The sequence below is a fragment of the Saimiri boliviensis genome, chromosome 9 (genome assembly GCF_048565385.1).
Source record: "Saimiri boliviensis isolate mSaiBol1 chromosome 9, mSaiBol1.pri, whole genome shotgun sequence".
Lineage (NCBI taxonomy): Eukaryota > Metazoa > Chordata > Mammalia > Primates > Cebidae > Saimiri > Saimiri boliviensis.
This window is the reverse complement of record NC_133457.1, coordinates 109,081,293-109,221,840: the sequence shown is the minus strand read 5'-3', so window position 1 is coordinate 109,221,840 and position 140,548 is coordinate 109,081,293. Positions and strand designations below refer to the sequence as shown.

Below are 140,548 nucleotides of genomic sequence, written 5' to 3'. Positions count from 1 at the left end.
GCTGGGCAGTGCCCACGCAACGACTACGCATCCGAACCCTGCCTCCGGCACCCTTGGCCACACTTGCCACACTTACACGCGCGCACTTCTCCAGAGGACTCACGATGGGAAAGAGTGGGTGGGGATCCGCAGGAGGGGCAGGGCACCCACCCGGCGCCGCCCAGCAGGGCAGGTGCACAGCAGCGGAGGACCCCTGCCCTGGGACTCGCCCGGCTGGCTGCCCCCGATTCCTAACTCTGGGACTAGACAGAGCCGCCGCCCAACCTACCAGCGCACTGGGCGGGGTGGGCGCCGGGCCGGGCGGGTCAAGGCTGGAGGGGTGGGCCGCTGCGCCGCGCCCCTAGACGCCGGCCAGGAGCCAGCACCCCCACGGTGCTACGAGGGGCGCTGCACTACCGGCCTGGCAGGGATGGAGGGGCGAGGCGGCAACTGCGAGAGGAGAAACGTTTGCTCTCTTCGCAGCGCCTCCTGGCTTAAGACTCCTGGCTCAGACCAGTGCTAGAAGTGTCCAGTCTAGCAGCTCCTGAAACAAGACTCCGTGGCCATTCCCTTCCTCCTTCCTTCCAGCCATCCCCTCATAGTCATTGCTCTGAAAGCAGCGTGTGGACGGGTGCGGGGAGGGGAGTTGGGGGATCTCTCTGGGATACTTCTGCCGTAGGGTCACTGGATCATTCATTCGACAAACATCCGCGAGCAAGCCAGGAACTAGGAGTCATCCTTGCCGCCTCCCTCTCCCTCTAAAATACACCTCCATTTCCTGTCGATTCTCCTTACTAAATATCTTTCCAGTCCACCATCTCCTGCCTGGGGTCCTAATGCAGTAGCCTTCTCTCCGGTTTTCTTGTACTCACTCCGGCCCGGCTACACTCCATTCCCTGCATTGCAAGTCGGCTGTTTTTTTCAGAGTCCAAGTCTGATGTGCCCCCCACGCCACCCGGCCTCCCCCCGCACCTCCGCCGTTGCCCAAATCCCTCCATTGTTAGAATAAAATCCGGGCGCTGATATCTGAGCTAAGTCTTGAAGACTTGAGTTCAACAAGCAGAAAAGAGGGGGAAGGGCATGTGCAGAGGGAGGGAAGTGTGAACAAATCATTGACACATTCAGGTTTCCCTGACAGGGGACCAGCATTCTGTACAAATACCTAAAGCACTGCCTCTTATATTCCTGGGCTCTCAAAACAACCCTGTGAGATAAATACAGCATGCAACTTTCCCACTAGTTTACAAGCATGGAAACTAGTTTGCGGGAGGCAACAAATGCAGTGGTTAAGAGCACAGGCATTGCAGTCAGACTCTCTCGGGTTGTAAACCTATTGCTGCCTCTAGCCAGCTGGGTAAACACTTCTCTGATCATTGATCTCTTACCTATTAAATAGGAATAATTAATCCCTCCCTCTTATGAGGTAATTTATATAAAATGCTTAGTTCCAGGACTTGGGCACTTTGGAAATGCTCAGTAATCATTAGCTGTTTTGATTGTAATGGGGTCTGAGAAAGGGACCAGTTTCTGAAACTGTAGGAAGTAAGCCCTAATTGTTAACACTTCCACAGAGCTTATTATGTGCCAGTCACTATTATAAGTACTTTACAAAAATTAACCCTTTTAATCCTCTTGCTGTTTCCACTTTACATATACAGAATTTGAGATACAGAGAGGTGAAGGAACTTGTCCCAAGCTTTACAGCTAGTAGGTGATGGAACTGGAATTTAAGCCCAGGTAGACTGCCTCCAGAAACTGTTTGTAATCACTACTCCCAGCCTGTTCCCCTTTTATCCTGTTATAGTTTTCATCTACTAAGAAATATTTCAGTGGGTTGGTTTGATGCTTATTTCTCATTAATGAATAGATACTTCCTCTAATTTTCTAGCACAGAAAATGAGGCCAAGTCAGGAGTACAGTGGATGAGAACTTAGCTCCCAAAGTCATGTCCCCATTTTTGGAGATGTATATTTTCTTTTCGTTTTTTTTTTTTTTTTTTTTTTTTTTTTTTTTTTTTTAAGATGGAATCTCGCTGTGTCGCCCAGGCCCAGGCTGGAGTACAGCAGCACAATCTCAGCTCACTGCAACCTCCGCCTCATGGGATCAAGCAATTCTGCTACCTCAACCTCCTGAGTAGCTGGAATTACAGGCATGTGCTACTATGCCCCTGCTTATCTTTTTATTTTTAGTAGAGATGGGGTTTCACCATGTTGGCCAGGCTGGTTTTGAACTCCTGGCCTCAAGTGATCTCCCCATCTCAGCCTCCCAAAGTGCTGTGATTACAGGAATGAGCCACCGTGCCAGCCCAGACGTATCCTTGAGAACACGACTCCGTGGATTATTTTGAGCCCAAGATGAAGAAAGATCAGGAACCTCTGTCCCTTCTCTTTGCCAGATATTTGTCATAAAGTAGGAATGGAGAGGGGGAAACATGTAATCTGAAAATATTTCAGGGGGCTAAGCTGGAAGGGTGTCACCTAAGAGAAAGACCAGGCAGCAGGCCAGCAGTGGGTGGCCAAAAGGTTGAAAAGCACTGTGAAAAGGTAGACGGATTTAGACTCTGGCTTCCATCTAGGATGCAGAAAGCTGGGAAGAGTATCATTACCACACTACTAAGTTTTAGAAATTGTTGGGTAATGTACAAAATCACAACTTTTGTCAAACTTATCAGAGACCTAAGGTTGCAGAGCAACCAATTAAACTGCATTCCAAAGAAGGACAGGAGCCTCCAAGAAGAGATGGGATGCAGGCACTCGCTCAGTTGTGTAGCAGGAGAAAGACAAGCTCTCCTTGTAAGTATGTAAGAAAAGTTCAGCTAATGTTTATGTTTTTATTTTTTAGAGACAAGGTCTCACACTGTCCAGAGGCTGAAGTGTAGTGGTGCAATCATGATTCACTGTAACCTTAAACTCCTGAGCTCAAAGTATCCTCCCACTTCAGCCTCCCAGGTATCTAGGACTACAAATGTACATTACCACACATGGTTAATTTTCTGTTTTTGAGGGGGTAGAGATGGGGTCTTGCTATGTTGTCTAGGCTGTTCTCCAACTCCTGGCCGCAAGTGATCCTTCTGCCCCAGCCTCCCAAAGTGCTGGGATTATGGATATAAGCCAATATGCCAGGCCAAAATTTTTATGGAATTACTAAAGACCCAGTGTAGCTAGCATGACTATATAGAATCTGTAGGAGATATAGACACTGAAGTAATCATAGAAACAAGAAAACTCAAACCTAATTCAATTTCTGAAAAAACTGACTGAATCCTTCACACTAATAGCCTAAGAGAAGAGATATGACAATTTCTAGGCATAAATAATAATAAATGCAGTCCTTACTATTCTAAACACTGTGGCCAAAACTCAATAAAAAAATTATAACACAGGCCAGGTGCAGTGGCTCACGCCTGTAATCTCAACACTTTGAAATACCAAGGTAGATGGATCACCTGAGGTCCGGAATTCGAGACCAGCCTGGCCAACATGGTGAAACCCCATCTCTACAAAAAAAACACAAAAATTAGCTGGGTGTGATGGCAGGTGCCTGTAATCCCAGCTATTCAGCAGACTGAGGCTTGAACCTGGGAGGTGGAGGTTGTAGTGAGCTGAGATTATGCCATTGCATTCCAGTCTGGTTGACAAGAGCAGAACTCCATCTCCAAAACAAAACAAAACAAAACAAAACAAAACAAAACAAAACAAAAAACACCCACAAATTTTAAAATACCAAGACAAAACAAAACAAGCAAACAAAAAACCTGTCAAGAGACAAAGCAGGCCAGGTGTAGTGGCTCATACCTCTAATCCAGCATTTTGGGAGGCCAAGGCAGATGGATTACTCAAGGAAAGGAATGTGAAGACCAGCCTGGGCAATATAGTGAGTCCCTGTTTCTATATTCAAGAGAGAAAGAGAGAGAGAAACAGAAAGAGACATAGAGAGAGAGAGAGAGAGAGAGAGAGAGAGAGAGAAAAGAAAAAGACCAGGTACAAGACCCATATGCTGTAGTTATCTGACAGAGAACTTAAGACAACTATAAGTAATATGTGAATATGAAAGGCTCTTGTGGAAAATGTAGACAATATGAAAGAACAGAAAAGAATTTTTTGCAGAAATACGAAGAGTACCAAAAAAAGAGATATAGAGAAACGCTAGCAATGAGAAAAAACACATATACGTAACAGATTTGAAGAATGCTGTTGACAGGCTTATCAGTACACTTGTCCTTTCTTGTGCTACTGTAAGGACATATCTAAGACTGGGTAATTTATAGTGGAGAGAGGTTTAATTGACTTGCAGTTCCACCAGGCTGGGGAGGCCTCAGGAAACTTACAATAATGGCAGAAGGGGAAGCAAACATGTCCTTCTTCACATGGCGGCAGCAAGGAGAAGTGCTCAGCGAAGTTGGAAGCCTTTGATGCCAAGGCTTGGGGGTTGCACCCTCTGAATCAACACTGAGCTGTACCTTGGCCCCTTTTTGCCATGGCTGGAGTGGCTGGGATGCAGGGCACCAAGTCTGGAGGCAGCACACAGCAAGGGGAGCCTTGCCGCTGGCCCAGGAAACCATTTTTCCCTTCTAATCCTCTGGGCCTATGATGGGAGGGACTGCTGTGAAGGTCTCTGACATGTCCTGGAGATATTTTCCCCATTGTCTTAGTGATTAACATTTGGCTCCTTGTTACTTATGCAAATTTCTGTAAGGGGCTTGAATTTCTCCCCAGAAGAACATGAGTTTTTCTTTTCTATCACATCATCAGTCTGCAAATTTTCCAAACATTTATGCTCTGCTTTCTCTTAAATGCTTTGCCACTTAGAAATTTATTCTGCCAGAAACCCTAAATCATCTCTCTCAAGTTCAAAGTTCCACAGATCTCTAGGGTAGGGGCAAAATGCCACCAGTCTCTTTGCATAGCTAGAGTGACCTTTACTTCAGTTCCCAACTAGTTCCTTATTTCCATCCAAGATCGCCTCAGCCTAGACTTCATTATCCATATCACTATCAGCATTTTAGTCAAAGCCATTCGACAGTCTCTAGGAAGTTCTAAACCTTCCCACATCCTCCTGTCTTCTGAGCCCTCCAAGACTTTAGGAAGTTCCAAACTTTCCCACATTTTCCTGTCTTCTTCTGAACCCTCCAAACTGTTCCAACCTCTGTCTGCTACCCAGTTCCAAAGCTGCTTCCACATTTTCAGGTATCTATATAGCAGCACCCCACTCTACCAATACCAATTTACTATATTAGTCTGTTCTCACACTGCTATAAGGACACATCTGAGATTGGGTAGTTTACAAAGGAAAAAGGTTTAGTTGATCTGAGGCCTCAGGAAACTTACAATCATGGTGGAAGGGAAAGCAAACATGTCCTTCTTCACATGGTGGCAGTAAGGAGAAGTGCTCAGTGAAGGGGAAAGCTTCTTATAAAACCATCAGATCTTGCAAGAACTCACTCACTATCATGAGACCAGGATGGGGTAATGACCCTCATGATTCAATTATCCTCACCTGGTCCCTCTCATGACATATAGGGATTATGGGAACTACAATTCAAGATGAGATTTGGGTGAGAACACAACCAAACCATATCAGTCAGTAAACTCAATGTAGCTGAGGAAAGAACCAGTGAATTTGAAGACAGGTAAACAGAAACTACTCAAACTGAAACAGAAAGAGAAAAGAGTAAAACAAACAAAAACCAGAACAAATATCCAACAGCTAACATATAGTAATTTACCTCCCAGAAGGAGAAGAAACAGAGAAAAAAAAATACATATATAGATATAATATTTATTTGTAGATATAATAGCCAATAATTTTCCAAAAATAATGAAAGATATCTAACCACAGAGCCAAGAAACTCACAGAATCCAGAAAATATTTTTTTCTCTCTTGTTTTTTTTTTTTTTTTTTTTTTTTTTTTTTTTTTAAGATGGGGTTTCACCATGATGGCCAGGCTGGTCTTGAACTCCTGACCTCAGGTGATCCACCCACCTTGGCCTCCCAAAGCGCTGGGATTATAGGTGTGAGCCGCTGCGCCCAGCCTCCAGAAAAGATTTAATACCAATAGACAAACACAACAAATAAGCACATGCAAACACAACCTAATATATCATATTCAACCTGTTGAAAACCAAAGATAGAAAATATTGGAAGTATCTAGAGGAAAAAGACATATTTCCTACAGAGGAACAAAGATAAGAATTACAGAGGACTTCTCATTAGAAAATGTATGACCAGAAGACAATAGAGTCGTATCTTTAAAATGCTGAAAGACAAAAAACTGCCAATCAAGAATTCTCTACCTAGCAAAAATATCTTTCAAACATGAAGAAAATACAAACACTTTTTCAGATTAAAAAAAAACAGGGCCAGGTGCGGTGGCTCACACCTGTAATCCCAGCACTTTGGGAGGCTGAGGCAGGTGGATCACGAGGTCAAGAGATCGAGACCATCCTGGTCAACATGGTGAAACCCCGTCTCTACTAAAAATACAAAAAAAAAAAAATTAGCTGGGCATGGTGGCACGTGCCTGTAATCCCAGCTACTCAGGAGGCTGAGGCAGGAGAATTGCCTGAACCCAGGAGGCAGAGGTTGCGGTGAGCCGAGATCGCGCCATTGCACTCCAGTCTGGGTAACAAGAGCGAAACTCCATCTCAAAAAAAAAAAAAAAAAAAAAAAAAAACATAAAATTCATTATCAGTGGACCAGCACTATAAGAAATGGTAATAGAAGTTTTGTAAGCAGAAGAAATATAATACCTAAGAGAAACCTGGATCTACATAAAGAAATGATGATCTCTGGAAATGGATAGAATAAAGGCAAATATGAGAGACACTGTTTCTCATTTTTACACATCTTAAAAGGTAATTGCTTTACTAAAGCAACGCATTGTGGCCTTATAGCATATATAAAAGTGAAATAGATGACAATAACAACAGTAAAAATGAGGAGATGGATGAATTGGAAATATGCTGTTAAAGGATTCTTATGATATATAAGAAGTGGTATAACATTATTTTAAGATAGACTGATTAATTAAAGATACAGTAAATTAAATAACAACCACGAAAAATTTTTTTCTTAGAGAGGTATAAGTAACAAACCAATAATAGACAGAGAATGGAATCATAAAAATGCTGGAATAGGTAACTATGTAAGATGATGGATATGTTAATTTGCTTCACTATAGTAACCACTTTATCTCTGTGTATCCCATATCATCATATTATTTAATCTTAAATATATACAATAAAATGTTTTCAAATGACTGTTGAACATGAAAACAAGTATATGTAATAATTTTTTCTAATGTTGAGAGGCTTCCTCCTTGGGCCACTTGTGTTCAACATGTCTTGCTGAGTATGTCAAGATCACAATGCCCTGACATCTCTTTCACTTGGGTCTTTGTTCAGGATTGTTAGTACAGCTAGAATTTTGAGAGACGATATCATTTCTTAGACCAAGGCAGCCTTGCTTACTGCTTGCTATAAAATGTCCTGGGGCTGGGCGCAGTGGCTCACGCTTGTAATCTCAGCACTTTGGGAGGCTGAGGCAGGAGAATCACTTGAGCCCAGGAATTCAAGACCAGCCTGAGGAGCACATGAGACCCTGCCTCAAATAAATAAATAAAATAAAATAAACAGTGCTGGGCATAGGTCCCTCAGCTACAATGGAAACCCATTCTGTGAATACCATGAATCTTGGCTCACTGCATCACTTGTTGAATGTAGGCCTAGAGAACCATCACACCTATCCTGATGTTCACATTGTTTGTTATGCTATGAATAATAGACTATTTCAAACAGATGCAATAAATCTTGTCTACTTGCAGTGCCCATCAGATTGGGAGTTTCTCTTTTCAAAACATAATCCAAATCGAGGAAGAAAAAAGAAAAAAACACAGATACAACAATAGAAAACAAATAACAAGATGATAGAGTTTAATCCAGTGTATCAGTAAAAAGACAACAAATTAAAAGACAAATTAGCAGATTGGGAACAAAGTAAGAGGCAATAATATGTTGTCTACAAGGCCCACTTAAATATAAAGAAATATATGGGTTAAAAGTAAAAAGATGTAGAGGAATTGGAACCCTAAAAAAAATGAATGAAATAAGATACACCACACAAACATGAATCAAAGCAAGTTGGAGTGACAATATCAGACAAAGTAGATTTCAGAAGGACTATTACCAGAGATGAAAAGGGGTATGAATTATAAAAGGTTCAATTCACCAAGAAGACTTAACAATCATAAGTGTGTATATACTAACAGTGCTTCAAAAATATATGAAGTAAAAACCAGTGGACCTGAAATAAGAAACAGAAAAATCTATATTGCACTTACAGAATTCAACTCTTCTCTCTCAATAATCAATAAAATAAATAGACCAAGAAAGTAAGAATACAGAAAACCTTAGCACTATCATTAATTTCTCCTAATTATACTTTCATGACACTTTACCCAACAACAGCAGAATAAACATCCTTTTCAACAGCACATACAACATTCAATGAGAGAGTCATCATATTCTGGGCCATAAAAACAACCCTCAACAAATTTAGAAGAATTTAAATCATTTAAATTATGTTATATGACCATAACAGAATTCAACAGAAATAATAACAGAATGATAACTGAAAGACAATCCCAGTACTTCAAAATAAAACATGAGTCAAAGATGAAGTCCAAAGGAAATTAGAAAATACATGGCTTGGTACAATGGCTCAGGCCTGTAATCCTACCACTTTGGGAGGCTGAGGTGGGCGAGTCGCTCGAGTTTGAGGCCAGCCTGGGCAACATGGCAAAACTCTGTCTCTACAGAAATTAGCCGGGCATGGTTGCTCATGCCTGTAATCCCAGCTACTTGGAGGCCTGAGGCAGGAGGATAACTTGATGCCCAGGAAGTGGAGGTTGCAGTGAACTGAGATCCCACCACCACACTCCAGCCTGGGTGGCCAAGCGAGATCCTGTCTCAGAAAAAAAAAAAAAAAAAAGAAAACATGTTGAACCAGGCACAGTAGCTCATGCCTATAGTCTCAGCATTTTGGGAGACCTAGCCAGGAGGATCACTTGAGCCCAGGAATTTGAGACCAGCCTGGGCCACATTGACAGAAACCTCATCTCTACAAAAAATACAAAAATTAGCCAGGCATGGTGCTCCATGCCTGTAGTCCCAGCTACTCGTGAGGCTGAGGCAAGAGATTTGCTTGAGCCTGGGATGTTGAGGCTGCAGTGAACTGAGATCACACCACTGCACTGCAGCCCAGGCAACAGACTGAGACCCCATCTTAAGGCCAGAAGCAGTGGCTCACGCCTGTAATCCCAGCACTTTGGGAGGCCAAGGTGGGCGGATCACTTGAGGTCAAGAGTTCAAGACTAGCCTGGCCAACATGGTGAAACTCTTTTTCTACTAAAAATACAAAAATTAACTGGACGTAGTGGTGATGCCTGCAAACCCAGCTACTCAGGAGGTGGAGGTGGCAGTGAGCCAAGATTGCACTATTGTACTGTAGCCTGGGTGACAGAGTGAGACTCAGTCTCAAAATAATAACAAGAAGAAAAAGAACGAGGAGGAGGAGGAGGAGGAGGAGGAGGAGGAGGAGGAGGAGGAGGAGGAAGAGGAGGAGGATAAGAAGAAGAAGAAAATTAGCTAGATGTGGTGGTTCAGGCCTGTAATCTTAGTACTTGAGGAAGTCAAGGCGGGTGGATCACTTGAGGTCAGGAGTTTGAGACCAGCCTGGCCAACATGGTAAAACCCAGTCTCTACTGAAAATACTAAAATTAGCCGGGCATGGTGGCATGCATCTGTAATCCCAGCTACTTGGGAGGCTGAGGCAGGAGAATCACTTGAACTCGGGAGGCAGAGTTTGCAGTGAGCTGAGTTCACGCCATTGCACTCCAGCCTGGGAGACAGAGTGAGACTCTGTCTGGAAAAAAACAAAACAAAACAAAACAAAACAAAACAAAACAAAACAAAACAAAACAAAACAAAACAAAACAAAACAAAACATATTGGATGGAATAAAATTGAAATGCCACAGTCAGCCACCAAAACAGCTCCCAATGTTCCTTACTGTCTGTTATTTATACCCTGGGCAGTCCTCTCCTACACTGTACCAAGGTTATGTCACAGGAACCTTTGGGTGTCGCTTCACCAGCGTGAATGCCTCCGTTGCTGGTGGCGCCTCTGCTTGAGTTTTGCTTGCGCCTGCTGGGCTCACTCCGCCAACTTGCCTAGCAGGTTCAGCTTGGCTAGTGCTACCATCCCAGATCCCATGCCTGCCAAGGGAGAGCCACGCATGGAGTGGCGGGTGGGGGTGGTTGTGAGCAAGCGAATGTGGGGTCCGGTCACTGCACACAGCCAGGCACTCAGGCTGCTGTGGCCGGGTGGGCAGCTGCAGGCACTGGCACAGGTACCAGCTCCATGCAAGGCTGTGGCTGGACCAGACATACTGCAAGCAACTTCCGCCATGGGCACTAGCATCTGGACCAGGGGAACGGTGGTACCCAAAAGTTCAGAGACACCAGGAACTGCAGAGCCCCAAAGACGGTGTTACAGCATGTCATAGCCCTGCCTTGGGGAGCCCCGAGATCTGGGCTCCCAGAAGGGCCGCAGCTCTTTTCTCTTTCTCATCACCTGCAGCAGTGAGTTGGGGGGTGGGGGGCCTGTATTTCAGGGGGTGGTGTTTCAGCCCATTTGTGTTACTGCTCTTTCAGTCCTACCACCCTGCTCTGGCCTGCGGCTCCTGGGCTGGCCTGGACTAGCCACTGCTCTCTGTTGCGTAGGGTGGCAGCCGGTTGCTGGCAGAGGGCAGGAGAACTATAGTGTTACCCCTCTGGCTCGGAGAATCCCAAGGTCTGGACCCCCAGGAGGGTCTCCACTCTTCACTCCCGCAGTTCAGAAGCAAGACATGCCTGCACCTCAGTGAGGTAGCCAGGAACGTATTACAGTCCCTTTAGTTCCCGCTGGCTAGGAAAGTGTTACAGTTTCTTTCACGTCCGCATTTAGTGGGTTCTGAGTTCTTGTCCAGCATCTAGGAAGAATGGGGTTACACAGACAACTGGAGGGTGAGCAAGGCAGAGAACAGCTTTACTGGGCGACCAAAGAACTCTCACAGGAGAGAGGACCTGAAGTGGGTAGCTCCTATCTGCAGGCAGGTAGTCCCAACCAGTCTGTGAGTCTGGCTGGGTAGGGAAAAAGCACCACCTGATTGGTGGAAAGGCATCAAGGAAGTTCTCACTCCAGGTACTGAACTCCACCCAGAACTGGCAGCCTGGCAGTCAGGCTTCAGGCCATCCCTGGCTTGAGGCTGGGGTTTCACCAGGAACCTGTCCCTTCCCACCTAGGAACCTGTCCCTTCCCATCTAGGAACCTGTCTGCCTCCCGCCACCATTGGTTCCTTTATGTGACCCATAGGGTATGTCAGAAATGATAGTATGTCACTTCTAAATTTAAATTAAAAAAAAAAAAAAGACTGCAGCTTCTGTCTTGAGTATGTACTCTATTTTTTGGATCACTCGGTCTGGGAGAAGCAAGCTGCCATGCTGTCAACAGCCGTATAGAAAGGCCCACATGGCAAGGAATGGAAGCTTCTGGCCAAGAGCCCGTGAAGGCTGAGGCCTGCCAGCAATCACGTGATTGCGTATGGAAACTGATAAACTGGCCCTAGTAAAATCTTGAGATAACTGCAGCCCTGGCCAGCAGTTTGACTGAAACCTCATGGGAAACTTAGGCAGAACCACTCAGTTAAACCACTCCTGGATTCCTGATGCTCAAGCACTTTGAGATAGTAAATACTTCTTGTCTTAAGCTGCTAAGCCCTGGGATCATTTATTATGCAACAATAGGTAACATATGAAGATTCTGTTCATGGGAACATACAAAGAAAAAAAAGATTTTGGTACTGGGTAAAGTACTGCTGTGCCAGCACTCTAAAATGCAGGAGTGGCATTAGAATTGGACTTTGAGAAGAGTGTAGTAAAAACCTAAAGTGCCTTGAAGGAGCCGTTAAAGGAGTGTCAGCCCTTAGATAAGGTGCAGTGAGGGTACGCAGGAAAATGAAGTGAATACTGTTTTCTGGTTGTTGTTGTTGTTGTTTTCTGAGATTGAGTTTTGCTCTTGTTGATCTCGGATCACTGTAACCTCTACCTCCTGGGTTCAAGTGATTTTCCTGCCTCAGCCTCCCAAGTAGCTGGGATTACAGGTGCGTGCCACCATGCCTGGCTAATTTTTTGTATTTTTTTTTAGTAGAGATGGGATTTCATCATGTTGGTTAAGCTGGTCTTGAACTCCTGATCTCAGGTGATCCACCAGCCTCAGCCTCCCAAAATGCTGGGATTGCAGGCATGAGCCATCATGCCCAGCCAAGTGAAGTAAATACTATTGGAAACTATATTTGACACAAAACTTAGCAACCCTATTGTCTGCAATGAAGTAGAAAACAGAATATGTGCCTAATGAATTGGGTGATCTAAGTAAAACAGTTTCCAAGCGAAATGTTAAAGGTGCCACCTGCTTTCTTCTTGCTGCCTATAGCGAAAGGCAGGAGGAAAGGGGTAAACTAAAGCAAGAGCTTTCTAGTGAGAGTGATACTGCCTCCCAGCAGGGGACATTTGGCAACGTCTGGAGACATTTTTAGATGTCAAAGCTGGGGAGGCTGCTACTGCCATCTAGTCAGCAGAGGCCAAGGATGCTGTTAAACATCCTACGATGTATAGGGCAGGCCCCTTCAAAACACCCCAGTCCCCCCACCAAACACACACATCAAATAACTATCCTGGCTGAAATATCAATAGGGCTCAAGTTGAAAAACTCTAAACTTTTTTTAAAGGAAAGAATGTTAAACATGAAAGAGCTAGGACTTCATGATTTAGAAAATGCTCATCCTCTCCAAATAGCAGATGATAGTAATCCCAGCTACTTGGGAGTCTGAGGCATGAGAATCCTTGAACATGAGAGCTGGAGGGTGCAGTGAGCAGAGATCGCACCACTGCACTCCAGCCTGAGTGACAGAGTGAGACTCTGACTCAAAATAATAATAATAATAATAATAATAATAATAATAATAATAATAATAATTTTTAAAAAAGGATTTCTGGCTTTGGACAAGATAGAGTAGATGTATTCCTTTCTATCCCTGCCACAGTGTACACTTAAATGCTGGGAATTATATAAAAAGCAAGCATAAGAAGGCAGAACAGCCTGAAATCTCAGTACTGGAGGAATAACACAGCAATGAATCTCGGGTTTTTTCTTTTTGACAGAGTACTGGAAAAGCCTACAACCTGGAAATGCCACAGGCAGACAAAACTGTCCCCATGAAAAGACTGCTCTCTCTTGTCAAAGGACTAGGGAAGGGGCACCCCAGCAAGACAAAAACTTTTTTTTTTTTTTTTGAGATGGAGTCTTACTCTGTCACACAGGCTGGAGTGCAGTGGCATAATCTCAGCTTACTGTAATGTCTGCCTCCCAGGCTCAAGTAATCCTTCTGCCTCAGCCTCTCAAGTAGCTGGGACTACAGGCATGTGTCACCATGTCTGGTTAATTTTTTGTAGTTTTAGTAGAGATGGGGTTTCGCTGTTTTGGCCAGGCTGGTCTCGAACTCCTGACCTCAAGTGATCTACTTGCCTCCACCTCCCAAAGTATTGGGATTACAGGCTTGAGCCACCTTGCTCAGCCTGCAAAAGCCTTTTGATATGAAATGCCTCCAGCAAAATCCCACAGTGGGGGTGGGGAGAAACTCCCTCTCACACTCCATTAGCACAGGTAGAGAAGAAAGCTAGACTTGAATCTTTGGTGATAAAACATTTCTCCCACACTCACCTCTGGGTGGTGTCAGAAAAGGCTGAGTGGGAAGCCTGGGTTTCCATCACTGCCCAGCAGAAACTAAGTGCCTCTCCCCATCACCTCCATGATATTCGTGGACGCCATGTAGAGAACCTGACCTGCCATCGCCATTCAGTAGTAACAAGGCACCATTCCTCTCCCCACATGTAAAGGAGGACAACTGTGGAACCTAAATTTCCACTTATTCCCAGCAATAATAGAGCAGCCCTCCCTTTTCCCTACCGGGTGGTGTCAGTGCAGGCCATGTAACAAGGCTGGACTTTCACCCACAGCTAAAGAGTTGGTGTCCCCTTACTTCACTAGCCCATTTTCAGCAGAGGCCTGTTAAACAGAAGATGTAAATAAGATCCAGAGTCTCGTAACATAATATTAAAAATGCTCAGGTTATAAGTGAAAATAATTCACCAAACCAAGAACCAGGAAAATCTCAACTTGAACAAGAAAACACAATCAACAGATCCTCACACAGGTTGTTGGAACTACTTGACAAGGATTTAAAAGAGGGACTACAGGGCCGGGCGTGGTGGCTCATGCCTGTAATCCCAGCACTTTGGGAGGCCGAGGTGGGTGGATCACGAGGTCAAGAGATTGACACCTTCCTGGCCAACATGGTGAAACCCCGTCTCTACTAAAAATACAAAAATTAGCTGGGCATGGTGGTGTCTGCCTGTAATCCCAGCTACTCAGGAGGCTGAGGCAGGAGAATTGCCTGAACCCAGGAGGCGGAGGTTGTGGTGAGCCGAGATCACGCCGTTGCACTCCAACCTGGGTAACAAGAGTGAAAACTCCATCTCAAAAAAAAAAAAAAAAAAAGAAAAGAGGGACTACAAAAATGCTTCAACAAGCAAGCACTTACATTCTTAAATAATTGGAAAAAGAAAAAAAAAAAAGACAGAAAATCTAAGAAAAAAAGATACACAGAAATAACCTCCAAATGTGACTTTATTTGGAAATAGGGTCTTTCCAGATGTAACTAAAATGAGGTCATACTGGATTAGTATAATAACTAAATCCAGTGACTGGTGTCCTTATAAAAACGCTATATGAAGACACAGGGAGCCACAGAGAAGAGAACACCATGTGGAGATGGGGCAGACATAAGGATGATGTGTCTACAAGCCAAGTAACAACAAAGATTGCTGGCAACCATCAGAAGCAAGGAGAGGAGCACGGAACAGGTTCTCCCTCTGAGCTTCCAGAAGGAACCAAACCTGCTGACATCTTCATTTTGGACTTTTGGCCCTCCACATTGTTAGAGAATAAATTTCTGTTGTTTTAAGGCACAAAGTTTGTCACCCTTTAATACAGAAGCCCTAGGAAACTAATACAGTAACCAAAAATTGTTTAAGACTCACCGGGTGGGTTCAACAGAAGAACAGAAATATGTAATGGACAGAATGTTGGTGTCCTCCCTCACCTCATTCATATGTTGAAGCCTTAACCTCCAGTGTGGCTGTATTTGGAGATGGGGACTCTATAGAAGCAGTAAGGTTAAGTGAGGTCATAAGGGTAGGGCTCTGATCTGATAGGATTAGTATCTTCAAATGAGAGACACCAGTGAACTGTGTGTGTATGCACACAAAGATGTCATTTGAACACACAACAAGATGGTACCTGCTTACAAGCCAAGAGAAGAGGACTCAGAATAAATCTATCTTGCTGGCACCTTCATCTTGGACTTCCAGCCTTCAGAACTAGGATAAATAAATGTCTATTATTTAAGATATCCAGTCTGTGGTTTTGTTATGTGCAGCCTGAGAAAACTAATGCAAGATAACCCAGGAAAGAATCAGTGAATTTGAAGATAAAACAGTAGACATTACCCAATCTGAAAAAGAGAGAAATTAGATTAAAAAGAAAGGAAGGAAGAAAGGAAGCGAGGGAGGGAAGGAAGAAGGGAGAGACAGAGAGAGAGAGAATGAGAGAGGAAGGGAAGGAGGGAGAGAGAACAAAGCTTCAGGAACCTGGATGATTATCACAAAAGATTTAACATTTGTGTCATGGGAGTCCTAGGTGAAGAGAAAAAAAGAAGGTAGAGCTAAAAAAAGTGTTCAAAGAAATAAGGCTGAAATTTTCCCAAATTTGATGAAAGACATACACACACAGATTCAAGAAGCTAAGCCCTAAACATGATAAACCAAAGAAATCCATTACAATATACACCCTAAACAAATTTTTTGAAAACTAAAGCCTTGAAAGCAGTTGCAGAGGAATGAACCTTACCAATAAAAGAGCAACAATTTAAACTGCACCAGATTTCTCATTAGAAACTACGGAAGCCAGAAAGAAGTAGCACAACATGTTTAAATACTGAGAGAAAAGACTGTCAAACCAGAATGCTAAGCCAAGTGAAAAAATCCTTCAGGAATGAAAATCAAGACATTCTCAAATGAAGGAAAAACTAAGATAATTTGTTATCTGAAGAACTATAGTAAAGCCTTAATGTCGTCAGTAGTTTCTTAGAAACTGCAAGTTTAAGCAAAATGATGTATACTGAAACCAATTTTATCATAGACTAATTGATATTAACAAGGTTAAGTTCATACAGCATATTTCTGGACACAAAAACAATACCACACTTCTAAACAAATGCCCAGATATATCTAGTATTAAACATTAAAATAAATATACTTAAGAAAGATTAATAAAAACAAGGAAGGTAATTATTTACTCAACTGTTGGTGAATCAGTGAGGGACAGCAGTCACCATGGTGGTAGGTTAAACCAAGGAATAAATCTTTGCAAAGCAAAAACTGTAAGGAGTATCTCCTACAACCATGCAGTTTAAAAACAAACAATAATAAATATGGCAGGTTGGCTGAGTGGTTTTATACTAAATTATCTACTGTTATACATTTGTATCAGTATTGTATGCTTTACAAATTTTTATTTTACATTAATTTATATTCATTTATTCTTCATTTCCAACCTGCTTATTCCATTTCAGAGTCCTGGGTGGCTGAAGCTTATCCTGGCAGCTCAGGGTGCAAGGCACTCGGACAGGATACCACTTCATCACAGAGCATGCATGCACATGCACACACCCAACATTCATACCAGGACAATTTAGATAATTTAGATACGCCAATTAAGCTAATGTGCACATCTCTGGGATGTGAGAGGAAACTGGAGTACCCAGAGAAAACCCACACAGACATTGGGAGAATGTGCAAACTCTGCATGGTGGCCATGGCTGGGAATAAGTTTTTTTTTTTTTTTTCAACATTATAAAGAAATGACATTAAACAAAACAACATTACTTAAGGACCTGCTGTACTATAAAAGAATGGCTAGCCAGGCCTGGTGGCTCACGCCTGTAATCCCAGCACTTTGGGAGGCTGAGGTGGGTGGATCACCTGAGGTTGGGAGTTCAAGACCAGCCTGACCACTGTGGAGAAGCCCCATATCTACTAAAAATACAGAATCAGCCGGACATAGTGGTGCATGCCTGTAATCCCAGCTATTCGGGAGGCTGAGGCAGAAGAATTGCTTGAACCCGGGAGGTGGAGGTTGCAGTGAGCCGAGATCACACCATTGCATTCCAGCCTGGGCAACAAGAACAAGACTCCATCTTAAAAAAAAAAAAAGAATGGCTAAAGGAAGTTCTCCAAACAAAAGAAATGATGAAAGAAGAAACCCTAAAACATCAGGAATGAAGAAAGAACAATGGAAAGTATAAAAATAAGGGTAAATATAATGGGCTATCCTTCTTCACTTGCATTTTCTTTCTTTCTTTCTTTTTTGAGACGGAGTTTCGCTCTTGTTACGCAGGCTGGAGTGCAATGGCACGATCTCGGCTCAGCGCAACCTCCGCCTCCTGGGTTCAGGCAATTCTCCTGCCTCAGCCTCCGGAGTAGCTGGGATTACAGGCACGCGCCACCATGCCCAGCTAATTTTTTGTATTTTTAGTAGAGACGGGGTTTCACCATGTTGACCAGGATGGTCTCGATCTCTTGACTTCGTGATCCACCCGCCTCAGCCTCCCAAAGTGCTGGGATTACAGGCGTGAGCCACCGCGCCCTAGGGTAGCTAAGAACAAAACAAACAAACAAAAATCTAATAATTCCAAATACTGCCAAGAATGTGAGTCAACTAAACCTTCAATATATTGTAGGTGGGAATATGAAATAGTACAGCCACTTTGGATACCTCTGGCAGTATCTTCTAAAGTTAAACACATAATTACCATAAGATCCAGTAATTCACTCTTAAGTATGTATCCAAGTGAAATAAAAACTTGTATTTCCACAAAAACCTGTATACACATGTATTTAGTAACTTTATTCATAATCACTGAAAACCCAGAACTAGTCCCAATGTCCTTTATTGATTACATATACAAGCTGTGGCACATTTATAGAATGAAATACTACTTAACAATGGAAAAAAAAAACCAAATTATTGACACGCCCAAAATGTGCAAATCTCAAGTGAAAGAAATCCAGATTCAAAGGGCTGCATACTATATGATTCCACCTATATGGCGTTTTGGAAAAGGCAAAGCTGTAGAGACTGAAAACACACCTCAGTTTGATGCCAGGGCTGGGAGTGGGAAGAGTTAACTACAAAGAAGGGGCTTGAGGGAACTTGCGTGGGTTATAAAGCCGTTCCATATATTGATTGTGGTGTTCTACACTAGTACGCATTTGTCAAAACTTAAAGAACTGTATACTAAAAAAGGTAAATTTTACTATATGTAAAATATACCCCAGTAAACCTGACTAAAGAAGCTAAAGCACTGTGAGAGTAAACAAAACAAAAAAGTGGAATCTCCCACTCATTAAGATGGCAACTATCAAAGAAACAGAAAATACCAAGTGTTGACAGGGATATAGAGAAACTGGAATCCTTGTACATGGTTGGTGGGGATATGAAATGATATAGCCACTTCGAAAAACAATATGGTGGTTTCGAAGAATATTAAAAAGAGAATTGCCGTATGATTCAGCAGTTCCACAGTTCCACTTCCAGGTATATACCCAAAAGTTGAAAACAGGGCCTTGAAGAGATACTTGTATATCCTTATTCACACAGCATTATTCACAATAGCTAACAGGTGGAAAGAACTCAAATGTCCATTGATAAATGAACAGAGAAAGAAAATGCCTATACATACAATGGAATCAATGGAATATCATTCAGCCTTAAAAGAGAAGGAATTTTTTTTTTTTTTTTTTTGGAGACAGTTTTGATCTTTCACCCAGGCTGGAATGAAGTGTGTAATATTGGCTCACTGGAACCCCGACCCTCTGAATTCAAGTGATTCTCCTGCCTCAGCCTCCCAAGTAGCTGGGATTTTAGGCACCTGCCACCATGCCTGGCCAATTTTGGTACTTTTAGTAGAGACAGGGTTTCACCATGTTGGCCAGGCTGGTCTCAAACTCCTGACCTCAGGTAATTCATCTGCCTTGGCCTCCCAAAGTGCTAGGATTACAGGCGTGAACCACCACGCCCAGCCAAGAGAAGGAAATTCTGACACATGCAACAACATGGATGAACCGTGATGACATGAAATAAGGCAGTCACAAAAAAGACAAACATTGTACTAGTCCACTTATATGAGGTTCCTAGAGTAGTCAAATTTATGGGGACAGAAAGTAGAACGGTGGCTGCCATGGGCTGGGGAGGTAAAATGGGCAGTTATTTAACGGGCACAGAGATTCAATTTTACAGGATAAAAAAAGTTTAAAGATGGATATCCATGATGGTTGTACAAAGAGAAGGTACTTAATGTCACTCAACTACTTTTTAAAAATGGTTAGGACCAGGTGTGGTGGCACACACCTGTAATCCCAGAACTTTCTGAGGCCGAAGTAGGCAGATCACTTGAGGTCAGGAGTTTGAAACCAGCCTGGCCAACACGGTGAAACCCTGTCTCTACTAATAACACAAAAATAAGCCAGGTGTGGTGCTGCACACTTGCCGTCACAGCTACTGGGGAGGTTGAGCCATGAGAATCACTTGAACCCAGGAGGTGGAGGTTGCAGTGAGCCAAGATTGTGCCACTGCACTCCAGCCTGGGTGACAGAGTGAAACTATCTCAAAAACAAAAACAAAAATGGTTAGAAGGTAAATTTTATATTATCTGTATCTTATTATACCATATTAAAAAAAAAAAAAAAAACACTGGAGGTTTTCACGAAAGAGCCTTGGATTTAGTACACATGGCTTACCGGCTATGTATCAATAGGTAGGTCCCTTGACGAAATCTTCTGGTTTTAGCCCCTGCCACTATTGGACCCTACTTTCTATTCCAGCAACATACAACTGTTCATAATTCCATTCCACACTCATATTTTTTAAATTCCCTCTTTTGAGGATGCTCTGCCCACCTCCCCACTCCCCATACCCCTTTGCCTGGCCAACGTTTACTCATCCTTCATTCCTCATCACCATCTCTAGAAAGAGTCCCTGACATCCTCACACTGGGTTGGGGGGCTCCTCTTCTGTGCCTCCACAACCCTCAGTATTACCCATATCATAGATAACACTATTTATTTCATTTTTTTAAAAAAATACTTTTTGGAGCCAGGCACAGTGGCTCACGCCTGTAATCTCAGCACTTTGGGAGGCCAAGGCAGGCGGATCACCTGAGGTCGGGAGTTCAAGACCAGCCTAACCAACATGGAGAAACCCTGTCTCTACTAAAAATACAAAATTAGCTGGGCAGCTACTCGGGAGGCTGGGGCAGGAGAATCGCTTGAACCCAGGAGGCGGAGGTTGTGGTGAGCCGAGATTGCGTCATTGCACTCCAGTCAGAGCAACAAGAGTGAAATTCCCTCTCAAAAAACAAACAAATAAAAAAACCCAAAAATCCTTTCTGGGCACCCAGGCAATGTTCCAGGATATGGAGGCTTATTAATGAATAAAACAGATACATATCCCTGGCCTTGAGGAGTCTACATTCTAGAAGTACCTCTCCCCTTGGCCTGTAAACCTAGAGGCATGCTCTGTCTATAATGTTGCTGTCCCTCAGTGCCTAGCACACAGTGATTCCCCAGCCCTCGGAGCTTGGGGGCTGAGTGGCAGGTATAGGTGATTCTGATGCAGGGTGCCAGGGTCTCAGAGCAGCCATTGTTCAGTGAAGTCTAGTTGATCAGAGCTGAAAGTATGTGCAAGGAGAGGGATGTCTGAGCAGGAAAAGCAGCCAAGGAGTATCGGGGTAGACAGGAGGGAGAGAGGGAGTACCCTCTGTGTCTTCCTTGCCAAATCACCACATTGCTTTCTTCTAGGCCACAGCAGCAGTTTAACCCCCTACCTAACCTTCACCCTAATAAGAATGGATCCGACAGGAAAGGATATTTATATGTGAGAAGCTGTCCCACAGCCTAGGGTTGGCCCCTCACCCCTCTATTCAGAGCTAAGCACACTCTGTGAATGCACATCTCTCACTGCTGGAAGTGGAATGGTGTGGAGTGGGTCCCACACTTGATTGGGTATCTGACTGGCCTGCTGAATGGGGTGGTGCCCACAAAGATGTTTTTCACAAGCTCTTCATACCATTCTGATGCAGCCCGCTGGGCACCAGAGATTCAGGGCAGCCAGCGCCCTTCAAAGCCTGCTGTGATCTGCCTAACCCACCACAACTCCCTCTCTGCCTCATCTTCTCCCACCACCATTCATTCTCCTCTCTCCCTTCTCTCTCATGTGTCTGCTCAAATCTCATCCTGTTCATGAATCTTTCCTAAACCACCTTTTTAATATACCAAACTCTCTACCCCTGCCCTCCCTATCGCCTTGACCCTGTTTACTGTTCTCCAGGCACTTATTTCCATCTGACGTAGCACTGGCATACTGGAGCTGACTCATAAGGGCTCACAAAAGTCTACTGTTACACTTCTAGGAATTCTGCAGTCTGCTTGTTAAGCATGACTATCATTAAAATTTAATTTATATAAACTTCAAATTAAATACATGATATTAAAAACAAAGGTGAAAAATGTTTAAACTTGGCATTTTCTATTTTTTTACTACCTTTTACTATTAACTGTGTTCTTAGGATTCTTTCTATCTGCCTGTCTGTACAGTAGAAATATATCATATATAAATCATATATAGATCTGAAAAAAGACCCTCCAAAAACAACATAAAAGAGAAAACATAAGCAACTATCCTGTCCGTCGCTGTTTGATTGTAAATAACAGAAAGAATCTGAGAAATATACTTCCAGTATTCAAAAACTATGGTCCAATTCAGCAAATAGGTCAATCAAGTCATTGATAAATGAGTTAGATTTCAGTATCTCTGTTGTTTCACTTTTTCACCTTCTTACTGTTTAGTGTAAATGAAAATACCAGCATTAATGTTGGTATTATACTTCTTTATCCATCACAACCATAGGTTGGCTATAAATAGAAGGGTTAGTCAAAATCCAAGAAAAGCATACTGGAAGAAGCAACTCACTAATGGAAGTTACAAAAAAAAAAAAAAAAAAAAAGAGTATCATAGAATTTTATTATTTATTTCTATCAGTAAAATTTATAATACACACACATACATTTTGCTTTAGAAAATCCATTATCAAACATTTACAAGCACACACAGTTTCCCCTCCAGTAGAATGTAAGCTTGAGGGCAAGAATTTCATGTTATTCTAGCACTTAGAAAAAGCACCTGGCATATAGCAGGCAGCCAGTCAAAACAGGCAACATGATTGAATGGATGAGCATGGTTTGGGAATCACTGGTTTCACAGGTTGACTATTGGACCTTGGTTAGGTTTCCAGCCCACTATGATCTGGCTGGGCTAGATCTAGTGGGGCCTTGAGTAAATTATTCAACCTCTTTGAACCTTGGCTTCCTTATTTAAAAAGAGGAGATAATCCTCTTACCTCACAGGGAAGTTGTGACAATGTACACAGCTGTCTGTCACCTACTGTCTGTATTTCTTTCTCACCCTTTATCCCTCACCTCTGCCATGTACACTCCTTGGAGACCCAGCCCTGCTGCTGTCACATTTCAGTGATGTCACAGCTACAGGTGGTACAGAGACAGCACCACCATCTGATGCCCAGCCTGAGTGCTGGCTGAACTGAGAGGAGCAGGGTGGGTGCCTGGCAGTGGTCTTGCTCCATTCACCTCTGAGGTCTCAGAGCCCCAGGATGAGTCCATCCGCAAAGAAGAGGCCCAAGAATAGCAGGATTTCCAAGGTCAGACTTGGGACTAGAGCCTGGGGGGGGTGAGTCCCTAGAGGGGACCTTCACAAAGAGTCCACCATGCCAAGGACAGGGGTTTTCCAGCATGGGAGAAAAGGGAAAGGTGAATGGTGAAGGGTGAAGAGAGGTCAGGAGAGTTAAAATGGTCTCCCAGTTCTGTCCCCAGACCAAGATGACAAAAATCCCAGCCTAGGATTGGTCGAACCACGCTCAGTCAAATGGAGAGACACATGGAGGGGTTCAGGAGGATTCCTCTAGTGTCTCACTCTGACACCCAGGCTGGAGTGCAGTGGCAAGATCTCAGCTGACTATAGCCTTCATCTCCTGGGTTCAAACGATTCTCCTGCCTTACCCTCCTGAGTAGCTGGGACTACAGGCATATGCCACCACACCTAGCTAATTTTTGTATTTTTTTTAATAGCGCTGAGGTTTCAACCATGTTGGCCAGGCTGGTCTCGAACTCCTGACCTCAAACAATCCACCCACCTCAGCCTCCCAAAGTGCTCAGATTACAGGCATGAGACACCATGCCTTTGCTGATTCTTCTGGGTTTATGTCTCTCTCTTACCTTCTGTCCCTCAGATGCAAGATGAGAAACCACAGGACAAGACAGAGCAGCCTGTGAGCAAAGTAATTGAGAGGAACCGTCTGAGAATGGTGAGACGCCCCATTTTGGCCAGCTTGGGGGAGCTCATATACTCATGCAGCGCTGCCCTGGTTGCCAGGCTGAGTGGCCACTCAGCCCACAGGAGCCAGCAGGCCAGACCTCGGCTGAGCGGAGCCAGAGGCAGGTAGGGGAGAGGGAGGCTGTCCAGGAGAGCTGAAGCTTCTATTTATCTGGTTTCTTGACCCTGACAGGTGTTAAAAAACTTGTCACTCTTGAAGCTACTCAAAAGCTCGAACCGCCGGATCCAAGAACTGCATAACCTGGCCAAAAGGTGTTGGAATTCACTGCTCAGTGTTCCAAAGATCCTCCGCATTTCCTCTGGGTAAGCGTGGGCCACCCATGGCCCCCACAATGGACCCAAATGCCGTCTTACTGGGAATAGGCACTGTGCTAAGGAATTTAGTCTCATTTTCACAACGGCTCTGTGAGAGAGGTATTTATTAACTCTATTCTACTGCTGGAGAGCTGAGGTTCAAGAGATGAAATGATTTGTCTCACTCAGTTAACTCAACTAACAAGCAGCAGAGCTAGGATTTGAAGCTATTCCTGTCTGATGTCAGGGCTGTGGCAGTAATAATGGCTGTAATCATCCAATTGTAGCCCTCACTTCACCCTGGAGCACTGAGACAGGTCACTCCTTCTCCTCCTCTTGCAGGTCAATATAACCCAGAAAGTCACCTGCAGACTGCCCCCTGAAATCTGAGGATTAATTAGTCTTGGTGAGGCTCAGTTTCTTTATGGATTTCTTTTTATTTTTTTACTATGCCTCCGAGACAAGTTCAAACTATTTCCTCATAAGTCACATGAGGATATTAAGAAAGCTAACATTGATTAGTGCCTGTTAAATGCCATCTACCGTGCTAAGCACTTAAGAAGTTTCCCATTTAGTTTATTCTTCACAGCAATCCTGTTAGGTAGACAGAATTATCCTAGTTTTTACAGATGAGGAAGCAAAGGCTCTGAGAGGGTAAACATCTTGCCCAAATCACATAGGCAGTAAGAGGCAGAATCAGAATCTGTGCTCTGTAAGCCACTCTGCTGCACTGCCTCCTACTTCACAGAACTGTTGTAAGGATCCCGAGTCTGGCATAGAGCAGGCTCTCAATCAGCAGGTGCCATTATTGTCATCACAGTATTGCCATTATCTGCAGCCCAAGGCCTCGTATCTCTCCACACCCTTGGCTAGGACGGTGTTGCCACTGGAGGGTTTGCAGGGGGCCCAGTCTGTTACAGACACTCTTTGGGAAAGACTCAGCATTTAATATTTCTGTCAAGGCCACCTCTCTGCTCTCCTCTTTCTGATTTGGCTTCTAGCTGCGGACAATCAGGAAACACAGAGCTAGAAGGATCAGCCCCACATTTTCCAACTTAAAATTTTTTTTTTTGTATGGAGACAGGGTCTCACCATGTCACCCAGGCTTGTCTTGAACAGTTTTCCAACTTTATTAAAACAGTAAAACCTCTGTCCAAATATCTGTCCCCAAGCCGCAATTGTGTTGCTCTGGGCAGGGGGAAGGTATCCTGCCCTCATCTTGCCCCCAGTGGGTCTCGGGTTGACACTGAGACACCTCCTCAGAACGCTAAGGTTTCTTGGAGCACAATTTAGGAAAACTACTGGACTTTTCACCCTCCCAGCTGAAGCCCAGAGAGACAGAACCCTGATCTAGTGGCAGATGATGTAGACAATATCCATTCCTAGGGGCCTTAACTACCAGTCATGGCTTCACCTTCCCAGACTCTCACATCCCTTCTGCCAATGCTTATCACATCCCCTCACACCAGCACAAGGCCTCTGGGCAGTAGGGAAGTTTCTTGGCAGGCCCCTCTAGCTTTTTTAACAGGCTCCCCTGAGCTGGCTACATAGCAACTGTCTCAGTGCAAGGCTAGGGGGTCAGGACCAGGGCCTCAGTCCTGCTCTGCTGACCACCTTTCTTCTCCCTGCCAGGGAAAACAGTGCCTGCAATAAAGTGCAACAAAATAATGAAGAGTTCCAGGAGATCGCGTGCTCCAAGAAGGAGCTCAGGTCCAAGAGATTAGAGTCCACAGGGGACTCTAAGAAAAAAGAGGACAAGGAGTGGAAGCCCCAGGTGCAGTCAGGGATGAGGAACAAGGCAAAAACGTCATTGGCAGCAATGCCATTGAAAGAAAAGCAGGTAGAGCCTGAGGTTCCAGGGACACCGAGGGGTCAAGGCTTGAACCCTGGAGCCCAGGGGAGGCAACCACTTACTGAGGGCCTCCGAGTCATCGTCATTAAGCCCCAGCACCACAGAACTCCCATGGGGGATAGGAAGCAGCTGGATGTGGCCGACCAGTGGATCTGGTTTGAGGGGCTGCCCACACGAATCCACCTCCCAGCGCCCCGGGTGATGTGCAGACCCTCCACCCTGCGTTGGGTCAAGCGTCGCTGCACCCGCTTCTGCTCCGCATCACTTGAAATGCCTATGTGGCGTCCATACAAGGTGGGTGTCACAACACCACTGCCAGGCCAGGTGAGATGCAAGCCCCAAGCCAGGCCCAGAGCTGGGCCCCAGAGGGGGAAGCCTTAGACCAACCTTGTCCAGAGGGGGCAGCCTTAGACCAACATCATATAGCAGGCTAGTGGCTAGGCTGAGGCCTCCCAGGATACAGCTAGGGGATCTGGGGAAGGAGTGGCACTGGATGCGTGGGTACTAAAGTTAGCCATCTCATTGCCTGAAGGCCCTAGCAGGGGTGGAAATGGCTGTGGCTCTGAATCTCACAGTCAGAGGCCTAAGTAAGCTGGTTTAAGGATTTCCAAATGTGGGAGGAGGGAGGTGGGCAAATAGGGCTTTGCTGCATCCCATTCTCTCTTAGACCAATTCAACTCTCCATATATGTTTGATGTATTCATGCCTCAAATAAGATTTACTGTGAACATGCTAGGCATGGTGGCTCACGCCTGTAATCCCAGCACTTTGGGAGGTCAAGGCAGGAAGACTGCTTGAGGCCAGCAGTTCAAGACCAGCCTGGGCAACATACTGAGACACTGTCTCTATAAAAAAAATCTAAAAATTAGCCCAATGTGGTTGGTGGCTTGCACTTGTAGTGTCAGCTACTTGGGAGGCTGAGTTCAGAGGATGGCTTGAGCCCAGGAGGTCAAGGCTGCAGTGAGCTGTGACTTTGCCACTGCACTCTACCCTGGGCAACAAAGCGAGACCCTGTCTAAAAAAAAGAGACTTACTTTGACCGGAAAGTTCCTTAGCAAAACAAGAAGAAAATACTCCAGCCCTTTCATGGGAGAATTAAAATCCCATGAAAGGAAAGGGGTGAGTGCCCACCGCATCTAGCTTAAAGGGAGGCTTTCCTTTTTTAGCAAAGCCATTTCCAACCCATTTCCACAGCACCCTTGTCCCTGCGGCCGCTCCCCAAACGACCAGCGCCCCCTGGGGACAGCCTTAGCGCCTAACACCGAGGTCTCTGCTGGCAGGTGATGTGACCTGGATGGGAGCCAGAGGTGCGAATAGAGGGTGGAGATCGCACAATCAGCTGAAGGGGAAGGATGAGTGGGGAAATTCACGAGTCTACAAATAAAATCTTCCATATGGCACCTAAGACTAATACTGCTTACTCTGCCTGCTTGTTTGGGGCTGGGAACGATGAAGGAAACAGGCCTTCGGTAGAGGTGGAAGAGAGCCTGTGTCACGGCTTCGGGCTTTCCCCACCCCCACCCCCACCCCCACCGCCACCCCCACCCCGAGGCATCTAAACTCAGTCTAGACCCAAAGAATCCAAGGAGCTGCACCCCTCCCCCAACTCCGCGAGCTGGTCTCCTGAGTGGCGCGCTCTATGAAGTCAGCTCCTGTGCTTCCTGGGTACGAGGTGCCTCACAATCGCCACGTGAGCCCGCAAGAGGAAACCGCGGTGGTGGGGCAGAAAGTAACTTCAGGCGCATTCAGCTAGAAAGCGGCAGAAGCAAGGGCTCTAAACTAGGTCTCCTGGTTGCTCCCCATTCCATTTTCCCAAGAAAGGGAGAAGGCGAAATGAGAGCCTGCTCAGAAGTCGCGAAGCAGGTGGAGTAGCCCCAGCATCCTGTGGGTCATGCGCATGCACTGCGACCTGACTGTCCAAAATTGATGGTCAAAAACTGATTGCATTGCAGCTAGTGTCAAAAAGTGGAGGTCAAAGTGGACATCAGCTGCACCTCCAAATGTGTCCTGCCTTGGTCACAGATCACAGAAGGCACCGGGTCAGGCGGGGGTGCTGGTACTGCATCCCTGCTGCTCCAGTGTGACATGGCAGGTCCACCCTCAATCCGAAGCTTCAACCTCAAGCCCTGGTCGACCGCATCTGGCCGGGGTCATCCTCTGTCAGTAGGAGTCACAGGACCCTAACCACGTCGTGGGGAGAGAAAGCCCGAGGGAACCGAGTTTTCTTGGGACCAAGACCTCCATATTCCCCGGAAGCAGGCTGAGTGGTGTGGGCGCCCTCGGGAGAGCAGTGGAGCCACTGAGGGGAGCAGAGCTCTCCAGGGTTGGGGGTCAGAGCAGCGATGAAGACAGAGCTTCAGTTTGGGAGAGAGGGAGAACGATTGGATGGACTCCCCCCTAACCCGCTCACTCGCACGCTCCTCCCAACCACTCCACTGGGCACCAAGACTGGGCATCAGAAGCCGCTGGGTGGAGCCACGGTGTGGGGACTGCTTAGCACCGCATAGTGGCTGCTCTCAAGGAGGCTGGATACCCCTGCAGCCCGCTCCCGAGGTCCCCTTTCCAGCACAATCTGCCTGGAGCTCACCTAGGGTGCCTCACCTCCACCACCCCGCCACTTCCCATGCAGCACCCACCCCAATAACCTCCACTTCCAGCGGTCTTCCCACCCAGCTTGCACTCCAGCCCATTTCCTGAGCAGTATCCATTGCAGTTCCCTTGCTGGGTTTCTTCAATTCCATCAAGTTTTGAAAATAATTTCCACGGCCAGGCCTGGTGGATCACACCTGTAATCCCAGCACTTTAGGTGGATCATGAGGTCAGGAGATTGAGACCATCCTGGTCAACATGATGAAACCCCATCCCTACCAAAAATACAAAAATTAGCCTGGTGGGCATAGTGGTTTAGGCCTGTAGTCCCAGCTACTCAGGAGGCTGAGGCAGCAGAATCCCTTGAACTCAGGAGGCGGAGGTTGCAGTGAGCCAAGATTGTGGCACTGCACTCCAGCCTGGGCTACAGAGCAAGACTCCATCTCAAAAAAAAAGAAAAAAAAAGGAAAATAATCTACTCAGTCTTCCATTCCATCAACCTTTGCCTGAACTTCTGTCCTAAGCGCACTATCAGCAGGCGGTCAAGACAGTGCCCTCCCAACTAGAGAATCTGACTTTCTGGGGAGACCCCTTGCACTAGCCTTCATGGGAGTCCGCCCAGGGAGCCCCAAGTGGAGGCTGGATTGAGGTGGGCCTGGGTAAGACTGGCAACTTCCACTTTGCTCCAGAGAGCTGGAGTTGGGCTCCAGTTGCCCACTGGGAATGCCACCAAGTAGAGGGGAGGGCTGTGTGTGAAGGTAGAGACCCGGCATGGCCACGGCAGCAAGGGGCAGGCCCGGGAGTGAGTGAGTCCCAGCAGTACACTCCTTCCACCTCATAGCACCTGCCTGAGCACTCAGGCCTTTGGCCACTCACCTCCCGCAATTTCACAACTGGGGTATCCTCACTACCACTGTCCTTTTGTTTAATGACTTCAATCCAAGGCTCCTCTTCTGGGCCCGGTAACACCGATCTGGGGACGATGCCACCCCAGATATGGCTGCCTAACAGTTAACTGGGAAAAAATTAGTGTTTGAATCTGATTTTATATTGAGTGACTTTTCAGAAGTCACATGACCTCTCCGAGCCTATTTCATGTTTATCAAATAGTGATAGTGATGTGTTTCAGGGGGTTTTAAGCAAATCAAGCTTGATGTAGGAGAAGTCAGTTTGTGCAGCACTGAACAGATGTTTGGCCTTTTCCCACGCCACCCACCTGGCCCTTTGCCATTATAATAAAACACTGTGGCTAGTCCTGGCTCCATTTCTCACTTATCAGCAGCTACCTCACTACCCACCTTGAAGGAACTAGCTGCTTGTTAACAAGCCAAACGTATGTTTATATTCACAACCTTCTGCTAACACGGCATGTAGATCCCCAAGAGTGTCCCTCTCACAATTGTCTGGATCACACATAAACATAACTGGACGGTGGAAAGAGGATGAGGCTTTTGAGGCAGACAGGCCTAGCTTCTTGTCAACTCGGTAGTGGGGAAACATTTTACCCCCAATCTCTTTTTCTGCAAAATGGGGGAAATAGTGGTGCTTACCTTATTGGACTTAGAAGACACCTAAATCACTTTGCAGTATCTAGCAGACATGAACTCAATACTTGGTCGTGGTACCTAGAGGACTGGCAAGCCTATCCCCCAATTAACATTTGAAAACACAAGGCTCAGAAGAAAGGTGCCTCTTCCTCTGTAAAATGGATAGGGGGGCGGTAGCTTAATAATTGCTTAGAATTATGGATCATTTCCTACGTGCCAGGTGCTATGCTAGTGCTTTACACATGACATCTCATTGCATCTTCACAATAAAACCAAGGAAGGAACACTTTTCCATTTTATGGAATTAAGTGTTGCCCCACCAGAAAAAAACAAAACAAAACAAAACCCAGGGAAGTATGTACATTATGACCATCACTTTACATATGAGGAAACCTAGGTAGGGGAGATAACAGAGCTTACCCAAGATCTTACAGCTAGTAATGCGACTCCAGGAACTTTCCACTCCCTGCAACTCTCTAAAGACTTCCAGAATTGGACCTCTATGACTGTGACTTGCCCAGGCAGTGGTAGGGCAGGGATTCAAACCCTCAGCTCCCTCTATTTCTTCCTGCCTCAATGCTGTTTCTATCACCTCTTATTACTTTCCAACAGAAAACCTTAAGACAGGGGGTTTTCATCTCTCCACAGAGGAGTTCTCCTCTACCTCGATTCTATCCCTATTCCTCCTGCCGTAGGTTCCCAGAGGCCCTGCTGCTGAGACTGTCTGGTCCCTGGGCTGCCGGTACAAGGAGGTGTTCTACACCTGTGCACTGCCTGCCTTCTGGGACTGGCAGAAGGAAGCTACTTGGACCTGGGAGTTGCTGAGGAAGGAGTCCAAGAGGATTCCTGTCCAGGGGATCCTGTGTGAGCTGTGTACCCTCCAAGATGTTGAGGGGCCTGGAGCTTCCCATTCTATGCACTGATGTCTGCTGGCTGCCATCTTGGCTCCCATTTGGCACTCCCATAGGTACAGGGTTGCCTCTGCCTAGAGTGAGGGGTTAGAAGTACCCTCTGAGCCAGACATCGCTTTCTCCTTTCCTGTCCTCCTTTCAGAATTATAAACTATTCTGAGCACCAGCTATGCAGGAGTCTCCACTTCTCTCTCTGAATGGTCCGAGTTCAGGTGGTGGGTGGGATAAAGGGAGGTCAACTTCAGACACCTGGATAGTTAAGGGATATGCTAACTCAGCAGAGGGCTAGAAGTAGCTCTCTTCCCTAGGTACCATCCTTTATCCTTTGAAAATAGATTTCCCACATTCCTAGGATCACTTGAAAATCTGTGGCCAACACCAGGCACAGTGGCTCATGTCTATAATCCCAGCACTTTGGGAGGCTGAGGTGGGTGGATCACTTGAGAGGCAAGGACTTTTGAGAGCAGCCTGGCTAACATAATGAAACCCCATCTCTAAGCAAGATACAAAAATTAGCCAAGGATGGTGCTGCGTGCCCGTAATTCCAGCTACTTGGGAGGCTGAAGTATGAGAATTACTTTAATCCAGGAGGCAGAGGTTGCAGTGAGCCGAGATCTAGCCACTGCACTCCAGTCTGGGTGATGAAGTTGGAGAGAAACACAGTCTCAAAAAAAAAGAAAAAAAAGGCCAGTTGGGCTTCGTGGCTCACATGTGTTATCCCAGCACTTCGGGAGACCAAGGCAGGCGGATCGCTTGAGCCCAGGAGTTCAAGACCAGCCCTGGCAAAGTGACAAAGCCTGCCCTGTCTCTAAAAAAAAAAATTAGCCACGCATGGTAACATGTGTGTATAGTCCCAGCTACTGGGGGGTGCTGGGGCAGGAAGATCACTTGAGCCTCGGAGGTTGCGGCTACAGCAAGCCAAGATCACACCACTGCACTCCAGCCTGGGTGACAAAGTGAGACCCTGTCTCAAAAAAAAAGAAAAAGAAATCTCTGGCTATATTTAATGTACTGCATATTGCTTTTCTTAGAAAGCTAGTAATGTTTATAACATACTGTTCATCCTTGGTATTTAAAACAATACGGCAGGACAAGAAGATGTAAGGTGATATTTAACCAGACTGTTTAACCAGTCAGAACTTACACATCCCTAACTCTTGACATCTCCAAAATGAGCTTATTAATATCACTACCTGCCTCTGCCAGCTCCCAAAAAGTCACCTTGGGTAAGTTCCTTACAGTTCCCTTATCTGTAAGATATAGATGATCTTCTTACTTCTTACTTCAGAGGGTTCTTGTGAAGATTGAGAAAAGAGACATAAAGCACTCAGCCCACACTGCTGGTCACCTCCTAAGCACTCAATAGATGTTATATATTATTAAACTGACAAGCATGTCACTGCCATTGCCCTACCCTCTCTGGAGCTCAACTCTAAAAACTGCTCTTACTGTTACTTTAGAAATCATAAGAATCTCATTAAGGTCAAATATTTTGGATCCCCAACTATCATGCAACTCATCTGAATCGTGTGACTTTTGGCCCTTTCTAAAACTCAAGTTAACACTCAGGGGACAGAGATTTGTCATCACAGAAGATATGCAGAAAAATAGGCACAAGACCCTGAAGTGAATCTCAAAGAGGTGCTCCAACCACAGATGGAGTAACCACCACCACAGCTGGTCAAGGGTGACAGCAGCCACATGATGTGTGTTCTTTCAAAGTCAGTCATGTGCCTGTCGAGTTTGTGGTGTCTGGAGGGAAATCGATCGACCCAGGGAAGGTCATCCCAGCTGGTCTTACCTCCTACCTAGACCCTGCAGCCAGGATTACTGTGCTCCATTAACAAGCAGCTTCCTTCCAACAAGGCACCATGAGTTACCGAGGTGCCTCACCCTAAAACATTCCCAGTCTCTTCCCAGGAATGTTTACCCCTAAACCTTCATCCTGTTGGCATCAACTCCCTCCTCTGTAGGGCTGAGAGCCAGGAGGTCAGATGGGCTTCTCAGGGAGACAGCAAAACTCATCTGTGCTACCATAACACTGAGAGCTGAAAACTGACAGCTTTCTTGGGAAGGTTCTGAAGAACCCAAAGAGTATGAATAGTGAAGGTTTCAATGCAGAAGTGGGTCTAGATTGTGCGCTCCATTGAACATGTTCAGAAATCACTAGCAAGTGGGAAAGGGAACCCAAGTAACAGGCGGTTCATTTGAGGCATAATAGGGGAGGCTGCAAGTGGAGAAGACAGGATGCAAGAGTTCCCTGCACTGAGTATTTTAACCGAATGGAGGAATGACTCCGGGGTCCAGGAAAGGGAGAAGGTGCCCTAATCATTCTTTCAAGTTTCCTGGCCTGACTGCACTGATCTCTCTCAATCTCAACTGTGGCATTACAAAGTAAATACAGGCAGAACCGTGGAAAATACTGTATTTAAATACACAGGAACGACAGCTGCAAGCCCCTCACAGAGGAAACTCCACCCCAAAGAAAAATCTTAGCAGCAAATTCCCATCTACCTCAGCACTATCAGCACAGCCCAGGCCAGAAGGTTGGGCTTCTTGTCTCCGGGAACCCATCATACCCTTCCCGCCACAGAATTCTAAATAAGGCAGGGAAAAGAACTGGAGTCCAGTGGGAGCTGGGTGCCTGGTCATTCCTAGAAGACAGGCAGTGTCTTTATGATGAAGGTTAGACTTTGAGCGATGCTGGGATTCTTCTCTGGGTCCTATGGCCTGCTATGTTGAGAGCTGGCAGCAGGATGGGGACCTGGCAGAAGGAATTGGAAGAAAGTCATAGGTTCTTGGGTACACGCACACGTGCGTGTAACAGGGCACAGGTTGTGCATTTTCCTTGTGCTTAATGCCTCCATCTGTCATCCTCTGCCTGACAACAGCCTAATACTTGACACCTACATTTCTTTCTGTGGCTCTGGATCCGGAAACCAAGTGTTTCTCCAAACAGAACTGCTGTGATTCGGCAGCACTGCAAAGGTAACAGCTGTCCCACGGAGATAAGACAGATAACTAAAGAAGTGGTTTGCTCCAATCAGATATCCTTGATTTCTTTTCTCTCTTAAAACAACAGGCTGGTGACAGGTATTGTGGCTCAAGAGTGGCACGGTTCCAATTCTGTTAATACCCTCAAAGAGGTCCCCTTCCTGACCTCTCAGATACCAAGGCTTCAGCAGACAGAGGCCATTCTTGCAGCTGTCAAGCTGACTGCTACCTGCCTTCTTTGACAGGCCCTCTATCTCTCCCACACCAACAGAGACTTCACATTTCCAGGGTTCCTCTCAGATCTGGGCTGGACCTCATCTGGAGGGTCTGAGCAGCCCAAGGTGTTGAGGGGCCCAAGTGCCAGCAGGATGTCCAAAGGGCCCGATTCTAGACATTGGATTTAGGGGCTGAGTTGAGGGGGATCTCCTTGAGCTCCGTCCGCATGCACAGGTACTCCCCGATGACAGCCATGAGTGCAATGCACACGGCTTGGACCAGCCACCAGGTCAGCGCCGAGGGGAAACGGGAGCTGTAGAACCAGCAGCCCAGGAGGTGAAAGAAATGGACAGTGACAGTGAAATCCAGACACTGCTTCCCTCGCCGGATGAAGTACAGCAAGCCCAGGGCACTGTGGGGAGAGGACAGCAGTGAGTTGTCACTGGGTTGTCCTGGCCTTAGGTTATTTGGGAGGGTGGGGACAATTAGGATGGCAGCACAGTGGTCAGAAGTGACAAGATAAGTGTGAAGCAAGGGTTATGGTATCAGATGCCTAGAAGAACCTGGCGGGTAATGTCGAGAGCGAAGCTGACTAGGCATAAGCTTGATGATCGAAGGCAATTGTCACTAGAGGATCCTAGGAACTGGTGGGAATTGTGACACCCTGAAGCGCACATGTCTAGCTAAAGTGGGGGCAGTAGCTACTTGCATCTAGGCAAATCTTGTCATGCTAGAAGGTTGGCCTGGAATCAATCAGTCATTCCATTAGTCAAGAGAAGCCAGAAATCTGGATTTTTATATAAAATAGCCTGATTTTCAACTAAGTGAAAAAAAATGTTTTAAACACCATGTGTGGGCTGACATCTATGTAAGCCAAACAAAACCTATCTGGAAGACAAATTTAGGTCAAAGTCAGCCCATCAGTTTTCAATCTCCAGTAAAAGGACAAGAATCATAATAACGTGCAAGGCATTGTTCTAAGTCCTTCTTGTGAATTAACTTATTTAATCCTTACAACTATGAGGCAGGTAATATTATTAGCCCCATTTTACTGATGAGGAAACTGTGGTAGATTAACTTGCCCAAAGTCACTAGACTAGTGGTAAAGCCGAGGTTCAAAGCCAAATGAGTCTGCCTCCAGAGCCTGAGACCTTGATCACTATGCTAAACTGCCTCTTAAGAGACAGGCAATGGTTACATGCGACCTTAGACATCACCCAGTCCAACCCCTCATGGACAAAAGAGGAGCCTGAAGCCCATGGCAAGGAACTTGGTCAATGGCACGCAAACCAAGAACAGGACCCAGTTCTCCTGCCTCTCAGTGGAATCCTTTCCTCACCTCACTCCACGTCGGGGAAGCGATCTGAGATGGAAGTTGTCTTGCAGGCAGCACAAACATAGTGACAGAAGAGCTTTCCAGATAAGTCAAAATAGCAACGGAAAAAGACCCATGATAAAGCCGGTCCCACCACTGGCCTCTGTCACCCACTTTACTCCACAACTCCCCAGAAACAAGTGCCAGCCTGTCTCATGTCCAGACTTAGGAAGTTAGTCCCAGTGCTAAGAACCCAAAAGCTGGATAGCAAAACTGGTGATACTCACCAGGTGAGGGCGTTGAGGATGAAGGACATCATGGAGAGCCGGCCTGGAGGGGTGGAAAAGCCCAGGATCTGAGGGGGAATCACAAATGGAAACATGCTGGAGAAGGGACTTGGCAGAGCCCAGGCTCCAGGATCGCAGCAAGCCTCCTAAGAAACCAGCATTCTTCCCAGAGCACAGAAGATAATACCTCCCTTCATCTGCACAGCAGCCTATTTCCAACTAGGTGCTTTCATAGACACCCATTATGGAATTTCATTTGTTTCTCACAGCAGGTGGAAGGGGGTTATTATTCTCATTTTACAAAGGAGGACGTAAAAGCTAAGGCAAGTTAAGTTGCCCAAAACACCAAGAGTAAAGTTTAGAAGAGCACTCAGCTGACTATGGCTCCATAGGCCAGGTATCTGCTCCTGTACATAAAGTTTTATTGAAACACAGCCATACCTATTCACTTACATATTTATCTATAGCAGTTTCTGTGCTACCATGGCAGAGCTGAGTAATCCGTGACCTAAAATCCTTACTACTTTACTCTCTAAGGAAAGGTTTGCTGATCCCTAGTCTAGAACTCAGGTTGTGTGCATCAGATGGCTCTTCAATAAAGCTCAGCATTCCCACAGCTCTTCCCAGGAGGATGGAAGCTCCTCAAAGATCATGACTAGGCACACAGTGGGTATGCAACCTCCTCTAACACATTATCAAATGCCAAACATCCGCACCACACTGTCAGCTGGCAAAGAAAGGTCTTTGACGTCCATAATCTCATATTATGCCTACAAAAACCTCACAAAGCTATTCTTCTTTTTATTCTTACCTCTTTTTGGATAATAACTTGCCCAAGGGCTACATAGAGAAAAAGCAGCAGGGGCAAGGACTCCAACCCAGGTCTCCTGGCTCTAAGAACTGTGCTCATCACCACGCACCACAGCTGCATTTTCTTTTTTTTTTTTTTTTCAGATGGAGTTTCACTCTATTGCCCAGGCTGGAGTGCAGTGGTGCGATCTCAGTTCACTGCAACCTCTGCCTCCCAGGTTCAACTAATTCTCCTGCCTCAGCCTCCAAGTAGCTGGGATTGCAGGAACACACAACCATGCCTGGTTAATTTTTGTATTTTTAGTAGAGATGGGGTTTCACCATGTTAGCCAGGATGGTCTCGATCTCCTGACCTCGTGATCCGTCCACCTTGGCCTCCCAAAGTGCTGGGGTTACATGCGTGAGCCACCCAGCCTACAACTGCCTTTTAGATGCAACAACTTACAGGCCTTCTCTACATTTTACAAAGTACTTTCTTAGTCCTAAACCCCTCTGGGCCTTGTAACATTTTGTTGAGGGAGACATGGCAGGAGTACTCTGCCCACTTTTCAGAAAAGACTCAGAAAGGGAAAGCAACTTGTCCAAGGTCCCACAGCTAGTAGTATATGTTTAGCTAGACTGAACCCTTGCTTTTCTGAATCGAAAGCACATGCTCTTTATATCGCAGTCCACCTCTCTGTAACTAGTCTCATGGTTTTGAAGACAGAAAAACAAGCCCACAGAGGTGATATTTGCCCCAGGTCACACAACTAGTAAGTAGAACTTAAAGGAGGCTTGTCTGACCCCAAAGTCCAGGCTGTTTCCACTGTACCCGCATGAATGCTCTTTTATCCGCCCCTCTCCGGTGTGGCACCTGAGCACCTAGCTCAGAGAAGTTAGCTCAGAGAAGTCAAGTCACTTTCCCAGTCTCAGAACGGAAATGTCTCAGAGTTGCCTGGAAGGCATTTGTATTTATTGTGTTAACATCAGGCCCTTTCCTTTGTACCGATCAGCCTCTGTTGTCATTCCAGTCTATAGATGAGGCAGCCGCGACTCAGAAAGGTGAAATCCCTTTTCCAGGGCTATAAAGCAAGAAGGTGGCCTAGCCAGATCCACAGCCCAGTAATGCTGGACCACAAAACCTGTTCGGGGAGGCCGAGACCCCACCCGCGCCAGCCCGGGGACCCTACCTCCGCGTCGAACATCTGGTCCAACGAGGGGGTGCTTCGCACTAGCCCGTCCACCAGCGCCAGCCACAGGCCCAGCGAGCCGTAATACACAGTCTGCATGAGGACGATCTGCGACAGGATCAGCAGCGGGTCCCACACGTAGCTGCGGAACTGGCCCGCCATCCCCTGCAGGGACACGAGCCGGGCCTCAGCCGGCGGCCCGTCGCCATGGCAACGTCGCCCCGCCCGGGAGGAGGGACTGGGACCGAGGGGTGAGCCCATTCCAAGAGGTGGGGGGAAGGCGGGATGGACAGACCCATTCTCAGAGTAAGGGGAAATCCAGCCCATTCCGGCTGCGCGGCCCCCGCCCGTACACGAGCTGCTCTGGGGTCTACTCACCAGTGACAGACGACGATCGAAGTCCCCTAGTATGGCCCGGCCTCACCGGTGGGCTACCAAAACAGCGCTGACAGACAGGACCATGGAGGAGAGGCGCTGCCGGCCTAGAGAGGCAAAACGCCAGCAACCGCAGCGGCGGGAGCGGCTACGTAGGAAAGAAGCGTTTCCGGGGAAAACAGCGGAGGGGGCGGGGCTAAAGTTGCGCAGGCGTAGTGAGTTCAACCTTTGCCTGCACCGCGGGGACTTGGTACCGGCAGCCAGCTAGCGAACGGAGCACATGCGCAGAAAGAAGAGTGAAGACGAACGGAAGTGAGAAAGCAAAGCCGCAGAGCTTGCGCGCCCTCTACAGGGAAATTTCTTTTCAAAGGAGGGCGACTAGGGGCGAGGGAGGTGGGGTTGGGTAGGACACGGTGACGATGTTTGGGAATTAACGAGGTGATAAACGATGTCTCCATTTTCAGCCTAGATTCTCAGTGTTTTCCCCTAGAGTCTGATAACTTGAAATGAACCTGCAAGCTCCTCCACAGAGGAGTTTGCCACTATTTCCACTATACAGAGAGTTAAGCTAAGGGCCAGAGAAGGAAAGCAACATACTGGCTCAAAGACACAGTTAGTGGCAAAGTCAGGATGAAAATTCAGGTGTTTCCCCAACACTCACAACATTGATTTCGTACTAATGGGTGGCAGGAAGGCTAGAACATGCGCATATAAGACAGTCTCTGCGCTGAGACACAGTGGAACTATATTAGAAGGCAGAGTAGTGGGTGTTTTAAAATGTGGGTGTCCAGTGGAAAAAAAGCACAGGTTGTGAAGTCGCACCTGAGGGTAAATCCTGACTCTCTCTGCTGCCATGACTATTTTATTTATTCTCCAAATCCGAAGAGTGGACAGTCAGTAAATATTTGCTGAATGAGTCAAGAACAGAGAAAGCAACAGCAAATCGATGACTCAGTTATTCCTACTCCAGCGGAACAAAAGCCCTAAACTTCCTGGGTTCCCCCTCTCTAGAGTGGAAAGAAGGGAAGTAACTGGTTCTAGGAAAAGAATCTGTGTTTTAGAGCCAGCTATGCCACCCGGTGTGACCAGCAAGCCACTTCCTTCTTTAAACCTCAGCTTCCCTGTTTATGAAATGAGAAGTTGGACATGATTAATGTTTCCATCATTTAATCTACCTTCCAGTAATTTCTCATTAAAATAATTTATCAAAGAGCCATGTAACCACCAATCAGAATTTCTGAAAAGCTTGTGATCGTCAAGTTATCACCTTGAGCTGATACAATTCCAGACAAAAGTAAAGAAACTCGAGACTTTATTGAGAGTGTGCGATTATCCTTATCATTTGGAAATACCCTAAACAATTCTCTTGGACTCCAGTTTGGGAGCTTTTAAGGCCCAAAGATTTCTTAGGTGCTTTCCAGCTCAATCATTCTTTTAGGCACCTCTATTCAGTTCAACAAATATGTATTCAAATTCCTCTAGTTCACCGATTACGCACATGATCGAGTGTTTCTGAGAAAACACGTTTCTTAAGTGTCTACATGATCTCGTTTAATCCTTACAATCTGAAAATATAGCTATTATCCCCTTTTTAAAGGTGAGGAAACTAGGCTGCGGGGGGAGGTGGTGGGACTCTAGGTCAGAGAGCTCACAGGGAGCAGAACTGAGATTCAAACTCAGGATATCTGACTCCAAACATCAAAATGCTTTTTTGTTTTGGTTTGTTTTGGTTTAGTCTGGTTCTTTGAAACAGGGTCTCACTCTGTCACCCATCCTGGTGTGCAGTGGTGCAATCACGGCTCACTGCACTGTCAAACTCCCAGGCTCAAGCCTTGGCCTCCCGAATAGCTCGGACTACAGGCATGTGCCACTACGCCTGACTTTTTTGAAACGGAGTCTTGCTCTGTCGTGATCTTGGCTCACTGTAACCTCCGCCTCCTGGGTTCAAGTGAATCTCATGCCTCAGCCTCCTAAGTAGCTGGGATTACAGGCATGTGCCACCATGCCCAGCTAAGTTTTGTATTTTTAGTAGACACAGGGTTTCACCATGTTTGCCAAGCTGGTCTGAACTCCTGACCTCAAGTGATCCGCCTGCCTCAGCCTCCCAAAGTGCCGGGATTACAGGCATGAGTCACCACACCTAGCCCACACCTGGCTTTTTTGTTTTTCATTTCATTTTATTTTTTTTTTGTAGAGATGGGGTCTCCCTCTGTTTCCCAGGCTGATCTTGAACCCTGGGCTCAAGCAGTCCTCCTACCTTGGCCTCCCAAGGTGTTAAGATTACAGGCATAAGCCACTGTGTCCAGCCGCGATGCCATTTTAGAATAAAAGAAAAGACAAGAAGGGAGGAAGGGAGGGAGGGAGAGGGAAATGAAGGAAGAGAGACAGTAAGTTAGTCAGGTGGTGGAATAGCAGGAAGCGGAAAAGGAGCAGTGAATCTCTCTGCTCAGTTAGCCCTGGGGTGAGGGATTAGGGAAAAGTGGGAGGGAAGGCTTAGGAAAAAGGCTGCAGGAGTTGACAGTATCCAGGGCAGCTGTCTTCCTTACAGGTGCTGGAATGCGTGGCTCTTCCTGGAGTCTGCTTCCTTCATGTCACAGCTGGGCCCGCTCTACCCCATCTCCTCTCAGTAGGGAAGGCCCTCCCTACCCATTCTGCTGAAATGAAAAACACAGGTAGCTTTCAACATTAACGCTGGCTGGAATGTCTGATGTCATCCCTGGAGTCCGGAGCTCACCTCTGGGAAAACCCCACTGGGTGTGTAAGCTAACCTCCTACCCTTTCCTTTTCCTTTTGCGAGTTCAGTTCTTGGATTGCCACCTTGCCAAGCGTTGGGAATGTATCCCATCCTGTGTCTTAATTGGGATCCAAGAAGGAAACCAAGGGCTGGGGAAAATCATGGCAACCCCCTTGTTTAGCTTACTTGGTCCATTTTGAAATGTGACTACAAGCAGTCTACTTCCGACCACAGAGTCTGAACTACAGCCCCACTGGCTTGCTCTGTGACCTTGGGCAAGTCCCCTGGTGGGTCCCAGTATCCCAAACTATCAAATGAAAGAGGGATCTTGGACTCTAACTTGCATATGCTGTCATGGCCCTGTGCCTTCTGAATCACCTGAGGAACATGTTGGATACTCAGATTTCCAGTCCTTGTTTGCAGATCCAAGTCTAAATCTCCTGAAGCAGAGTGTGGAAATCTGTGTATTTAAAGAGCTCCCCCAGTGACTCTGAGGTGCACCCACCTGTGGTAACTACAGCACAAGATGATCTGTAGTTAACCCTAAATCAGCCCCTTCATCTAACAGAAAACTGCTCTGTGACCTTGGCGTGTCACATTCCGGCTTCAGGGTTTTTTTCTGTCTGTAATATGAGGGGGTTAGACTAGAATAGCTGGTCTCTGAGGGTGCTTCCTACGCTGCCAAGTCTGTGGTTCCTTCCAAACTTATGAATGAAATGTTAAACTTCAGGTCAGAGGCAGAGTGACGAACAGTCACAAGCTGGGACAAACTGTCCTCTGGGTGGAGGGAAAGGGATTGCTTCTGGTCACTTGGTCTCTTTCGTCACTCTCACACTGGGGCCCCACTGTGGGCATGTGAGGACAATCACTAAGGTCACTCTCTGGACCCACCCCCATAAATCCCTTGGGAAATGTTCTCCCATAGGCCCATAGGCTTGAGAGCCCTTAGATTCGAATTCTTGCTCTCCTGCTGCCTTGCTGTCCTGCTGGGTGACCTTGGGAAAGTTACTCCATGTCTCTGAGCCTCAGTTGGTTTCCTCTTCTATAAAATGGGGTTCAGAATGGTACCCATGTTATGCGCTGTCCTGAGGGTCCAACGCGTGCTTAGTCTACTGCCTGATACGCAGTAGGCACTATGTCAACATCAGCAATGTTCATATTATTGTTATTATTTCTTCCTTTGGAATGTGGGAACGGAAATGACTGGTCTCAGATTTATGGCAAGGATCTAACAATATATCAGACAGAACAAGCCTGGTGGCTGGCCCATAGTAGGAGCATATTAAATATGCTTCCTTCTCTTCCTCCTCTCACCCCTGCTCTCGTGTTCTCTAGATCCCTCCCACTCTCCCTTCCTCCTCCCCCAGGCTGCCCTACTGCCCTGCTCACATGTTTCCTTTTGGGGAATATTTGATGAAGACACTTCAGTACAGACACGTGTCTCAGGGACAGGTTACGCAACTCTGTGCTCACACTTTTTTTTGAAACTCCATGTGGAAGGCTTGCAGTTGGCTGCCTGTCCTCTGCATCGGTGACCAGCCTGGGCTCTGGCCAGTGAGTTCCTCTCTTAGAAGGGAAACTGGAGAGGGAGCTCATTAGCTGCCTGTTTTCTCCTGCAGACTGAAAACCCCTTTGTCACCCAGGTTGTTTTAAGTGTTGTGTGTGTGTGTGTGTGTGTGTGTGTGTGTGTGTGTGTCTGTGTTTGGGGCGGAACATTTGCTGAGTGTCTACTGTATGACAGGCACTTATATAATTTAATCCTTATTTAATTTCTAAAACAAGCCTGTGAGTTGAGATACTATTAATAGCCGCAATGAACACATGCAGATACTGAGGCTCAGAGAAGGGACATTTACCCAAAGCCACGATGCCAGGGAGTATAGCGCTGAACTCCAACCTAGGTCAGTTTGACTCCATACACTATTCCCTCGCAGAATGCAGTAAAAAGTGCACTGGAGGCCAGGTGAGGTGGCTCATGCTGTAATTCCAGCACTTTGGGAGGCTGAGACAGGTGGATCTACCTGCGATCAGCAGTTTGCGGCCAGCCTGGCCAACGTGGAGAAACACTGTCTCTACTAAAAATACAAAAATTAGCTCGGAGTGGTGAGGCATGACTTCAGTCCCAGCTACTCCTACTGAGGCAGGAGAATTGCTTGAACCTGGGAGGCAGAGATTGTAGTGAGCCAAGATCGCACCACTGTACTCTAGCCTGGGTGACAGAGTGAGACTCTGTCTCATTTAAAAAAAAAAAAAAAAAAAAAAAAAAGGGCACTGGACATTACAGTGACATACAACTTTCATCTACCTGACCTCATCTTCTTGTTGCGACAGCCCCAGGGAGGTAGGTATAAACATTGTCCCCATGTTACAGATAAGGAAACTGAGGCTTGGAGAAGGAAGCAACTCACAATACAGGTTGGGGTGTGGTGTGTCTTGTCAGCTGGAATAATCAAAATTAAAAAATATCTGGGGTGTCTGTCTTTCCACTCCAACCTCCCTGTTCTTTCCTTTACACCAGAGGGAGTCAGGAAACTGGTTTTCTGTTTTCTGTGCTTAATGATCATGTTTTTCTGCAAACCCTCTCTCTATGCAGGGTGGATTATGCCAAGCATGACAGTGGGTGGATGGACCTCTGAAGATAACCATTACTACCCCTCGGTATCCATAGGGGGTTGGTTCCAGGACCCCTGGCAGATATGAAAAGCCAGGGAAGCTCAAATCCCTTATATAAAATGGTATAGTATTTTCATATAATCTATGCAATCCTCCCACATTCTTTAAGTCATCTCTAAATACTTAATACAATGTAAATGTAAATAGTTGTGATACTATATTTTAATTTTTTATTCGTATTATTTTTATTGTTTATTGCTGTTGTATTTATTTTATTTTATTTTATTTTATTTTTATTTATTTATTTTCTGAGACAGAGTCTTGCTCTGTCGCCAGGCTGGAGTGCAGTGGTGCAATCTCAGCTCAATGCAACCTCTGCCTCCCGGGTTCAAGCGAGTCTCCTGTCCCAGCCTCCCGAGTAGCTGGGATTATAGGCGCATACCACCACACCTGGCAAATTTTTTGTGTTTTAGTAGAGACGGGGTTTTACCATGTTGGTCAGGATGGTCTTGATCTCCTGACCTTGTGATCCACCTGTCTTGGCCTCCCAAAGTGCTCGGATTACAGGCATGACCCACCACTCCTGGCCTATTTTATTTTATTTTCAAGATGGAGTTTCACTCTTATTGCTCAGTCTGGAGTACAAATGGCACTATCTGGGCTCACTGCAACCTCCGCCTCCCAGGTTGAAGTGATTCTCCTGCCTCAGCCTCCTGAGTAGCTGGAATTTACAGGCATGCACCGCCACACCCAGCTAATTTTGTATTTTTAGTAGAGACAGGGTTTCACCATGTTGGTCAGGCTGGTCTTGAACTCCCGACCTCAGGTGATCTGCCCACCTCGGCCTCCTAAAGTGTTGGGATTACAGGCGTGAGTCAACGTGCCTGGCCTTTGTTGTTTTAGAGACGGGTCTTTGCTCTGTCACCCAGGCTGGAGTGCAGTGGTGCTATCATAGCTCACTGCAGTCAGTCACTCCTGGGCTGAAGCAATTCTCCCACCTCAACCTCCTGAGTAGCTGAGACTACAAGTGCATGCTATGAGGGCCTGGCTATTTTTATTTTTTGTAGAGAAGGAGTCTCACTATGTTGCCCAGGCTGGTCTCAAACTCCTGGGCTCAAGTGATCCTCCCGCCGTGGCATCCCAGAGGGCTGGGGTTACAGGCATGAGCCACTGTGCCCAGCCTCACACCTTCAAGTTTTCTTACTTTGATTCTTTCTTTTCTTTCTTTCTTTCTTTTTTTTTTTGCTTGTGCATTTAGGTTTATTTGCATTTTTCTTTTTTTTTTCTTTTTAATTTTTTTATTGCATTTTAGGTTTTGGGGTACATGTGAAGAACATGCAAGATTGTTGCATAGGTACACACATGTCAGTGTGATTTGCTGCCTTCCTTCCCCTCACCTATATCTGTCATTTCTCCCCATGCTATCTCTCCCCACCTCCCCACTCCCCCATCCCTCCCCTATGTCTCCCCAACGGACCCCAGTGTGTAGTGTTCCCCTCCCCGTGTCCATGTGTTCTCATTGTTCAACACCCGCATGTACTAAACTTCCTGTCCCTACCTATGAATTCTTTATTCTGACCTTAAAGGACTCAGGACTTTGTTTTAAGATGAAAAGTTTTCTCCACTTTCCTTTTTATCATCGTTGTTTCCTTCAATCAATCATCTATTTGATAAACATTCATTAGGCATTTATTATATGCCAGAAACTGGTCCAGGTGGTATGGGTATAAATGAGTAAAGTGACTAAAGAGAAAATTCTAATCTCACAGAGGAGACAGAAGATAAACAAGTCAATCGACATACAATCTAGCATCAAGTAATGTCAGTATACGTAGAACACCAACAGTGCAGGATTCTGTTATAACAGCAGAAAATAGATGAATACAGTATTTCTCTCTGCTCCTTTTAGGACAGGACACTTGGGAATCGGAAACAGGCATCACGGCTGTAAGCTCAGTTGAGACAGCATGGTGAGGCAGACAGAATCAAAGAAACCTGAGTTTTAATCATGTATCAGTCACCTTTTGCTATATAACAAACAACCCACAAATTTCAGTGGCAAACAGCAGTGGATTTCTCAGTCATCGGTTTGTAGTAGGTTAGGGCAGCTTTGTTACAGTTATAGTTCTGTTGTCATTTCTCCTGTCTCAGCCTGTTTTCTCATCTTTAAAATAGAGATAAAACTACTTACTTCACAGCGTCCAAGTGAAGATGATGCTCAACACTCCATTCTAATTAAACATACCCTCTTCTCAGGGTATGTGTGAAGTCAAATGTTCACCCTCTAGGCCAAACAGTAATCCAAAAAGTGGTCTGGGCTGCAGGTGCTGACTTAAGGAATAAGGAAGGCCATTGGCCAAGCCAATCAATCTTATGGGCCCCTCCCCAAATTTAGACTAGAAGAGAGAACCAATAAGTCAGTAAAAGAGAGAGGTACACGTCTAGGAAAAAGAAGAGACGGTCTTAAAGGAAGACCAATCAGGCTTAAAGAGCAAGAGGTAAGTCTGCTAGCCTGTGACATCATCTCAGTTCTTGATGTTTTCCTTTCAGTTTTGGTTTTTAGCCCTCATGGTCCTCCCAATAACTCCTAAGCTTTTTCCTAAGGAGTCCTGAGTGAGGCATGTTTCCTTGCGATGGCGAGAACTGGGCTAGGACAGAGAAGATGCATGTAAACTGCCAGCCCACAGCTTGGCACATAGTAGATCCTCAGTCTACTGTGTAACTGGCAGCTATTGTCCACTGATCAGGGAGCTGCTTAAGAACATGGATGGGTCTTGCTGGCCAGAATTTATTGAAAAGCTTCTCACATGCAAGATATTCATCAGATGTTTTTTTGATAATTGACCAAGTGAGTGAATTGCTACATCTGAGCCTTTAAGGGAAAACGTCCAAATGGCATTCATCCAATTATCCATATGACACGTATTTACTGAACGTAAACCCGTGCCAGACCCTGGACAAGGTGCAAGGGATGCATTTTTGAACATGACAATGTTCTTGCCCTCGTGAAACTTACATCTGGCAGAGGAAACAGGAAATAAACAAGTAAAAGAGTAAGTGCATGATGGCACGTAAGAAAAATGTTATGACAAAAAATAAAGCAAAGCAAATGGAAAGAGTAATTGGAGGTGTTATTTTTAGAATTCTTCAAAATGCCTGTGGTGGATGCTGACTCACCGTGTGGACCTCGGTTTCCCTATCTTACAATGGGGGTACTGTTGGACTGGATGATTTGAGAGGATCCTTCTGGGTCTAGTATTTCTGTGGTTATGCAAGGCAGTGGCTGGAATTCCATGGCCCCTGGAAACTCCAGGCTGTCATTTTCTGTAACTGGAGAGAGATTTGCATAAAGTGAGGAAGACCAGAAAGGGTTGGCACCATTCTGGGAGACAGCCCTACAGCCCAATCCCTATTCTGTTCTGAAAATAGTAATGTGATTACCTGTTATTTACCATGTGTGAGGAGCTGTTGGGGAGGGAAATAACTCGAGACTCTTATGGGGCGACCACCTTGATTATAAAAATAGATGATACTTCGATGCTCCATATTGCACTGTAGTCTTAACATTCTTGTGGTGTTAAGAACTATAATGATCTTCAAATTACACATGAGAGAACTGAGGCACAGAAAGAAAAAGTGTCTTGCTGCATGCCACACAGTCAAGATTGCAGTCTAGGTCTCTCTAACTTTAAAGACTGTGCTCTTAACCTAAAACTAACATGAATGACAAAGGGATGCCTGCCCAAAGAGTGGGACAGATAGAATCCTAGAAATCTCAAGGCAGGAAGAAATGAAAACTAAAAAAAGAAAATGATGGAGGCTTCCAGAAGAGGGCATTTAAGGTGTCTCTGGATGTACCAGGTGTGGACCCGGCCTTGGTTACCTCTGGCCTAAGAAGTCTGAGAAAAGGGGGAGGGACACCTTCACCTCTGCTGTAGGCTGGGTTTCGGCTCATTTTTTAGCTCCATGGGAGGGGGCTGCCTGATGAGTCCTGAATCTCTTCCTTTTGCTTGAAAGGAAGCTGGGGGAGGATGTGAAGTATTTGACTAATGACAGCTCTCAGACTCACTCAATCTCAGGTTAGAATACACAGAATTGAGTGTGTATTAATGGTGCCCACCGCATTACTATATTTCATTCTCCTATTTACTTCAAGAGGGAATTATCTCCATTTTAAGGCAGAGCAAAGGGACTCACAAACTTTCCTCCAATTGGCAAGTCCTGGAAACAGGATTTTAATGAAGAACTTCTGGCCCTAAACACTGTGGGTTTTGTTTGGTTGGTTGGGTTTTTGTACTTCAGCCCCATGCAGGAAATTAAGAACTCCTATTCAGTATTACAAACCTTTGACTGCTGCATTTTGTTTTTTGGAAGCCAAAGAAGAACCCAGTAAAACTTCTCAAAAATCTCAGGTTTTAGACAAATTATTTTTAACACTTTGGGGGGCAGGATTCCCCCAAAGGAGGATCCCCCAAATATCCTCTTTTTGTGGATATAAAGAATCTTAAGTTTCTTGCCCCAAGACAGTTTATGCAGAGACATAACCTACAGGAGAACTGACCATTCAAATATCCTCTACCCTCAGTCATGGAGCCCAGGTTAAAGACCCAAACATCCAGAAATAATTACACTCAAACATTTGCATCCCTTCAGAGATTCTCAGAACTTGGGAAAGGGGAAATTATTTCCCTAATTTCAGGAGGTTGAGATAGTTTTATAGAAGAACTTCCACTAACTGTCTAAACTAGCTGTTTTCAGTCTTTTTTTTGCTAGTGTACTCTCTAAATAATTATTTTAAAACCATGTACTCCTTGACACAATTTTTTTAGTTGATAGCTGAAAATTTTTCATCAAAAGTTCAAATAGTTGCAAAGGTTGTAATTTCTGGCATATTGTAAATGTATACACTTAAGTAAAACAATTACATCACTCTTTTAAATGTATCCAGTTAAATGAAATGCCCTAGCAATTCGATACCCACAACCATCCATTTAAAAAAGACATGAACAAGCCCTTTTCTAAGTCAGTCATTTTGCATCGTTTCTTTTTCTACTTGAACTCAAATTTCTACTCCATGTTCCGCCACAAAATTTTATCATAATATATATATATATATTTTTATGCTTCAGAGGCTGACTGATGACTCTTTTAAAAAGTCCTACAACAATTTAAACAGCTTTATTAGGGTACACCTGACATAAAATAAGCTATACATATTTAAGATATACAATTTGGCATAAGTATATAGTTACTGTGTCAGGTTGTTTGTGTTGCTGTAAATACACGAGACTGTGTAATTTATAAAGAAAAGAGGTTTCATTGGCTCACAGTACTGCAGGCTATACAAGCATGGCTCCAGCATTTGCTTCTGGCGAGAGGCTCAGGAAGCTTCCAACCATGGCGGAAGGTAAAGCAGGAGTAGGCATCTCACATGGCAAGAGACAGGGAACGTGGAGGTCCCAGTCTCTTAAACAACCAGACCGAATTTGAACTGAGAGTGAGAATTCATTGATCACCAAGTGGGTAATGTTAAACTATTCGGGAGGGATCTGCTCCCAAGATCCAATCACCTCCAGGCCACATCTCCAACACTGTGAATCACAGTTCAACATAAAATTTGGAGGAGACAAACATCCAATCACATAAGCCAGTCCTACAAACTTTGATAAATAATTATTAAACAGAAAAAGTAAAATTGTTTTAGAAACACCTGTCTTAATTAGGTGGCTGGGGCAATTTTTTCTCTCCAATTAGCTCACTTAAACTTCCATGAGGTGGGGCATGGTGGCTCATGGCTGTAATCCCAACACTTTGTTATTTGTTTGTTTGTTTTTGTTTTTGTTTTTTTGAGACCGAGTCTCGCTCCCTCTGTCGCCCAGGTGGGAGTGCAGTGGCACGATCTCAGCTCACTGCAACCTCCACCTCCCGGGTTCAAGCAGTTCTCTGCCTCAGCCTCCCAAGTAGCTGGGATTGTAGGCACCCACCATCATGCCCCACTAATTTTTTGTATTTTTAGTAGAGATGAAATTTCACATCTTGGCCAGGTGGTCTTGAACTCCTGACCTCATGATCCACCCGCCTCAGCCTCCCAAAGTGCTGGGATTACAGGCGTGAGCCACCATGCCTGGTCAATCCCAGCACTTTGGAAGGCCAGTGCGGGTGGGTCACTTGAAGTCAGGATTTGGAGTCCAGCCTGGCCAATATGAAAAAAACCGCATCTCTTCTAAAAATACTAAAATTAGCTGGGCATGGTGGTGCACACCTGTAATTCCAGCTACTCAGGAGGCTGGGGCACAAGAATTGCTTGAACTTGGGAGGCAGAAATTGCAGTGAGCAGAGATTGTACCACTGCACTCCAGCCTGGGTGATGGAGTGAGACTGTCTAAAAAAAAAAAACAAAAAACAAAAAACAAAAAACAAAAACAACAAAAAAAAACTTCAATGAATATTGCTACAACGAAATAGGTTTTAGCAACAATTTTATTTCTGTTTTTTATATTTTATAGCTGTCAAACCGTGGTGTGCTAAAGCCATCTTGTAGTGGTTCATGAAGGTCAATTTTTAGAAATTCTGTGTCTCGGTGCCATGGTTCACACCTATAATCTCAGCACTTTGGGAGGCTAAATTGAGAGGACTGCTTGAGCCCAGGCATTCAAACCCAGCCTGGGCAACATAGTAAGACTCTGTCTCTAATTAAAAAAAAAATTTAATTAGCTGGGATATGTATAGTCTCAACTACTCAGGAGGCTGAGGTGGGAGGATCTCTTGAGCCTAGAAGGTCAAAGCTACAATCAGCAATAATTTTGCCACTGCAATCCAGCCTGGGCTACAGAGAGAAACCCTATTTTTTTTTTTGAGACCGAGTTTCGCTCTTGTTACCCAGGCTGGAGTGCAATGGCGGGATCTCGGCTCACCGCAACCTCCGCCTCCTGGGTTCAGGCAATTCGCCTGCCTCAGCCTCCCGAGTAGCTGGGATTACAGGCACGCGCCACCATGCCCAGCTAATTTTTTGTATTTTTAGTAGAGACGGGGTTTCACCATGTTGACCAGGATGGTCTAGATCTCTTGACCTCGTGATCCACCCACCTCGGCCTCCCAAAGTGCTGGGATTACAGGTGTGAGCCACCGTGCCCGGCCGAGAAACCCTATTTTTAAAAAAGCAAACAAAAATGTTGTTAACCAGTTGTTAAACATAACTATTATTAAAAATTAAATTATATGAGCCGGGCACAGTGCCTCACACCTGTAATCCCAGCACTTTGGGAGGCTAAGGCAGGTGGATCACTTGAGGTCAGGAGTTTCAGACCAGCCTGGACAATATGGTGAAACCCCATCTCTACTGAAAATACAAAAATTCGCTGGGTGTGGTGGTGGATGCCTGTAATCTCAGCTACTTGGGAGACTGAGGCAGAGAATTGCTTGAACCCAGGAGGTGGAGGTGGCAGTGAGGGGAGATTGAGCCACTGCACTCCAGCGTGGGTGAGAGAGCAAGATTCTGTCTCAAATAATAATAATAAAATTATATGAACATACAATTATATTAAAAACAAAGGAAATAAATACTCAAAACTCATCACTCCCTAATTATCTCACTACACTTTACTGTTATCTATGCTTTTGAGATTATTTACACCTATTGTATCTTCATGATAGAAATATTGCTCATCTCTTCCCAGCTCCATGTTCAAGAACATCTCACTGGTAGCTTGAAATCAGCCAAGCTGGGAGTATGTACACTACAGAAATTGGCAAATTAGCACTCACCACTTCCCCTAGTCAATTGTCAGACATTTTACCAGCACACCACTGGCTGTAAGTGCTGAGAAACTTTCTTTACTTAAAGAAGTTGGTAGGAACAGAAGGAGTTTTGTTACAGCAAGGTGACAACAGATAACTAAAATCACATAGTTATTTCTCATCAAAAACTATATTTAATGATCTATCTACTGACAACCAGATTAGGCCCTCCTGCAACTCTGTGGAAAGCAAAGATTTGCAAACCATATAACTTGCAAAAGGATTTCTTATTCTGGCATGAGATTTCTTCATTTTCTCAGTTTCGTTCCAAATCCTAGGGAAGCATGTTAAGAACCACTGAAAGTCATTGCTTACCTTTAAATCTGTGGGAATCCCATGGTCAGCATTTGAAGCTTGCTTTACTGCCAAGATTCTCTGCCACAAGAGACTTTTATTCTTTGATAACAATCAAGGGGTGGGAAAAGGGAAGTCACTACCAATTCTCCACTTCACAAAGTGTATGAATTCATAATATGCCAACAGAGGCCAAAATGCCCTACTTCTAAGGCTATGTTATACCCTTAGAAAGATTTATATATAAGTCAGGGAGAGACAGGGCTAGACTTCTTTTGTACTTTGATCATCATAGGACACCTGCCTTCACAGGCTGCAATAATTCCAACAGTACCTGTGCTTGGGGCTCTGGAGAATTTTACAGTCTCCATATAGCACCCCCCTCCACTTCTTCGCCCCACCTGCTCCCACCAATGCATTGTTAGGAGGATAGGTGGGTAAGGAGGACACAAAACTTTCTCTTGTAAAGGGTGGAAGCTGACCTAAGAAATAAACTTGTAGACCAGTTCTCAGAGAGATCAAACTTTTGAGGAAGTTCAAAATCTGAAACATGAAGCCCTTAGAACAGAGGTCAGCCCCTCTCAGACCAGAGTCAGAGTGATCTCAGAGTGGCCGAGGCCCACCGCCTATTTTTGTTCAGCCCACTGCTAAGAATGGATTTTGCGTTTTTATTTTTTTGAGATGAAGTCATGCTCTGTTGCCCAAGCTGGAGTGCAGTGGCATGATCTCCGCTCACTGCAACCTCTAGCTCCCGGGTTCAAGCAATTCTCCTGTCTCAGCCTCCCGAGTAGCTGGAACTACAGGTGCACGCCACCATGCACAGCTAATTTTTAGATTTTTAGTAGAGATGAGGTTTTGCCATGTTGGCCAAGATGGTTTTGATCTCTTGACCTCGTGATCTGCCCGCCTCAGCTGGGATTACAGGAATGAGCCACCATGCTGGGCCTAGTTTTTGCATTTGTATTTATTTATTTTTTTGAGATGGGGTCTTGCTCCGTTGCCCAAGCTGGAGTACAGTGGGGAGAACTTGGCTCACTGCAATCTCCGCCTCCCGGGTTGAAATGATTCTCCTGCCTCAGCCTCCTGAGCAGCTGGAATTATTTAAAGGCACAGGCCATCACGCTGGGATAATTTTTGTATTTTGTGGAGATGGGTTTTCAGCACATTGGCCAAGCTGGTCTTGAACTCCTTCTCTCAAGTGATCCCCTGCCTTTCCCTCCCACAGTGCTGGGATTGCAGGCGTGAGTCACCGCACCAGGCCTGCATTTTTATTTTAAAATGTTATTTATTTATTTATGCTTTTATTTATTTATGAGACAGGGTCTCAGTCACCCAGGCTGGAGGGCCCTGAGCGATCATGGCTCACTGCAGCCTTCACCTCCCCTGCTCAAGCAGTCCTCCCACCTTAGCCTCCAGAGTCGCTGGGGCCACAGGAGTGCACCACCATGCCTGGTTAATTTCTTCAAAAGCTTTTTGTAGAGACAGAATCTCATTGTGTTGCCCAAGCTGATCTCCAGTTCCTGGGTTCAAGTGATCCTCCCATTCCTCGGCCTCCCAAAGTGCTAGGATTATAGTCGTCAGCCATTGCGCCTAGCCGATTTTTGCATTTTTAAATGGTTGGGGAAAAAGTCAAAAGAATAATAATATTTTCATGCCATATGAAAATTATATGAAATTCAAATGTCGGTGTCCATAAATAACGTTTTATTAGGACCTAGGCACGCTCATTCCATTAGTATTTATGACTGCTTTTGAGCTACGACTTTCGAGTTTGAATAATTGCTACGGGAATGGTAAGGCCCTCAAAACCTAAAATATTTAGCCCTTTACGGAATACTTTCCTGACCCGTCTTAACAGTGCTGACGTCCCATTTGGGAAGTTCTGTACCGTCAGAGGCAGCACCCCCGGTTTGAAGGCTGGTCTACATTTAAGATCTTAGCAAGTCCTTCCCGTCCCCGGGCCTTAGTTTCCCCAACTATAAAATGGGGTTAGACGCAGCGATCTCTGGGTACCTGCCCAGCAGCGGGTCAAATAAATAAAGAGGGGTGGGAGCTCCTGGAGGGTAGGAGTAGGGGTTGACGGGGAGCCAGCGGGCGCGCGCGGGGCAGGTCCCTCGGGGTTTCCAGCTCCGCGGGCGGGCGCAGCGCCTCGCTTCTCCTGGGGAATTCCGGGCGGGGTGCGGGCGGCGGGCCGGGGGCGGGCCGGGCCGGGGCGGGGCCCGGCACCGCTGCCTATAAGATGGGTCGCGCGCCCGCCCGGGGCCACTAGCTGCTGCCTGCGCGTCCTCTCCCGTTCGTGGTGCCATGGCCTCCGCCCGTCTGTTCGCGCTGCTGCTGCTGCTCTTCGTAGGCGCCGCCGCTGCCGAGTCGGTGGGTGCTTGGAGGTCCCCGGGAGGGGGAATAGGGGGCGGGGCAGGCCGGTGTCCCCTTTGTTCCCGGGAGCCTGGGATCCGGCGGGGGCAGATCAGGGGGTACGCCGCCCCTAGCTGAACACTGAGGCCCGGGAAACTTTGTTGGAAACTTTGCTTCGGGGTCACGGGCCAGTTTCTCCACGCGCCGTGCGCCCCTCGCCTGTTGCTCTTGCCGCCTTCCCTGGCTTCAGCCCCAGGCTGCGGGCTCATTAGTGACTAAGCTGGTGTCAACTCTTAACTCCCACACTCTCGTCCCTTCCCTGGTGACCCTGGGGCAGGTTTGGAGCGCTGAATCCCCCTCCTCGCTCTCTGAGCGCCCAGAGCGGAAGGTTTTAGGATCCGAGGTAGCCTGGGGATCAGGGGGCTGCGTGTACTCGGAAGGGGGAGGGGTTTAGGGCTGTGCGAGGCCCTCTTTCACACACCAGGGAGAACAGAGCCCTGACCTCAGTTCTGGCCCCAGCTCTGTCATTGACTTGTGACTTAGGGCAAAGCCCTGTCCTTCTGAATCTCTTCCCAATACTGCACCAAGGGACTGAGGGAAGGGGACAAGAGGGGACTACCACTGCTTTAGGGTTTGTGGAAAGTTGGGGACTCTGCTTTTTCAAGGACAGAGGAGAGGAATGGTTTAGACTCAACACTTAGCCAGGAACTGAGCCTCTGCTTTCTGCAAGAAGTATGTTCATTTTTCCTCAATTGCAGATAAGAAATTGAAGCATCCACCTTGAGTGGGGTGAAGCGGGAAGGGGGAGAGAAGGCCTCAATGAGCCCAGAGAAACCTTTCCTTCTCACTGTCCACTGGTCTCCATCATAGCCGTCCCTGGGCCAGCAGAAGCTCTATCCATCCCCGCAACCAGTTGAGGAGAAGGGAGGCAATCTCATCTGGGAAGTTGGGGGCGTGGGAATTGCTGGTGATGGCAAACTTGCCCCACAGAGCCTGAGCTTTGTGCCCCCTTTGTGCCCTTTAGCCCCAGTTTTCAGAGCAAGCAGATCCTTGGAGTTTAACCATTAATGTTAATTTCTTTGAAAGCCTTGAGGCTCCTATTCTTCTGAGTTTACTTAGGGGGAGGTTGATTCTGCCTGCGGGCTCTTGATGAGGAATGAATGAGACCCCTAGGCAATACTACTGGCGTAATTCCAGACAGGCCATGATGATTGCAAACATTAGCAGACATTGTTCTAGTAACTTTCTAATGGGTATTATCAAGGAGCTTAATTCCAACAACAATCCTACTGTGTACTGTTCTTAAACTGGTCCTGTGGCTAGAGAGGTTAGGTAACTTGCCTAGGGTCACACAGTTAATTAATAAAAGGGTAAGTCTGATTCAAATTCAGGCAGCCAGGCTTCCAAGTTGTGGCTTTATCTTAACTTCTACTCTTTGTGCTATTCCAGTGTCCCATCCTTGGTAACTCAAGACAACTTAGAATCTGTTGAGATTTTAGGCCCGGAAGGCAAAGGAATTCTTAGGTAAAAGAAAACAAGGCCAGAGTGAAGGTGGTGACTTAACCTAATCCGAGGGGAACCGAGCCTAACCAAAGCACAGTGCTCTAAACTAGGCCCTGAAGGATATGCTGGGGTCTAGCAATTGGGGAAGCATCTGAAGGGCAGTACAGGGAAAAAGAGGAAAGGACCCAGGAGTTGCTGAGGTCACCATTTGCCCAGTCACATGCCAGTTTCCTCCCAGGGGCTGCTGAGCCTGCAGGTACTTCAGGGTGAGGAGCAGACAGCTGTGTCCTGGGGGCATTCTGAAGGATGTGTTTTGGGGGAAGCGGACAGTGTCAGTCCCTGCCTGGGTGGCCCATGAGGGAGACGTCAGCCCTGCAGCTGTTTCCTGAGAAAGGTGTCAAGTCTCATCCTGACCTCAGCTCTCCCCTTCCTGGCTAATGTCACAGACCTGGCTGTAGCTGGGGCACAGGGCTTCCCCTTTGGCCTATCCCCTGGCCCTCTTTTCTGGGTTGTGGTTGGAAAAATCAGACCTAGTCACAGTTGGCTTGGACTGACAAGAGAGATGATCCAGCGTGGCCTTTTCTTTTTGCAGGTGGAGAAAAGTGAGGCCCAGGGAGAAGGACTTTGCTAATAGCAGTTAGGATTCATAGAGTACTTTTTGTATGACAGCTATGCTGCATTTTATCCTCACCAAAAACCCATCACATGGGGATTCTATTATGCCTACTTTCCAAATGCGAGAGGTAACATGGTACTACTTTGGGTTAGCAGAGAGCATCCAGGACACCAGGGTCTCTAAGAGTCCTCCCATTGCGGGTGGTGTTCCCCCCACTGTTCCACCGTTCCCCGTACCACCCCCATGCTCTGGAAGGGAACCCAGGCTCAGTACCCAGCTGCCCTCTCCTCTGCTTGGCGGGGCTTGCTATACTAAACCAGTTCTTCCTGTCCAGCTGGGAGCATTCCCTGATCTGCCTTCCTGCCACTCCCTCTCTGACCAATTAAAGGCAGCCTTGTTTTGGGAGCCCCCTCCACCCAAAGGTGTTGCTGCCCAGGGCCACAGCCTACTTACTGACTTGGCCCCAGGCCCAGGTAGTTCTGGGGAAGTGTCTCCCACCCATCAAGTGTACTTCAGTTTAAGGACATTTCTGATCTACTGCGTCCTCTTCTGGATTACATGGGAGTGGGGTTGGCAGCGGAAGCCTAGGGGCTTCTAGGGCTCTTGAGTGAGAAGTGAGAGCTCTTAGGACTTGCTGAGCCCAGGGAGTTAGCAAACACCTAGGAAAATATGTGGGCCATGATTTGGAGGGTTCCGTAAGTTGCAGTGGAGGTCTCTTTCCCCTGGGCTGGCATCCCCCACCTTAAAATGAAAGGTTTGCCTCCAGAGTCCTTTCTAGCTTTGAATTTGATTAATAACTGAAATACCTGCCATTCAAAAGGGGTCTCTCTCTTGAAGGAATTAACTTGAGGGAATTAACATACTCTACCAAATTCTGAATCCCCTCCCCCTCCACCCCCACACACCCAAGGCAGGAACTCTGCTCTATTTGTTTCTGTGAAATACCTGTCCCCCTAGTTAGTTCTCAGGAAATGCTTGCATGAATGAATAAATTCATGTATGTAACTTTATTCCGAAAGGTTCATTAATGTTATTTATTGCTAGTATGCGTATCTCCCAGTACTGTGAGGTACTATTTTCTCTATTTTTACAGGAAATGGATGCTCAGAGGAATGCAGTGACTTGCTAAGGTCAGAACCAGGTCTGACTGATAGGGCAAGGTGGCTCGTTTGAGTGTCCTCAGAATATTTCAGATGAGGAAATTTGCTGGGTTTGAAGGTAGATGCCTTCGGTTCTACTTGGGCATTGCTGGGTGACCTTGAGCAAACATGCCCTGTCTCTGGGTCTCAGTGTCCACAACTGTAAAATAAGGAGGCTGGACCATTGCCTTCTAAGGGTCCTTTCTGCCCTCTAGAGCCCAGTGATGAGGGGAGGGGCCCTTTCCTGGCCTCCTTGATAAAGAGTCTAAACAAATCCCAGTCTCAGAAGAGAAGTGGGGGTCGGGGAACATTCAGCTCCTGCCATCCCCAGCTCCTAGAAACAGAGGGCTTTTCCAAGGACTTGGAGTGCTGAGCCGGCCTGAATGAGAAGCTGGGGAAGCCAGGCTGGGCTCCCAGCCCCAGCTCCCTGTTGGGAGAAGAAGTTGAAGCTGTCCTTCAACCTCCTGGTCTGGGCAGGCAGGTGTGAGTTCCAAATAAACGCTTAACATTGGGATAAGGGGCTGGACCAAGTGCCGTGAGTCACTGCCTGCTAGTGTAGCCTGCCTGAGTCACCCATTTCCTTGCAGCCTCATGGCTAATAGGACAGCTCTGTGGTGGGGGTGTTGGAATGGGCTCAGAGTTTTACTTCGTCCTTTGGGAGTCACTGTTTCAGTGTCCGGGGCCTTGAGGGGACATGCAGGAAGCTGGGTCCTGTACCTTCACAGCCCGTTGCCTGCGTGTGGGCCTTGACCTTGTACAGTGTGCAGCCAGTCCTCAAAATCGGGCTTTAGACCTCTGCAGGGCAGGTAGTACTTTTTTCCCCTTTAAGGCAAAACCGAGGCTGCAACTGGCCTGCGTTATTTCATAGAGCAAAGCTGGTACTGTTCAGGTGTGGTTTGCCCCCAGGATTCTCTGATGTTTGTGATGCCTCTTCTTTGCTTCCTGGGGCTGGCCAGAGGGCATTGAAACATCGCTTTGGTGTTAGGCAGACCTAACTCCAGACGTGTTAAGTCCACGTCTTACTAGCTACATGCATTCGGTCATGCTGCTCAACCTCTGAGCCCAACCCCCTGGTCTGTTAAGAAGATCATGATACCGGGGTGGCGAAGCTTAAAGGAAATGTCAGCCTGTAAGTAAAGGCACCTAGTGCCATGCCTGGTAGGGAGGAGGTGTTACTTAGTGACAGTTGCCTTCCTTGCCCAGGCCACCTTCATGCCAGGGGGTCCTGTGTCTGAAGATTCTGAGCCCAGGTCTCCTGGAAAGCTTTCTCCCATCCTCCTTATTTAACCCCACAGCTGGGAGGTGGGAAGGTAGAAGTCTAGGGTGGGGTTGTTGGAGTCCAAATCTCCTATTTGTTTATTTTAGAAGTGGGCTGTTTGCTAATTATCGAATGAGTTGATGTTTAAACAAGAACCAGCTCTGGGCAGCCCCACCTCTCCTGCTGGGATCTGCTCAGCCCTGTGCGGAGCCATTTGCAGCCTGGAGGGAGAGGGGGCAGGGGGTTTGCCAAGGGTACCAGGCTGCTCTGGATGCTGCCCAGGACTTAGGGTCACTCTCCTGTGCTGAAGGGGCAGTTTCTAGTCCTAAGGAGGCTGGGTGACTTCAAATAGCACTTTGAAGGGTGCGGTGTTTGTTGGTGGACTGAAAGGGTACAGTGTTCTGAAAAGCCAGTTTCTTGTACGTTTTCACTGCATGGTACCCTAGAGAGGGAGGAGAGAGACCACATATGTCAACAGTTAGGGTCTCATTTCACCTTGGAAGAACAAGCCTGACTTCTTGGGCTGGTTTGCCATTAACTAACTCAGGGGTGACCTTTGGGCACATTCTTGCACCTCACTGGGGCCTCTCTGGCCCTGTCTGCTGAAGGCTGGTTGACTGGAAGGAGGGTACATCCTAGCTCTGCTGCTCACCCAGGGACATACAGAGTTAACAAGTCACTTCGTTGATGTGAACCCCAGTGTCCTCTATAAAACACCTGTGACACTCAAGGGTCATAATCGGTGTTTGGCAAACTTGTAAAGGGCTGGCTTTATTAGCACCTAGACAAGGGTTCTTAACCTGGCCAGACTTTGGCTCTGGGGAGGTGGTGTCTGTGCACATGTTGAAAATGTAAACTGACAGTTACAGTTATTGGGTTTAGACCTTTTTATCCTTTCCAGGGGGCTCCAGTACTCCCTAAAAGGTCACTCTGATCTCAGCAGGTCTTTCTGGCTTTGACCTTCTGCAGTCATCCTTCCTCCCTCCCCCACTTCCCAGCCTGGTTCAAGCCTCCTGTTTCCCCCAACCCCCACCCTCAGCCCAGACCTTTCTATTTAGTGGCTGCCACCTCTTCAGGCTGCATCTCGCCCCTCCCCCATCCTCCAGGCCCGGGAGCTCTGCTGCTCCAGTTTTCTCTGGCACAGTAGAAGAGGCTGCTGGTCAGGTGACACCTGGGGTAATGGAAAGGGGAGGCAGGGAGAGGCTGGTATGTGTGGAAACAGTGACTTGGTGAAGCCCAGCAGTCAGCGGCCAGGCCTGCGGGGACTGGCGGTACCACTCCAAACTCTGGGCATGGGGGTAGGTGTGGCACATGGCAGGCCTGGTTACCCAGGGTGGGGATACTCCTTGCTTTGGGGAAGCCCTGCCGGAGCCATCTGTGAGACAGACTGCCCAGGTCTGGAGCATGGCTTCCCCGGGGGGCGGTGGGGGAGGCTGGGAAGGGGCAGGAAGCCAGCACCCAGGGCTGATCTAATCAGCCAAGACAAGGCTTCAGCGTGGGCTCTCTACTCTGCTCTGAGAACACAGAAGGTTTGTTTACATCCCGAGAGCCTCCCTGGCCCTTGGATCCAGCAGGGATTTCGGATCTGCTGCCTAGATTACAAGCTCCAGCTTCAATGCACCTCTGTCTCTGAGGCCCTGAGGGAGGCAGCCCCCTCCTGGCTGTCTCCACCGGTAATCGGAGCAATGCCCAACTTGGTTACTGGGCTGGGACAGAGGGAGGCTTGTCTCTTTGAGACCTGTCTTTTATAGATGGGGAAACTGAGGCTCAGAGAAGAGAATTATCCACGATCATCCAGGGAGTTAGTGAAAAGGGTACTGGATTAGCTCCTGGCAGGGAGACGTCCAGAGGCTCCTGAACCCTTCCCCCATTTCTAGCTGGCACCCTAGGATCCTGCAGTTCTTGCTAGGGAATGGGCTGCCCGGCGGCTTGGTGAAAAGCTGGTTGCTGTCTGTGCCAGGGCTGGCTGTCTCCTGAGTGATTGTGTTCAGAGTAACCCGACCTTGAAGGGGACATTTGAACCCTCACTCCACCCCCACTCCCAGACCTGGTTTAACTATTCAGGTATCAGAGCACCAGAGCATGAATTGGTGTGTAGGGTTTTTTTTAACCTTCTAGATTTTTTTGTTGTTCCTAAGTAGAATTTCAAGTGTTTCTGGTTACTGCCATTTGCTCCTTTGGGGAAGATAAAATATCGTCTTTACCTCTATCTGCTTAGGACAGGTGCTCAAAACTGTGTGACCTCGGGCAGCTCTCTGGCCATCTCTGCGTCTTTTTTTTTTTTTTGTGCACAGTCTGAAGGGACCTAATTGGTTCTCGAAAAGTCTCTGGACTCAGAAGCAAAATGATAACCCACTACAGGTTACATTCCTTTACAGTTTGCAAAGCACCATTTCTCTGTCCACAGACTAGCTTCCTTCCAGCAATGGAACTGCCTCTGCACGTTTTCCCAGGTCTCTGATCCTTTGAGCACTAATATCACTGGCCAGGAGGAAGGCAGGTTGGGGTTAATCACAGCCACTGTTCATTGATCACCTGCTGTGTCCCAGGCCACGTGCTGGTACCATTGCACACACGAATGCATTTCACTTAATCCTCATCACCCTGCAAGGTGCTACCAGCCCTAGTCACAAAAGAAGAAACAGGATTTCAGAGACGAAATAAACTCCCAAGCTCATTTAGTTAGGAAGTGGCAGGACTCACACTTGTGAGTTTGCCTTTATGCACAATCACTCTGGGTGGTAGAGTCACAATGTGGGCCCCAGGTTTTAGCCATTCTGGGGAACGTCTGGCCCTTAAGAAGTGGGTGGGGTAGGGGAGAACAGTGACTATTAGTGCACGCTGCTGGGGGTCTCCTGCTAGAAATCATTCTGGTGGGTCCAGGAGTTGGAGCCCCGGGTACTCACCATCCCCTTTCCCCACTAAATTTGGCTTGCCCAGTTATTACCCTTCTGGTCTTGTCTCCTGAAAGAAGGGTCAAGTGTGTCCCTGCCCCTACCTCCCCGGGGGAGGAGCCAGATGGGGGGAGGCTCTCATTAGTTCACAGTTACCCAAGCCCTGACCCTGAACTCCTCCCTGGTGCCCCAGCCAAGTTTCTGTTCCTTTGTTTAAGCAATATCATTTTCACCTCTGTTTACTCCTGGGCAGGAGCAGGGGTGCCCTGGAGCCCTGGTCCAGGTGGTGTGTTGTGGACTGGAAGGTTAGGCTAGAGAGATGTGAAGAGTGGGTGGCAGTGAGAAGCCTAGCTGTGGTTAGGATGTGGTCTTGAGAGAGAGCTGGATTTGAATCCCAGCTCTACCGCTTTCTAGTTGCATGACATTGGTTAAATGACTCAGCTGAACCTGAATTTTCTCATCTGCAAAATGGGTAGAGCACCTTGCAAGGCTGTTTTGTCAATTAAATGAACTTGTATAAACAAAGTACCCAGCATGGTGCTTGGCATGTAGTGGATACTCCTTTCAGTTGCTCATGCTTTTCCTGGGGTGACAGAAGCCATAGGATTTGGGGATAGGGTTGGGATGGGACCTTTTTGTAGCTTCATGCCTATAGCCAGAGAACTAGATGGGAAGTATAATGTAGTGACAGCTGCTGCCTGTGGATTTGCTGAGACCCTTAGGGGCAGCCAAGACCCTTGAAGGGAAGAGGAGACAATTCCAGTCTGGGAGCCAGGAGACCTAGGTTCTAAGTCCTTCTCTGCTGCCAGCTGAGTGGGTGACCTTGGCAAAGTCCCTTGTCTTCTTATCTGTTTGCTAGGTTGTAAAATCAGATGCGGTCTGTTGGCAGGTGTTAGTTTCTATAGAACAAAAGAGCACTTACCCTCCCTTCTTTCTCCCTAACAGTCTGGGGAAGAATCTAGGATTTCTAAACCCCTAGGCAGCAATCCCAGATCCCCACCAGCCACAGGGCCAGCAGCATCTGTGGGACCCAGGCCCACAGCCCTATTTTTTTGTTTTTTGGAGAGAGGGTCTTTCTCTGTCACTCAGGCTGCAGTGCAGTGGCACGACCATAGCTCACTGCAGCCTTGACCTCTTGACCTCCTAGGTTCAAGTGATCCTCCCACCTCAGCCTCCCAAGTAGCTGGGACCACAGATGTGCACGACCGAATTTGGCCGATTTTTATAGAGATGGGGTTTCACCGTGTTGCCCAGGCTGATCTCGAACTCCTGGGCTCATCCTCCCACCTTGGCCTCTCAAAGTGTTGGGATTAAGCCACTGTGCTCGGCCACCACTGTCTTACTAGTTGGGAATTTCTGTTGTGTGCTCATGAAAAGGACAAAGATACAGGGAGACTTGAGGGCCCAGGGAGGGTGCCTGTGTATGTACACACATGAACACACGTGCCTGGGCAAAGATGGGGTGAGCTGAGCAGAACAGACCACATTCTTAGCCAGGAGCAGGGCGGAGTCCCTTTCTGGTCAGGGCTGGGCCTGGCTGCTGGGTGGCCTGGTTCTTCAAAGCCACCCCAGACTGAATGGGCCTCATCTTAAAAGCGGGCGGAGGAGAGGAGGGCTGTTGGTGCCTTCCCAACCTTTACACAAGAAAAGAGCGATCGCCCACAGTCCCGCGGGGTTTGGTCTGGTCTTGCTAGCTGAGTCCTAAATGGCTCTTGCCCAATGGGGAGTTTCCTTCCCTCTTGTCAGAGGTCATGGGTGGAGAAAGGACCAAAACAGGGCAGAGAGCGGGTTTCCAGAGCTCCAGGAGGGACTTCATTCCCTGTGTCGCCTCATCACTAGTGGGAGCTGGAAGGAGTTTCTTCCCAGCCCCTTGACTGGCTGTAGGAGGGAAATCTTGGGCTCATCTAAATGCAGCCTTTGAAGACTCCATCCTTTCAGAGTTTGGAATAGGATCAAAATCCTTGCCGTGCCACAGAGCCCCGGGGTGACTTTAGACTAGATGCGTTTCTGTTTTGGAAACCCAGTGTAGAAAAGAAGGGTTAAGGATGAACCGGTGCTGGACTGGGGATCTTGGTTTCAGCCTTGGTTTTGCCGCTGACTTGCTGCAAGATCTTCACACCCCACCTGCCCTCACAGCCTTCATTTCTCTAATGCAAAATGGAGGTCATTCCTGACGGTCAATGGGCATGCTAATCCCATGGGTTGTTTTGAAATACTCCTTAGCACTTTGACGTCCTGAAAGGGAGGCTGAGTCATAAACAACATTCCTTGGCTTCTGGGGGCACTGAGGGGTGGAGAAAGGTCTCTCAGCTTGAGACAAGTCTTGTAATGGAACGACAGCCCCAGCCGAGGACTGTGACCCTGTCAACAAGTTGCCAAAGTGTACCTTCTTTCTTTCTCCCGGCTGGATTTGAGCCCCACTTAACGGGGCTTCCTTGGAGCCTGGGGTAGGCTGATGACCCAGTGTACATATGTGTTCACGCATGTGTTTATATGTTTGTGGTTAAAAGCCCAGGTGAATGACGCCTGGGTTCTGGTCTAGTGTGGCTACTTCCTGCTTGTGTGACCTTGGACGAATGACTTGACCTTTCTGAGCCCTGTTGTGAAAAGGACCTAGACAGGCTGTGCGCTTGGTTCGGGCCTGTCACTTGGGCTCCTGGGGGATCTGCAGCAGGAGATGGAGGTAGGAGCACAGGGACCCAGCCCTTAGGTACCGGCACTTGGGTAGCCACAAGGAACTTTCCTCCTGCTCTGCCAAACCAAAGCCACAGGCACGGGCTATGTGCGGGGGCTTAAATTCCAGCACCATTGGCCCAGCAGCTCCTGATTCCTGAGCCATGAAGTCATCTCTGACCAGGCCTTAACCTCTCTGGCTTCCCACTCCCACGGGTGCCAAGCATTCAGCAGAGATTCTCCCCACTCCCTGGGGTGAGAGTGATTCCTGCCCACTGCCTTCCCTGCACCTAGACCCTGCTCCCTTCCAGGAATCCAGCATCCTCCCGCTGTGGGGGTGGAAGAGGGAGCGTAAGGTCAGGTTCCACCTGCCTCTCCCCGGAAGCCCAGTGGCGGGAACACAGGAGTGCCTCCCAAGCAGCTTTCCTGGGCCTCTCCTGCAATGACAATAGCCTTATCTCAGGGACAGGTGTTCCTTCTCAGACACCCTCCTTTGTCAGTGGCAGTCTCAGCTGAGTGAAGGACAGTCTGGGATGTCTAAAACAGAGAGCTGGCCTCTTTCTATCCTGAGTTATGTAGTGAATGCTCTGTATGACCTTGCGCAAGTCCCTGCCCTCTTCCGGGGTCAAATCCAAGTTGTGTGAAACGGGAGGACAGGAGCTTCCTGGGTCCTGGCATTCTGTGGTTCTAGGCAGACATCCGGCTCCTGCAGTTACGGGGTCTGGGGGAGATGGGATGTCTTGCAGCGGGAGGGGCATGGTGTATTGAACTTGATGAAAAACCCCAACTCTCCTGGCAAATACTAGGCACTTTCATGTTTTAATTAGTAGAATAATGAACTTTGCTCAGAGCTGATGTTCTCGGGGCAAACAGAAGCCTGGGCCCAGAAGCTGGAGGAAGGGTGATGAGCATCCACATGTTTTCCATGCTCTTGAGGGATCTTTGTTCCCACTCCATGGAACTACAGGCTGACAGCAGGGTGACTGATGTACTGTAGGGCTGCCCTAGACCTCTGATACTTTCCTTTTGAAAGCTGTTTGGTGGGAGTGGTCCTGAGACTCTGTCGTGATCAGCTGTGTCTCCACGGGGTAGTGGGTGAAGGACACTTAACAGGTACTGGAGTGGATGGTCAGGGAAGGTGGGGATTGCGCCTCTCGGGGTCTGCACTGTGCTGGCAGCAGAGTAGATCTGAGGGAGATGTTTGGAAGGCAAGACTGAATCCAGGAGTGCACTCCTGAGTCATCAGGTCTGGGCAGCACCCTGACCTGAGGCTGTCTTAGGGTGTGTGTGAGCCAGCCCTGTCTGTCCCAGCCCAGACTGACTCAGCTGGGAAAAGTGTCCTGGACTGGGTAAGACCGGAGCCAGCAGCCCACTCTCTGCCTTGTGTGAATCAGCGGCCGCTGCATCACAGAGCCCTGGAGCAGAGCATCCCAGGGCCCTGTGCATGGGACTCCTGGCTCTGAAGTCAGGCAGGCCTGTGTGTACAATCCTCACTCTTCCATCGGCCAGCCGTGTCACCAAAAGAAAATGTCTTCCTGGGCTGTAAAACTAAGTTAATAACATGCCTTCAGAGTTACTAAGAACAGGGCCTGGCACATAGCAAGTGCTTGGTAAATGATACCTAGCCATATTAATAATTTGATTATTACCTCATTTACTATATTTATATTTTTTGAGACCGGGGTCTCACTCTGTAGCTCAGGCTGGAGTGCAGTGGCGTGATCTTGGCTCACTGCAACCTCTGCCTACCAGGTTCAAGCAATTCTCCTGTCTCGGCCTCTTGAGTAGCTGGGATTACGGGGCATACCACCATGCCCGGCTAATTTTCACATTTTTAGTAGAGATGGGGTTTCACCATATTGGCCAGGCTGGTCTTGAACACCTGACCTCAGGTGATCCACCCACCTTGGCCTCCCAAAGTGTTGGAATTACAGGCTTGAGCCACTGTCCCCAGCCTCATTTACTATTTTTATTTGCCCAAAATGGGAAAGAGACTTGCCTAAGGACACACGGCAAGTTAAAAGGGAGAGTGGGATCCAGGACACAGTTCTCAGACGGTGGCCTGGTCTCTTTCTAGTTTCTGAATTCCCACTTCACTAGCTTTCGGGGTTTGACTGTCACGGAGCATGGTGGATGTTGGCTGATGTGTCCCCTTTCTTTATCTTAGATACGAGAGACGGAGGTCATCGACCCCCAGGACCTCCTAGGAGGCCGGTACTTCTCCGGAGCCCTACCAGACGATGAGGATGTCGTGGGGCCCGGGCAGGAACCTGATGACTTTGAGCTGTCTGGCTCTGGAGATCTGGGTACGTAAGGTGTGGTGGGCAGGTGTGGGCACAAACCTGGAGGGAGTGGTGGCCTCACCAACCAGGAGGGTGACCATGCCTTGAGACTTGGATTTTTGTGGGGCTTTTCCTGAAGTGCCTTCCTCCTTCTCAAAAAAAAAAAGAGGGGGAGGTGGTGGGGGGAGATAAAAGTAACTGGATTAACTGTTTCCATCCCTGAGAGCCCCATAGGGCAAGTTGTATGCTGCTTTGAAGTAAGTCACTGGTAGCTCTGGGTTTTCTGAGCTCCAGCCTGAACCTCTCCTCATAGGCTCTTCTCTTTGCTGCAGAGCATGGTGGGGGAGGGGTGAGGGTAGGATGGGTGGCAGGACAGGGTGGGGGTGGGGAAGGAGGACCCAAAGAGTGTTTTCCATTCTTTGAAAGGAAAAGTTCCAGCCTGGGCAACATGGTGGGAGCTTGTCTCTACAAAAACACAAAAATTAGCCAGATATGGTGGCATGGATCTGTAGGAGTCCCAGCTACTTGGGAGGCTGAGGTGGGAGGATCCCTTGAGCCTAGGAGGTTGAGGCTGAAGTGAGTCGAAATCATGCTACTGCAGAGAAAGGAAAAGTAGCAGCTTAGAAGTGGGGATGAGGTGGGAGGGGGCATGAGTGAGCAGAGAAGTGGTTGGGAAACCAAGAACAAGTATCTGCTTCAGAGGAGATTGGGGTGGGTGAAGGGCCCAGACAGCTAATGAGACGTGCCCCCTCCTATGTGCAGAGAGGCGTTAATGATTGCAAGTTATAGCTTTGGAGTCACTCAGATAGTCCTGAGTTCAAGTCTCCATCCTGTGTGAACTGAGCCTCAGTTTTCTAATCTGTATAATGGGAATACATAAGACAGTACATCAGTGTTGTGTGAACTGAAATGATTTAAAGCCTTTGGCACACACCAAGCACTCAGTAAGTGTGTGTTCAGTTTTTGAAAAAAATAAATTTTATGGCTGGGCGTGGTGGCTCATGCCTGTAATCCCAGCACTTTGGGAGGCTGAGGCGGGCATATCATGAAGTCACGAGTTCGAGACCAGCCTAGCCAACACGGTGAAACCCCGTCTCTACTAAAAATACAAAAATTAGCCGGGTGTGGTGGCAGATGCCTGTAATCCCAGCTACTCGGGAGGCTGAGGTGGGAGAATTTCTTGAACCTGGGAGGTGAAGGTTGCAGTGAGCCGAGATCGTGTCACTGCACTCCAGCCTGGGTGACAGAGTAAGACTCTGTCTCAAACAAAATGAATAAATATATAAATAAATTAATTAATTTTATGTGCATTTAAGGCATACAACATGATGTTATGGGATGCGTATAGATAGTAAAAAGGTTACTAAAGCAGACCTAATTAACACATTCATCATCTCACATAGTCACCCAGTAAATGTTTTAATATTGCAGTTGGAGTTTTCCTTTTCAAAAGTTAATTCTCTGAGGATCTTGTTAAAATGTAGATTTTGATTCAGTCAGCCCTGAAATTTTACATTTTTCTTCTCTCTTTTTTTCTTTTTTTTTGAGACGGAGTCTTGTTCTGTTACCCAGGCTGGAGTGCAGTAGCACAGTCTTGGCTCACTGCAACCTCCGCCTCCTAGGTTCAAGCAATTCTCCTGCCTCAGCCTCCTGAGTAGCTAGGATTACAGGCACCTGCCATCATGCCTGGATAATTTCTGTATATTTAGCAAAGACAGCTTTTATTATGTTGGCCAGGCTGGTCTTGGACTCCTGACCTCATGTGATCCACCCACCTTGGCCTCCCAAAGTGCTGGGATTGCAGGCATGAGCCACGATGCCTGGCCTTGAAATTCTACATTTCTAACCAGCTCTCAGGTGTTGCTATTGGTTTTTGGATCCACACTTTGCATAGCAAGGGTTTGGAGCTAATGAAGCTTTTGCCCAGCTGCCAGCTCACACATTCCGGTGAAAGAGCCAGGGGGTGGGTCTTAGGAGCCCCAGATGGATGACTGAGGTGTAGGGTTAGGGAAGCTCCCTTGGTGGACATTAAGTATTTGACAGCTAGTTGTAAGGTGGAACTCCCACCAGCCCTGGCTGAAGGGGTCATTTTCCTGGGGTAATGGACCTCACACTCACACAGCTATTCTGACCTTACAGATGATTTGGAAGACTCCAAGATGGGCCCTACAGTGATCCATCCCTTGGTAAGTAGCTACATGCTTCCACCTCTTCCACTTTGCTTCTGTATAGCAGACCTATTAGAAAAGGCAGAAAATGCAGCCCCCACAGGGAGAATAAGTGACGGATCTTACCCCACTATGCAGGAAGGCTTTTTAAAAATCTGGCCCTGGGCTGGGCATGGTGGCTCAGGCCTATAATCCCAGAACTTTGGGAGGCTTGAGGTCAGGAGTTCAAGATCAACCTGGGCAACGTGACGAAACCTGGTGTCTACAAAAATACAAAAATTAGCCGGGTGGGGTGGCCTGTGCCTGTAGTCCCAGCTATTTGAAAGGCTGAGGTGGGAGAATGGCTTAAGTCCAGGAGGCTGAGGTTGCAGTGAGCCAAGGTCGTGCCAGTGCACTCTAGTCTGGGTGACAGAGCCAGACCCTGTTTAAAATTTTAAAAAAAATCTGGCCCCAATCTCATTTTGTAGGTTGCTGGAAGGCCATCATCCCTGCAGGAATCGTCACTGTCAACACCAACTCCTTTTCTCTACATTTATAGCTATTTCCTAGCATTGATATAAAAATATATATACAGGCCAGGTACAGTGGCTAACACCTGTAATCTCAGTACTTTGGGATACTGAGGTGGGCAGATCACCTGAGATCAGGAGTTCAAGACCAGCCTGACCAACATGGTAAAACCTTGTCTCTACTAAAAATATAAAAAGTTAGCCAGGTGTGGTAGCGTGCACCTGTAGTCCCAGCTACTTGGGAGGCTGAAGCAGAAGAATAGCTTGAACTCAGGAGGCAGAGTTTGCACTCCAGCCTTGGCAACAGAGTGAGACTCCGTCTCAAAAAAAAAAAAAAAAAAAAAAAAAGGTACCCTAACTCTATGAACTGCATTTTTTACTTAGAGTGGTCATGAGTATTTCCCTGCATAATTAAATGTTCTTGTCATTTTTATAGGCTGCATAATAGTTTACCCAATTCCCTTTCTTGATGGAAAAATGGTTTATAATTTCTTAAATTTTAAAATTAAAACACTGCAGCAAGCATCTTTTTTATTTTTGCAGAGCGATAAGTTTTCCAAGGAAGGCAGGGGTGGCCAATTCCCAGAACTGGGGGTCCTCCCCTTTTTAGACCACGTAGAATAACTTCCTGACTTTGCCAGGGGTTTGTAAATTGTCATGGCACTGATTGGGACTGTCTCTTAGCATGCTAATGTATTATAATTAGCATATAATGAACAGCAAGGCCGACTAGAGGTCAGTTTTGTTGCCTTCCTGGTTTTGGTGGGTTTTGGCCAGCTTTTTATTGCAACCTGTTTTATCAGCAAGGTCTTTACGACCTGTACCTTGTACCGACCTCCTATCTCATTCTATGACTTAGAATGCTTAACTTACCGGGAATGCAGCCCAGCAGGTCTCAGTCTTATTTTACCCGGCCCGTATTCAAGAGGTAGGCACTCTGGTTCAAACACCTGACATTTCCCCCGCTCCCTTTTATAAGAGAACCCTTAATCCTAAGGGTGGCAGAGGGACGAAGATCCATCTTCTGTAGCTTCTTCCTGCTGAATAGGGTAATGATATTCCCTCTCGTATCTATGGTAGAGAGGAGCTCAGTCAGAAAGCGCCAGTATGGTGCGGGCCGTTCATAACTCTTAGTTCTGACAAAAGGTGACATCCAAAGTCCTCCAATCATGCTGCAGTCTCTTTCCTTTGGGTCTGGGTCTCCTCTGTCTTGTCTCTTCTGCGGTTCGCCAGAAAGATGTTACCAGAAAGCGGTCTCGATCCAGACCCCAAGGGAGAGGGTTCTTGGATCTTGCACAAGGTAGAGAGTTCAGGGTGAGACCATAAAAAGAAAGCAAGTTTATTAAGAAAGTGAAGGAATAGCCGGGCGCGGTGGCTCAAGCCTGTAATCCCAGCACTTTGGGAGGCCGAGGCGGGTGGATCACGAGGTCGAGAGATCGAGACCATCCTGGTCAACATGGTGAAACCCTGTCTCTACTAAAAGTGCAAAAAATTAGCTGGGCGTGGTGGCACGTGCCTGTAATCCCAGCTACTCAGGAGGCTGAGGCAGGAGAATTGCCTGACCCCAGGAGGCGGAGGTTGCGGTGAGCCGAGATCGCGCCATTGCACTCCAGCCTGGGTAACAAGGGCGAAACTCCGTCTCAAAAAAAAAAAAAAAAAAAAGAAAGTAAAGGAATAAAAGAATGGCTACTTCATAGGCAGAGTAGCTGCAGCAAGCATCTTGTACACACAGTCTCCGAAGAGCTCCTTACAATAGAGTTTCCAGGGTAAAACTGCCACCTTTAAAGGGCAAGCGACGTCTCAGGTTTTGCCAAATTGATTCCAGAGTGGTTGCTCTAGAATAACCATTGGCCAGCAGTGCATGAGAGCACTTGCTTCCCTTTTGCCTTGGTCGCATTCATTTTTCTTTTCTTTTCTTTTCTTTCTTTTTTTTTTTTTTTTTTTTGAGATGGAGCCTTGCTCTGTTGCCCAGGCTGGAGTGCAATGGTGTGATCTTGGCTTACTGCAACCTCTGACTCCTGGGTTCAAGAGATGCTCCTACCTCAGCCTCCCGAGTAGCTGGGATTTATAGGCGCCTGCCACCATGCCCAATTAATGTTTTTATTTTTTAGTAGAGACGGGGTTTCGCCATATTGGTCAGGCTGGTCTCAGACTCCTGACCTCGGGTGATCTGCCTGCCTCAGTTTCTCAAAGTGCTGGGATTACAGGCGTGAGCCAACTGAATGCCCAGCAGATTGCATTCATTTTTTCATTTGGGACAGATATAGAAAAGTTGGGGGATAAGGATTTTGGCAGCATAATTGTGGAGCGGCTCTTGCCGGTTTCTGCTCCAGCACCACATGGTTTAGCTGAATATGGCAGAACCAGATCCTTTGCCTGGCTGAATGTGCCTGTTCCCTGCCCGGAGTTTCTCCTAAAATATGCTGAGTGTCTCTTCCCCTTTCCACCCATCCAGGTGTCTCTAGATAACCACATCCCTGAGAGGGCAGGGCCTGGGAGCCAGATCCCCGCCGAACCCAAGAAACTGGAGGAGAATGAGGTTGTCCCCAAGAGGATGTCACCCTTTGAAGAGGGTGAGGATGTGTCCAACAAGGTGTCCATGTCCAGCACCGTGCAGGGCAGCAGCATCTTTGAGAGAACAGAGGTCCTGGCAGGTAAGGTCCCATGCTGCTGCTAAAATGCCTTGAAGGGGGACAGAGGGCTCCATGGCTGAAAGCCCCTGCAGGCAGGGATGCCTCCAGCCCATAAGACTCCTTGATTCCCCTTCCTTTTGCCCACTTAGGTTGCCCTAGAACATTGAAGGACTACACCTCCCTTATGGGGTGGCTCTGACTGTGCAGCCTGGTGGAGGGAGAGGAAGAAGTGCCTATCAAAGGCTTCTAAAAAATAGGCATTGAGTCATTCCCTTGCCTTAAGTTCTTCTCGTTTATTTTTCAAAGGAGTTTCACTGTATGGGTTTGGCATCAGGGAGTTAATCATCAAAAGTTAATTTCCCTTGAAAGTCTGGAGGCTCCTTCAAATTGGGTTATTTTCCCCTTCCGCTGCTTTATCACTTGGTAGCCTTGTGACCTTGGCGGAGAAGCTTTTGAACTGGATAAGCCTCAGTTTTTTATCTGTAAAATGGGTACAGTGATACCTCCTGGGGTTGATACAATGAGTCTGTGAAAAAGAAATTTTTTTGAAATCACTTTGCACACTGTAAAGAACTGTTCTGATTTGTTAGTGTTGTTTGTCGTTAAATTGTCACTGACCCCTTCAGTAGGTGAGGCACAGGGTGTCTTCATGTGAGAGCCTCGGGAAGCAGAAGTTTGGTCTCAACCGAGAGTTCTTTACTGGAATGTGCATTGTGAGGAAAGATATGTCCCAGGGTGTTGTCAACTGGTTGGAGGGAACTCCCCAAGGTCATGCTGAGGGCCAGTCTGGATGAACCAGCCTGGTGAGTGGGCACCCTGGGCTTAGGCTGGTAACTCCTGTCTCCTGGGAATCAACAGGGCCAGCGGCTCCGAGGAGGCTTGAGCTACAGAGAAAGAGCCCTGTGCCAAACATCAGTGGCCTGGCTTCATCCAGGACAGATGAAAGGTCTCACCTGTCTCTGGTAAAGAGGGTCCTTGGAGGCACAACCCCAGGTTACTGGGCCCGCCTCAGCCCTGACCCTGGCTTCTTGGCATCTCAGCCAAAATTCTTTTTACTTTTCTTTCAAAAGTAAAAAAGATTTGCTTAAGGTTTTGGATTTGCATTAGGATTTGCTTTAATTAACTAAAAGTTCTATGGCTTCTAAAGAAAAATTTGAAAACCACTGATTAATCCAAGCAACTGCTTCGTATACATGGGGAGACTGAGGCCCAGGCTTTGGGCCACATAGTAAGAAAGAACTGAAGCCAGTTCATCTGTTGAATCTTCCATTTGAGAATTATCCAGCATGAGAGCCTTCTGTGAAAAGTTACGTTGTTAGCTGGTGACGTGGAATCCCCCATTCCAGAAGCTTTATTCAGCACCCAGGAGCTTGATTAAATGCTTGCTATATGCTGTATGATTCCTGTGCCCCTCCTTGGGTCCCTACAACACAAAACGGAGTCTAAAGAACTTACATGAAGTCACAAAGCCAGGAAGTGGTCGACCTGGCATTTGGACCTAGGACCACAGTCAGCTTCTGAGCCCGTGCTTGAAACTTGACCCTGTGGGGTGTCCCAGCACAGACCCAGGGCCTCATGGAGGAACCGGGGTCATCAGAGGGAAAGGTGATAGAGACGAGAATAGGGTTGATGCCTCGTATTTCATGTGCTTTCTTTGGCACCTCCTGGGGGTACTTTTTTGCTGTTTTTCATAGGAATTTTCTGCTGCTCGCTCATACCCAAGAAAGCACCTTGCTTGAGTCCTCTGTGCCACTCTGTCCCCATTGTGTACGTAGATTTGTAGTGTGTGCAGGGATGGAAAATTAATCTTCTTAGCCTGAGTAAGACCGAATTAGGGGACTCAATCTGCCACAGAAGGGATTCTGTGAGGCATCCCTGCCCCTAGCAAACAGGAATGAGTCATTCAGGCCACCTGGCAGAGTGGACAGATCAGACCCACCAGACCCACTCACAGCCCATCTTTGCCCGACACTAGCTTGGTTTTCCTCTTGGAGCCCGAATGTGTCATTTACTCAGCACTTCCTGTTGAGCACACCTGATTCAGGGGGCTCCGGACACAGACACAAACCTCAGACCTTTACAGTGAATGAATCTTGAGAATATGCTGTGCACTAGGAGCTGTTCTAAGCACTTTAAGTGGATTAATTTATTTAATCCTTAGGATAAATGTATGAGAAAGGTATGGCTGTTTCCATTTTGCAGTGATGGAGATGAAGGCAACTTGTCCCGAATCACACAGCCAGGAAGTGGGAGAGGCAGGAGTGGAAACCAAGCCTTAGCTACTGAGTTCTGTATGTAATTGTAGCTTAAAATCTTGGAAATTAGTACATTCTGGATGTGTGCACTTTGGATGTACCTACCTGCCTATGAAGTGTAGGCTGTCTAGGTACATACGCACACAGGAATTGCTAGAGAGTGCCCCTGTGCTAAGGACTGCAGGATAAATATGTCTGCAGGGATTTCCATAGCCTGCCGCTTTGCTTTCTCCTCTTAGTGCTAGGCTCTTGCAGGGAAGTCCGCTTGGTGTTTGGAAAGAGCCTGGGCTTTAGACTCAGGCAGATGTGGGTTAAATAGTGGCCTTGTCACTAGCCCTGTGGTCTTCAGTGACTTAAAATGCTAACAACCCCCTTCTTATAACTGGGGCCGTGAGATCAACTTAAATAAGGTATTGGCTGGGCACAGTGGCTCATGCCTGTAATCCCAGCACTTTGGGAGGCTGAGGCAGGCAGATCAGGAAGTCAGGAGATCGAGACCATCCTGGCCAACATGGTGAAACCCTGTCTCTACTAAAAATACAAAAATTAGCTGGGCATGGTGGCATGCACTCGTAGTCTCAGCTACTCGGGAGGCTGAGGCAGTAGAATCGCTTGAACTCAGGACGGGGAGGTTGCAGTGCGCCAAGATCGTGCCACTGCACTCCAGCCTGGGTGACGGAGTGAGACTTCATCTCAAAAAAAAAAAAAAAAAAAAAAGGCCGGGCGCGGTGGCTCAAGCCTGTAATCCCAGCACTTTGGGAAGCCGAGGTGGGTGGATCACGAGGTCGAGAGATCGAGACCATCCTGGTCAACATGGTGAAACCCCATCTCTACTAAAAATACAAAAACTAGCTGGGCGTGGTGGCGCGTGCCTGTAATCCCAGCTACTTAGGAGGCTGAGGCAGGAGAATTGCCTGAGCCCAGGAGGCGGAGGTTGCGGTGAGCCGAGACCGTGCCATTGCACTCCAGCCTGGGTAACAAGAGCGAAACTCCGTCTCAAAAAAAAAAAAAAGGGCATCCACTTGCCTGGCACAGGCAGTGGTGACGGTGAGGATGTCTGATTGTAACAAAACTGACGGGGGAAAGAGAGGTGTTCATCCCTAGGTCCTGATGAGGAGCTCTCACCTCTGCCTCTCCTCTTCCTCCTCTCCAGCTCTGATTGTGGGTGGCATCGTGGGCATCCTCTTTGCCGTCTTCCTCATCCTACTGCTGGTATACCGCATGAAGAAGAAGGATGAAGGCAGCTATGACCTGGGCAAGAAACCCATCTACAAGAAAGCCCCAACCAACGAGTTCTACGCGTGAAGCTTGCTCTTGGGCACTGGCTTGGACTTTGTGGGGAGGGAGGCCAGGGGATTTTGAAGGGTGGACATTAGGGTAGGGGGAGGTCAACCTAATACTGATTTGTCAGTATCTCCAGCTCTGATTACCTTTGAAGTGTTCAGAAGAGACGTCATCTTCTACTGCTCTGCTAGGTTCTTCTTGATCTTTAGGGCTCAGTTGCCCTGGCAGAAAAATAGGTTAAACTTGGCCTTTCTGAAGGCCAGCCTGGGATTGGATCATGTCTTAAACTTCCAGCTGAGAATCTAGGTCTGGCCTCAAGCCCATACCAACCATGCTTCATCCAGAGCTTCTCTGAAGCCAGGGGGCTAATGGGTGTTGTGTGAGTCTCTGCTGGAGGTCTGCCCCCAGTGGCCTTCCTCCCTCCCTGTCACAGCCTGTCTCTTGGCCAGGAACTGGGGGAAGGACCTAGAATCACCTGCACCTTGAGATGTCTCTGCAAATGGGTACTTGTGATCACATTATGGGAGTCTCTGTGGTATATACCTTGGGCCATTCTAGGCTCTTTCAAGTGACTTTGGAAACCTCCCCTTTTTTTATTTTGGGGGGAGGATGGGGAGAAGAGCTGAGAGTTCATGCCGAAATGGATTTATAGAATATTTGTAAATCTATTTTTAGTGTTTGTTTGTTTTTCTAATGGTTCATTCCTTTGTGCGGAGTGTATCTCTGCCTGGGCAAGAGCGTGGAGGTGCTGAGCCGTCTTCACTCTCTCGCACATTTCCACAGCACCTGCTAAATTTGTATTTAGCATTTTGTTTTTGTTTTGTTTTTGTTTGTTTCTTGAAAATGAGAGAAGAGCCGGAGAGATGATTTTTATTAATTTTTTTTTTTTTTTTTACTATTTATAGCTTTAGATAGGGCCTCCGCTTTCCTCTTCTCTCTTTGTTCTCTTTCATTGAACCCCTTCCTCAGTTTTTTAAAAATACTTTAAACCCCCCTCCCGATGACCTTGGCCCTTTCTGAAGCTGCTTCCTCTTATAAAATAGCTTTTGCCGAAGCATAGTTTTTTTTAGCAGATCCCAAAATATAATGAAGGGGTTGTTGGGATATTTGTGTCTGTGTTCTTATAATATATTATTATTCTTCCCTGGTCCTAGAAAAATAGATGAATATATTTTTTCAGGAAATAGTGTGGTCTTTCCAGTTTGATGTTGCTGGGTGGTCGAGTGAGTGAATTTTCACGTGGCTGGGTGGGTTTTTGCCTTTTCCTCTTGCCCTGTTTCTGGTGCCTTCGGATGGGGCTGAATAGCTGAGGTAGATGGTTCTACCCTTTCTGCCTTCTGTTTGGGACCCAGCTGGTTTGCTCTGGTTGGCCTTCTTCAAGCTCTAGCGTGTGCTATTCAATACAGTAACCAACTGCGGCTGTTTAAAGTTAAGCCAATTACAATCACCTAAGATTAAAAATTCCTTCCTCAGTTGCACTAACCACATTTCTAGAGCCGTCACTGTATGTGGCTCGTGGCCACTATATTGACAGCAGAGAGCATGTCCATCTATTGGACAGCACTGTTCTAGAGAACTAAACTGGCTTAACAAGTCACAGCCTAAGCTGCGCTGGGACGACCCTTGTCTCCCTGGGTAGGGAAGGGGGAATGGGGGAGCGTTGATGAGGCCCCAGTTGGGGGTCTGTTGTCTGGGACCCTCCCTCTCCTGAAAGGGGAGGCCTGGTGGCTTGGCCTAGGCAGGCCGTGTCTCTTCCTGACCCCAGTGGCTGCGGTGAGGGGAACCACCCTTCCTTGCTGCACCAGTGGCCATTAGCTCCCGTCACCACCCCAACCGAGGGTCCCAGCCGGCTGGATCCTCTTCTGTCCCCACTGCCCCCCGGGCTGAGTTGGAGCGCGCACCTCCTCTGTAGGCACCTCTCACACTGTTGTCTGTTACTGATATTTTTTTTGATAAAAAGATAATAAAACCTGGTACTTTCTAGACTGCCTGCCTCTCATTTTCGTTCATAACAAGTCGTCCCTTTGGGGCTCTGTACCCCCTTGATCTCAGTGGAGCATGAAGAAACTTCCCAGACCAAATCCCCTACAGGGTGCCAGACATGCTGGGGGTAGGCAGGGGGTGGGGCAGAGTTGTAAGAAGGCAGGAAGGGGTCTAGAGAGCGAGGAAGACGCCAGAACATGCACACTGATGGCTTCCGCAGCGTGTCACCCCCTATGTCAGGGTTTTGTTTAGGTGGCACTGTGTTGAAATAGCAAACACAAAAATCTTTTTTTTTTTTTTTTTTTTTTTTTTTTTTTTTTTTTTTTTCTGAGACGGAGTTTCACTCTTGTTGCCCAGGCTGGAGTGCAGTGGTGCGATCTCAGCTCACTGCAATTTCCCACTCCCAGGTTCAAGAGATTCTCCTGCCTCAGCCTCCTGAGTAGCTGGGATTACAGGCATGCACCACCATGCCCAGCTAATTTTTGTATTTTTAGAAGAGATGGGGTTTCTCCATGTCGGTCAGGCTGGTCTCAAACTCCCGACCTCAGGTAATACACTCACCTGGGCCTCCCAAAGTGCTGGGATTACAGACCTGAGCCACCTCGTCCAGCCCAAAAATATTTGAATTTAGTTGCCAACCAGAGAAATCAGATTTCTCATGAGAATCCAGATTTCTCGCTTTTCTTGGGAAAAAAACCTAAAAACTTGGCCACTGTCAGCCTACCTGGCAACAAGGGAGAGCTGCTGAGCAGCAGGCACCCATCTAGAGGTGGACTCTCTACACCAGTCTCCCGTTTGCTTCACTCAGGGCACTGCTGCAGGCAGGCTGGCTGGCAGGCTCTGGAAATAGCACTGGCCATCTCTCCTGACCATCATAACAACCCTGTGAGGTGGGCAACATCCTTGTTACCAAGTGGCAACCAGCCCCTAGTGTGTCTGCAGAGTCGAACCTTAATTCCAGGTCCTTGGACATTGGCGGTCTTCCTCTGGCACCATGTCGCCCAGCACTTTGCTGGGGTTGGGGAAAGGATGCAAGGAGGAATTGGTAGTGGTCGGAGCAAACCCTCACATTCACACCGTGTGGCCAGGAACCCATTCTTGGGGCTTTATACCTGAGCCCATTTAATTGTCTGAGCTCCACAGTGTAGGTGCTATTAGTAGCTCCATTTGACAGATGGGGAAACTGCATCCAAGAGGTTAAATACCTTGCTCAACCTGGTGCAGTGGCTCATGCTTATAATCCCAGTACTTTGGGAGGCAGATCACTTGAGGTCAGGAGTTTGAGGCCAGCCTGAACAACATGGTGAAACCCCGTCTCTACTAAAAATGTAAACATTAGCTGGGCATGGTGGTGGGTGCTTGTAATCCCAACTACTCAGGAGGCTGAGGCAGGAGAATTGCTTGAACCCAGGAGGTGGAGGTTGCAGTGAGCTGAGATTACACCATTGCACTTCAGCCTCGGTGACAGAGCAAGACTCCATCAAAACAAAACAAAACCTTACTCCAAGCTATAGAGCTTACCAGCTGTAGAGGTGGGATTTGAACCCAGGCAGTCAGGCTCTAGATGACTGCCTTTCAAGGATTTTATATCACCTAAGGCCTCCTTTCTGGGGGTTGTTTCATACCCCACAAACCCCATCTGAAGCAGTCAGTCTGGTCTCAAATCCCGTCAGTTTAAATCTCTCCTGAGACTTTGTTCCACTGTTTCTTTGAGTCCCATGAGGTTGAGAGGTTCTCTGTTCTTGTAACTTCTCTTGTAGAAGGCCCTCACATCTGTTAGATCTGTACTGTAGTAGTCTGCTGATCTATGGTAGTCACTGGGCACTGTGGCTATATTATTATATATTTGAATTAATTACAGTTTTAAACATAAAAGTTCTCTTCTTAGTTCACTAGCCTCGTTTTAAGTGCTCACTGGCCACATGTGAGTAGTGGCTACTGTGTCAGGTGGCGCAGACACAGAACATTTCCAGTTGCAGAAATTCCTGTTAGGGCTGCTTTGGATGGTATGAGGCTGAGTCAGGACCTCTGGGTTTATGGTTCAGCTTTCACCAGCTGTTTATTTATTTATTTATTTTGAGACGGAGTTTCACTCTTGTTGCCTAGGCTGGAGTACAGTGACATAATCTCGGTTCACTGCAACTTCCGCCTCCCGGGTTCAAGTGAATCTCCTGCCTCAGCCTCCTGAGTAGCTGGGATTACAGGTATGCACCACCACACCTGGCTAATTTTGTATTTTTAGTTGAGATAAGGTTTTACCATGTTGGCCAGGCTGGTCTCGAACTTATGACCTCAGGCAATCCGCCTGTCTTGGCCTTACAAAGTGCTGGGATTACAGGCTTTGAGCCACCGCCCCGGGCCTTACCAGCTGTTATCTTGTGCTCCAACAGCCTGCAGGGAGGTAAGTCAGAGCTTAGTATACAGTAAGTACTCAATATATGGTGTTATTATCATCAGTGCCATCTTTTTGAGTGAAGTATTACCTTAAGAAGGCCCCCATATAATCTATTGATATTTAAAATTACCCCCAATCTTAGGGGCTTGTAACAACATAAATATTATCTCACACTGTTTTTGTGAGTCAGAATTCAGGAGTATTAGCTGGATGATTCTGGCTCCATATCGTGAAGTTACAGTCACAGCATTGGCCAGGGCCTGCTGTCGGCTGAAAGCTTGACTGGGCTGGAGGATCCACTTCCAGGATGGCTCAGTTACAGTTCTGACGGCTTGGTGTTGGCTATTGGCAGGAGGCCTCAGTTCCTCATTGCTGATTGACAGGCTTTGTGGTGCGACAGCTGACTTCTCTCAGAGCGAGTGATCCAGGAGACCCAAGTGGAAGCTATAGTGACTTTTATGACTTAGCTTGGAAGTCACCCACTAGCTCTTCCATAATATTGTCTGGGTCACACAGGTCAGCCCTATTCATTGTGAGAGGAGACTACTCAGGGTCAGGAGCACCTGGAGACAAGACTCATTGGAAACCATCTTAAAGGCTGGGTGGCATAGCCCCATGGGGGTCAACCTCTCTGTCTGGAGAGCCAACTCTGGTTGGTATCATATTATTTCTGAGGATTGGGCAGTGGATGCACAATGGATTTTGGATACTATTAGTCCACTTTTTGGCTTTTATTTTTATTTTTTGAGGTGGAGTCTCACTCTTTCGCTCACACTGGAGCACAGTGGCATGATCTCAGCTCACTGCTACCTCTGCCTCCTAGGTTCAAGTGATTCTCCTGCCTCAGCCTCCCAAGTAGCTGAGATTACAGGCACGAGCCTGTAATTAGCGTGTTCCCAGCTAATTTTTATATTTTTAGTAGAGACAGGGTTTTACCACGTTGTCCAGGCTGGTCTTGAACTTCTGACTTCATGCGATCCACCTGCCTCGGCCTCCCAAAGTGTTGGGATTACAGGCAAGAGCCACCAGGCCTGGCCAAAATGTAGTCACAGGTTTAACTAGATTTCAGGGGAAAAAAACCTGATGTTTTGGCCCAGTCTCGAAAGAGGGCCCTTTCGCCGGTGAGGCGAATGTGATAACCACTTAGTACAGAAACCAGGCAGGGGTCCACGTTTTGCTCATAATCTTGCCAATCTTCGGAGGCAGCAAAGCATGGGACAATACCTGCATGGGGTGTGGGAAGGTCTGCAAGGGAAACACAACTCCCCTTCCAGTGCTTTGCTATGTTGTTTTGGGAGAAGACAGAATTCTAAGATGGCCTGCAAGATTTCTGCCCCGTGATATATACGACATGTATAATTCTCTCTCCTTGAGGACCCGTAAATATGACAGGATGCCACAAGGTTTATGATTAGGTTACATTAGATAGCAAAGGTGAAAGTGCCCAACTGGTGGTAAGCAGTCAGCCGTAGTGGGGGTTTATCATTTTGCCCTCTAAATGCATGGTTATGTCACCGCTACCCTGCCTGCCTTTGTCCCTTGGGGTCTGGAACAGAGCCAGGCCTCTCTAGGGGGCCCTTTCGGTGAGTATGCTTAGAGCTGACCTGTGGCAAAACCTTATAGATATTTGTTGTTGTTGTTAGTTTGTGTTTTTTTGAGACAGTCTCGCTCTGTTGCCCAGGCTGGCGTGCAGTGCCACAATCTCGGCTCACTGCAACCTCCGCCTCTTGGGTTTGAGCGATTCTTGTGCCTCAGCCACTGAAGTAGCTGGGATTACAGGCGTACGCTATCATGCCTGGCAAATTTTTGTATTCGTATTTTTATTTTATTTTATTTTATTTTATTTTTTTTCCTTTGGTTTCTAAGCCACAACCCCTTGAGGACCAGTGCTTGGGACACAGGTATGTTCTCATGAGGCAGAGTCAGTTTTTTTTTTTTTTTTAAATAAGAAAAAGAATAAAGAAGAGGAAGAAAGAGAAAGAGGAAGAGGGAGAGAGGATGGGGGTATTGCTTTATTGCCCGGGCTAGAATGCAGTCTAAATATGGGTATGCCTATAATTGTCCTATAATGGAGACATTAAAGAAAATGAGGGAAGAGAATAACAAACAAGGAGCCAACCAACATTTCGTTTAAACTTCTAAGTTGATATGATGTGGTACTGATAAGAGTATATATTTTGTGTAAAGTGGAGAGTTCTATAAATGTTAATTACGTTTACTTGTTCCAGATCTGAGTTCAAGTCCTAGATATCGTTGTTAATTTTCTGTCGCATTGATCTGTCTAATATTTATGTTGAAGTCTCCCACTATTATTGTGTGGGAGTCTAAGTCTCTTTATAAGTCTTGTATGTCTGGGTATTCCTGTATTGGGTGCGTGTATATTTAGGACCTTTAACTCTTGTTGTTGCATTGATTCTTTTATCATTAAATAATGTCCTTCTTTGCTTCTGTTGATCTTTGTTGCTTTAAATACTATTTTATCAGAGGCAAAAATTGTAACTTCTGCTTTTTATTTATTTATTTTTGCTCTCTGGTTGGTTGGTAAGTCTCTCTCCATCCCTTGTTTTGAGTCTTTGTGTATCCTTGAATGTGAGATGGGGCTGGATGCAGCATACAGTTTTAGTTTTTTGTCCAAATTGCCTGTCTTTGAATCGAGGAATTTAGTCAATTTAAATTTAGAATTAATAATGATATATGCGAGTTTAATACTGTCATTTAATATTAGCTGGCTATTTTGCCCATTAGTTGGTGTAAATTCTTCATTATATTGATGCTCTTTTTGGTATTTTTTAGAAAGGCTGATACTGTTTGTTCCTTTCTATGTGTAGTGGTTCTTTCAGAAGCTCTTGTAAAGCAGGCGTGGTGGTGATGAATTCTCTTGCTTGTTCACAAAAAAACTTTATTTTTCCTTCACTTGTGAAGCTTAGTTTGGCTGGATGTGAAATTCTTGGTTGAAAGTTCTTTTCTTTAAGGATGTTGAATATTGGTCCCCACTCTCTTCTGGCTAATAGGGTTTCTGCTGAGAGATCTGCTGTGAGTCTGATAGGCTTCCCTTTGTGGGTAACCTGACCTTTCTCTCTGGCTGCCCTTAGTATTTTCTCCTTCATTTCAACCCTGGTGAATCTGACGATTATGTGCCTTGGAGTTGCTCTTCTTGAGGAATATCTTTGTGGTCTCTGTATTACCTGAAGTTGAATATTATCCTGCCTTACTAAGTTGGGAAAATTTTCCTGAATAATATCCTGAAGCATATTTTCCAGCTTGGATTCATTCTCTTCGTCACATTCAGGTACACCTATCAAGCATAGATTAGGTCTTTTCACATAGTCCCATATTTCTTGGAGACTTTGCTCATTCCTTTTTATCCTTTTTTCTCTAATCTTGTCTTCTTGTTTTATTTCATTGAGTTGGTCTTCGACCTCTGATATCCTTTCTTCTGCTTGATCAATTCGGCTGTTAAAACTTGTGCATACTTCACGTAGTTCTTGTATTGTTTTTCAGTTCCATCAATTCACTTATTTTCCTCTCTAAATTTTGTATTCTTGTTGACATTTCGTCAAACCTTTTTTCAAAGTTCTTAGTTTCTTTGGATTGGGTTAGAACAAGTTCTTTTAATTCACAGAAGTTTCTTATTATCCACGTTTTGAAGCCTGCTTCTGTAATTGGAACACACTCGTTCTCCATCAAGCCTTGTTTCGTTGCTGATGAGGAACTGGGATCCCCTGCTGAGGAAGAGGCGTTCTTATCTTGGGTATTCTCAGCCTTTTCTGACTGTTTTCTTCCCTTCGTTGTAGATTTATCCATCTGTGGTCTTTATAATTACCGTCTTTGTAATTGGGTTTCTGAGTGGACGTCCAACTTATTGATTCTCAGCGCCGAAATCTGAGCAACCCACTGCGCCGACCAAATCAGCGGCGTTAAGATTGATGGTGCTTTTCTGACTCTGCACCGAGAACCGACGCTCTGAGGCGCCGGCAAAACCGCCTCGCTGGTCACAAGAGTCGCGATGGCGACCCGTGGGGCTCCTCCGCTGGGAATCTCCTGGTGCGTGAGCAACAAGAATTCATGTGAAGGTGTGGCGTCCTCTCGTTCTTTGCGTTTTCAGTGGGAGCTACAATCCCGAGCTGCTAGTGATCAGCCATCTTGGATCTCTCTGTTTTCCATATTTTTATTTTTTTTGAGACAGAGTCTTGCTGTGTCACCCAGGCTGGAGTGCAGTGGCATGACCTCAGCTCACTGCAACCTCTGCCTCCTGGGTTGAAGCGATTCTCCTATCTCAGTCTCCGAGTAGCTGGGATTACAGGCACATGTCAGCCACCACGCCCAGCTAATTTTTGTATTTTTAGTAGAGATGGGATTTTACCATGTTGGCAAGGCTCATCTTGAACTCCTGACCTTAGGTGATCCACCTGCCTCAGCCTCCCAAAGTGCTGGGATTACAGGCGTGAGCCACCGGGACCAGCCTATTTTTGTATTTTTACTAGAGACGGGGTTTCACCATGTTGGCCAGGCTGGTCTGGAACTCTTGACCTCAAGTGATCTGCCTGCCTCAGCCTCCCAAAGTGGTTTACAGGCGTGAGCCACCACATCTGACCAAAACTGTATAGATGTATTATGGGTTTCACTTCCCTTAAAACCACTTCCTCTTTCCCTTGCCATCTTCACAGGTCTGTGCCCTCAGCTGTCTGTGTAGTTATAACTTAATAGAAGTTAAGAAGAGAGAGAGAGAGAGAGAGAGAGAGAGAGCGCGCCCAAGGTCAATACTTAAAATGGGCAACTAGCTTGTTAATAACAGTGGAACACCAGGCAGCATGAGAGCTGGTAAACTGGGAGGTCTTGGCCTTGTCCTCACTACATGCCCCATCCTCACCCTCTGTAACACACACGTCACCCACACACAGCAGCGTAGGAGAATGACAATTAAGAGAAACTCAGAGCCCCAGATTTAGTGGTAGGAGTGCAGGATTTGAATTAACTGTAGGCTTTGCCTTCTGCTGTGGCCTTAGCCTCTTGTCTTAGAGCCTCAGTTTCCCCATCTATAAAATTAGGAAGAAATACTGAGTATGGCAATGACTCAATCCTGGCTGCTCACTAGATTCATATGGGAGGGTTTCAAACAATACAGATGTCTGAGCTCCACACCTAGAGATTTTAATAAAATTGTTCTGTGATGTGGCAAGTATATCTAATTTTTATAGCTTGGTAAATGATTCTAATACAAAGAGGACAAAATTAATCCATAAACAGGTTTTAGTGTTTGGAAATTCCCTGGAAGTATGTAGAGTCGTGTGCATAAACCCCCAAAGGGTCTTCCTCTGTCACCCATGCTGGAGTGCAGTGGCACAATCACAGCTCACTGCAGCTTCTACTACCTGGGCTCCAGCGATCCTCCCACCTCAGGATCCCCCTGCCACCACCCCACAGCTGGGACTACAGGCATGCACCACCACACCGGGTAATTTTAAAATTTTTTTGTGGAGACAGGGGACTCTTGTTATGTTGCCCAGGGTGGTCTCGAACTCCTGAGCTTAAGCTATCCTTACACCTTGGCCTGCCAAAGTGCTGGGATTGAGGCCTGGTTTTTAAATATAAATAAAATGAGATTTTAATCCTTGGGTGGAGAACAGTGCCACCTGCTGGTTTCACTTTGCATTAGCAATATCTAAATATCCACCAATGCAATGTAATGCAATTCGCTGTTTATTGAGCACCAGCTCAACATGCAAGGCATCTGGATGCACCCTTTAGGACATGCAGAGATAAGAGCTCCTTTCCCCATGAAGCGGACAGCCTAGAGGGGACAATGGGCATGTCGCAAAACCTTTGAGCCACAGTGGGCAGCCCACATGGTCCCACTGAGGTTCTGTGGGAATATAAGAAAAATGCCTTGGGCCAGGACTGGCTTCATGGGCTTGCAATCTGTGCTGGAAGGGCCCTGCACTTGGTACTTGGTTTCGTCATCTTCTGTGGCTGTCTTGAAATTCTTTTTTTTTTTTTTTTTTTTTTTTGAGACAGAGTCTTGCTCTGTCGCCAGGCTGGAGTGCAATGGCGCCATCTCAGCTCACTGCAACCTTTGCCTCCCAGGTTCAAGTGATTCTGCTGCCTCAGCCTCCTGAGTAGCTGGGATTACAGGTGCACACCACCACGCCCGGCTAATTTTTGTGTTTTAGTAAAGACAGGATTTCACCACGTTGGCCGGGATGGTCTTGAACTCTTGACCTCATTATCCACCCACAGGTATGAGCCACCTCACCCGCGTTTTTTTTTTTTTTTTTAGATCCTGTGTTCAGTCAAATTGAAATTCTTAATAATTTTTGAACAAAGGGCCATTTCACACTGGGCCCCACAAATTATATAGCTGGTTCTACCTGGAGTAGTTTGGGAAATTTTGGAAGAGAAGACGTAGACCTGGCAGGGCAGAACTGGAGGGAGAGGAAAACAGGACGCTTATTGTAATGCGGAAGGGGAGGTGGAGTCCTCAGGCCTGGGTGACCAGGTGGTGCGGGGGAAGGAGCTAGAGCTGGTGCTGCAAGGCAGGTGGAGAGGGAAAGGGGTTTGGTGTTAGATGGCTTCAGGCTCAGTGCAAGGAAGCCTCTAAGGACAGCTTCAGCAGCTGGAACTCAGAAGGTAGGCCAGGGCTGGAGCTTTGGTCACAGACTTCCAGATGCATATCTTGGTGACACTACAGGATTCCCTGGGAGGGGTGAGGACTAAGAGCTCTGTGGCTGGTCCTGGGCTTTTGGTCCAACTTAGATTATTGGCTTCTGAGACTCCTGCTTTGGCGAGTGGTGGAGGAAAGCTTTAGGGGCAGGGCTGGATGATGAGCGCCTAAGCCCCAGTTCCCCACGTGGTGTACTATGACACTCTTCCCAGCCTCCTTCCACGTGGCTGTCTGCTTCAACACTGTCACGTACCGCACTCATTGCAGGGACATTTCCCATTCAACTAATTCCCTGCATTCCTGAGCCAAGATTCATATTCAGGGGTCACAGGCTTCTTCCTCACCCTTCACAGTGGATTGCAGCCTGATGATGATGGCAGATGATGGAACTTAGTCAAGACTTTGGGACGTCTAAAGAGTATATCCCATTTCCTCTCCTTTGGGTATTGTTAGTTTCTTCTTTCTCATGGGACTTTGCATACTCTGGGGGAGGAGGTTACAGGAAACGAGCTCTTCCTTAGGAGGTCAAGCTCTTCTCCAGAGGGTTAGAAACTGGAACCCACTTTTCAGACCAGTTTTCCCATCAGGCACCACCAGAGGCTGGTACAGGTGGCTGGCACCCGTGATACCTATCTGTGTCCTTGATTCCAATAGTCCAAGCCAGTGTTCTGCCTTTTTTTTTTCTTCTTCTTCCCTATAAAGCACAGACTAGGTAGACGGTGGGTAGGCTGATGAGGAATAGATTGTGATTCTGTCCATCAGCCCCATGCTGAGAGGCCCCTCTCTCAGCTACATTAACGCTTAGTCAATCCCAGGAGTTCTGTCCAGGGCTATCCTGGGAAAACTTGGTTTTGAAAGGGTCCTGTGGTCGCCTCTGGGCCTGCGCTGCACCCTTGCTTGGGATGGAGAGATAGTAGGGTAACATCCCCAGGGCAGGGGCAAGAACTCAGGATGCCAGCTGCCTCTGAACCCTGTTCCTCCTCCAGAAAAGGTCAAAAAGGTGACCTTTTTGACCATCAGACCTGTGGTTCTTTGTTTTCTGTGCAGGTCCCCTTTTGGGTGTGTGGGTGTGAGGATGGCGGGAGGTGCACTTGGGGAGATGGCTCATACAGACTGAACTCTGCCTTGGATAGAGGTTGATTTTAACCCCTGATCCTCAGGACTGCCTCTGCTGGGTCTGTGAAAGAAGTGACTCGGGGGACAGTTAAGGCGGCAAAACCTCCTCACTGTCCCAGGCACCTGCCCAGCCACCAAAGCTGCAGGCCAGGGAGCAAACACGAGCAAGAATGCTATTCCTGGCCACAGTCAGAGAGAGTCTAGAGAGTAGCAGGTCTTCGCGCTCCAGGGCAAGGCACAGTGCTCTAGGTGGGAACTGGTGCCCCAGGTGAGACCCAGTGCTCAGAGAGACCCGGTGCTCCAGGGGGATCTAATATCCCAGGCAGAACCTGATGCTCCAGAGTCCTGGCGTCCCAAGAGCTTGCACCCCATGCCTGAGTGTGTGAAGCTGTGTGTTTTCTCTTCAAGAGTGGACACGGATGCCTGGAGGGTAAGTGTTCCAGACTTGGCTTCTCCGGGCATGTGAAATTGTGTGTGAGAGGCAGGCGGAGCTGGAGAGGGAAAAGGACAGAGGGACAGGACCACACAAATAGATCTATAGATGGAAGTTACTGTGGGGCAGGGGAGAGAGGTTTAGAGACAGAGCGAGAAGAGATGAAGACAGGGAGTGCCACATACGATAGACACCAAGACCGCGCCACTCAGGTTGTGTCTTCCTGGATGTGTAAGGACGAGGGAGTGACCCGGGTAAGAGCCACCAGGCCCGGTTTCTAGGGTGAGCCTTCAGCTGCCCGTCTGCAGCAAAGGGGCAAGGAAGCAGGGCCTAGGACCCAGAAGTACGTCCCTGTGCCTGGCGTGGGCGCAGCCCTCCGCGGTGGGCAGCCGGGGCACCCGGGCGCGCGCCTAAGTTTGAATGAAGAGGTGGAAGTTGGTGCGCGTGAACTCCTGATGGATGCTCTCCAGGAGCGCGTCCGCGCCGGTGGCGGGCTCGGGGGTGCCGGGGGGACCCGGCCGCACGCTGTATTCCGGGGTGTAGGTGAAGGAGAAGGCACTACGGTAGAAGATCCCGTCGACGCGCACCAGGCTCACGGGCACTGTGATGGGAGCGCGCAGCCAGCGCCAATCGCTACCGAAGGCCGCCACGTCCGGCACCACGCACACCAGGGACCGCGGGCTCCTAGGGGTGGGGCACCAGGGTGAGGGCTGCGGCGACTCGGCTGATGCGCGCGCCGCCCCTCGCCAGCGCTCCCCGGGGTCCAAGGTTGCCGCCTCCCCACTCCGTACCTGTACATGGTTTCTGCTTCCACGTCCCCAAACCACACCTTGAGCCCCGCGTGGAAGTTCTCTCCGTGGAGCTCCAGCATGGCCACATCGCCTCCGCCGCTCAGCTGGGGGAAGGTGCGACCAGGTGAGGTGAAAGAACCGAGCAGGGCGGGAACCTGCTGCCCTCCTCCCACTGGCACCCCGTGCAGGAAGGTACCCTCCGCCCAACGCCCCTAGCGCAGCTTCACCTCGAGGGTGCTGATGAGGGGCACCGGCGTGACCGGCTCCCGCGTACACGCCAGGCTGGTGCTGAAGGAGAATTCCACCGCCTCGGTGCCGATGATGGTCCAGCAAGAGCTGTCGTTAAGCAGAGCCCTGTTCGCCTCCTTGGGGCAGGGAGAGGCCTGGGAGGAGACCCGAGGGCACTAGGCCGAAGCTTCTCACGATGGCCACTAGCGTGAGGAGCCAGCATGGCGCGTGGGCTTCTGCATTAGACCAACTGGATACCTATCCCAGGCTCTGGCGTTTACCCGTCTCTTCAGCTTGGACAGTGCCCTTAAGTTCTTTCAGAGTTAAGTAAGCTCGTTGGGCTTGCTGATTTCGTTCTCCTTCCTCCCTCCCTCCCTCCTTCCTTCCCTTCCTTCCTTTTTTCCTTTCTTTTTTTCTCTCTCTCTCCCTCAGCCTTCCTCCCTACCTCCCTCCTTTTCTGCCTCTTTCTTCTTTCCTTCCTTCTTTCCTTCTCTCTCTCCCAGCCCTCCTCCCTCCCTCCCTCCCTCCTTCCTTCCTTCCTTTCTTCCTTCTCTCTTTTTTCTCTTTTCCTCCCGTCATTCCTCTCTCCTTCCCTCCCTCCCTTCCCTCTTTCCTTCCTTCCTCCTTTTTCCCCCTCCCTCTCTCCTTCCCTCCTTTCCTCCTTCCTTCCTCTCTCTCTCTCTTTCTTTCTTTCTGTCACCCAGGCTGAAGTACAGTGGCACAATCTCAGCTTGCTGCACTCTCCGCCTTCTGGGTTCAAGTGATTCTCCTGCCTCCGCCTTCTGAGTAGCTGGGATTACAGGTGTGTCCCATGACACCCAGCTAATTTTTGTATTTTTAGTAGAGATGGAGTCTTGTCATGTTGACCAGGTTGGTCTCAAACTGCTGACCTCAAGTGATCCTCCCGCCTCAGCCTCCTAAAGTATTGGGATTACAGGCATGAGCCATTAAGCCCAGCTTGGGCTAGCTGATTTCTAGGGATCTTTTTTTCTTGGGATTCTAGAATTCAGTATGGATTTTTTTTTTTTTTTTTAACATTGTGCATCTACATTTTTTTTTTTTTTTTTTTTTTTTGAGACGTAGTTTCGCTCTTGTTACCCAGGCTGGAGTGCAATGGCGCGATCTCGGCTCACCGCAACCTCCGCCTCCTGGGTTCAGGCAATTCTCCTGCCTCAGCCTCCTGAGTAGCTGGGATTACAGGCATGCGCCACCATGCCCAGCTAATTTTTTGTATTTTTAGTAGAGACGGGGTTTCACCATGTTGACCAGGATAGTTTCGATCTCTTGACCTCATGATCCACCCACCTCGGCCTCCCAAAGTGCTGGGATTACAGGCTTGAGCCACCGCGCCTGGCCGTGCATCTACAATTTTAATATTCTTTGGGAAGGAATATTGTTCCTTTGGGAAGGAATATTCTTTGGGAAGGAGTAATACTAGCTATTTTCCACATATTATTCTATCTCCTAACATTCTATGATAATATTCTTTTGGGAGTAACACTGCTTAATGATAAATATTATTTTCCACATTCTAGAATTTCCTACATTCTGTGTCTTTATGCTTTGAATAGTCTTTGCTCAATAATTCTCTGCTATTACCTATTATGATTTTTATTTACATTCTACAATTTTATATCTCTATCTATCTATCTATCTATCTATCTATCTATCTATCTATCTATATTTTTTGAGATGGAATCTCACTCTTATTGCTGAGCATGTAGTGCAGTGGAGTGATCTTGGCTCACTGCAACCTCCACCTCCCGGGTTCAAGCCATTCTCCTGCCTCAGCCTCCTGAGTAGCTGAGATTACAGGCACCTGCAACCACGCCCAGCTAATTTTGGTATTTTTAGTAGAGACAGTGTTTCACCATGTTGGCCAGTCTAATCTTGAACTCCTGACCTCAGGTGATCCGCCTACCTCAGCCTTCCAAAGTGCTGAGATTACAGGCATGAGCCAACTGTGCCTGGCTAGAGTCCCAATATTATATGACTCTAAAATTCTTTAGGAAGGAATATTGCTTCATACTATGACTTACTACTATTTTTCTACATCCTTTGATTCTGTCCTGGGAGTCTATGATTTCAATGTTCCATGGGAGGCAGTATTGCTCAGGAAGTAGCAATCATGACCATGATGATGACCTTACATTCTGTGGTTCTCTGTATTCTCACTTTCCAGGACACTTGGTGCTGGTATTCTCTGCTTCTTACCTGAAATTGCACCACCTTCTCTGTGGCAAGGCATAAGTAGGTACCTCCCCCTCCTGGGGGACTGCCTGGAAACTGGAATGCACACTTGTGCAGCTGGGAGATGGGCTCATCCACATCTAGGAGTGCACACTGCTTGGCTACTTTACGGATGATCTGCAGTGGAAGGGTGGTAGGAAGAGTGATGGCAAGGTGCCCGGGCGTCCAGAGGCTGCCCTCCCAGCCAGCTCTCTGCTACTCCAATAGCCACACGGGCACTAGTGGATTCTCCCTGCCCTTTGACTTCTGTCCGGTCCCACGAAAGACTGAGTGAGAATAGGTGTCTTCATGCTTTGGGGCCTCACTCTCCAGCCCAGCCCACGTGTGCCACATTCTCTGCATGGATCTCAGGGGACCCGTCCAGGCATGCCCTCCCTTCCTGTACCATGGGGGGTAATGTGATCCCGGTGACTGTGCAGACAAGCTGCACCAGGGAGCCGTAGCGAACGTAGCCCTCTCGCCGTGGGAAGTCTCCTTGGGAAGAGTGCCCATCAGCTGGGGGTCAAACAAAGGAAGCGGCAAGGTTTTCAGGGGCCCCGAAGCTTCTGCTTTAAACTCTGTCTTCTTGCCTCTAGCTCTTCCTCACATCACACATGGGCCTTGTGGGAAGGGGTGGTACTTAGGGGAGCAGCTAAGACTGAAGGGTCTAATTCTGGAGGGGTCATTCGAGGCCATCCTCACAAGTGTCCACCCTGGGTGGGACAGAGGTGGGGGCAGGCAGCTTAGTTGTTATGAGGGGAAAGGGCATGGATAATGGAGTCAGAATAGCTCTCATCAGTCAGCAGCTCATGGGGACTGTGGACAAATCTTTTTGTGTTTCTGAGCCTTAATCACATGGGGCAGAGTTGACCTTCCTTAAGAAGTCACGGTGAAGGTTAAATAAGCTAGTGTATGGGAAGTGCCCCGCCCCGGGGGTTGCAGATGTCATTACCCAGGTGGAGCGTGAAGGCAGCCCACTGTCGTGCACTGGCCACAAAGGCCCCGTCCTGCACAGAGAGGTAGCGTGTAGAGACCGTCTGGGATCGCAGGCGGTTGAAGAGGGAGACCTTTGAGCCGGAGGATATGCACACTGTGAGGGTGAGGGTCAGGGTTAGGGTTAGGGTCAGGGTTAGGGTGAGGGTTAGGGTTAGGGTGAGGGTTAGGTTGAGGGTTAGGGTAAGGGTTAGGGTCAGGGTTAGGGTCAGGGTTAGGGGTGCAGCCAGTGCATTGCCCTGGCCTGACTTGGTCCCTTGGACTTTCCAGATAATTTCCAATCCTCTGTCTCCTGTGCCAGCCTGGCTAATATGCCCATGGCCTAGACACACTGGGCATTCACAGTTCACAGTTCACGCCTGGAGGGGTCCCCTGAGATCCATGCAGAGAATGTGACACACATGGGCTGGGCTGGAGAGTGAGGCCCCAAAGCATGAAGACTGTAATACCGGAGACAGTCCCGCTTCAGAACATTTGTCTGCTCCCTTTGCTGCCTGGATATCTTTCAGTTCAAGAAACAAAATTAAAACACCTTTTTTTTTTTTGAGACAGCACCTCACCCGCTTGCCCAGGCTGCACTGCAGTGGTGCTATCACAGCTCACTGTAGCCTCGACCTCCTGGGCTCAAGCGATCCTCTGATCCCAGCTCCCCATGTAGCTGGGACTGCAGGCACAGGTCATCATGCCCAGCTCTTTCCTTCCTTCCTTCCTTCCTTCCTTCCTTCCTTCCTTCCTTCCTTCCTTCCCTCTCTCCCTCCCTCCCTCCGTCCCTCCCTCTTTCCTTCTTTCTTATAAAAAATGAGGTTTCGCCATGTTGCCCAGGCTGGTCTTGAACTCCTAGGCTCAAGTGATCCCCTAAGCTCGGCCTCCTAAAGTGTTGGGGTTACAAGTATGAGCCACCATGCCCCACCTATGTCACTTTTAGTCTGTCCCTGGTTCAATCCCTGCCTGCCTAGCTCAGCTCCTGCCTAATTCAACTTTTGTCTGCTTTGGGACCCCCAACTCCCACCCTGGAGTTTGGTGTCCGTCCCTTTCCTCTCTGCTTTTCATCCTCCCGCTCTTCTCATCCCCAGGCCTGGGCTGCACACATCCAGACCCCTTCCTCCCTCAGCTCCGACTCCACCTTTTCCACTCTGACCCCACCCCTATAGCCCAGCCTACCCCCACCTCCGCGCCCCAATTTAGCCTCTCTGGGCTTGGTTGCACCTCCCCGCCCAGGCCCGCGGTCAGGCCCCGCCCTGCTCACGGTCGGTGTTTTTCAGCGACTGCTTCTTCTGCGAGGGCTTGGAGATGACCTTGATGAGGCGGCTGTGGAAGGTGCCCAGCTCCAAGCCCCCGCGCAGCACCAGCCGCAGCACCAGCCGAAAGTGCTTCCTCTTGTCTGCATCTGAGACGTACAGGGTCTTGGCGCAGCCGAATTCCTAAGGGGCTCGCGGGGACAGGGCCGTCTTATCCCAGCCCTCCGCCGTCGGATGAACCAACCTCTCCCAGATATCGGACGTCCGCCCCGTCGGTGGTGACCAGACCCTCCACCACCCACACTCTCAGGCTTGGCCTTAACGCGGGATCCCGGCCTCCTGGTCTCCCCACCGATCTCTTGGCTTTGGGAGGGGAGTAAAGGAGCCCTCCTTTCCCAGGAGAGGCAGGGATGGGAGCAGGATTCGGACCCCTTCCCGTGCGCTCTCACTCTGGAGTCCGGCTGCTGCTCGAAATTCAGCTTCTGCGTCTCCGCGGCGCTGCCGGACGCGCTGTCCAGTCCCATGTAACCACAGACCGTCGGCCCCGACTCCCCCGCCTGGTGAGCTGGAAAGGGACGCGAACTGGCTCTGGAAGGACTCGGGAAGGACGCAGGTGCCAGGCAAGCTTAGCGCCTGCCACCAGAGGGCGCGGGGAGACTGTGCCTGCGAACCACCCCTCTCCCGGGCCCAACCTCCGGGTCCTCCCTACCGAGCAGGCGGCCGGCAGCCCTTGAGTCCGCCCTCACCTTGGCCCTGCCCCGACTTCACCCTCCAGCCGGGCCCCGAGAGGTAGACACAGGGCGGGGGGCAGAAGAACCTGCGGAGATAAGTGAGCGTTGGATTCGTGCATCCATGTTCCCTTGGCTCTCCTGTAAGCAGGGCAGGTAGTAGCATAAATCTTCGTTTCCTCCTGCTCTACCCCACGCTTTTTCATGACTGTAAACCCCATTCATATCCAAACCTTATTGGTTCCCACCGCCAGCCCCCTGCCCCGCCCCGGAGTTTTGCTCTTGTTGCCTAGGCTGGAGTGCAATAGCGCCTTCTCGGCTCACTGCAACCTCCGCCTCCCGGGTTCAAGCAATTTTCCTGCCTCCTTTCGAGTAGCTGGGATTACAGGCACCCACCACTACGCCCGGCTAATTTTGTATTTGTGGTAGAGAGAGAGTTTTACCATGCTGACCAGGCTGGTCTGGAACTCCTGACCTCAGGTGATCTGCTGCCTCTGCTTCCCAAAGTGCTGGCATTACAGGCGTGATTCACTGCACCCCGCCCTTCTGTTTTTTCTAATTGCAGCACGCTTTCCCCAGATTTTCTCCAGTCTGGCTCCATTTTAACATTCACGTTTCAGTTCTGATGTTACCTCCCAAAAGATCTCTCGACCTCCTTGGCCTTTCTAGCGAATGTAACCTCTGCCTTCAGTTTCTGTCAAATGGCCTTGTTCAGTTTTCCTTGTAGTGCACATCATAATCTGCAAGTATCTTGTTTACTGATTTGTGGGGAGTTTACTGTCTGTCTCTTCCACACTTGCGTGAGAGTGTGGACTACAGAGCAGGGGCTGTCTCTGTCTTGTTCAGCTGCATGCCCAGTGCCCAGCAGTGCCCAGCAGTGCCCATAGAGCCCGGTGCATACATGAAAAACATTCAGTAAGTAGTTGTTGAATGAACGAATAAGTGAATAAATGGGAGAATGAGTGAATGAATGGAGACAGGAGATTCACAGGGAATCTCCTGGTGTGGGCCTATAGACCAAAGCAGGGGCTAATGGTGGCTGAGGGACAAGGCCCCTGGTTGACCAATAGCTGAGATCTTAGTCCTGAGGCCTCCTCTGGGTCCAAAGGAGGCCCAGTGGGTGGATGCAGGGGTGCATAGGGCCGACAGCTGCAGAGACCTGGGAGGGGCTACCGAGGCACCTACCGCTTCTCGTTTCCGTAGGATTTCTGGGCCACCTTGGCGTGCAGGATCCGCACAGTCTGTTCGCACTGTTGCTGCAGGCACCTGCGCACGCCTCCCCGAAGAATGGTGGCGTGCTCTGGGGATGACCTGCGGGGGTGGGGGGTGGGGGGGCAGGCAGGTTGACGGGCTGGAGGAGGGACAGCCAAGGGTCAGGGTGGCACAGGGTCCAGTCACTCGGGTTGAGCAAAATGAAGCGGGCAGGGGGTTAGAGTGAGTGGGGAAGGGTGGGGCTGCTCTACACTGTGCCCCCATGGGGTCGGGGATAGGAAGCGTTAGGTAAGGAGGAGACTGGGCTGCCAATTGTAGGCTAAATATTTAGGCTGCAAGGTACTCAATGAGGTCTGCACAGAGCCCATGGGACCACCCAGGCTCCACTCTGCAGGTCTGGCGTCTTGCCCATTGGAGCCCAGGGCCATAGGGACACGTGGCTATGACACAAAGGCCACACTTATACTGGCCTTGGGATGGAGAAGAGTATTTTAGGACTGATGGCATTGGTAGAGATGAAGCTTCCCCACCCTAGGGAAGCAGGGTGTGGGGGTGAGGGGTGGGGGGAAGGGGGAGCCTTTGCTGGACTCCTGGCCTGGGAGTGCTCTCTAGCCTCCCGCCTGCAAACAGGAAAGGGCCCAAAACCTTGTCCCCAGGATGGGGGGTGGCGTGGGGGAATCTGAGCCTTTCTGGGGCTAAAGCCATATTCCTCCCTTTCTCCCATGAGAAGGGGCCTGTCGCTGTGTGGACTTTCCTTCCCTTGATTACAGGAGTCAAGGCAGAGAACATGGGTCCTGCGGAGTGAGCCAGGTTAGAGCCTAGAGGCCTGGTGGCTTCCCAACCTGGGGGTCTGGATCGGCGTGGGTGGGTGTGCCATAGCGATTGCAGGGAGCGAGGAGAGGAGTGGCGGTGGGGAGAGATGTGGGGGGTTAGCAGGTTGAGGCCTAAGGAGAGCCGTGGACACTGAGGCTGTCCTTCTGAGCCCTTTATCCTCTTGGCAGGACCCAGTCTCTCCTCAGTCCTGGAGGGGACAGTGTAGGACCGCACCCTCCAAAGCCAGGCCAGGCAGTCAGCAACCACAGCCAGGACCGCTCCACCCCTTGGGGCTCTCCTCAAGGAAGTGCCTCCTAAGCTTCCAACGCATTCCGGCTGCCGAGTGTGGCTGCCCCAGTCGCGGAATTCCAGCCTGGCCCGCAGCTGGCCCCGTCTGCAGCTCCAAGGGTGGTAGGAGCAGGGGGTGCTGGGCTTGCCCCCCCTCAGGAGGAAGGGGGGAATCCCTCCCTGCCAGTGGGAGGGGTTGCAGCCTGTGCTTCCCCTCCCCACCCGCCAGCCCTGGGTTAAATGCGGCCGCCTCCTCTGCGTGCTCCAGCTGCCTGGCAGTCCCCACCTAGGGCACGCTGCCACGCCGTTACCTGGTCCAAGTCCCCGGGAGGCTCCGCCTGTCGGCTTCGCTCTGCAGCTGCATCTCTGATCTGTCCCGAAGGCTCAGGTGAGTCAAAGGGTTGGGAGGCACTTCGGGGTCTGCAGGGGAGTAGGTGTCAAGCCAGATCAGGCGACGGTATTTTAGCAGAGGCATGGCCTGTGGTGCCCTGTCTGACTCGCAGTACCCTTCCCCACTTCTGCAGGGTCCTTTTGAAATCAAGCCCCCACCAGCAAGGCCATCAAAATAGGGTCATCCCTTTTCTACTCTCATCCATCCCTCCAGGAATCCCCTGAAATGTTCCTAAGGGACATTTGAGAAATGATTTACAGGTCTCTCATCCCTTCCTGGTCCTCTCCCTCAACCCCACCTCAGGGCATCTCTGAATCTTTCTTTTTAACACAAGGATGAACTCTGCAGAGGAATCCTGGGTTCTAGTGTCAACCCCACCATAACATTGCTGTGTGCCCTTCAGCAAGACACCACCCTCTCTGGACCTAGTTTCTTTCTTTGTAGAACGAGGGATTTGGAAAGGTGATGAACTTTGGGCAGTCGCTATTTCGACTTTCTAGGATTCCTGGGGTGGAGGCAGGGTGCCAGATGAGATGTTGGCTCAGACCAGGAACAGCATGAGGGGAACCTTAATCAAGATTTGGGGACCCAGAGGTGTCTCTGAGTGGGAAAGGATGGCCTTTCATGCCTTAACCCTCATGCTGCCCAGGGATGCTGGCCTTGCTGTGGCCCAAGTTAGAGAAGGGTTCCCCACCCTCCCACCTCCACCAACGCTGCCACATCCAGCTTAGTCACCCTCCCACGACCGGCCCTGCCAAAGGGATTTCTGTTCTTCTACCAGGCCTGGGAGGGGAAAGGGGAGAAGAATCCGGACAAGAAGACCGCCTGGAGTGAGAAGCAGGCACAGGCCTCGCTCAGAATAGGCGCATTCACAGAATTGGGGGTGGGGTGGCGGGGGGTGGGGGTGGGGGCGGGGCTGCGGTTGGGTTAGGGGCGGCTGGCCCTCTCTGCCAAGAAACAGCAACAGAAAAATAGCTAACACGGCTTCAGCATGGGGCGCCAGGGCGGGGTGGGAACTGGAAGGAAAAGAGGTTTAGTGACTTCTAGGCGCCGGGGGCCTCGAAAGGGAGAAGGGGAACCAGGAACCCTGGGTTCGAATCCTGTTTTTGCAGCTCGGTGGGCTGCCTTCTTGGGCCTTAGTTTTCCTATCTGTACAGTGGGGGGTCCTTCGTAGTTCTCACGGGACATCTCCGGGGCCGCGGGAGGGTGAGCTCACCTGCTGCCCCTGCAGGGTCCATGGCGGCTCCACCGGGCCCCAGCCGCTCACCCGCCGCCCTCTGGGCGAGTCCAGTGCTGCTGTCGCTGGAACCCTGCACACTCCTGCTCCCTGGTTCTTGTGCGGGATATATCCTGTCCAGGTCTTATCTCCAAGGCCCCGGGCCCCGGCCCGCTGTTTGCTCGGGGTGGGCGCACCTGCTGGGCAGATGTGGGCTTCCCACGCCCCCTGCCATCTCGGGCGCCCGCTGGCGGTCGCTCCTGAGAGCAGGCGGGAAGCAGGCGCCAAGCCGCGCGTTCTCTTGCGCGGTGGGTTTTGTTCCACGAGCTGCCGCGCCACCGCGCTCAGCCCTCCCCGCCGTCTGCGGATGGCCAATGCGTATCTCTCTCTCTCTCTCTCTCTCTGTCTCTCTCTCTCTCTCTCTCTCTGTGTGTGTGTGTGTGTGTGTGTGTGTGTGTGTGTGTGTGCATGTGTGGAGGGGTATAGGGGAGTTGGCGAGCTGCGAAGTCAGCCACACAGAAGCTTCTTGTGTGCGTAGGGGAGTGGGCCGAGGTGGGGAAGGGCTTCTGTCTGCAGAGATTCGCCTGGCAGGAGAGGCACCCAACGCCCAGGCTGGTTCACAGAAACCAGCAGGTGTGGGATTCTCCTGCCGCAGCCACTTTCTGGCCGAATGACTGTAGGCAACAGCGATTAACTTTTCTGAGCCTCAGTTTCTTCATCTATGTGATGGGGACAATCACAGCCTTAGTCTTACAATTGCAGAGAGGATTGAATGCCACAAAGCGAGAAGAGCATTTAACACTGTGCCTGACATTTAAGAAAGGCCTTTTTGGGAGGTTGTGAGCCGAGATTGCGCCATTGCACTACAGCCTGGGTAACAGCGAAACTCCGTCTCAAAAAAAAAAAAAAAAAAAAAAAAAAAAGGCCTTTTTTTTTTTTCTGTTTAAATTTTGTATATTTGTGTCTATGTATCTATTCTTATTTACTATTCTGCAGTTTCACAAAGAATCTCTTGTGGGCCAAGTGTGGTGGCTTACGCTGAGGTGGGAGGATCACCTCAGGTCGGGAGTTTGAGACCAGCCTGGCCAACATGGCAAAACCCGTCTCTACTAAAAATACAAAAATTAGCTGGGCATGATGGCAGGAGCCTGTAGTCCCAGCTACTTTGGAGGCTGAGGCAGGAGAATCTCTTGAACCTGGGAGGCAGAGGTTGCAGTGAGCAGAGACCGCGCCCACTGCATTCCAGACTGGGCAATAGAGCAAGACTCCATTAAAACAAAAACCAAACAAACAAACCAACCTTGTGTTTCCCAGTAATCCCACTGTGATAAAAAATTTTAAATTCTGAATCATTTCAAAAACACACAAAAATAGAGAAATTAGTAATAAAATAAACCCACAACTCTCTTCCCCCTCCAAGTCCCTGTCACTCAGAATAAGAGCTCTGTAAATACTGTTGCTTTTCTATTTTCCTTCCTCCATCCAGGCTCTGACACCTCCATTCTCTGTTCCCAAGCACCATGAGAGGCCTTTGCTGGCCTGTGTTGCTGCTCCTTCTTCAGCCCTGGGAAACCCAGCTCCAGTCTGCAGGTGAGCTGGGGCCCAGCCCTCACCAGTGGGAGGAGGGGAGCCAAAGCAGGTCCTCCCTCTGCAGCCAGCTCATTCTGCTGGGGAGAGGGAAGCAAGGGTTTTGCAACATAAGGGACTGGGTTTAAGTTCCCCACGTTACCTCTCTGGGCCTCAGTTTCTTCATCTGTAGAATGTAGCTTAGTTTGGGGCACATGCAGACCTGCCCATGGGGTGTTTAATTTGGAAAAACTATTCGAAAACATGGAAAACCCAGGAAATTTTACGTAAAAATCCCTGTTTGGTAATTCTCCTGAAAAAGCCAGGGATCTGCTAACATCCAATTCGCAGGTGCATGGCAGCATTTGGATGGAGCTGCCTGCCCAATTTAGGAGTGATTCAGGCTGTTTGAGTCTCCGCCGTCCTAACCCAACCAATTCATCCATGTTGTCTGCCTGGTCCCTGCAGGCTTTGAGTTTGTGACGTTTTCTTGCCCCCCTCATCAATGGGTAATACCTTCTCGGAATAGCCCTCAGGGCTGTGAGATGAGGGAATTTGTGCAATCTCCTAGGCCAGGTGCCAGGCACATGCCGGATGAGTGCATCTATCTAACCTGCCTTTGCTGTGCTGGGCGCTGTTACGCCGAAATTGCGGCATTTCCCCTGCGTTTCCCTGGGGGATCTCCTTGGAGGTGAGGTTTTGCTGACCTAGAAGAGTCTTCCCTGATCTCCCTGCAGGTCCCAGGTGTCACACTGGACCTCTGGATCTGGTGTTCGTGATTGACAGCTCCCGCAGCGTTAGCCCTTTCGAGTTCGAGACCATGCGGCAGTTCCTCGTGGGCCTTGTCCGCGGCCTGAACGTGGGTCCCAACGCCACGCGCGTTGGTGTGATCCAGTACTCGAGTCAAGTGCAGAGTGTCTTCTCTCTCCGCGCCTTCTCGCGCCGCGAGGACATGGAGCGCGCCATCCGCGACCTGGTGCCGCTGGCGCAAGGCACCATGACGGGACTGGCCATCCAGTACGCCATGAACGTGGCCTTCAGCGTGGCTGAGGGCGCGCGCCCGCCGGAGGAGCGTGTGCCACGTGTCGCTGTCATCGTGACGGACGGGCGGCCTCAGGACCGCGTGGCCGAGGTGGCGGCGCAGGCGCGCGCCCGTGGCATTGAAATTTACGCGGTGGGGGTGCAGCGCGCGGACGTGGGCTCCTTGCGCGCTATGGCATCACCCCCGCTGGACGAGCACGTCTTCCTCGTAGAGTCCTTTGACCTCATCCAGGAGTTCGGCCTACAGTTCCAGGGCCGGCTGTGTGGTGAGTTAGGAGAGTGCTGGAGGGAGGCTCCAACTCTCAATCCAAATGCTTGAATTCCTTTCCCACCACAGTAAATCCCATCCCTCGGGGTGGCCCAGCGCTTTCCAGGTAGAGTTGCTTGGACCTACCGCAGACTGTTTCAGATCTCAGCTCTGACCATTTCTGCTCAGGCTCCATCAACAAGGAGCAACCTATAGTTTCTTGCCCTGCCCGCCACAGCTTACCACAGGCTTAATGTCAAACTCCAACATCAACCCCCTGTACACAAGGAACCAGTGATTCTCAAAGCTGACGGCTATCAGCTGCTCCAAAGGGTCACGGCCTTCCCTCATGGGGATGGTTCCTTCCATTATCATCTTAGCTCCTCCCACAAATGCTGCAAGATCTGTTCTAGCCACGTTTTGAGTTTATTCCGCCCACCTCTCCACCTCCCTACCTATTCCTGTCCCTGTGGAGTCCTGTTCTATCCCACTGACATGTCTAACTGGGTGCCCCCTCTTCTGAACCTACTCGCAGGGGCTCCTCAAGCCTTATTCTTTCCCTAAGCCCTCCTACCTGGTACACCCCTCTCAGATGAGTTATTTCCTTCCGAAAGCCATTTGAGGGTGATTCCTGCCTCTGATCCCATCCCCACCCAGCTCTCTCTTGTTGGAGGCTTCTGCCTATCTGTTCTCTACTGAGTCTAGTCCTGTGTGTCCTCAGGGAAGGACTGGTGTGCTGAGGGGAGACATGGCTGCCAGCACCAGTGTGTCAACGCCCCGGGCACGTTCCACTGCGCCTGCTACCGGGGCTACAAGCTAGCAGCAGATAACAAGAGCTGTTTGGGTGAGAGCTACCCCTGCCCTGCAATCTCACTGCTCCTGAACCTTCTTTGCCTCCCCATTGCCCAAACATCAGACCAATGAGTCTGGAAGGGCCTTTGGCAGTAAAAGCACACCTCCGTCACTTTACAGGCCTAAGAAGGAAAGGTATTGCCTGGGGTCACAAGAGTCCCTGGTGGGAGCCCACAGTTAAGCATGCTTTCTGCTCCTCTTTCTCCCTGTTTTTAGGCTAGTCTCCTACCTGGCTCCAAACCACTTCCCAAACTTGTTTCTGTCTTTTTAATTTGTTTTGCTTTTCTTGAGACAGAGTCTTGCTCTGTTGCCCAGGTTGGAGCACAATGCTGCGATCTCAGCTCACTGCAACCTCTGCCTCCTGGGTTCAAGTGATTCTTGAGCCTCAGCCTCCCTAGTAGCTGCGATTACAGGCACCCACCACTATGCCTAGCTAAGTTTTGTATTTTTAGTAGCGATGGGGTTTCGCCATGTTGGCCAGGCTGATCTCGAACTCCTGACCTCAAGTGATCTGCCCATCTTGGCTTCCCAAAGTGCTGAGATTACAGGCGTGAGCCACGCTGCCCAGCCAATTCTCACTTTTTTTATACAGGGTAATTATCCTCTCTTCAGTCCAACTCTTGGCCATCTTTGCATATCCAGACCATCCAGATGCTCAACAGGGCAATAGTTCCCCCTCTTCCACAGAAGCAAGCTGTAAAGAGCAGTCACTCTCTTCCCTTATATTCCCATTTTGCAAATAGCAAAATGGAGGCTCAGACAGGTAAAGTGGCCAAACCTGTCCTCTGTAAGTCAGAGAGCATCTTGAGGACAGGGGCCCTGACTAATTAGGTCAGGATTGTTGGGGTTGGGACCCAGGCATAGGTGTTCTTAAAAATTTCTTATTCCACCTGATTTTGGTTAAAAAAGAAAAGAAATTTCTTCAGGCGGTTGTGCTACCAGAGCTGAGAAGGGCAGCCCTGGGCATGGACTGAGCTCATCTCTTCCTCAGCCATTGACCTGTGTGCTGAAGGGACCCATGCATGTGAGCACCACTGCATCAATTCCCCGGGCTCCTATGTCTGTCGCTGCCAGGTTGGCTTTGTACTCCAGCAAGACCAGAGGAGCTGCAGGGGTGAGCAACAACCCCGCCCTCCTGCCACACCAGGACTGTGGCCTCCGAGGGCTCCAGTCAGAGGTGACATCTTGCTGTTTCTTCCCTCTGGGCAGCCATTGACTACTGCAGCTTCGGGAACCATAGCTGTCAGCACGAGTGTGTTAGCACCCTTGGTGGACCACGGTGCCACTGCAGGGAGGGCCACGACTTGCAGCCCGATGGGAGGAGCTGTCAGGGTGAGGAGGGCTTTCCTACGTTTGTGGGATGGATAAGAGACCTTAGCTGGTGGGATTCATCCTGACTCATCCTGCCCTGTCTCTCCTTTAAGCCCGGGACCTTTGCAATGGCGTGGACCATGGCTGTGAGTTCCAGTGTGTGAGCGAGGGCCTCTCCTTCCGCTGCCTGTGCCCCGAGGGGCGGCAACTTCAGGCAGATGGCAAGAGCTGCAGCAGTAAGTGATGGGTGGGAGGGTGTTCTGTCTGCTTCTGCCTGATTGCCCACATTCTGAATGTCCTTGACTTTGCCCTTGCTGTGGCCCCTAGGCTGTGGTGTGAATGTGTGTGTGTGTTGTGGGGGTGACGTTGGAGGGGATGCCATTCCCTGCCTCCATCTCTTTCCCCGAAATCCTCTACTTGGCTGCCAATGTTAATTTAAAAAATATGTATTTGATCGCACTCCTCCTTTGCACATAAGCTACAGAAGAAGGATCAAATGACTTAGCCCTAAGTGTTTCAAATGGTGAGCAAAACCACATTAATGGATAATGAAATCAAATTACTGGGTTACAACCAACATTAAAAAAATAATAAAGAATGGAAGACAACATAGAGTTTACTGCCTGTAGAAATAGTTATATTATTCTTGAAACTTTAGTTCTATATGTATTCTCATTATTATTATTTTTGCTGTGGGCTGTGATAAAAATTTTGAAACCACTGCCTTAGCTTCAGCCAACTCCATCAGCCCATCTCCTGCCACACTTGAACATTTCAGTCTTACTGGCCTGCCCTTCCCTGAATGTGTCTGGAGCTCTGCACATGCTGCATCCCACCTTCTGGACTGTCCCTTACTGCCTTGGCAAACTCCTACTGATCTTTCAAGACTGTTTTAGTTTATTCAGGCTGCTATACCAAAGTACCATAGACTGGGTGGCTTTAACAACATTTATTTTTCACAGTTCTGGAGGCTGGGGAGTCCAAGACCAAGGTGCCAGCAGATATGTGTCTAATGAGGTCCTGCTTTCTGATTCTTAGATGGCACAACTATCAACACCTCCCCCTGCTGCACACACACACACACACACACACACACCCCAATCTTCTTGCTGCATGTTCTTCTCTCTCTCTCTCTCTCTGTCTCTCTCTCTCTTTCTCTTTTTGAGACAGAGTTTCACTCTTTTTGCCCAGGTTGGAGTGCAATGGCGCAATCTGGGCTCAGTGCAACCTCCGCCTCCCAGGTTCAAGAGATTCTCTTGCTTCAGTCTCCCAAGTAGCTGGGATTACAGACATGCACCACCACTCCTAACTAATTTTGTATTTTTAGTAGAGATGGGGTTTCTTCATATTGGTCAGGCTGGTCTCAAACTCCCGACCTTAGGTCAGGCTGGTCTCAAACTCCACCTCCCTCAGCCTCCCAAAGTGCTGGGATTACAGGCATGAGCCACCGTGCCTGGCCGCGCGATCTTCTCTTCTAGCACTTTCCTTGACCAGAGCATATGCCATGTCTGACTTGCTCTGCTCTGCCCTCGTCGATCAGGATTATGTTTTAATTCTTGTTGAACCCTCTTTGGTCCTAGCAAATTCCCTGGCTCAGAATAGGGAAGGCAGCATTGTAGAGTGATTCAGGAACATTGGTTTTGGAGTCAGATGGACCTGGCTTCATGTCTTGGTTCAGTCAGTACTAACTATGAAATCTGGGGCAATCACTTTATCCATCAGAACCTCAGGTTATAGAAAATGGGGACAATATTCAAGCTTATTGGGAGGATTGAGAATATATATAAGCCCTTCACCCAGTACCTGCCACATGGTAAGCTGTCGGTGAATAATGTTTTTGTTATTATTATTGTTAATATTGGTACAGTGCTTAGAAGTGTGCCTGATACATAGTAGATGATCAATAAATAGTAGTTATTGTGGTCATTATTATGATTGTTGTTAAAAAGTTGCTTTTAGCAGTGTCTGGTTTGTTCTAAGCACTGAATAAATGTCAACGGCAATGATGATGATGATGATGATGATGGTGGTGGTGGTGGTGGTGGTGGTTGTGATGATGGTGATAATTATTACACTGCCCAGCACAGCAAAGACTCAGGAAATTTTGTCTGTTATATAACAAATGTTTGCGAATGAATGACTAGATGGATAGACAGCTGCTGCCAGTCAAGAATCTGGTCCCTCAATTAAAGCTTTTCTGGCCATGCAGGGTGCCGGGAAGGCCATGTGGACCTTGTTCTGCTGGTTGACGGCTCCAAGAGCGTGCGTCCACAAAACTTCGAGCTGGTGAAGCGCTTCGTGAACCAGATTGTGGACTTCCTGGATGTGTCCCCCGAGGGCACGCGTGTGGGGCTGGTGCAGTTCTCGAGCCGCGTGCGCACCGAGTTCCCTCTGGGCCGCTACGGCACCGCAGCCGAGGTGAAGAAGGCGGTCCTGGCCGTGGAGTACATGGAGCGCGGCACCATGACAGGGCTGGCGCTGCGGCACATGGTGGAGCACAGCTTCTCCGAGGCACAGGGTGCGCGGCCCCGTGCCCTCAATGTGCCTCGCGTTGGCCTGATCTTCACCGACGGCCGCTCCCAGGATGACATCTCGGTGTGGGCAGCGCGTGCCAAGGAGGAAGGTGGGCTTGGCATGGGACACAATAGGCTGGGCTTGGGTCAGACGCGGGGAGGCAGCTTTTCCGAGGCCTGGGGCACCCTCTGAGTCCCCGGCCCTGTAGGCATCGTCATGTACGCCGTGGGCGTGGGCAAGGCAGTGGAGGCGGAGCTGCGCGAGATCGCCTCGGAGCCAGCAGAGCTGCACGTGTCCTATGCCCCGGACTTCGGAACCATGACGCACGTGCTGGAGAACCTGAAAGGCAGCATCTGCCCAGGTGAGAGCACCTCTCTCGGGGCTCTTCCTCTCTCTCACTGCCCACCCTCTGATAGCTCCCCTTCCTAGTCACCCCCTACCCTCTTTGTAGTCATAGCCACAGGGTGGGCTCACTAGGCAGAGTTTTGCTCCTCCAAAGGTGGTCCACAGGCCAGCAGCAGGGCGGTGACCCGGTAGCTTCTTAGAACTGAAACATTTCTGGTGCTCTCCAGACTGAATAAATCGGAATTTGCACCTCGACAAGATTCTCAGGTGATTTGTAAGCATATTAAAGTCTAAGAAACCCTAGACTAAGCTACCCATCCCCCAAATCAGTGGAGGTTCAGAATAATTTGGGAAAATTTTTTTGAAGGCACACCAGACAGCATTTGTAAGTGGAGTTACAGCATATATCCCCTATACTTGTTAGAATTCAACCTTATGAACTTGGCAAAGTGGCAGAACTGAGTATACTTTAAGTACACGCAGGACTGTTTGTTTTTCATTTTGTTTTGTTTTGTTTTGGTTGGGGGAGCAATGCAGCTCTTAAGTGCAATCCTTCTGCTTCATCATCTGGCGCTCAGCTGAGCCAAAAGACTAACTCTATCTGTGGAGGAGAAGGGGGCTCCTGAATTGGGTGTATTGTGCCCTGGGTGATATAGAGAATGTCTCCAGGGTAACTTTTACCCTAGGTTCTTTAGACAGTAACCCAGGCTTAAGATGTGACTCTTCTTGCAGTTTATCAGGCTCTAGCTCCAGAAAGCAGATTAAGTAGGGCTGGTCTGGATCTGGAGAATCTGTGGTTTTTTTTGTTTGTTTGTTTGTTTTGTTTTTTAAGTATATGTTGTAGGAGCAGGTGCAGTGGCTCATGCCTGTAATCTCAGCACTCTGAGAGACCAAGGCGGGTGGATCACTTGAGATCAGGAGTTCAAGACCATCCTGGGAAACATCGTGAAACCCTGTCTTCACCAAAAAATACGAAAATTAGCTGGGCATGGTGGCGGGCACTGAGGCAGGAAAATTGCTTGAACCTGGGAGGTGGAGGTTGCAGTGAGCCGAGATTGTACCACTGCACTCCAGCCTGGTGACAGAGTGAGACCTTGTCTCAAAAAAAAGTATATGTATATACATATACAAACACACACACACACACACACACACACACTCTTCACCCCCACCCCCCAAGCTAATTTTAATTATTGTGGAGTCCCTGAATTAGCTGCTCTTTCAGGGTTCTTCCTGTGCTGACTCTTACATGCCCCACAGTGTGACTTTGGACAAGTCACTTACCCCCACCCCTACCTTAACTTTTCTTTTCTGTAGCGGAGGAGGCACTGGCTGCCCAAGTTTACCTCTAGCTCTGGAGTTCTGAGAGAAGTCTGGGCTCTGTGGTCAAGGCTCTTTACTAAATGGTGGTATCACTGTCTCCTGTCTCCAACCCTTGGTTTCTCCATCTGTAAAATTAGGGATCTTTGCTGGATTGTTGTCAATAACAAGACTTACAGCAGTTTGTTAACAGTACATACAAGACCAAGATGAAGAGACAACTTTTAAATCATTACAGCAGTGTTGTTGAAGGCTAAAGGACGGGCATTGGGCTTATTATTTCACTACTTGTAATCCTTTTCCTTTGTATTCCTAAGGGACTTTTGTTGTAGCATTTTTTTAAAGTCATTCCCTGTAATTTTTTTTATTTTTTTGAGATGGAGTCTGGCTCTGTTGCCCAGGCTGGAGTGCAGTGGCATGATCTTGGCTCACTGTAACCTCTGCCTCCCGAATTCAAGCGACTATCCTGCCTCAGCCTCCTGAGTAGCTGGGATAACAGGCGCCCGCCACCACTCCTGGCTAATTTTTTGTATTTTTAGTAGAGACGGGGTTTCAACATCTCAGCCAGGCTGGTCTTGAACTCCTGATCTCATGAACCACCTGCCTCGGCCTCCCAAAGTGCTGGGATTACAGGCATGAACCACCTCGCCCGGCCTCCCTGTAATCTTAACAATGGCACATGCTTATAGAAATTTAGTGAACTAAGATGCCATTCATTTTAAGATTCACCATTATTTTATGTGCTACTAAGAAAAAACGTGCCAATTTTAATTATAAGGTCTCCTGCCCAACCCTCAAGATGCTGAGATGTATAGGGAGTTAGAGTTGGATCAGGATTAGTGGTTTCTAAACCACTAATTAGGGTACATCAGAATCACCTGGAGGACCTTTAAAAACACAAATTGCTGGGCTTCAACTCTAGATTTTCTGATTCAGGATGTCTGGGGTGGTGTCTGATAATTTGCATTTCTGATAAATTCCTACATGATGCTGATGCTGCTGGTTCAAGGACCACACTTTGAGAATCACTGGTCTAGTTGAAATACACTACAAAGCAGTGATACACAACCTTTTTGGCACCAGGGACTGGTTTTGTGGAAGACAATTTTTCCATGATGGTGGTGGGGAGGATGGTTTCAGGATGATTCAAGCACGTTACATTTATGGTGCACTTTATTTCCATTATTACATTGTAATATACAATGAAATAATTATCCAGTTCACCATAATGTCTAATCAGTGGGAGCCCTCAGCTTGCTTTCCTGCAGTTAGATGGTCCCATCTGTGGGTGATGGGAGACAGTGACAGATCATCAGGCATTAGATTTTCATAATAAGCCAGCAACCTAGATCCCTCCCATGCAGAGTTTACAATAGGGTTTGTGCTCCCATGAGAATCTAACAATGCCATGGGTCTGACAGGAGAGGAGCTCAGGTTGTAATGGGAACTAAGGGGAGCAGCTGGAAATACAGGTGAAGCTCCCTTGCCTGCTGGCTGCTCACCTCCTGCTGTGTGGCTCAGTTTTTAACAGGCCATGGGCTGGTACTGGTTCGTGTGATGTGCTGGTAATGGTCCATGGCCTGGGGGTTGAGGACCCCTGCTGTAAAGTATTTACTTGAACCAGGCAGTGTTCTACATCTGTGCTTTTTCAAAAAGGTAGGCAGTAGCTATTACAGGTACCTATTTAATTAAAATGGATTGAAATAAAATAAATTTTAGACCTTTAGTGGCACCAGTCACATTTCAAGCGTTAAACAGCCACATGTGGCTTGTGGCTACTGCTTCAGATAGGGCAGGTATAGAACACTTCCATCATTGCATACAACTTTATTTGGAGAGTGCTACTCAAAGTGGGGTCCACAGACCAGAAGCACCATCCTCATTTAGGATCTTATTAGAAATGTAACTTCTGAACTCCTTCCCCATTCTGAATCAGAATCTATATGTTAACAAGCTCTCCTGATGATTCCAATGAGCAATAAGGTTTGAGAAACACTCTTGTAAGTTGTGCACATGCGCACACACACGCACACATACACAGGTGACTGAATCCTCGAAGCCACTAATGCATACATTCTTTCATTATATCCATTTTATAGATGAGGAAACTGAGCTTAGAAAGGTTAGTGAGTTTCTCAGTACTTCACAGCTACTTACCTTGGGACTTAGCCCAGGTCTCTCTGAATCCAAAGCCCATAGACTCAACCATAGGCCCAGTGCAGCGAAATCAGAGGGCCAAGGCTAGCGCAATTTCTCATCCCCCGACCCTCTGTGGCCGGCTTGCAGAGGAGGGCATCAGCGCCGGGACAGAGCTTCGGAGCCCATGTGAATGCGAAAGCCTCGTGGAGTTCCAGGGCCGCACGCTCGGGGCGCTCGAGAACCTGACGCGGAACCATATCCTTTGGGGCTGGTGGCCCGGGCTGGAGGGAAAGTGAAGGGACCGCGGCGATCCGCAGCGGCTTCCTTAACCGCTCACTGGCCCAGCTGACCGCGCGCCTGGAGGATCTGGAGAAGCATCTGGCCAACCAGAAGTGAGGGCCACTCGGGCTGGGGCGCGGCCCCACGGACCGTGCCAGTTGCGCGCCACTGGGGCGCCGGGGCCAGGCAGAACCTGGGCCCGTCGGGATTGGGCTGTCCGGGCGGAGGCGCTGGCGGGCTTCCAGCGTTGCGCTGAGCTGGCCTCGCCCGGACCAGAAGGCGGACTGCGGGGGTCACGGGGATAGCGGGTGGTGGGGGAAGGGGCACGTGCCAGACCGGCACGCCCTCGCCGCGTGCTGCTCTCAGTTCTTTGTTGGATTTGTTTTTTCTTAAAAAAAAAAAAAAAATCTGATTTCCACCGGGTCCGTTTTTGGGTCTTGCTGCACCGCCAGCGGGAGGGGAAGCCAGACGGAGCACGCTCTGCCGGCGCCCGGGCGGCGTCTCCTTGGAGAAAGGCGCATTGTGCGGGGGTCGGGCGCGGGGGCGCTACTTTCCCCTGCTTGTTTGTTCAGCGGAGAACAGATGGTTCCTTATGCAGGCTGCGGGAAGGGAGGGGGTTCAACAGGCATCCCTGGGGTCTGAGCAAGTCTGCGCCACCCCACTCTCCAGCGGATTGAACGCTTTGCTCTCCGGCCAGGCCTATCCCATGGTGCCCCCAAATCTGGCTCAAAAGCTGCTAGGGCTGAGCGCGGGTGAGGGGTGCGGGGTGGGGGTGGCATTGGTGGGAAACCGAGAGGCAGTAATTGAACCCCAAATGGATGGAGTGGGAGTGGATAAATGAGCTTTGCCCGATTTTAACTCCCTCCTGCACTAGGTGGGAAGAGGAGGAGGTATCAGCCAGGACCCCTGCCTACCCAGCCTGGGGCCTTCCTTCTGTCACCCTCCTAACCCCGCGGAAAACACTTCTATCAGCAACGAACACAAACCAGTACCATCTTCCAGGTGCATGCAAGAAACCAAGAAGTTTAAAATGCTTCCTAGAGTGATTTGGGGAAAGTTATTTTGTGTTTATTTCCTCATCTGCAAGGTAGAGACTGGAATTCTTACCCCCAAGGGTGATGGGGAGAATCAAGGACATTCTTCTAAGGCATGTGACACTGTGCCTGGTACCTGTCAGGCCCTCAATTAATGGTAGCTGTTAACTATTCTTATAGTAATAGCTAACATATTTCGTGTTGGACATTACTGTAACTGATTTGCAGGTGATTGCCACCACTCTTCTGCAGGCTGTTAAATATGTTAAGTAGCTAACATATTTAGTGTTGGGCATTATTGTAACTGGTTTTCATTTTATCCTTGCAACCATCTTATGAAATAAGAATTATTGCTTTTATCATCCCCATTTTGCAGATGAGGAAACTGAGGCACAGAAAGGTTAAGTTTCCAACAGTAGCATAACCAGTAAGAAACTGAACCAGGATGTTTCCTATGGCTGCCCTAATAAGTTACCACAAATTGAGTGGCTAACAACACAAATTTATTACCTTACAGTTTTTAGGTCAGAAGTCTAAGATGTGTTGGTGAGGCTTTATTCCTTCTGGTGGCTTTTGTTTCCTGGCCTTTTCCAGCTTCTAGAGGCTACCTGAATTCCTTGGGTCCTGGCCCCAAATCACTTCAACCTGTTTCCATCAGCGCATCTCTTTCTCTGACTCTGACTCTTCCATCTCTGTCTTATAAGGACCCTTCTGATTATATTGGCATCACCTTGATAATCAAAGATAATCATCCCATCTCAGGCTCTCTATCTTAGCCACATCTGCAAAGACCCTTTTGTAATGTGAGGTGACATAATCACAGGTTCCAGGGATTAACACGTGGACATCTTTGTGGGGACGGCTATTCTGCCTACCACATGGGGCTTGAAGCCAGGCTGGGGACTTCAGAGCAGCTGCTCTTAAGCACTCTGTGCCAGGCACCTTGCTAGGCTTGGTGAAGAGGTAGAAACTGACGATTGAGAAAAGCTGTTGAGTTGCGGAAGCTCCAGGCTAGAAGGGCTGCAGTCCACCCGACTAAACCTGAAGCAGAAAAAGGGAACTTCAGATGAGAGGAGGGAGAAATTCCGGAGAGGTGTTCGTTAAACAGTGGCTGGCATTTTCACAGGAGGCCATGCTTTATAGGTGAGTAAAGCATGTACTATGTGTGGTCAGGAGAGACTGGAGCATGGGGGGTGGGAATGATCATCTTAACTGGCCATGAGGATCAGATGAGCTAAAGCCCTATGGACACCACTTGGCATGTGACCTCACCTTGCCTTACCACTCATTTTACATTTGTGGAAACTGAGGCCTAGAGGCCAGAGTTGCCTGCCCAAGATCACACAGAGAGAAAGCACCAGTTGTGCCAGGAAGAAGCCTAGTGGGGAGGTCAAACTGGAGCAGGATAGTCAACTGAAAGGGAGCACTGAGGGCAAAGGCCAGGCTTCTTCCGATCCTCCTCCCTGGAGCTGGCCAGCACTGCCTTCTCGGGTTTCTTACGTTCGTTTCTCCTGCAATCTCCCTCGTGGCCACTGGATGGCGCTGGAGCTCTGATTTGGAGCTGGGTCCTAGAGCCTTTGCAGGCCTTTGGCATCTGGCACTTGGGCTGCAGAGCCTGTCCTTCTCCCTTCATTTCCTCACTCTGCCAGCCCCACCACTGAAGCCTACAAGCTGCTTCGGTTCCCAAGCATTAGCCCCGTAGTGCTGGATTCGAAGACCAGCCCTGCTACGTACCAGGTGCTTGCTGGTGTTGACAGGTACTGGTTCCCTTGCTCACCTCTTGGTTCCTTTCTCGCATTTCCCTTTCTTCCTACCCCCTCTACCCTGCCGGATAGAATGGAATTCCAGTTCCCTAATCATGCCCAATATAAGGGCAGCTAGCCCTTGCTTCTTTGTATATACCCCCATCCTATGTGATGGGGTAGAAGACTTACAAAGGACTCGTGAATTCAGTAAAACAAACATCCATTAACCCATGAACCGAAAGTGAGAACCCAAGTAACAGTGCGATGAGAGTCACACTGCCAAGAAAGCTCAGAAGGAGAAGGCACCGACCCGGACAAAGAACCCCGGGCCTGGGTCTCTTGGTGCCCAGACAAGCAGGGGTTTATATGGCTTTCAGAGCTTGTTAAGATGAGGAACAGAGCACGGACATGCCGGGGAGTCCTGGGCCCAGGTCCTGCAGAGGGAACTCAGCCCCCTCAGCCCTCTTGGTTCCCTGGAGAGTTTGAATCATGAAAACAAGACGGTATCTTCCCTCATGGTTAGCAGAGATAGTACTTCCAGAGCTGTTTCTTAGACTTACTACCATGCACTAGACGTGGCCTTGGGCAGTTAAGTGCAGGTCAGGAAGGGCCTGTCACTTCAGCCTAGTGCCGGGCTCCCTCTCTGAGTTTTGCCTCTCTCTGTGGTGTCTGGCTCTGTGTCTCCATGGTTTTTGACCTTTCGCTCCTTCTAGTCTAGCTCACAGCTCGCTCCATTTCTGCAGCTGGCACAGCTGCTGTCTCCAAGGGTTGTCTACTCTTCTGGCTCTTTGGACCCAGGATAGTGAATGGAAAGAAAACTATCAATTACCAAACGGGCAGCATGCAGAAGAATGGCGGCAATCACCTCCTCCTCCGCTTCTTTCTCATCTCAGGCCCCCAACAAATCGTCCCTCCAACTCCAACCCCTGCAGAATTCCTTGGTGGCTCATTGCGCCCTTGAGCCCTCCTTCCCTCAGGGCTAGCTTAGTTTTTGGCTTCACATACACAGACTAAAACCAAAAAAATCAGATAGAATGGGCCGGGTGCGGTGGCTCACGCCTGTAATCCCAGCACTTTGGGAGGCCGAGGCGGGTGGATCACGAGGTCAAGAGATCAAGACCATCCTGGTCAACATGGTGAAACCCCATCTCTACTAAAAATACAAAAAATTAGCTGGGCATGATGGCGTGTGCCTGTAATCCCAGCTACTCAGGAGGCTGAGGCAGGAGAATTGCCTGAACCCGGGAGGCGGAGTCTGTGGTGAGCCGAGATCGCACCATTGCACTCTAGCCTGGGTAACAAGAGCGAAACTCCGTCTCAAAAAAAAAAAAAAATCAGATAGATAAAACCTTTGTATTAAAAATATTTTTCATTGTACAAGCCATCGAAGGTCATTGTTAAAACTTAGGCTGGGCACAGTGGCTCTCGCCTGTAATCCTAGCAGTTTGGGAGGCTGAGGCAGGTGAATCATTTGAGTTTGAGATCAGCCTGGCCAACATGATGAAACCTTATCTCTACTAAAAGTAGAAAAATTAGGTGGGCATGGTGGCATGCACCTGTAATCCTAGCTACTTGGGAGGTGGAGGTGGGAGGATAGCTTGAGCCTGGGAGGCGGAGGTTGCAGTGAGCTGAGATTGTGCCATGCACTCCAGCTTGGGTAACAGGGTGAGAATGTCTCAAAAAATGAACAAATAAAACGTATATAGCATAGAACCTATCAAGTGAAAAAAGGATCCCCTGCTTCCATTAATCCCATTCCCTAGAGATTACTACAGAATCGTTTCTTTCGATTCCTTCTGGAAGTCTCCTAAGCCTATAGAGGCAGCTGGCATAGTGCTCCAAACCCAGTTTGCTTGGTTTAGAATCCCAGATTTGCTTATTTGGCAAATAAATTGGACACGTTTTCTGAGCTTTGTCATTCAGAAAATGAAGTTAATAGCACCAACCTCATAGAACTGTGAGGATTAAACTTACTCAGATAAAGCAATCAGGAGACCATCCACTTAACATTCTTAGAACGGTGACTGGCATATAGTATATACAAACATGAGCATTTATTAATAAATAAAATGCATGGCTGAGGTTTCATTATTCTATGCCTTTTCTTTGTGGATATAGTCTTGAAAGAGTAAGCCAAAGGTGCAGAAACAGTTGGAAAGTCATTTATGATGGGGCTGATGTTGAGCACCACTGACAAAATCCTGACCAGATGATTCTTGCCGGTGACCTTGGCTGACTTTCTTGGTTTCTGATCATTATTTCTATAAACTCCCTGATATCTTTGGAAAGCTTCCAAGTTGTACCATTTCAAAAAACATAGCAGGAGGCAGGTATTTACATGGAGTCCAGTGTGGATTGTGCATCCTGGAGTTGTGAAATAGTCTTTCTGCTATCAGCCAGGCATGGCATGTCTAATTGCTTGCATCCAAGAACTCTGACCATGCCTTCCTTTGTTCTTTGTAAGGGCTGTGTAATATTCTACTCTATGTATGTGTTGTATTTCTTTTGATTATTTCTTAATAATGGATATCTGGATAGTTTAGTTATTTTATACTATACAGACAAATACAATGACATGCTTCTCAGAGCCTATTGTCCAGCCCCCACCTGCGCCCTACCCATACCTCCCCCCTCCCCCCGCTTTTTTTTGGAGACAGGGTCTGGCTCTGTCACCCGGGCTGGAATGCAGCGGCACAATCACAGTTTGCTGAAGCCTTGCTCTTGCAGGCTCAAGTGATCTTCCCACCTTAGCCTTCTGAGTAGCTAGGACTACAGATGCCACCACACCCAGCTAATTTTTTCATTTATTGTAGAGATGAGATTTCACTATGCTGCCCTGGATGGCCTGAAACTCCTGGGCTCAAGCGATCATCCCAACTCAGCCTCCCAAAGCACTGGGATTATAGGCATGAATATGAGTCACTATGTCTGGCCTGAAATGGGCTCTTTATCCTACATGATCCTGTGTAGTGCTCATGCCAACACTGTGAGGTTTGCATCAACACTTTCCTTCTACAAATGAGGCAGCTGAGGTCAGAGAGGGCATGCGATGTGCGCCAAATCATCAGTGAGCCCCTTGATGGGCAGGGCTCTTCCCACTTCATCAGGGTGATCAGTAATAGGGAGAATATTTGGAGTGAAAACAGGGACCTTCCCTTGACTCAGTACAGCTGGCAAAAGGCGGAGGGTCTTGGAGGAGAGAGAGAAGTCAGGGAGGGACTCGTGTGAGTGCTGGGGAGCCTTCCACTGTCAACTCAGCTCATTCCAGAAGGCAAGAGGAGAGAGAGGGTGGGGGACAGTTGGCATGTGGATTGAGGACCAATAATGATGATGTCACTAATAAACACAGTGACTAATGTTTTGGGCAAGTCACAAAGCAATTTCCTATTGTTCATGGTTCAGCAGAGCCACACAGCCATGTTCTTGGAGGAAGACAAGGCAATGTGGCTACTCCCATTTTACAGAAGGGAAAATTCAGAACTGAAGAGGGAAAGTAACTTGCTCAAGTTTACATATAAGATAATCGCTGTGCTGGACAGGGCCAGACTTTTCGGTTTACAAATGAGTCTCCCATGGGCCACAGCTGTGGCCGGCAGAGAAGTGCGGCCTTTGTCAGGGCTGAAGCTCAGCCACACCCTCTCTCCAGCCTCAGGTTGGGTACCAAGCAGAGGGTTTGGGCTGAAGGCTGGGGATGAGGACACCATCCACATACCCTCCAGATCTCCCTGACCCCTCCCACTGGCTGACTCATGGCTGGTTCTGCCCCAGGATCTCATTCCATGGCTTTGGCCTCAATTCTGCCCCTTCTCATGGAGAAAGTGTGTGTGTATATGCGTGTTTGTGTTTCCATGTGTATCCGTTTGTGTGTGTATGTTTCTGTGTGTTTGTATCTGTGTGTGTTTGTATATGTTTTGGTGTGTGTTTCCATTTATATATGTTTTTGTGTGTGTTTCTGCGTGTTTGCATATATGTATATGTGTTGCATATATGTGTTTCTGTGTATGTATTTGTGTGTGTATCTGTATGTATTTGTGTGTACATGTGTGTATATATGTTTGTGTGTTTTTCCATTTGTATGTGTTGGTGTGTGGTGTATGTTTGTGTGTATGTATTGTATGTATGTGTTTATGTGTGTTTCCATGTGTATATGTGTGTGTGTGTGTGTGTGTGAGAGAGAGAGAGAGAGAGAGAGAGAGAGAGAGAGAAAGAGGCACCTTTCCTGGCAGTGGCCCTCACTCATGCTGGCTCTTCTCCACACCCTTCCTCCTAGCCCAGCTCAAGTTTAGCAGCATCTCTGCTTGAATAAAACAAGCCTCCTTCATGAATAAGGGCCATGGAGCACCTATATGTGCCAGGCTCTGCGCTTGCAGCTTTCGCCTCTGTTGTTTTCACTTGAGCTGCACCTTAACCCTTCCTAGTGGTTTTCCCTGTTGCCCTCCCATCCTCATCTTCAAAACCAACTATGGCTCAGGATTGAAACTGCTTTCTAATTTCCTCAAAGAAGGAGGGCTGTGGGTTTCAGAGAAAAAAGTGGAGCTACATCACTTTCATGTTGCCATCTTTAACCAGAAGTTCTTGTATTATTTTTCTAAGAAAAAAAATCACTGGCTAACAGGTGTCTGCCTTGCTGTTGGAGAGACCTGCATCTGGGCCCTGGGCATCAAGTCCAAGTTCAACAGAAACCCTATTGCATACCATCCTTCTGCTACCTTGGTTAATTTAAATATTTGTATCAAATGTAGAAACAACAGGATGAGAGGGAGAGTAGAAAGGAAAAACAGACAGTAAGCAAACAGCATCTTTAAAAAAAAGGGTGAGGTATCGGTTCAAATCCTTCACCCACTTTTTGATGGGGTTGTTTGCTTTTTTCTTGTAATTTTGTTTTCGTTCTTTGTAGATTCTGGATATTAGCCCTCTGTGAGATGGGTAGATTGCAAAAACTTTTTCCCATTCTGTTGGTTGCTGGTTCAGTCTAATGATCATTTCTTTTGCTGTGTAGAAGCTTTTAAGTTTCTCACGCCAGTTAAAATGGTGATCATTAAAAAATCTGGAGACAGCAGATGCTGGAGAGGATGTGGAGAAATAGGAACAATTTTACACTCTTGGTGGGAGTGTAAATTAGTTCAACTATTATGGAAGACAGTGTGGCGATTCCTCAAGGATCTAGAAATAGAAATACCATTTGACCCAGCAATCCCATTACTGAATATACACCCAAAGGATTATAAATCATTCTATTATAAAGACACATGCACATGTATGTTCACTGTGGCATTGTTTACAATAGCAAAGACTTGGAACCAACCCAAATGCCCATCAATGATGACTGGATTTAAAAAATATGGCATAAATGCACCATGGAATATTATGCAGCCTTAAAAAAGGCTGAGATCATGTCCTTTGCAGGGACATGGATGAAACTGGAAACCATCATTCTTAGCAAACGAACACAAGAACAAAAAACCAAACACCACATGTTCTCACCCATAAGTGGGTGTTGAACAATGAGAACACATGGACACAGGGAGGGGAACATCACACACTGGGGCCTGTTGGGGGATGGGGGGCTAGGGGAGGGATAGCAGCGGGTAGGGGGATTGGGGAGGGATAACATTAGGAGAAATACCTAATGTAGGTGATGGGGGGATGGAGGCAGCAAATCACCACGGCACGTGTATACCTATGTGACAACCCTGCACGATCTGCACATGTACCCCAGAACTTAAAGTATAATAAAAAAAGAAGTGTGAGGTAATTTCAAAGGGGCTGATGTGTTATTGGAAAGAATTCTGGATGATGACATTTTGCAATAGAAACTAGATTGAGACCCTAGTTACTTTCCTCAGTAGAGACTGTTCATCTCCTCCTCCAGAGGATGTCACATCTTTTCAGAGTTATGTTGTCCCTGGGAAGTGTGCAGAGGAGTTGTGGTCTCTTTGTTCCTTGATGTCTTGTATACCCATTGTAATTTCTTATGCCATGCAACCCAGAGAAAGGAGTGTTATTTTTTCTTTTTCTTTTCTTTTCTTTTTTTTTTTTTTTTTTGAGACAGAGTTTCACCCTGTCGCCCAGGCTGGAGGGCAGTGGTGAGATCTCAGTTCACTGCATCCTTCACTTCCCAGGCTCAGGTCCTCCTTACCTGAACAGTTGGGACTAAAGGTGCACACCACCACACTCAGCCAATTTTTTTTTTTTTTTTTGTAGAGACGGGGTTCTGCCATGTTGCCTAGACTGATCTTGACCTCCTGGATTCAAGTGATCCATCTGCTTTGGTCTCCCAGAGTGCTGCAGAGTGCTGGGACTATAGGAGTGAGCCACTGGGCCTGGCCAGGAGTGCTCTTGAGATAGCAGAAATAGTAATTGACTGTAGAACATCATGTGCGTTTGTACAAACCAAAGAGAAACTAATAATATCTTGTTATAAGTAACTCCGACCATTTTATTTAGGCATTTTATAAATGGTACAAGCATCTGTAAGACTTTTTGATACATATTTCCATATTACTTTCTGTTTTTCTTCTTTTTTTTGAAACAGAGTCTCGCTCTGTCACCTAGGCTGTAGTGCAGTAGTGTGATCTTGGCTTACTGCAACCTCAGCCTCTGGGTTCAAGCAATTCTCTCTCCTCAGCCTCCCAAGTAGCTGAGATTATAGGAACACATGCCTGGCTAATTTTCACATTTTTAGTAGAGATGGGGTTTCACTACATTGGCCAGGCTGGTCTCGAACTCCTGACCTCAAGTGATCCACTCAACTTGGCCTCCCAAAGTGCTGGGGTTACAGGCATGAGCCACCGAGCCTGGCCCCTTATTAGTTTCTAGAAGGAGTATGCATGTATGCACATTTTATGGATTTGCTCTTCCCCAGAGAACGTCATTTTGAGAATACAGTAGACCAGATAGGAAGAGCTAACATTTTAGGGCCAGGCCCACCTGAGTTTGAATCTCTGCTTTGCCACTTTCAAGCTGCAGCATGTTGAAAAACTCACTTGTAACCCCTCTGAGCCTCAATTTCTTTAACTGTGAAAAGTTGGTAATCCATCTCGATTTGTAAATCTCAACCCAAAACGCAGGGATTAAATTAGAGCATGTGTGTGAAGCGTGGTGCATAGGGCAGTAGTAACGTCAGGGTAACAACAGCAAACACCTATTGTGTGATTGTTGTGTGCCAGGCCCTTGACATTCATTATCTTGTTTAATCCTCAGAATTGGTGCATGAAGCAGGTGTTGTAATTTTCCCCATTAAACAGCCAGGAAGGAGGAAAGCTGGGCTCTTAACTCACCTCTTGATGCAGCTTTGATAAATGGGTGCCATATAGAAGAGAAGCTGGAACAATCTCATTGATTTGTAAAGTGTTAGCGAAAGACTTTCTGGGACCTGGCAATGGTGAAGAATCCAACGAGGCTTGTTTAGATTGACATATAATTTGGGATGAGAGGCCAGCTGGGGACACCTTCTTCATCAGAGGTGAAGTATATGGGAAGATGTAGGCATTGCGGGGACAGGAGGGAGCCAGGGTACCCCAGAGCAAAGGAGCAGGGAGGAAATGGCAGGAGGGAAGGAGAGAGCCCAGGCTGGGGCAGGAATGCAGGGCACATCAGAGTGAGTACAGGAAATAGAAATTAGGTGGGGTAGAGCTAGAACTTCAGAGGGTTGGAGGCTAATGTGCTGCAGCCATGTGCTGGGGGCAGGCAGCATTCAAGCTGGGAAGGACTCCAGGGTCACTTTGTGTTAGATCTTAACATTAAGAGATGGAGGGAAAGGTGGACCCTCTTCCCCTACCCACTGTGTGGGTTAATAATATTTCAATTTAGGAAACTACAGATACTTTATACATAATTTTATCCTCACACTTTGATGAATTAGATTTCCTAATGGATTGGTTATGGGGTGTAAAAATAAGTGAGGAGTCAAAGATGATGTCAGGATTTTTGGTCGCAGTGACTAAAAGGATGACATCATCATCAACGGAGATGGAGTGGGCAAGGCAGTTTTGGCAAGTGAGATCAGGAATTCAGTTTTAGACCTGCTAAGTTTGAGATGTATATGAGGCATCTATGTTGAGACATCAGGAAGCAGTTGGATATATGAGTTTGGAGTTTAGGTGAGAGGTCTGGGCTGGAGATAAAAATGTGAAACTCATTGGCATTCAGCTGGTACTTGAAGCTATGATACTGGTGAGATAAAAAAGAATGAGGTCATGTCCTTTGCAGGAACACGGATGGAGCCGGAGGCCATTATCCTTAGCAAACTAATGCAGGGCTGGACAACCAAATATTGCATGTTCTAACTTATAAGTGGGGAGCTAAATGATGAGTACACATGGATACATAGAAGGGAACAGCATACACTGGGGCCTACCTGAGGACGGAGGGTGAGAAGGGAGAGGATCAGGAAATACAACTAATGGGTATTAGGCTTAACACCTGGGTGACAAAATAACCTATGCAACAAATCCCCATGCCGTGAGTTTGCATCTACCACTAACCTGCCCGTGTATCCCTGAACTTAAAATAAAAGTTCAAAAAAGGAAAGAAATGGGTATGGATAAAGAGGAAGACCAAGAGCTGAGCCCTGGGATCCCCAGAGTTCGGCGTTTGGGGAAGAACCAGCAAAGGAGACTGACAGAGAAACCCATGAGGAAGGAGTATAACCAAGATGGCATGCTGTCCTGAAGCTAAGTGAAGACAGTAAATCAAGGAAGAGTGAGCCATCACCCATGGCAAGTGCAGCTGGTGGGCCAGCTGAGACTAGAGATGAGGAGATGAGAACTGAACATGGACTTAGCAACCTGGAGAACAATGGTCACTTTGACGAAGACGTTGGTCAGCGGAGTGATGAGAAGTTGGTGGTGGGGGCAGACTGGTTGGAGTAGGCATAGGCGAGAGAGGATGGGAGGTGATATGGTTTGGATCTGTGTCTCCACCAAAGCTCATGTCGAATTATAATCCCCAGTGTTGGCGGTGGGGCCTGATGGGAGGTAGTTGGATTGTGGAGGTGGATTTCTTATGAATGGTTTAGCACCATCCCCTTGTGCTGTTCTCGTGATAGTGAACGGGTTCTCATGAGATCTGGTCATTTAAAAGTGTTTGGTGGGGTGCAGTGGCCTGTAATCCCAGCAGTTTGAGAGGCCGAAGTGGGCAGCTCACTTGAGGCCAGGAGTTCAAGAGCAGCCTGACCAACATGGTGAAACCCCATCTCTACTAGAAGTACAAAAAATTAGCTGGGCTTGGTGGCATGTGCCTGTAATCCCAGCCACTTGGGAGACTGAGGCAGGAGAGCCACTTGAACCCAGAGACGGAGATTGCAGTGACCTGAGATTGTGCCATTGCACTCTAGCCTGGGCAAAAAAACTGAAGCTCCATATAAAAAAAAAAAGTGTGTAGCACTGCTGCCCCCACTACTCTTTTGCTCCTGCCCCTGTTACGCCTGCTGCCCTTTTGCCTTTCACTATGACTAGCAACTTTCTGAGGCCTCCCCAGAGGCCAAGCAGATGCCACTACGCTTCCTGTACAGCCTGCAGAACCATGAGCCAATGAAACCTCTTTTCTTTATAAATCACTCAGTCTCAGGCGTTTCTTTATAGCAGTGCCAGAACAGATTGAAACAGGAAGAAAGGGATGGGAGACAGCAAGCGTGGATGTCTCTTTGAGGAGTGTTGCTACAGACACATTTTTTTCTCCTTATCTAAGAAATTCAACTAAGTCCATAAAGAGATAAATAAAATTTAAAAACTCACGTTTGTTTTTTAAAGAATAGTCTTAGGTTTACAGAAAACCTGTGAAGATTGTACAGAGAGTTTCCAAATATCCTTCACACTATTGTTAACATTTTACTTTAGTATGACATATTTGTCACGACAAATGAACCAATGTTGAATCGCTATTATAACTTAATTCCAGACTTTATTCATATTTTAATAGTTTTAACCTAATGTTTGTTGTTGTTGTTGTTGTTGTTGTTGTTGTTCGTTTGTTTTACTTTTGCTGCAGGATTCCCATCCAGGATTCACATTCAGTCATCACGGTTAGTTAAGCTCTTCCAGACTGTGATTGATAACTTCCCACACTTTCCCTGTTTTTGATGACCTAGATGTTTTTGAGGAGTACTGGTCAGGTGTTTTCTAGGATGCCCCTCAACTGAAATTTGTCTAATGTTTTCTTTCCTTTTTTTTTTTGAGACAGAGTCCCGCTGTGTCGCCCAGGGTGGAGTGCAGTGATGTGATCTCGGCTCACTGCAACCGCTGCCTCCTGGGTTCAAGTGATTCTCTTGCCTTAGCCTCCCGAATAGCTGGGATTACAGGTGAGTGCCACTATCCTCAAATAATTTTTTTGTATTTTTAGTAGAGATGAAGTCTCACCATGTTGGCCAGGCTGGTCTCAACTCCTGACCTCAGGTGATCCGCCTGCCTCGACCTCCCAAAGCGCTGGGATTACAGGCGTGAGCCACTTCGTCCTGCCATTGTCTAATATTTTCTTATGGTTAGGCTGGGGTTATGGGTTTTAGAAGGAAGATCATAGAGGTGAAGTGCCACTGAAAGAGATAACTTTAAACCTTTGATCTGGGTCTTAGCAAGGCTAGGGGTCAGTGTTCGCAAAAATGGAAAGCCCAGCAGTGAGCCTTGTCTCGTTCCCCTGTTTGAAAGGGGGAGAGGCGCTAACATGGAAACATCCACCTTGTGGGGGGCATCCTGAGTGGAGTGCGGGGTAGGCAGTGCTCAGAGCTCTCTACAACAGCAGCAACAAGAAAGCAGAAAGCGGGAAGCATTGTGTTCAGGCTTTTGAAGTAGTTGCTCTACAAGCAGAAAATGTTGAGCTTTTGTGGTGGAACCCCTGGGTCTAGGATTGAGTCTTCAACTTTTCTCATTCCCAGACTCGATGTTAGCAGCTTTATCAGATATGCTGATGTTCTAGGAATGCATCAAACGAATATAGAGAAGACTCAAGCCTACACAGGAGCTTGTAGTTTATAACACAGTGAGAATGTGCGCGGCATCATCTGATCTTCACAGTCTTCTTCAGATATAGGCATTACTGTCTCCATTTTGCAGGTAAGTTACAAGGAGGTTGAAAGAGGAAGAAGGGGCTTGCTGAGTAACACATAACTTGCAAGTGACAAAGCAGGGCCTAGAGTCAAGGTCAGTTGAAATCAAGCCCAGAGTTCCTGCCACTCCTGGAGAGAGTCTGGAACACAACCTAATAATTTATTCCATAGAGTATCTACCTGGTCATTGTTCTCAGCACTCAAGTATGAGGCCTGGAGCCTGTCCCCTGCCCTTCCCTCTATTAAGGTACATGGAAAACCCAATTAGTCACTGAGAATGTTGCTGAGTCTCTTTCAGACATACAGATGGGAGTGCAAATCAGTACAACTTTCCTGGAAAATAATCTTGCAATCAGCACCAAGACATTTATAAATATTGGTGTTCATTGACATCATTAGTTTTACTTTGGAACATCTGCCCCAGGACATATGGACCAATGGAAATACATAAAATATAGGAAAAAATTTTGTGCATGATAAGATGATATTTATGTTAGGATTTTTATAATAGGGAAAACTAGAAATGAAATGAGCATGCAGTAGGGGACTGGCTAAGTAGTCTGTGGGGGACATTTTTACTGGATGGAATATCACGTGGATACAAAAGTGATGTTTACGAAGAGTTCATAAGGGCATTGGAAAGTGCTTGTAAGGAAAAGATATAATTTTTTTTCTAGAATATTTGGTTGTAAGAAATATTTTGTTTGATTTTTTTTTCTAAATTAAATTAAATCTTATCTTATCCCCACCCCACCTACTGCTGAAGTATGTAAGTTGTTTACATCATTGAGCCTCTCTCCTATTTCCATTAGATCCAACAAGAATCTCAAGGTTTATTAGGACCCTTCAAATCAGAGAAATAGCCTTTTCCTTAGCCCTTGATGGTCAGTACTGTCTACCATTGGTCTTTAACACACAATGCCACTGACAAGTGTGGCTGTCCATGATCTCCTTCAGGAAGAGTATGGGCAACGCCCCTTCCAGGAGTCCGCCCCTTTGACCATGGAAGTGACCATGGAAACTTTCACTTTTCCTGAAGTCTGAAATATCTCTTGGACTGTGACATAGGAACACATCCCTACACCTCAGTTTTCTTATTTGTGTAATGAGAACATAAAAGTAACCAATTCATAAAATTTACTGTGAGGATTAAATGAGACATAGCATGTGGAATTGGACCCCAGCTCACTCTGATGCCAGAGCCTGTCTTCTTTTTGTACCTGGGTCAGACAGCCAATTGGATGGCCTCAGGAGCTATTATTTTTCAGGCTGCAGTTGATTTTTACATTTAAAACTTCTTTACTTCAAAAAAAAAAAACAACTATTAAGAAAATGAAAGTCACTCACTAGGACTTGGAGAAAATATTCACAACACATGTACCTGACAAAGAATGATTACATTGTGCAAAGGATATGTGTATACTAACAGAATATAGACATATAAAGAGCGTTTACAACTCAGTCATACAAAGACACAACACAAAAAGGGCCAAAGACTTAAATAGGTATTTTACAAAAGAAGATATATGAATGGTCATTATTGACACATGGAAAGTTCCTAACATTGTTAATTACCAGAAAATGCAAATGTAATCCACAATGAGACATTACCTTGTACCCACTAAAGTGGGTAAGACAAAATGGATTGACAATTTTAAGTGATGATGAGAATGTGAAGCAACTAGAATTCTTATGCATTGCTGCTGAAAATGCAAAATGGTACAACCACTTTGGAAAACCTTGGCAGTTTATGATGAAGTTAAATATACATCTACCCTATGACCTGCCATTTTGCTCCTAGGAATTTACTCAAGAGAAATGAAAGCATATGTCCATATAAAGATTTGAAAAGAATGTTTAAAAATGCTCTACTCATCATAACCCCAAACTATAAAAAAACCAAATATCTGTCAGTAGAAGAATGGATAAAAAGATTGTGGATATCCGTATAATGGAATATTACTTAGCAATAAAAAGGAATGGGCTGTTGACAAAGGCAACAACATAGATGAATCTAAAAAACATTATGTTGAACCAAAAAAAAAAAAAACAGACAAAAGTTTACATACAATATAATTCCATGTATCTGATATTCTAGAACAGGCAAAACTAATCAACAGTAAAATTGATCAGTGGCTGCCTAGGACAGGGATTTATTCCCTAGGAGGTAGTAAAATACAGGAAGTATTCCAGCTTGATGAAAACATTCTGTATCTTGTTGGGGCAGTGGTTACATGGGTATATACATTTATTAAAACACACCAACCAGTACGTTTGAAACCTGCGCATTTTATTGAATGTAAATCATATGTACTACAGAACTAAAAGTGATTCATGCTTTAATAGTTTAGCAAATCCCCCTCTGGTCCCAGGCCTCTCTTGTGGATAGTGTTCAGCTCTGGTCGACCGATACTTAATCTCCAATGATCTTTTTTTCAAGATCTTGTCAGAGCTCCAAAAATCAATTCCTCATGACAGATTGCAGCTTCCTTCATTAGCAATTTGATAAATGGGATGCGTTCCTCTAAGCCGATGATGAGAGATTGCCAGGAACGCCCTGGTATGTCTCTGACACAAATCATTTCTGGGGTGATTGTTGGTGGGAGTCATTCAGGTTCTCCCATTACCAGTCTATGTCCCTGTCTTCTAGCACAAACCTTTTCTGCCTTTGCCCCAGGTCTCATTTTCCTTGAGACCTCAAGCTTTCCTCTGTAGGGATTTCATCTCTGAGGAGAAGCACCCTCTTACCAGCCTACATAGAATTCTATTCTGGGAAATCATTGAGGAGGCAGGGAAATTTAAAAAGTACAAGTCAGGAATGGTTTCAGTGGGAAAACCCCAATTGGGGAGTGGTTGGGCCACACAGTTTTCTTCTGCGTAGGAGGAAATGTTGCAGTCCCATCTGTCATCCGTCACCCATTGATTATGAGGGAGGATTTGAATGATCTAATCCTTCCTTATTTTTCTTCCTTTCCCAATCTTTCTCTTTGACGTCCAGCTTAGCAGAGCTTTTTTTTCCACTGTGGCCAACACTACCGTGAAAGGGCATCTGGTCACCAAACTAGTCTCCTGACCCCAGATGGGGGAGGATATTCCCATGCCTTTATCCCAGCTTGGTAGAAGTTAGCATTTTTAAAGGACCTTTTGTAATTAAGAACAAAGAAAACCATAAATCTCCAGACACTGTTTAGGGGCCCCAGGCAAAGATGGAGAGCAAGGTGGCTTCTTTCTGAATGCATTCATATGTTCATTCCACAAGTTATTTTCTGCATTCAATGTTTATTGAGCACTGACTATGTGTCAGGTCCTATTCCTTGCATCTAAGATAAAGATAGGAACCAAACACAGAAGGTTCCTCCATTCATGGAGCTAGCATCCCTTGCTACTGAGTACTGGGTATGTGTTAGTTTGCTGTGAATACAGAGGTAAAAAAGATTGAATACAGTCTCTACTCTCAAGAGACTCTCAGTTCAGTGCAGGGAGATACTGATTAACAGGTAGATATAATGTAAAGCAAAAAAGGAGAAGGTTGGGGAACATCAGAGGAACATCTAACAGACAAGGAAATCAGAAGTTAAGTGATAGAGGCATGAACTAGACTTCCAGCAATGAGTCTTAATCTTTTGGGGATCTAAGCCATTTTGAGGAGCTGATGAACTCACTCCTCTGAAAAATGCACATGACAGTGGCATATCATTTCCTGGGATTTATGGATCCCAGAAGGGATCTGTGGACCTCAGATACAGAAAAGCTGGCAGAGAAGTAACACCTTGAGTGGAGTCAGCAGACAGGCAGAATGGCCCCATTTAACAAAGAACCCCCTGCCCTTCTCAGAGAAACCTGCTTGGAACTGGGAGCTGGCTAAGGGTTCACGTCTACTGAGAGATTGGCAATCCTGAGTCTGGGGCTGAGGGGATAGAGAGTGCATGGCATTTCCTAGAGGCCAAGGAGTGTCAGTGCTAGGAGGGGTCTTCACTTTGACCGAACCCAACACTCTTCATACAGATGGGAAAATTAAGGCTTTGTAAGGGCAATACCTTACCCCTTCTAAGCCATTCAAGGTTGTGCAATGAATCAGAAATAAGGTCCCAAGAATTCTGGTCTGAGTTTCCACTAATAGAGAATGGGGCACAGAGTAGAGGGACTCCAGCCAAAGTTAAAGACAGCAAAGTTAAGCCAGTGAAGAGAGAACTGCAGGCTTAGACAGAGGAGGACAGAACAGATTGGGCTGATGGGGTCAACCAGTCTGAACAAAATCCCCCCAGAGATGGGCTTCTGAGGTAACAGAAGAACCCGACATGCCCTCTGAGATCCAACCTGGCAGGAACGACATTGTAATGATAATAACAATAACTACTATTTTAGACTTACTGCAAGCCAGACACTGAGCGGGATGCTTGATGATTGTTCTGCCGTTTACTCCTCCCAGTAACCCTAAGAATGCATGAGTAAGTCTGTTTCACATAAGTTAGTGAAAACAGCAGAAGTCTCTTCATTTGCCCAAGATTACACAGGAAACAAAGTCTTTGAACTCAGGTCATTCTAATCCCACAGTCTACCTCTTAGTCGCAATTGTTATCTATGTGTTTCTTACTCACATTTGTATTCCCAGTAGACATTTTTGAGGGATTGAATGAGTAAACAAGAGTTAGGACGAAGTATTGGATTTTGGCTGGGGAAGGCTCAGTTGGACCCAAGAAGCCAGATTGAGTCAGCAGGCATGTGGCAATAGGGAACAGGACCCAGGGAGTGCCCATGGGGGTACCTGTACCTGGCAGGTGACTTAAGCAAAGCTCCTTTTCTTAAGTCTGTTTTCTTCCTTTGATGGTTGATTTGGCTTAGGTGATCTTCGAGACCCCTTCCAGTGCTAACATACTATGGTTTTGGGATTTAGAACTAATAACTGGGTCAGGATGGCTCTGAACTACTAATATAAAACCTGATTCTGACCCAGAGGGTACTTGGGTCACTGGAAGGAGGTGACAAAACTACAGGTGGACCAGGAAGAGTGGGCACAGAGAAGGGAAACAAAAATTGTCTTGGGAAAAAAGAATTCTTGGGACCTTGTTTCTGATTCATTGCAAAATTATGAACGGCTTTAGAGGGATAAGATATTGCCCTTCCCATGATCTAATTTTTAAACCTTCCATTCTAGGTAAGTCTGCAAACAAAAATAGGAAAGTATATGCATACAAATAATGCTGGGAAAGCAAGCTGTTTCAGACAGTTGACAAAATCAAGGGATACTCTTTTCTTGAGTTAGAGCTAATTTTGGTTAATTTAATACAAGCCACAGGCTGAAGTTTTAGAAAACCAAGACACCTAGAAACCAATCAAATAGTTTTTCTGTTGCCCTAAAGTCTGTCTCCAAAACACCATTCGGCCAACACCATACTGAGTCCAGTCCTAGTAATATAGAATAGTAATGGTGGGAAGGAGCATAGAAGGTTTTTGTCAAAACTTCATTTATTTATTTATTTTGATACAGAGTCTTGCTCTGTTGCCCAGAGTGTGGTGGTTTCACCAGACTGATCTTGAACTCCTGGACTCAAGCAATCTGCCTGCCTTGGCCTCCCAAAGTTCTGGGATTGCAGGTGTGAACCACTGCACCCAGGTATAATTTTATATTTAAGAATGCAGGTGTTCTTTTATCTTTCCCAATCTCTCTTGATGCACAAATGATTGACTGCAGTAAAACCTATTTTAATTCCACCATGCCCCATGAGGCAGGTTCCATGGGCACATCCTACTCCGCTTTCAATCTAAACAAAACAGCCAGCTGGCACAATGTTTGCATAGAGAGAAACTTCTCACAGGTACTTTGTAATCATGCCATGTTCTGTTTGTGGCAACGCATACATTTTCTTTCTGAGAAATGGACACCAATCTTGATATAACTTGCTTAAATGTGATATTCAATTTAATTTCACTTTTAAACCAACACTGAGAAAACTAGTTTTATTGTTAGTGTTAGGAGGTTCCAGGATTACAAAAGGCATTTTGATGAGGGACCTCTTGAAACAGCAACACACTTAACAATTAGAAGATGGGCTAGTTCACTTGAGACAAAACATAAATAACAGCCTAATCCCCAAAATCACCTTGAAATAAGAAGTTTAAGACTCTTAAGGGAAATAAAAGGAATAACATCCATAAAAAGAGAAGCAGTTCCGTAAATATCCATCCACCCATGTTTTCTTAACATCCATAGACATTATGAATTAAACCAAGTGGATATGAATCAAGAACAGATGGATGTGGAAAAAATAAGAGTGTGTAAATTCACCCAATTTGAGTTTTAGAATGAGGGAAAAGAATGTGAGGGGATTACTTAGAGAAGTAATAGGAGATACTTTTTTTTATTTTTTAATTTTAAAAATTAAAAGAATTTTTTTTAAAATAAAACTTTTTATTTATTTATTTATTTTGAGATGGGGTCTCACTCTGTCACACAGGCTGGAGTGCAGTGGCACAATTTTGGCTCACTGTAACTTCCGCCTCCCAGGTTCACGTGATCCTCTCACCTCAGCCTCTGGAGTAGCTGGGACTATAGGTACGCGCTACCATACTGGGCCAATTTTTGTATTTTTTGTAGTGACAGGATTTTACCATGTCACTCAGTCTAGTCTTGAACTCCTGGACTTAAGTGTTCCACCCATCTTGGCCTCCCAGAGGGCTGGAATTACAGGCATGAGCCACTGTACCCAGCTGAAAACTTTTTTTGCATTAAAGAAAAATGTGAGTGATCACCTCAGAAGCATACATGAAATATGGATCATAATGAATCCATTAACATCTATATAACAAGATATTTGGTTACAAGTCCATGGAAGCAAATAGACCAGAGGCTGACTAACATTACGAGTTGTAATCACTAGGGAAAGTTCAGTGTTGGCCAACAGGGTGGTTGCTTGTTCCTGAAGGCAATCCTCAGGCTTGATTGCATCTGCAGGAAGTGGTGGGGCAGAATCCTAGGGACAGGGATGACATATGTCCTTGCTCTTTCTTGTTATACTAAAGGTCTAGAAGTACCCGAGGCCAGTATGTAATGCCCAAGCCCCTAAACAACTGTGAGAAGAAAGGCCAGTGCTAAGATGACTTCAAGTACTGTAAGGGCATGTATGGAAAAGTATATATTCACATTGTGAAAAATCCATGTGTTCTCATTGTTCCACACCCACCTATGAGTGAGAAAATCAAACATGTGGTGTTTCATTTTCTGCTCTTGCGTCACTTTGCTGAGAATGATGGTTTCCAGCTTCATCCATGTCCCTACAAAGGACATGAACTCATCGTTTTTGATGGCTGCATAATATTCTGTGGTGTATATGTGCCACATTTTCCCTGTCCAATCTATCATCGATGGGCATTTGGGTTGGTTCCAGGTCTTTGCTATTGTAAACAGTGCTGCAATGAACATTCATGTGCATGTGTCCTTATAGTAGAATGATTTATAACCCTTTGGATATATACCCAGTAATGGGATTGCTGGGTCAAATGGAATTTCTATTTCCAGGTCCTTAAGGAATCGCCACACTGTCTTCCACAATGGTTGAACTAATTTACACTCCCACCAACAGTGTAAAAGTGTTCCTATTTCTCCACATCCTCTCCAGCATCTGTTGTCTCTAGATTTTTTAATGATCACCATTCTAACTGGTGTGAGATGGTATCTCAATGTAGTTTTGATTTGCATTTCTCTAATGACCAGGGATGATGAGCATTTTTTTTTATGTTTGTTGGTCTCATGTATGTCTTCTTTTGTAAAGTGACTGTTCATATCCTTTGACCACTTTTGAATGGGCTTGTTTTTTTCTTGTAAATCTGTTTTAGTTCTTTGTAAATTCTGGATATCAGCCCTTTGTCAGATGGGGGGGAAAAAAAAAGAAGAAAAGAAAAGAAAAGAAAAAAAAAAAAAGAAAAATCCAGGAGAGGCTGACTTCGTGTAACTCACTTATGACTACAACTTCTGGTGCCCTGGGCCATCAATAAGAGGCCACCTGCCTATTTATCCCTTAGAGAGAGTATCTGCCTGGCATTTCTATCTTCAACACTTTTTTTTCTCCCATCATCTCAACAATTTTGTTCAAGGAGATGTAGTCCAAAATTTAAAACTAAAATTCAATCTCGTCTACTGCCTTGACATCTGATAAAATCAGGAGGGACCCTGAATACACGAACCTCAAGTTTCTGTCTTCACTGTGCTCCCAGGGAAAACATCTCCTAGCTAAACAACCTCCTTATTAAGGGATCAGGTACAGGTCCTGCTTATTCCTGACTAAATGGGTTTCAGTTTCCTGACAGCCTGCAGGATTATTCAAAAAAGCCAGTCATATCCTCCTGTGGGAGGCAGAAAACATCCCACCCTCTTGATACTATAAACCTCGCCTTTTGCAGCCCCTGGAGGTTCACTCGGTTCCCAAGTGCGATCTCCGTGTGGCCCTGTGTGGCATGCAATGTCCTTGTCCCCCAGGCTGGGATGTGAATAATAAACTTCTGTTCATCGCCTCTGTTCAGTGTTGGGTGGCACGTGGTTGGCCATTCTTATAACCCAAGGTCAGAAATTCCTCCTTCACCAATGGGGTGAAGAGGAGTCAACTGAAACAGAGGCCCACAGGATCTCCCTAAGAATTCCTTTTACCCCAGCCCCTCTGATCGGTGTCCTGAGAGTGCAGGTTACTTGGGGGTCAGGAGCAGAAGGCCACATCCTAAGATTCTTGAGTCTGAACCTCAGCTTTGCCATCAACTGGCTGATTGACCTCAGGTAACTTCCTGTATTTCTCTTATCTGGTATATTAGTTAAGCATTCTCACAGGTACTTTGTAATCATGCCATGTTCTGCTTGTGGCAACACACACATTTTCTTTCTGAGAAGTGGACACCAATCTTGGTATAACTTGCTTAATTGTGATATTCAATTTAATTTCACTTTTAAATCAATATTGAGGAAAATAGTTTTATTGTTAGTGTTAGGAGGTTCCAGGATTACAAAAGGCGTTTTGATGACGGACCTCTGGAAACAGCAAACCGGGGACTATTACAAAATCAGGAACTATTCTAGCTAGTTTAAACAGAAAGCAATTTGTTATTAGGATTAGGTGTCCTACAAAATCACCTGAAGGGCCAAAGGGGAAGCCTGTGCACTGCGTATCAGGAAAATTTCCTCCCCCTGAGTCATGCGGCCAAGGTCGCAATTCAGGAAGCTCCCAGCTGGAGAACCATTCTGCTTTGGCCATGGTCTGTACCAGCAAAAATATGTCCTACACTTTGCTTTCATATAGCTTAGTCTTGGTTCAATCCTTGTGAGAGTGCATCTGACTGGTGAAACATAAATCACAGCCAGACCCTAGCTTCAGGGGGTCTGGAATATGTAGCTTTTAACATTCTAGCCTGTGCAGTACAGAAAGATGCACAAAAAATGGTTGAAATGGATGTGGAGTGCATTAGTCTGTAGATTCTGTCATAGTCTCTGCTCTTCACTTAAAAAATAATTTGCTGGGATCTCTGGGTGGGTTGAGAATGGACATGAGATGGCTGCCAGGTCAAGCCTAGACTTGTATCATAGTCAGGGTCTCTCTAGAGATTATCTAAGTGTTTTTCCACCATGTTAGACCCAGCATCTTTATTTACTTATTTATCTGCTTATTTTTAGGAGACAGAGTCTTACTCTGTTGCCAAGGCTGAAGTGCAATGGTACAATCATAGCTCCCTGTAAGTTTGAACTCCTGGGTTCAAGGGAGCCTCCTGCCTCAGCCTCCCAAGTAGCTAGGACTACAGGTGCATATCATCACACCTGACTTTCCTCCTTCCCTCTCTCTCTCCCTTTCTCCCTCCCTTGCTCCCTTCCTCCCTCCCTCCCTTCCTTCCTTCTTTCCTTCCTTCCTTTTTCTTTTGAGATGGGGTCTCATAGGCTGGTTCCCAGGTCTTGAACTCCTGGCTTCAAGTGTTCTCCCACCTTGGCCTCCCAAAGCATTGAGATTACATTCAGGGAATGCGGATACCTAACAATTGGCCAAAGGGTTGTCCTGTCTAAGTTAGTAAAAAGGTGGAAGACAAAGATACATTATTTAGATTTACCAGATGAACATATAAAAAAAAGAACCAGATAGAATTCCTGGAAATAAATGATTATTGAAATAAACACTCATTACTCATTAGATAGAATTACATTCGACCCAGTAATCTCATTACTGGATATATACCCAAAGGAATAGAAATTGTTCTACCATAAAGGCACATGCATGCATATGTTAATTGCAACACTAATCAAAATAGCAAAGACATGGAATTAATCTAAGTGCCCTGGACTGCATAATGAAACTCTGATACATAAACACCATGGAATACTATAGAGACATAAGAAAGAATGAAATAATGTCCTTTGCAGCAATGTGGATGGAGCTGGAGGCCATTATCCTAAGTAAATTAAAGCAACAACAGAAAACCAAAACCAAAACCCAGAAAAACCAAAAACAGAATATCGCATCATCTCACTTATAAGTGGGAGCTACACATTGAATACACGTGGACACAAAGAAGGGAACAACAGGCATTGGGGCCTGCTTGAGGGTGAAGTGTTGGAGGAGGGTGAGGATTGAAAGACTGCCTATTGGGTATTATGCTGATCACCTGGGTGACAAAATTATCTGTACACCAAACATTAACATGCAATTTACCCATATTAACAAGCCTGTTTATCTATCCCATGGACCTAAAATAAAAGTTGGAAAAAAATTATTAGATAAAATAGAGTTTAAACTGGATGCAGCTGAAAGAAAACTTTGTGAATTGGTAGCTAGTACTGAGAAATCCACCCAGAGCCCAGCACAGAGAGATGAAGAGAAATATGTAAGAGAAAGGCAAAACAATGATAATAAAAATAGAAGGTCTAGTAAATACCCAGTGGAAGTTTCAGAAAGAGAATGGAGAGACTGGCACAGAAGTAATATTCAAAGAGATAAAGAAAGGACTTTTTTTTTAGAATTAAATTAAGACATGCATCTTCAGATTAAAAGTGCAAATTTGGAGTAAAGCAGAATAAATAAAAGGCAAACATGATGCAGCAAGATCTCTGACAATAGTTACTAGTTCATGCTTTATGTGAAGCAAATGGACCAGGAGCCAACTAAACATGAAAACCAAGCTTCATCGATAATGGCCACTAATTGCTCTTATCAATCCCGAGGTCCGATTGCTCCTATATAAAGGGGATTCTTGAAAAGGTGCAGATGCCCTTCCTTGCCCAACAAAGGGCATCCTCTGAGATGCTTCTTTGAGATGTAGCCATGGAAGGCAACAGGGAAGGGAGAGGCTCCCAAACGGCAAAAGTGGATCCTTCAGATTTATTGAATAAGAAAGTCACTCCAGCATTAGGTAAGAAGTCCTCACATCCCTATCTTACAGGAGATACAATCTATATTATGAGCCAGTGATAATTTGTATATTTCTTCCTATGTTTCCCTTTTGCAAATAGGACTTTTTATTGCAGTCATTCTTGCCTCAGTCTACCATTTTATACTGGGTGCATTTGAAGTGGTTAAATTTACTTAAGCTTAGTCAACTGAATCTGTAAAGACTATAAACTTAACTGACAGAACTGATTTCACCCACATTCCAGAACTGGAGATGAATGTAGTATCCAGAGAGACATTTTATTATCTTTCTTTGGGAGAGAGGTTGAGTGCATTTTATGTAGATGTTGGTTTAGAAAGTATTTTTAAAAATTTACAGTTATGTAGATTTCAGTGACCAAAAGGGGCAGACTTTAGAGAACACTCACTACTAATTTTACCACTGGGCATCCTTTCATCCTTCTTCTGGTAGCTATATTCTAATTTACCCCTGGATCATTCCCTCTCCCTCTCTGAAAATTCCACTGGATTTGGGGAGTTCACATGGTGATGAGTATAGCGGCCTTGGCTTAAACCAATCAGTACATCCCATTTCCCTGGTCCCAATCATTGGTTTAAAGACTTAATTCTAGCCACTTCTAGTTAGTTGAGTTGCCCAGAAAAAGTCCTTACTAGACTTGAATTTGGGAAGAGGGAAGGAGATGCTACAGCCATATGATAAATGCTAAGAGGGAGCCTGACTAACATTGAAGCCAGCCTGAAGAGAAGTGGCGTGGAGAGAATCTTGTGGGAGCTATAATTTGAGCCCTTGCTCAAATTGCACCTGAAAATAACACCTATTCCCTTGGTTTATTCAGCACTCTCACTTCTTGCATCTTTAAGATCATTCTTTAACTTTCCTGCACAGGATTATCTGGGCAGTGCTACTATCCCAGGAATATCCGAGTCTGGGTTTAGGATTAAAGACATCTTGGAGGGACCACATGGAAGCAGCACGTGGCTGAATTCTGAAGACTTGGGTTTGAAACCCATTGTACCTCTGACTTTCTGTGCCATCTTGGGCAAGTGGAATTACTTCTCTGAGGTTCCATTTCCTTTTTTTTTTTAATGGAATATAAAAGTGGTTGGTCCCCTGGGATGTTCTGGGTCATGCATAGTGTCTATTCCTAGGCTTATTCTTCAGAAAGGTTGGCTCTCTTGGTCCTGGAAGTCTTCTCTAAGGTAAAATCCCAGCTAGAATCTAAGATCTGGGGCCCTGTAAAGAGCATCTGTTCCAACGTGCTGATCTTACAAATGGGGAAACTGAGGCCCAGAGAAAGGAAGGTTCTACATCAAATTGGGCAGAGCTAGGATTCCAGCCTAGTCTCCTGAGTCCAGTATCATTGTCTTGCCTCTCTAGTTGACCACAGGGCCCCGGAGGCCAGAAGTGATGCTGTCAAGTGTGAGTTTTCTGTGGTCTTTCTGGCACTCTGCTCTGTTTGGGTCACAGAGGTGTCCCCATATGATGCTCTCCACTGACCCCAGGCCTGGATGCCAAACTCTCCCATGGTATTGATCAACCAGGCATTGTCTGCCATGTCCCTCCAAGATCCTGCCATCTCCTGATCTGTAACAGGAAAGTTTCTCTGAGACTCATTTTTTTCTCACCTGTAAATGGACTTGACATTAGTATCTACCAGGTTTTGGGTGAGGCTTAAATGTAATAAAACATGTTAAACCAAAGGAGATGGATTCTGGTGATTTGGGAAAATCTTTTCTCAAGCCACGCCTAGCTCTGTTCCACAGTTTAATAATCCAGTTTTTTTTCTCTCTGTTTTTTTCCATGGGTTGTCATGATGGCAGTTTCTTAATGCCCAGCACTTGTTTTTCTTTTTGTTTTACCAGGTACCTAAAGTATTCCCTCATGACATACCACAGTCTTTGTTTCTTTAACCTTAGGTTAACTGGATGCCTTCCTCCAGGGAGACAGACACTCAGCTTCTGAAGGAATGAAGTGCAGAATCCTGATCTGTACGCCAACATCTCTTGCATGATAATAAGTTGGAAGACACCCGAAACCCACCACTATTGGTTAATTTCTCCTGCAAATTCTGTGATGGATGGATGTTTTTCACCCTTGCCCAGATTCTGCTTTACTGCCCCTCACCCATTCACTTGTGGGCCTGAAAGCACAGTTCACATTTCCAGGTTTTATGAGGACTATGATGAACAGCTGGGGAGGAAATCCAAACCTCGAAGGATTCAAACTTTCTTGGGTGGGGAAATGCTAAGGATTGTTTAAGCCATCTGTTTCTCTGAAAGGTCTGGGAAAATCCGGCTGCCACATCTACCACCTGCGGATGACACCTCCAGAGCTGATTGAAATGACCCCACCTCCCTTGCAGCCATCCCTTTCTCATCTGCTTTCCTGTCCCAGCTCAGGGGTTTTCTTCCCCAGTACTCTCCCCACCACACCTGCTACTTCTCCTTACTTCACAGCTCTGCGTCTCCATTCCCATTGGGTCATCATTGAACATTTTATGTTCAATGTATTTTGTTTAAAACAACATTTCAAGCTAAGTTATAAAGGCAACTATAAAAGTTAGAGAATTGGATGAGGCTTTTGGAGTGAATTCACGGCTTCAGAGGAAGCAGGATGAAACTGTTTCTTAGAGTCACAGTGACCATCTTGGGATTGACAGAGGAACTGAGGTCCAGGGAAAGGTAGTAGCTGCCTTATTCACACAGGAATGAGCTGTGAAAATCTGGTCATCTGTCAGATTCTAAAAGAGTTTTTTTGTTCTGTGTTGCTTTTTGGTTTTGAGACTGGGAAACGTATTAAATTTTTTGTAAGAACATAGTGACTTTTAGCTAAGGGTGAAGCTGAAATCTGCTCTCAGAATGGGGAGACCTGAAATACATCTCCCTTAGGCCTGAGTGATGGGTTCCTTCCCTGCACCTCACGCTTCAGGGGCCCTGTGCCTTGGGGTATCTTCCTCAAAATTGCCTCTATTCCTCTCTAGTACCTAAAGCTGGTCAGGATCAACAGTGCCACTGGAGCAGAGAATCCCAGCTTGGACTGAGACCTGCATGATGAGTCTGCCACTCTGTACTCCTTTCCCCATTGCTAGAATCTGGTGTAATCTTCCTAACACCTTGGATGACTCCATGTGTGTAGGACCCACCAGCTGCCAGGTTCCCCCTGTCACCAACACACTGGTAGTCAGGGACAAGGGGCCACACCAGCAACCTTTAAGACAGTAATTGGAAACCAGTATTCAGGGGAGGCGTAAAGGATGATGCAGCCTCACAATAATGTGACTAACTTTAATTACACAAGTAATTGTGTAATTAAATAATTACTTTATTACACAAGTAATAAAGTAACTAACTTTAATAAATGGCATTGGGAACTGCAGAAGCAAGCAGGTTCCATCAGCCAGGGTTCTTCAGAGAAACAGAACCAATAGGAGATTATCTGATTATCTACCTGTCTACTTATCTATCTATCTACCTATCTACCTATCTATCTATCTGTCAGTTAAGATCTATCTGGCTATCTACCTACCTACATACCAATAGGCCCAATCAAGTCTATTTTGTCAAGAAATAAGGCCACATTTTGTCAAACATTTAATGTGGCAGAGTCCGATGGGTCCAGACCCGAGAACCAGGCCTATTTAGTGAAAGACTGACGGCTCCCTGTGTGCTTAATGTGTGCAGGGACCCACCAGTGATGAAAACAACGTCTGCTGTACGGAGAGACAAGACACTGTGCTGAGCGCTTTTCAAATACTCCTCACAGCAACTGCAGGACACCAGAGGCAGAAATACTCTCATTTTACAGCTGACGTAGCTGAAGTTCAGAGAGGTTCAGTGATTTGCTTCCAACCTGTGAGACTGACTTTGAAGCTCAGCTTCTTAGCAACCACATGGTGTCAACTTTGTTTGCTGCTCTTTTCTGTAGCCCTAGGCCTATTGCAATACTTGGTGGTAGGAAATGTTAAATAACTTTTGTGTGAATCGAGTGTATAAATGAATGAATGAATCTATAGGATTTAGGTAGAAGGCAATAGAGGGTGTGTGAAATAGATTTTTTTTTTTTTTTTTTTTTTGAGACGAAATCTCGCTCTTGTAGCTCAGTGGCGTGATCTTGGCTCACTGCAACTCTACTTCCTGGGTTGAAGTGATTCTCTTGCCCCAGCCTCCTGAGTATTATCGGTGCACATCCCCATACCTAGCTAATTTTTGTATTTTTACTACAGACGGGATTTCACCATGTTGGCCAGGCTGGTCTTAAACTCCTGACCTCAAGTGATCCACCTGCTTCCGTCTCCCAAAATTCCGGGATCACAGGTGTGAGCTGCCACGCCCAGGCTTGAAATAGATTTAATGAGTCAATCTCAGGTTAAGATTGGGTTAGGAGAGGAAGTGTCTTCCGCCAAACAGGTTCTGGGAATCAGCATGTGAGTAACCTGTTTTAGAAAAAGCTCAATCTTGTGTTGTATCATTAACCCGCTATGCAGCTTTGGGCCTGTATCTTCTTCTAAGGGATTCAGTCTCTTTTATGCAAGCTGTGGGTTTGGTCTAAGGATTAGCATTTTCTGTAAAAGTCCAGACAATGCATATTTTAGGCTTTGCAGTAAATATTTTAGGTCCCCATTGCCACTGTAGTGGAAAAATAGGCTTAGACAACACATAAATTAATGGATGTATGGCTATGTGCCAATAAAACTTTATAAAAACAGGTAACTAGGTGGATTTGGTCCAACGACTGTAGTTTGCTGATCAAGAAAACCGTTAAAGTCCTCTTTAGTCTTAATATTCTATGATGTAAAGATTTAGAACCAATAATTGTGTCAAGGATAAAAATGATTACATACCATTATCCTCCTATGAAAACCATGAAAGACATTGCTAATTGGGCACAGGGCTCTTTTCTGATAAGAAAGGAGTTGGCTTTAATCAATTAAGCAATCAATCAGATTTTTTTTTTTTTTTTTTGAGATGGAGTCTCACTCTATCACCATGGCTGGAGTGCAATGGTACAATCTCAGCTCACTGCAACCTCAGCCTCCTGGGTTCAAGTGATTCTCCTGCCTCTGCCTCCTGAGTAGCTGGGATTACAGGCACACACTACCATGCCTGGCTGGTTTTTGTGTTTTTCGTGGAGATAGGGTTTCACCATGTTGGCCAGGCTGTTCTCTAACTCCTGAGCTGAAGTGATCCACCTGCCTTGCCCTACCAAAGTGCGAGGATTACAGGTGTGAGCCACCGTTCCCAGCCCCATTTCATTCTTTAAAAAACAAATATTTCAAAAACTCCAGATACTTTCTTAAGTGTGGCTCTGAGGAAAATAGGAACAAACAGAGAGAAAGAGAAGAACAGAAACTCCGTGAGAGGAATCAAATTGTCCCCTGGATGGTGGAGGTGAGATCAAAAATCTTGACCTGAGAATGTCATTACCACTGGTGGAAGTCATACCTTCCATTTCTCGCTTACCTGCCCTACTAAGTACTCCAACTAGGATTGAATGCACCTGGCTCATAGTAGTTACCCCATGCATATTAATTTCTTCCTTTTCTTTTTCCACCAAAATTTGATTGATGATTGATTGATTGATTATGTCCAGGTTTTCTGATCCACCAAAATTTAAACCATGGACTAACTTTTGCATAAAGGGATCTGCTGCCAGTTGACTGTCTGGCTGCAGAATACTTACATACTTCATGTGGGGCCAGTGCTATTTGATAATGAGTGGGTTTTTCATGTCTGTTGAAAGTTCCATGAACCTTCACATGGCAGAATTCCAAGCATGAAGGTAATGAGTCAAGAGCTTGGAGTCTGTAGCCAGATGAGTTTGGTTGAATTTATTTTATTTTATTTTATTTCTATAGGGTATTGTTCTGTCCCCTAGGCTGGAGTGCAGTGGCACAATCACAGCTCACCATGGCCTCAAACTCCTGACTTAAATCGATCCTCCTGGTTCAGCCTCCCAAGTAGCTGGGACTACAGGCATACGTCATCATGGATGGCTAATTTTTTA

The 140,548-nt window shown here is 47.2% G+C and overlaps 6 protein-coding genes across 11 annotated transcripts in view; 3 read left to right on the top strand and 3 right to left on the bottom strand.

Moving 5' to 3' along the window:
* Positions 1 to 251, bottom strand: part of DBNDD2 (dysbindin domain containing 2) — a 4,590-nt gene extending 4,339 nt beyond the window's left edge. Inside the window, exon 1 of the mRNA XM_003936430.2 lies at positions 77 to 251. The gene's annotated coding sequence lies outside the window, so the exon portion shown is untranslated. The remainder of the gene's footprint in view (positions 1 to 76) is intronic.
* A 23,305-nt stretch (positions 252 to 23,556) lies between these two features.
* On the top strand, positions 23,557 to 27,190 carry TP53TG5 (TP53 target 5). The gene is made up of 4 exons (XM_010346907.2): positions 23,557 to 23,631; positions 23,833 to 23,963; positions 25,587 to 26,104; positions 27,087 to 27,190. The coding sequence occupies exons 1-4, from the start codon at positions 23,557 to 23,559 to the stop codon at positions 27,188 to 27,190; spliced, it is 828 nt and encodes a 275-aa protein (XP_010345209.1).
* Positions 27,191 to 33,261: 6,071 nt separating this feature from the next.
* On the bottom strand, positions 33,262 to 38,214 carry SYS1 (SYS1 golgi trafficking protein). 2 transcript variants are annotated; one of them, XM_003936435.4, is made up of 4 exons: positions 38,023 to 38,214; positions 37,645 to 37,809; positions 35,666 to 35,733; positions 33,262 to 34,475 (listed from the first exon to the last, which is right to left on the bottom strand). In XM_003936435.4, the coding sequence occupies exons 2-4, from the start codon at positions 37,804 to 37,806 to the stop codon at positions 34,235 to 34,237; spliced, it is 471 nt and encodes a 156-aa protein (XP_003936484.1). In that variant the 5' UTR covers positions 37,807 to 37,809; positions 38,023 to 38,214; the 3' UTR covers positions 33,262 to 34,234. The 2 variants fall into 2 exon arrangements, with proteins under 2 accessions (XP_003936484.1, XP_003936485.2); XM_003936436.4 differs by lacking the exon at positions 38,023 to 38,214 and having other exon boundaries at positions 37,645 to 38,013.
* A 15,492-nt stretch (positions 38,215 to 53,706) lies between these two features.
* SDC4 (syndecan 4) lies at positions 53,707 to 77,006 on the top strand. Its single transcript, XM_039479398.2, has 5 exons — positions 53,707 to 53,827; positions 66,060 to 66,198; positions 68,314 to 68,360; positions 71,307 to 71,505; positions 74,893 to 77,006. The coding sequence occupies exons 1-5, from the start codon at positions 53,762 to 53,764 to the stop codon at positions 75,042 to 75,044; spliced, it is 603 nt and encodes a 200-aa protein (XP_039335332.1). The 5' UTR covers positions 53,707 to 53,761; the 3' UTR covers positions 75,045 to 77,006.
* A 7,146-nt stretch (positions 77,007 to 84,152) lies between these two features.
* Positions 84,153 to 99,228, bottom strand: RBPJL (recombination signal binding protein for immunoglobulin kappa J region like). 2 transcript variants are annotated; one of them, XM_039479396.2, is made up of 12 exons: positions 97,739 to 99,228; positions 96,443 to 96,551; positions 95,004 to 95,129; positions 93,837 to 93,907; positions 93,540 to 93,655; positions 93,099 to 93,273; positions 91,812 to 91,949; positions 91,266 to 91,375; positions 90,845 to 90,997; positions 88,630 to 88,785; positions 88,403 to 88,506; positions 84,153 to 88,295 (listed from the first exon to the last, which is right to left on the bottom strand). In XM_039479396.2, exons 1-12 carry the CDS (start codon positions 97,758 to 97,760, stop codon positions 88,022 to 88,024), a joined length of 1,554 nt encoding a protein of 517 aa, XP_039335330.2. In that variant the 5' UTR covers positions 97,761 to 99,228; the 3' UTR covers positions 84,153 to 88,021. The 2 variants fall into 2 exon arrangements, with proteins under 2 accessions (XP_039335330.2, XP_074262683.1); XM_074406582.1 differs by lacking the exon at positions 97,739 to 99,228 and having other exon boundaries at positions 96,443 to 96,662.
* A 23-nt stretch (positions 99,229 to 99,251) lies between these two features.
* MATN4 (matrilin 4) lies at positions 99,252 to 110,007 on the top strand. Of its 4 annotated transcripts, XM_039479393.2 has the most exons (10): positions 99,252 to 99,328; positions 100,042 to 100,611; positions 101,314 to 101,436; positions 102,436 to 102,558; positions 102,654 to 102,776; positions 102,869 to 102,991; positions 104,965 to 105,378; positions 105,478 to 105,630; positions 109,221 to 109,328; positions 109,411 to 110,006. In XM_039479393.2, exons 1-10 carry the CDS (start codon positions 99,259 to 99,261, stop codon positions 109,467 to 109,469), a joined length of 1,866 nt encoding a protein of 621 aa, XP_039335327.2. In that variant the 5' UTR covers positions 99,252 to 99,258; the 3' UTR covers positions 109,470 to 110,006. The 4 variants fall into 4 exon arrangements, with proteins under 4 accessions (XP_039335327.2, XP_074262681.1, XP_039335328.2 ...); XM_074406580.1 differs by lacking the exon at positions 102,436 to 102,558 and having other exon boundaries at positions 109,411 to 110,007; XM_039479394.2 differs by lacking the exon at positions 109,411 to 110,006 and having other exon boundaries at positions 109,127 to 109,236.
* Positions 110,008 to 140,548: the final 30,541 nt, after the last annotated feature.

Coding starts and splice junctions, on each gene's coding strand:
- TP53TG5 (XM_010346907.2), top strand. CDS start 23,557: ATGCAAGATGAGAAACCACAGGACAAGACAGAGCAGCCTGTGAGCAAA. Junction 23,632..23,832: donor AGAGGAACCGTCTGAGAATG/GTGAGACGCCCC, acceptor TGACCCTGACAG/GTGTTAAAAAACTTGTCACT. Junction 23,964..25,586: donor ATCCTCCGCATTTCCTCTGG/GTAAGCGTGGGC, acceptor TCTCCCTGCCAG/GGAAAACAGTGCCTGCAATA.
- SYS1 (XM_003936436.4), bottom strand. CDS start 37,971: ATGGGCTGGATTTCCCCTTACTCTGAGAATGGGTCTGTCCATCCCGCC. Junction 35,734..37,644: donor ACCAGATGTTCGACGCGGAG/GTAGGGTCCCCG, acceptor ATTCCCCCTCAG/ATCCTGGGCTTTTCCACCCC. Junction 34,476..35,665: donor ATCCTCAACGCCCTCACCTG/GTGAGTATCACC, acceptor CTCTCCCCACAG/TGCCCTGGGCTTGCTGTACT.
- SDC4 (XM_039479398.2), top strand. CDS start 53,762: ATGGCCTCCGCCCGTCTGTTCGCGCTGCTGCTGCTGCTCTTCGTAGGC. Junction 66,199..68,313: donor GTCTGGCTCTGGAGATCTGG/GTACGTAAGGTG, acceptor CTGACCTTACAG/ATGATTTGGAAGACTCCAAG. Junction 71,506..74,892: donor GAGAACAGAGGTCCTGGCAG/GTAAGGTCCCAT, acceptor CCTCCTCTCCAG/CTCTGATTGTGGGTGGCATC.
- RBPJL (XM_074406582.1), bottom strand. CDS start 96,606: ATGCCTCTGCTAAAATACCGTCGCCTGATCTGGCTTGACACCTACTCC. Junction 95,130..96,442: donor CTCCCGGGGACTTGGACCAG/GTAACGGCGTGG, acceptor CCACCCCCGCAG/GTCATCCCCAGAGCACGCCA. Junction 88,296..88,402: donor GAAGCAGAAACCATGTACAG/GTACGGAGTGGG, acceptor CCCCACCCCTAG/GAGCCCGCGGTCCCTGGTGT.
- MATN4 (XM_039479393.2), top strand. CDS start 99,259: ATGAGAGGCCTTTGCTGGCCTGTGTTGCTGCTCCTTCTTCAGCCCTGG. Junction 100,612..101,313: donor GTTCCAGGGCCGGCTGTGTG/GTGAGTTAGGAG, acceptor GTGTGTCCTCAG/GGAAGGACTGGTGTGCTGAG. Junction 102,559..102,653: donor AGACCAGAGGAGCTGCAGGG/GTGAGCAACAAC, acceptor CCCTCTGGGCAG/CCATTGACTACTGCAGCTTC.